At 38.6% G+C, this 144,179-nt stretch overlaps 1 protein-coding gene across 2 annotated transcripts; it reads right to left on the reverse strand.

Moving 5' to 3' along the window:
- Nucleotides 1–9,972: 9,972 nt before the first annotated feature.
- ADAMTS18 (ADAM metallopeptidase with thrombospondin type 1 motif 18) lies at nucleotides 9,973–89,771 on the reverse strand. 2 transcript variants are annotated; one of them, XM_005432349.4, is made up of 23 exons: nucleotides 89,441–89,771; nucleotides 89,201–89,279; nucleotides 87,040–87,356; nucleotides 60,694–60,976; nucleotides 56,850–57,049; nucleotides 56,187–56,270; nucleotides 55,159–55,318; nucleotides 54,433–54,538; nucleotides 49,904–50,041; nucleotides 48,310–48,463; nucleotides 47,167–47,262; nucleotides 46,054–46,202; nucleotides 40,362–40,534; nucleotides 38,382–38,512; nucleotides 38,122–38,245; nucleotides 36,665–36,909; nucleotides 26,469–26,610; nucleotides 24,806–24,932; nucleotides 20,175–20,379; nucleotides 17,668–17,859; nucleotides 17,084–17,293; nucleotides 15,505–15,652; nucleotides 9,973–11,980 (listed from the first exon to the last, which is right to left on the reverse strand). In XM_005432349.4, exons 1-23 carry the CDS (start codon nucleotides 89,540–89,542, stop codon nucleotides 11,865–11,867), a joined length of 3,681 nt encoding a protein of 1,226 aa, XP_005432406.2. In that variant the 5' UTR covers nucleotides 89,543–89,771; the 3' UTR covers nucleotides 9,973–11,864. The 2 variants fall into 2 exon arrangements, with proteins under 2 accessions (XP_005432406.2, XP_027658712.2); XM_027802911.2 differs by lacking the exons at nucleotides 60,694–60,976; nucleotides 87,040–87,356; nucleotides 89,201–89,279; nucleotides 89,441–89,771 and adding an exon at nucleotides 57,417–57,756.
- Nucleotides 89,772–144,179: the final 54,408 nt, after the last annotated feature.

Genomic DNA, 144,179 nt, shown 5'->3' on the forward strand with positions numbered 1-144,179 from the left:
AGAAATTGGGACAGAAGAGCAGCAGCCAGTGTGAAAGGGAAAGGAGAGGCCTGGAGCACAGTGTGCAATCTCAGTGTGACCGAGCGTTTTGTAGTGAGCTGAGCCATGTGAGGCTAGGAAGACTTTGAGTGAGACCTAATTAAAATCATCTGGCCCTCATGAGGGAGATTTCTTTTTCCTTGCAATTATTTTTTGTGTGTTGAGGATATTTAATTAAGCACATAGGGCTGATGTTTCTGAGAGGAATTCAAAGTGCACTTGTAGCTATTTTTAGTATATTATTGTATTGTTAGACTTGGGGATTACAAACACTGCAAATCTATAAGAACTATATGTCCCAGACTGCAGCAATGGTTCAGGATTGACATGATCTGCAGCAACAACAGTTCTCTGTATCCTGTTTTTGGGAGGCAATAAATACCTGGAGTAGAAATTCTATAGTGTCCCAAACAGTTTCATCAGCAGGGTTTAATTGTTTCTTCTTTGACCTACTCACCCCTCTGCAGCTATTCTGTGGCATGTTAATGTTAGGTGAAACTTTGAAGAACCATGATTTTGATACGATTTTCCACTAGTGTCTCAATTTTTTATTTCAGCTGATTTTTTTTTCATTTTCAATGATCACAGTTATAAAAAGAGACCATCTGGGAGCTTTCTTCTCACAGCTGGTCTTTGTATCAAAAAGTAATTTAGCAAGCACTGGTTAATAGGTAACCGCTGGACTGATGAGGTGCCAACTCTGGCTGCTTCATTATGGTTCCACACATTGTCTTTCTAACGTGAGGATAAAGTCGCATGTTGTGGTTCTGCGAACATCCAGAGCATTAGCACAGACATGAGCCCATAAGCGTGTAACTTTGTCAGAGGTCTCCCTGGAATAACTTTGCATGAATATTTTTCTGTGAACCCTTAGGTCGAGGGCTGTTTTTCCCCCCTTTTCTTTCCTAGAGCTAGAAGTTAGCACACACAGCTAGCAGATGCAAGTGCTGTTCCTGATGTGAGCTGGGCTTGTGGGTTCTCTTTGTCTTACTCAAAAGACTTCGTGTTATGTTCACAACCACATTCAGATTTAGGTTAGCAGAAATGGGAGAATACAAACATGCCAGTGAAGTGGCTCTCTGTGCGAATTCCCAGGGGCAGTTCTAAGGATCTCCCCCTCTTGCCTTTGCCCCTTTATTTATATTGCGGGCTGTAAGGGTTTTCAGTTAACAGTAATGTTTTGATCTAGACCTGGATACCTAAGAAAAAGGTGAGACAAATACACAAACATATATTTGTTCCTAAACAAAGCTTTGAAATTCATTTAACTTTCAGACATCTTTTTTAATACTTGAACTCTCACCCTAACATTCATTCCTAGAATGATCATGATGAGTAATCTTGTCTCAGAGTTCCTAAGAAATTCAAGAGCCCTTCCGGCTGTGCTACTGCATCGAATATGAGGTGAAAACCCTATGAAATGCATTGCTAATTTTATGGCTGTTTTAGCCTGTATTTTTAGTCTAACTCCAGTCTCTAAGAGTTCACTGAATTTTCTTCCGGCTCTTGATTCCTCACTAGACTCACTAGGTGGCTGTCTAAGAACACACATAATCATCTACTTGCTGAAACACAGCTCTGCCGCTGCTGTGCCATTCTCTGGTCTCACGCTGGAGAGCACCCTCTCATCAGACACAGCAGGTACCAGGTACCAGCTGCAAGGTCGGGCTGAGGGAACCCAGCCCCACGCATCCAGAACACTAGATCCCTTTGATTAAATCGGTTTTGTTCTCCAAGACAGAGTTAAGTATTTATATTGGTTATGTCCAAGCCTCACTTGAAGGACTTCCTGACAACACCACTTTTTCAAATTCTATGTGGTATTCATAGGAGTTGGGTAAAACCAGGGAATAAGGTAAGTTGTGCCTAACTAAGGGTAGTTTGTTCTTCCAGTAAGCTACAGGAGTGGGGCAAAGCAGCTTCCAGAATCTGGAAGTTGTGATTTGTATGTGAGGGGATAGACTGAGGGGAAGGAAAGAAAAAAAAGAAAAAAAAAAAAAAAAAATTTGCTGTTCACTTAACATCCTCCGTGTTCTTAAAGTCCTTTTTACCAGATGTGGCTCGAGTTTGGCTTGTGCACGCTGATTTTGTATGGTGATGAATCCTTTAACTTAAGGGAAATTATTTCTGATTGAGATGAAAATTGGACCCCAAGGCTCAGGCTGAGCTGAACTTTGGGCACGTATCTTAGTTTTCCAATGCTTTTCATTGGAAACCCTGACTTATGAAGGAAAGTATGCATGGATCTATCTCCAGTCCATGTGTCATCCTATTGTCTTCAGCGCTGTGGAGTATAGAGCAGGGAATAAGACCACACAGGAATGCGTCTCTCTAGAGCACCTCTGAATCTTACTTCCGTGGTTTGTGTTGCTCTGTACTACCCCAGGATGAGGCAGGGAATAGGCAGCGTCTTGTCTCTTTGCCTTAAAGTGATTGCAGCAAAGCTGAATCGGCACATGGCCTGGAATGATCTTAATTGCTTATGAGCAGGGAAACAAGGGGGAGGATGGGAGAATATAAGGGAATAGAAGTGTTTTCTGTACTTCATCAGTTTTTTTCCCATCACTGTGTTTTCAACAGGATACTTACATTCCAGAAAACAATAATTTTTCTTTTAGTTTAGCCCTGTTGAAAAATCTAGATTTACCTGACACTTTAACAATTTTCTGTTGGAAACACTGAAACGAGATACTTTAGTCTGAGGGCTGGGTCAACTCTGTATCTTCCAGAAAATCTCAGACTGTGAAATAGTTTGTTTCCTGTCATCAGGACGCAAAATGCTGATGTACAACTCTCCAGTGCCTTCTGGGACTTGTAATTTGCTTGTTCTCTGCCCAGGTCTGGTATTTTTTTGGCACCTTGCAACTACGTGATACCTTTTCCACGTGAAGATAGGTGCGTAGTTTAAAGCCTTCGTTTGCCATAACTTGCAACATGCAAATTAAGATTTATCTGGGATAATAACAAATTGCCAAAATGTTTTTGCCTGGCTGTCAGGCGACTACGAAAGCTAGCATTCTTGGCTCAGAATCTGCAGGATTAATATGAAACGCTAAAACATGATGCTGGAGCTGATCAAACTGTGCAACCTACACCTGAGGGGAATTTTTCTCATGGAATTCATAAAAATGTCCTTGTTTTCTCTTGATTAGATGTGACTGTTAAGGTTTAAATAGAAAGCAGCAACTTGTACATGGACAGCAGTGGGAGCTTTACTGTTCCAAAGCCATAACTTTTAATCAGCATAGTTCCCTGTCAGAGCGGATTACCCCAAGACACTTCACAACCCGCTCTGCTCCCCACCCCCCGATGGCTTCGGGGGGGAGCTTTGGAACAGGAGGAGAGAAGCAGAGAAAAAGGGGATGCAATTGTCCGAGAGAGACAGAGCTATGTGCCAAAATGTCTGAAGGTTTCAGGACTGTATGATTCTCACATTATTGGTACTTTATTTTTTAATCAACTGCTGTTTTTAAAAAGGCAAATCCACTGTCTGCCTTCCTCTTCTACATAGTTACTATGCCACAGTAACACAATTTGGAAACTGAGGTGTAAACTCTCCTTTCAAAGCGTCCTTTGGTACTTGAAGAGTGCTGGCTGGGGTCCATCCAGTGGGCATGAGGTTCAGAAGGTTAATGAGAAGTTCAGGGAAGAGCATTTACAAAAGCCAGCACCAAGAATAGCGGTTCTGGAAGTACTCTGTTCCTGGGCAAAGTGTGACTGTGTCATCTAGGAAGCCGGGGAACTACTGTGCTCTGGCTGTTGCCTGAACAAGAAGACATAGCACGTGTGAAATAGTTTGGGGGTTTTTCCACCTTAATTAAGTTTCTTATATATAAAAAAAGAGCTTGATTAACAGTCTGGAAGATCTATACAATACATATTGTATATATGTGGATAAGAAGAGTTTGGATGGCAGATTCTAAAATCAGCCTTGCTAGAGGAATCCCTATTCTGACCTAAAAGAAAAATAAGACCTTTAATCTCCTTTTAATTCAGGATCTCTCAGCAGATCAGTGCTGTTATCGGTACCAGTCAACATGAGGGCCCCATTGTGCTTGCCCTCATGCAAGACATGAGGTGTGAGTTGTGCCTGCCCTAGATAAAATTAACAATTTAACCAAACTAATCGAAGAGGGGATAGTGGATGTAGGGAGCTAGAGAGAGGTGGTTAAAGGGCTGAGAGTGGTCATTTGTTTTATCAAATCCAGCCTCTGGCAACAGACTGCTGTGTTAAGAGATGTAGAGTCTGGATTGAACCAGGAGAGTATCTGCTCTTCTGCTCCCCTTCCCCTCTTCCTTCCCTTGTGCAAGTACAAGAACTTGCACAAACACTGTCGACCACCTTACACCCTTGATAAAAAAGCTCAAAGGCTCAAAACCTGATAATTCGCAGAAGACTGTAGAAGAGGTTAAACTATGTGCAATAATACTAGTTATATATTTGAAAATGTCCAGATGATCTTAAGTGGGTGAGAAAAAATTCCTCCTCCTCGACCACAGATTTAGCACTGGGTGTAGAAAAACAGTGAGCAAATCACACAACCAAGAAGAGAGCGTTGGCAAATCCCGTACAGTATCTCATCTCTGCTTTTTGTCAGTCAGAAGATAAATTCGCTTCTATTTTGTGTTCACAAGTTACGCTTCAACATGAAAAAACCCTTCTTGGCCCCTGCTGAAGACTGGCAGAAAACACTGGAGGCTGGGTTAAATTCAACGCAATGCAAAGGCTGTGCAGCAAACACAAGTCGGTCTGGCTTCCCTTCAGCCTCGCAGCTGTTGATCACAACAGGTCAAAGCTCAGAAACCCTGTAATCCCAAACTTTAATTTTTCAGTTCTGGCCCCAACCCTCACCTGTTATAAGAGCAGTTCTGTGAACTTCTGGCCTCTCAGCTGCTTAGCCCAGAGGAAGCTTTTTCACCAGCGCTCACAACCAACCTGCAACACCGCACTGTGGCAGGGGGGCTTGTCTCTACATTGCAAACAGCAATGTAACTGCTGAAACTAAACAGGATTCTCAAAAATGTGTAAGCTCTAGGGTAGAATCACCGCACTAACGAATAAATGAAACTGCTGATGAGCATGCCAGATGTTGAATTTGTCAGTGAGTTAAAGCGTTTTATATCAGCTACCGGAGAGTTGCATTGGTACGCTCTTGAATCCGTGCGGGCAATGGACCATAGGTCTAGCACAGCTAGAGAATAGGAGACTGTTTGTGACACGTGAGCAAGCTGTATGCTTATCTGGACAATAAGCTTATAAAAGTTCATGATTTTCATGACAAGTTCCATTGCAACTGAGAAACACAAAAAGAAGTCAGCATTAGATGTTAAGTGGCCACAAGACACAACGTCAATTTGAGTTCAGGACATGTAATATGGTAGATGTATATCACAGTAGCCCATATATCATCTGGTGGTCTCCCTCAATAGCTGAATGCTTTTCAAATTAGATGTTCCAGTTTGTTTATACACAATTTTGGTTTTGCAACCAGTATTTTGGAAGTGGACACCAAACCCCTGAAAATTAAATTGTGGTAAATGATACAATTTGAAGTAGTGTATACTATATTTAATTGGAGAGAGCTGTGTTTACAGCCTGTTACTGTCTGTGTTGGTTGACTTTTCCCCACACACCAGCAAAGACAAGAATGAGTAAGTCATGGTAGTTCTGGGCAACCTGGCATTTGCAGTGTGTTTTTACAAAACCTGAGCTGATGGGCTTTCTGCTGACAGGGAATATCTCTGGCTAGAAATAAAATATTCTGGTCCCGTTAAAACATTATCTATCATTGTGTATACTGGGTGCTGTGCAGTTAAAGTAAATTCTTTGAAAGCTGAAATTCCTTTAATGGTATCTTTTTGTGAAGGGTGAAATAATGATTTGTGTATTGAATCTTATTCAGTTCCTGTGGATAAATAGTGATGTTAATACAGTGAATAATCTATGAGCGCTTTCTGCAGGGTTATTTGTATCATTTGGGGAAAAAAAATCAGTGAGATTATCTGTTTGGAGATTAAAAACATACCTAGAAAACTTATTCTTTTTCAATCACAAATTATATTTCAGCTATCAAAAGCCCCCAAAATGAGAGCCACAAAATATTTTGTTTAGTAGCTTATAAAAATTGTTTTTTGGTGGTGCATTTTGAGGAAATACGGACCTCAGTTACTTTTTACTTGCTCAACAGTTAAGTTGAATATACAATGTGGAAATGTGAGATCCAATGCTCTGGGGAACACACTGCACCAGAATGGCTTTTCCTGTGGGACAAGTCATAACTGCATCCAGGGAAAACATTAATGGCGTTTTTTCTCGTATTTCGTTATGGAAGGAAAACGTAGCCACTTGTGTGTCCAGGTGCCCCCCTCTGCTTTAACCCTGCAGGAATCCTGAGATGAGGACTCGGGATGGCCGCAATACGTTACCACGCTAAAAGCACTATGACAGTTGGTTGGAAAGGGCACCATAGATAGGATTAAGTATTTTGTACAAGTACAGCTGTTGAATTCTGCAGATATCCTGAATATCTTCAACTATCGTCTAAACAGAGGTAGTAGAGGGCTGTTATTTCTGTGGAAGCACAGGAGTGTTGGCAAGGGATTCCTGCTTTGGGCAGAATGCCTTCAGTTTCTCCTCTTAGACAGACCTAATTCAGATACTATGGTAATTTGAGAAGGTGAAGATCCCAAAGAGGGAGTTCTTATGTATGCTTTTGTCTGAAATCTGTTTGCTTTCCGTAGGTAAGAACTTCATGAGTAAATATTTTCATTATAAACCCTTTCATATTCTTTTTTGAATGAGTTTTTGTGTCAGCTCTTCTACCTTATTATGAAAGGATTAGTGAACGTTATCATAACACAGCACAATAAATAAATGTTGGGCAGCCCAAGTCACCTAAGGGATACTAAAGGTCTATCTTGAGTTGCAGTAGGTACGCAACAGTGTTAAGACTGAAATATATGGTGACCACAGCTTGATTTGATGGTTAGAAAGGAAGTCTGGAAGTTAGGGCTTCGCTGAAGGTTCCTGCTCCCTTGGCAGAACCCAGAAATTAAAACAGATTCTGTTCATGATTGAATACTTCTTATTGTTGAACAGAAAGTACACACAATATTTAGTAGCTTGAAGTATAGGTTCCATAATAGAGGCTTTTCTTCAGGGAGCATGAGGAGAACTGGGTTTGGTGTTACTACATTGCCTGTGAACTGAGAAATTCAGGTTTTGTCTCTAGTCCAGCCCAGCTGGGACATTCAGGCTGTTTCTGCACTGGTATCGCTCACGGAGAACAAGTCCACTACCTCTCTAAGCCCTGCCTGGCGCATGTTGGCTGTTAGAGGACGAGCTTTTCTGGCCAGTGATTACCTCTGCCCAGGGCTGAGGCAGTGACTTCCCATGGGCAATGCGATAGAAATGCTGGAAATAGCCGCCCACATCTGCACCATTTGCAGCGTGAGCCTGAGAATCCGTGTGACCCCGCTGCTGCTCTGTCACTGCCTGTTCTCCTGTGAAGCAAGTGTTGCTGCGAGGTAAAGAACTTCAGGATGCGATATACATCGAAGGGTGTGTTCCAGCCCAGCCCTAACCTAGACTTGTTCTGCAGAGCAAGGTATGAAGGATATCTGTGATAGCGGTGCACGGTGTGCAGGACGTAGGCAGGAAGGGCAGCCTGATTTGGAGGCTGTTCGTACGTTATTGGCTGGGGCGGAATTCAGGGTACTTCCTAGCACCTGCATCTCCTTATTTCAGAACTTCTTTTGATGGAAAGTAGACTTATGGCCTTGCCAAAATCTCTGTAGTCCCCGATAACTGCCAGGCTGTCTAAATGATTCAGATGTACTGCTTTCCTCTGGTGGTAATCGCTGTCTTCGTTAGGACTTGGCATTGACCGCACCCTGTTTTTGATTCATTCCACTGTCCCCCTGCTTCCCTTCTGCCTTTCCCCTCTGCTGTCCTCTCAGACCTCAGCAGTGCTCGGTGTTTGCTTTCAAAAGAGTCCAGATAAAGTTCCTCAATATTACTCTTTCAGATCTTATCTGCATGGAGCTGCCTTTGAAATGCTCTGCAGCGTCCAGACAGACAGTGAGCACACCCAGCGCTGTCTCTCCTGATCACAAGGAGCTCGCTGTTAACACGTTCTTTTCCTATTGTTTCTTATTGTGCACTCGGGGCTATGAGCCTTCCATGACATGTGTACGGTGTGGTACACAACGCGATCCCAGTGACTCGGTAGGGTTGGACTTCTATTGCAATAGAAATAATAATGTTAATTTATTTTATTGATGGCTTTGAATAGGATTTGCTGAATAATAAGGGAAATATGGGATATGGATTATGTTACCGTAAAACCACATGCAGAAAAACATTCATCTGTCTCCAACATTTCATGTCTTCTGGGCATCCGAGATAGTTGAGTTTGATTTACACAATCAAGCCATTCATTAAATATCTGTTTCAGTTTTAGGCAGATGCATCCTTTACCTGAGTGATGAAATCTGACTACAGGAAACGGAGCTATTCCTTTGTGAAAAGACCCCATTCTGCTTTATAAAGTGAGCCTTGCAGCAATATACTTCTAGAAAACTGCGAAGCTTTGTGTACCAAATGTCGTTGTAAGGGCTCAGCAATAAAACAGTTGTGGACTTGGGGCTGATCCAACCACACAATAGCACATCTTTATGCAGTATTTCCTCTTTCAACATCCATCTCAAACTCTGTAATTCGGTGACAACCGTCAGTTTATTTTATTTCCAAAATTCTAGCCCTGGACACAAAGCCGTTTAGAGTCTGAATTCCTGTGTGGGCATGTTAATTATTTAAATCGCTAGTCCAAATCATGTTCAAAAGAGCGCTTGCTGGGAATCCTTCAGGAGCGGACTGATCTATCGCTTATTATCGCCTACTAGATTATACTGTAAGTCAGAAGCATGCTCAGTATTTCCTATCAACGATGCTCGATATAGCTTGCTGTTGTCAGAGAACTGAGCGGTGGTGAATGAAGGGAAAAGCAGCAAATATATGTTAGAGAATACGTAAATGAAATGATCCAGTGAATTGATGCAATCCCTGCTAGGGATTGGCTTGGAAACTTCTTAGCCGAGTCATTTTCAGAAAAATGAAGTATCCCCAGGCAGATGGGAGAGGCTGTAAAACCTAATGTGTTCAGTGAGGCTTCTTATCTTGCAAAACACCTTGCAGATAAATACATGCAGGGAAGAGTCGTGCTGGTTCTGTGATACACAAGTTTCCACTGTCTTTGGCGAGAGAAACAGTAGGTCAGTTTTGTCTTGCAAACAGGCAACTGTATTTTTGTGAATTTTAGCTTTTGTGTTATTATGAAAATAAAACCATGAAGTTATGTCCATTTTGCCTTTTTGTGCCCAAAATGGGCACAGTCCAAGCCAGCTGCTACAACGGCAGGGTAGTCATTCAAATGAGAAACATCTTCTGCTCTTAAAAGGCAACTACAATATATTCACTCTGTTGAATAACCAGTCGTGCATTCCTCACTTGCCAGTATAATGGGACCTTCAAAAGTAGAGAAGTTTCACATGACCTTAGCACATAGGCTGACATGGAGTGCCTGAAAGGAATGACCTCCATCCCATTCATCATAATGGCTTGTTAACACCCGGAGCCACTGTTTTGAGGGTTCCCTGCCAATGTTAACCCCTAGAAGACCTGAATGGTAGGGGCACGGTTAGGCAGGGAGGTCACAGCTGTGGTGGCTGAATTTCCACTGCACCAAAGAACAGGCTTTTCTTGGGGGCAGCTTTTCTTGCTACAGAACTGGCGTGGGCTCAGAGTCACAGACAGGAGTCAGTTACATGGCGGGAGAAAACAGGGTGGTGTTTTACTGAAAGATGCTATGGGACAATCAACACAAATGCAAATGAATGCATACACCACTCATATTACTTGGTATTTACTTATAGCCTCCATATTTTATTCATGAATTTTACAATTCCAAATATAATGAAACAGTTAGAGTACTTTATTACAAAGCTTATAAAATAATTAAATATTACACTTATATTTTTTGCTTTTTTTACACCATAATTCATACTTTGTGACACTACCATTTTCTTTCCTCAGTTGTCACTTAAGGAAGTGAGCAAAGAAATAGAAAGGAAAAGCTATGCATTAATAAATTAATTATTTTACATCAAATAATAAAAAGGACACAATTATAAAAACAAAACAAAAAACCCTTGCAGTTTTCCTAGAAAAAAGGTTATAATTACACAATGTCCAATATCAAGACAGAGCGGTGTAGGTTAGATATGTTTCCAATCATCTTTTCTTAAAGTATCACAGAATACATGTTTTTAATTTAAATTGTTGCAGAAGGAACTGCTAATTTTAAGTGACCACTGTCTGGCATTAGTGCTGAGCTGGCTAATCTTATGCTGAAACGATACTTTAAAAAAACAGTAAAACTGAACTACATTCATCAAAGTTGTGGGATTGGGTGGAATTAGATAAATATGCCCCTTATAGGCACTCCCCAGAAAATTACAGTAGAACACAGCTCTGTCTCAGAACGGGTTTGGCAAATAGGTTGGGTATTTTTTCAATGCAGAAGCTTTTAAAATTGTACCCTTTGATATATAGTGTCACCGAACATCTTGATACTGAATGATTACAAATATTATGTTTACATTTCTTTTGTGTGCTGGTGGATTCTGAACTAAATAAAAGTATTAGGAGGATGTATAAAAATAGAATTGACCTTATTTGATTAGAATAAACCATCCACTTATCTTTTCATTTTTTTCATATAACCTGTGTGAATAAATAACTATTTAGAGAAGTTTAGCATGAATTAATAGACTGTAATATTGTTATTTCCTTTGAGTAACAGATGAATCAAAATTTGCAGAGAGATTTGAGATTAAAAGGAAGACATTCTTCTGTATCTTGGTATTCAAACAACCTAGCTTCTGAAAAAACTACTTTAAAATATCAAGTTTAAACTTTAAAATTACGTATCTAATGAGTTTAGAATGTTGAAAACATAACCATTGAGCTCAGTAAATCAGAGTTCCTGGAGTTAGTTGAAACACAGCAATACTAAAAGTCCAAATATTCTAATGCTGAATATTTCTAGGAATACATTTCAAGTTACTAGTTAACCACCTCTGAGTTTCTACACAAAGCAGAAGATGAATTCTTCAAAATAATAAAAAAATTAGCATGATGCAAAACTTGCTTTTCCAGCAGCAAGTCTGATAGAGAAGCACCATATATCTTTGTAGTGCATTATTTACTTCTTGTGGTCACATGCGTGACGCTGCGTTCTCCAGACAACAGCCATTTGAATGTCTTTCTGTGAAAGTGGCAGTAAACAGCTTCCTTACCCTGGGACGATAGTATCATAAAAAAAAATATGAAAGGAAATGCTTTTGATAGTGTGTTTCGTCATACTGCCACACTGTAACCTTCCTCCTCAAGCTCCCAATCTCTTTTGCTTTGCGTTCTGGTAAATTAGCCAGAAAAGGCTTCTGCGCCTTGATTTCTTCCTCATAACATACGACAGTGCAAAATGACACTTTTTAAGGAAAGAACTGCCCCTCGAGTCTCAGTGTTCAAGTGATCCATAGTACCCTGTACTTTAGTGAGGTCAGCAAATAAAGAAAAAAAAAGAAAGAAACATTCCTTTTTCAACATATAGCCAACAATTACTGTACCTCAGACATTCCCTTAGAAAAAGTCTCTTCCATTAGCGGTTTATGTGGCACCATGTCTTGCCTCAGAGCAAAGTTAATTCCAACATAAATTGAAGAAGAGAATCCTGCCACTGAAGGGTTCAGATAACACGCTGCTATCAGTTCTTCTTGGTGCATGATTTACAACATTGCTTGCCATAAAATTTGTGGTTACAGACACCATGCTGGGGTACCAGATGACACCAAGTGAAGAAATCCACGCAAGAAGGATCATCTGAAGGAGAGAAATCCAAGCAATATGGTAAGGCTGTGTTTTAGCAAGCCTACAAGTCGGGCAGTAGTTCTGCACGCTTACATGCATTTGGTAACAGTAAAAACACGATGGGTGACTCGGCTCAAAGAAGAGGAACCATGAGCTAGCTTTCATCTGAGAAATGCCGGGTTCTTTTTCGATTTGTTAAGAGATGTTTAATTTGGTAATTTGATGGAGATAGAACTAATGTGAATGGAGGGTCAGAGGCTAAAGGTACTAAAAAATTTAGAACACACTTTGAAGTTCAGAAATACAGGAGGAAGTTCCACTGTAGAGGATACAAAACTTAATCTTTATTTCCATCTCTGATTACAAATGTTATTCTAAAGCCAGCTACTTGTACAAATGAGTCTGCTCCACAGCTTGTTGCTGTCAACATCACGTGCAGTTTACCCGCACCTCAAAGTAGCGTCAGCTTGGAGTGTACATGCACGTACACACAAAATGCACGGAGATCCGAACGCACGGACCCTACTCTGTACAACCGTTTCCAAAGGGGCTTATATCTCTCCCTTTGGCCATGCAGGGAGCCTAAGAAATCTCTCAGACACTTTAGTTAGGTGGCAGGAATCGGACTTTGACTATGCCATGTTGGTGAAATCTTAATTAACTGCAATGGGAAAAGAGACAGGCTGACAATGTTTAGTTCTAAAAAGCGCAGCTTTTAATTATAACTACAAATAAACCATATTTTTCAATTAAGATTTTATTTCACTAAATTTATGTACAGAATATTTATTATGCGCTCAGCCAGTCACTTTAAAAACATTTCATAGCTGCTCCTTTCTACAGTTTTGTAGTGGATGCTTTATGTTTCTTTAAAAGAGCAGAGTGATGATTCATATAGATGATTTATAAACAAATTCACCATGTCTGAGAGAGCAGTAAGACATTTAAATGAGGTTTAGCAAAATTTATAGCTAAACTGAAATCTCCTGTGAGCATGGGAAAAGATTCCATTCAGCTCTCAGAACTACTGTTTACATGGTCAATAAAAGGAATTTACAAGGAGACAGTGAAGAAAAATCTAGCCACCGTTGTCTGCATTCTCAGATCAGCTAAGCTGAGTCACCGAAGACAAATGCTCCCTCACACATAGCACAGGCAACTTTTTCATATTCTGTGGGCCAGGAATCATCTCTGTCTCTCTGTATGAACTTCTTTAATTAGTCACCACGTTGCTTTTTTTGATTCCCTTTTAGATGATGTCAAAGGTGATTTTGTATACCTTTATCACCCTCAAATTTATTTGAATGAATAAGAAAATAATTTCATAATAATAATATTTTTTTAAAAAAACATTTTTTAATGCCTCAGTTTTTAAAAAAGTAAGCCTGTCTGTAAATGCTAATGTTATGGAAAGAAAACACTGTCCTTGAACAAAGAGTTGTCTAGGAACTAGGAAGCTCGGTGCTGGACTGCAGCCTTTCCACTCCACAGCTTTCCCTTTCTGTTCTTAATTGTCAGCAGGGATGCAACTGGGAGTTCAGGACCAGCTTTTGCATTACTTCACCTACTGTCCACCAGACAGAATTTGCCGCTGGGAGGACCCAGAGCAGACAACAGATGAAAAACATGTACAGCACAAAGCGAGGAAACCTGTTCTGATCGAGTCCGGAAGAAGCTCTCCTGGCATCAAAGGGTAAATGTTCCAAAATTAAGGACTACTGTTTAAAAAAATATAAGCAATGTTAATAAATCTTTATGCTCTTTTTGAAGATCGGAGTGCAATGCTAACGTTAGAGATATGGCCAAAAACTCTACTTTTGGAACCTAATCCAAAAACCATTGGAATGAACACAAAGAGTCCCACAAACTTTCAATGGATGTGGATCAGGCTGTCAGTTCCTTATTGCTATTTACTCAAGTATTTATATATTGTTTAAATTTTCATTCAGTTTAAGCAGTTGGATTTACTAGGAGTTATGGTGACCGTAACTGCGTCTAACAGAGGGATGGAAATGACCCAGCTTGTCTAGGAAAGTGTGTAAACTCTCACTGAAACATTAATTTCTTGACTGTGATCAGTGAGCTGGAGCTGCGTGGCTGATAATAGAGACTGATTTGCTTCAATGTGATTCCAGCACAGCTGCTTCTCTCTCTTTTTGCTGGTTTAGACAGAAAGTTAAAGAGCAGTGAAGAGATAATTGATCTCTAGAGCCTGACGACCCAGTTAAAATAAAGGGGAAAGGGCTCCTGCAGATGTGAGGAGAGAAAGAAACAGGCCAAGGCCAAAATTAATAACAGACATTACTCCAGACATGAAATATACCAAAGGAAAGCAGGGGTGAAAGAAAAGTGCTTGCTATATCGTGACACAAAAGATGTAATACGGAAACTCCAAAGTACAGCAGAACTTTTTTAGGAAGGTTAATTTGAAGTGTTAAGAACATTTGCTTATAAAAACAGCAGAACTATTTACTTATCCCTTTCAGGACCATTTCATCCATATATCCTTGTCTGGATTCGGGTCCCCTGATAGATCAGTTTGATACTCTGCATGTCTGGAGCTGATGCAGCAGAATGGTCTGTGAAGACACCTCTGGGTTTTACAGGGTTACCGGGCACAGCGCGTGCCGGGAATCGCACCGATGAGGGGTGGTTGGCCAATGGCAGTTTACAGGATGCAGGGCCAGAGCCTGACCTTTGCTCCCAACATTATTACCACCTTTCTCGTGCAATCCAGCCTGGGTTTTACAGAGGTTACTTTCAGCTCCCAGTTTTGAAATGGTAACAAGACCGTTAATGTGCGGTGTTTTGAAAATTAACGTTGACAGTGCTTTAGCATCCCTAGGTAACTAGTGTTATATGGGACAGACCTGGACCTCCATGTGCACCAGCTTATAAGTCAGTGTATGGCGTGGAGCCCCCTCCATCGTTCAGTGACACAAAACCTCTTGCTCCTCCTGCTCCTCTAGAACTGCAAAGCACACTGAGGCGGTGGAGAGGGATACAGCAGACATCCAAGTCGGGACAAAGCTTGATTTCATGTTCCCCGACTGCACGACATATGCTGATCAGAAGCAGTAAGAAGGGCAGTACATTCTAGACAAAGCATTTTTGGACTCCTAGGGCTTCAGAAGACTAAAAGGCAAATTCTTACTGCTTAGTTCAAAAGTTATTTCTAATCATTACAGTACCAGCATAGGATGCTTCTATGTTACTCAACAAGGTAGTATAAAGATGTAGCTCAGAACCAAATGGCATAATTTTTTGAAGTGGTTTTTTTTTTTAAAACCTATCCCTGTTTTTATAATCTCTTATGTCAGTTATACTCTCAAGTCCGCTTTAATAGGGTTCACCTTGAGAAGAGAGATGCTGTAGTATCAGAGTGTAACTGTAAAGCTGGAAAGACTGAGAAAAAATCATTTATGAAGGAATGTGCCAAACACTAATCTTCAGTGGGTGTAACTGGAAAAGGTGATTTTTGCTGGATATAGAGATCTAAGCACCCAACCCTGCTGCAGCATGTAGAGCAGTTTTACCTCTTTTCACAGGAACGGGGCAGAAGTTAGTATTGCAAGCTCTCAGGACTGCTGGTTTCTGATGGGGCAAGCACCCAGAAGCTGGTCTTCCTTGGCGCAGGCACTGTACGCTCCGGGTTTGCACTCCCCCTCCACATGTTACTGTACACTGTAGAGAGGAAAAAAGCAAAAGCCATCTTGTTATAAAAACTCGCTTGGAGCCCATGAAAACCAAAGGAGTAACTTTCAAGGGCTTTGCATGAGACTTTCAAAGTGAGACAGGTCAGAATCAGATGTGTTGCTGTTCAGAAACCCCCATCAGAACCAACTTTTCAAAGATGTGTGCATCTGTTCTCCCTTCTGAAAGTCTGGTTATTTAAGGACTTAGCTGAAAATTTGGTTCCTTACATCGAAACAGAAACTGCACATTTTAGAAAATCTGTTCCTGATTGTCTAAACTGATTTCTTTTGAACTCTGAGCCTCTGGGCCCAATCCTGCTGTCTGAACAGAGATAAAACTCCCATTGGAACCATAATTATAGCAGTGTCTGGGGAAAAACACTATGCATTTGCAGGAAGATCTATGAACTATTTTTAAATGCGTAAGCCTTTTACTTATATGTGTTTCATGAAAAGTTGTCTGTAAGATAAATGTGATCATTTTCATTTGATTACAATTGTCAGGCATACATTGTTTCATGTAAATGTTATTAAATGAGTGTGCGTCTCATTGATAGGTGACTCATAAAGTAGATATGTTCCAGAAATACAGAAGCTTGTTTGCAAGAATGTAGAAACAAATACAGACTGATCCTGTAATTAATCATAGTATTTAGGGAATTCCAGGCAATCTGTGCAGATGCTCAAATACATTGTCCATACAGATATGTAACAGTTCAACCACAGTGCAGTTTGAAGAAGGCTGAGAAGAAAGCCGTAGAAAATGAGCACGGAATGTAGTGCCTTGTGAGCATGAATAACATTTTAGGTGACATTCTTCAGTTTCAGGACAAAAAAAAATGAGCTGCACCAAAGTACATGATGGATACGGACCAGCTGCATCACGTTTCAGTGGCTGAGTAGCATCACCTTCTTTAGGGAATGGTGAATGCCGCAGCCACCTGTGGGCTGTCGGTCCTGGGGATATCTCCTCCATGCAGTCGGACATTTGACTATAGCACAACATATGACCGCAGTTCATACAAAAACCCCAAACCCGGGGAATTTGGACTCGCGCTGCCAAAGGCACAGTGGTGGGGTCTTCAGCACTGTGCGCCTCCCGGGCGTCTGGGCCACTGCAGCTGGTGTTCATTCAGTGGCCTGTGACACTGCAGCTGTTCCAGGTTTGTGCCCTCTAAGCCCCGCACTGCAACCACACCTTCTAGTTACGGGGAACACTGCCCAACAGTCAGCAGTCACACTGCCGTTGTTTTGTCCTTTAATGCTGGGTAGAGAAAAGCACTAGGGGATGCTACTTGAGTTAGTGTAGAGAAACTTGCTCCTTTTGTAAACTCCATAAAAACCAAGACACAAACTAGTGTTGGAAAAAAAGTGCTAGCTGGGACAGGCAGAGAGAGGCGAGAAAGTTTCTCGTTCCTACCTGCTGCCAGGGTGAGGAGTACCAGCCAGACACCATGTTATACATTTGTGAGGGACAGGCTCCCTTGTTACAGGCTTCTTCCAGGTCAGCATTTGGTTTCTTGATGTTTCTACATCTTCTCTGAGGAAAGGTGATCAATTTCCCATGGATGCTTTTCTCACCGCATTTTAGTTCTCGCTTTTTTACACCTGGGCCACAGGAGGTTGAGCACTGCAAAGGAAAATGCACCTTTTAAATCTATAGAAACACACTCAGAGAAAGGAGAAGGTGCTATGTAAACAGACCCCAAATTATGCAAAACTAAAAAAGCATTATATAACTAAATCCACAAAGACTATGTCTGTAAATGTAAATTGAAATATGAATCCGGGTCAGTGAAAGTCCTCAAAAACAATGATATCAAGGTGCATCTAACTACATCTGGGTGTATAGAGCTGTGTCTTTGTTGCAGCTTGCCTAGAACACCTGATTTCCACGTGACAGCACAGCTTGCTTTTCCCCCACTTGGTTTGTGCGCGTCCCTGAGTCAGGATTTCCAAGCTCCGCGAAGGCAGGCGCTGAGCCATGTAACCGCGCCACTTTACCTCGCTCCAGGAAGAAATCACCCACTGGAGTCGGTCATTCTTGGGGCAGCGTCCTAGCACACACATCTGCTGGGATTCGGGTTTATGGTCTCTGCTGCACATATTTTCAGGCAAGATTTGAACCTTGGGAGAACCGGTACTTTTGCAGTAGACATCCCGTTTCTTAACGCCTCTCCCACAAGTCTTGGAGCACTGCGATGGAAAGAAATATTCATTTGAACTAGAGGAAATGAAAACTGGCATTATTTGTATTTTACAGCAGAGCATCGAAACCATGGCTAATGTGCTGCGCAGCTGTCGTTATAATACAAGTAAACTTAAAATTCTGTTGGTAAATAACAGTAAAATCTGTATGTCACTTCGAAAACATTGTTCTAAGTGCTTTCTTAATGTAAACTATGAACTCTTGCAGCCCCCTACGTAGAACAGATAAGTAATATCTCTCTTCCGTAGATGAGGTAAGTTGGACTTGTGAGCAAAATGCTTTTTCCCCTGGACAGCATAGTTGAAAGCTGGTTCTAACCTCCCATTGCCAAATCTCCCATGGCAAGATGTTCTCAGCTATTTGTTATTTTGTCCTCACCTTGGCCTACAGGGATGAGATAGAGGCAGAGAAAACTACCCAGGGAATTTATACACAACTCCTTCTCCAAATGAATCTCACTGCAAGACAGAATCTGATACAGACAATGTTCAGAAGTTTGACCAAAGATATTTTAATTGCCAGGATTACAACTGAAGCTTAGGGCAAGTCACCAGTGAATAAGTATGCGTTGCTGAACCACGGATCAGTTGAAAAGACATTCTATAGTTTTCATTGCCTTAGCATACAACAAAATGCATGAAGGAGCCATTTCTGATGAAATGAAGAAATCAACAGCCCTGAAATAACGCTGCCATCCTTCTACCTTGTTGCATCCTTCTCTAATTGTTCTTTTTACTAACAATTATGGGGCACATTCCAAGGCAGAATCCTGCACTATCACTGTCTGTATTAATAAAAGATTTCATGAAAGCAGAGTTGTACTGAGGATGCAACAGAAATATCTGCATGCTGAAAGTCTGTGGTTCTAGTCTTGTCCCCAAAACAAACAAAAAATTCTTTTCATTTAAAATTACTCTGATTTATGTGGAAAGGCTGGGTATTTGACACTTTTTTCCTCTTAACTCTTTTGAGCCTGTGATGTAACAGCTTTCAGCTGAATCTTAAAATCTTCGCTAACTTGTTCAATAAGCCTGTTCACTACATTTCAGCAGGGCTTGTGAACTTTTCATAGGCTTATTTGAAAATCCCAACTTGAATTGTACACCTCCTAAAGTGGAGGAAAATTGATTTTTTTATCATTATTATTATTTTAGAAGAAGGAAAGTTTGAAGGTGTGAATGTGCTTGAAGACTTTATTCTTCCTTTTTAAGTTTCTAATCATCGTACCTGTCTTTTATAATCTGCCACACTAAGGTTTTCTTTACACGCCCTGGAAGAAAAAGTTTCTTTTTGAGTTTTAAAACTGTTTTGACAGACTTTTGGGTAGTTACTTGTCTGTCATTGTACATTACAGTGCGCTCCCTTGGAGAGGCAGACTGTGCTTCTCAGCTGGGAATGCTTAGAGCAAGGTGTACTTGAATACCTAAAGAGTAATAGTACCAAGAAGTATACACAGAAATAGTAGATTCTTCAGTAAATTTAAATCCACCTTGAATCTCACCAAATGAAGATGGAAAAATAAAAATCATGTAGCTCCTTTTAATATGTGTACTCTCAGCTCTCTCTTAAATCCCAGATTCCCCAGTACTTCGTTTATCCTTACATTAACAGCCCATACTAGCATCAGTAGTAGTGAAAGAAAGAGCGGAGATGATTTTGTGTAAGCATGCATGTGTTTTAACTCAGGCTGTTCTAATGTCAGGCAGTTTGCAGGTTTGCAAAGCAGGGTGTGTACACATAGGAATCTGCCCAGGGCCTTTATGCCCCTCATGGCAATTAACTGCAACAGTACTCTACCTGCAGTAGAACAGTTACTCTAACAAAGGCAAAAGTACAGAAGTGATCAGAAGTGATTAGTGAATGGGTAAATCACAAATCTATCAGCCCACAATTCACATATGTGTGTGCATTAATATGCAGCTCTAACCCCAAATATTTCTTCATTCCTTGACTGCCTGTCATCTCTGAGAAAAGTTAATATGGCTGTGGGAAGTAATCTCAGAGGGGAGTTAATGGCTCTAAAGAATTCATAGAGCCTTAAGTTATGAGACCAGAAAAAAAATCCATCTATTTGTATGCGCCAGAAAGGACACCACATGTCTACTTCTGGCAAGCCCTCCTGTGAGCACTTAAGAAGGCTAGTTGAAATATATACCTAGTTTACATATTATTTTCAATGAACAGAGCTGCTTGCAAAATAGTGATCTTCACAAAATTAGCAGTATTGTTCTTTTTAGGCAGAGTTTTTGGCAATATTTTCATTATGGCAGCAAACAAAACCATAAGTTTTTCTCCAGATTACCTGAGACCATAGGCCAGGGCTCCATTCAGGGGGGCAGTCCTGACTATTGCACATCTGCACCTGTGTAGGGGTGCTGACAGGACACAGGGAGTGGGCCACCACCTCCTCTCTTTGGAAAGCCCTTTTCTGGACACACTGAACGAGACGGCTTTGTTGCCCTCCTCCACACGATTTGCTGCACGCGCTCCATTCGCCTGTTGACCAGCTTAAAGGAGAAAATGTACGTTAGAAACACAGGAGTCCAACTGGCTTTATAAAATCAATACATAGGAGCCACCTATCAAATGTGAATTATTCAGGGATTCTACTTTGCCTGCTCTCCTGATATATGTTGAAGCAATCAAAAAGCAGTAGTTAGACAATCTATCTTCAAAGCATAGAACATTTTGCTAGAGATGAAATGTAAGTCACACAACTAGAAAAACTAGTATTACTTATTTACAGTTCTCACCTACCAGAACCAGCTTGCCTATGGATCTGACCTGGAGTCTGGAGTTCCATGGGGACTGAGAGATGCTGCCATTGAGGCTGGTGGAGTATCTAGAAGATCTGAGGGTCTGGCTAACAATTCACCATTCATTTTTAACTGTGTCTATGCTTCTAATTGAAAAAATCTGTCTAAAACAGGAAAATAAATGGTAGGATGATCACTTTTGTCACTTCAGCTGCTGAAGAGACCTCTGAATAGACTAACAGACCTGAGGCCAAACAAAGAAGTCAGAGAGACCTGTAAATTGGTGAGATTCCATTATTGGAAAGTTCTGCCCTGTGTTGTTGCATTTTTTCCCTTTTTTTTCCTATCACCTAAGCTGATATAAGGAAAAGTCTGGCATGGCAGGGAAAGAATGAGCCCAATGCAGCTGAGCATGCACCTCCCAATGCATTTCTGCATAGAGATACTCACACGGGGCAACAAATGTTGCCATGGTGCTCTCCAGTGGTATGCATGTCAAACCTTACCAGCCTCTTTTCACAAAAAAAGAACTTCCTTGCTAAAATCAGCAGTCCTGTCATTAGTATCTTGAGGATTTAAATGCCCTTAGATGAATAAATTTGGCAGACAGATGATAAAGAATTAAATAAAACAGAGGAAATTTAATCAGCAAAAGCTGTTGGCAAATCTGTAATCCAGTCACAGGCACACTTCAGTTACCCAAACCAAATAATTATTGCCAAGAGCTCCGGATAAGTTCAATGTCAATAGCTGGTCAGTATTTCTATGATGGAAGCACTGAGTGAGTCCCCAGCCTTTGCGTGACACTTTGCAAACGTTCAGCCAAGTGTCTGTCCTTGAAGGCTTACAATGTAGGAACATAAATAACAACTAGATAGGAAAGTAGAAGTGAAGAAACAAAGAAAATTATGAATGACTAAATGATTACTCAAGTTGAGAACTCTTATTCAAAGACACAGCAGTGAAATTAAGATTTTAAAACAGCAGTTTTACAAATTTTGAATAATTTATGTCACAGAAAAGGTTCTCGTCTCAAATCCGACTGCTTGGCCTATGCTACTTCCATGGTTTCTCACAGCATCACTCCTGTGGCCACTGGAATAGCTGCTTACACACAGTTTTAATGACAAGAAAGATTTTTTTCTTTTCTTTTCTTACTGTGTGAAAGATGAACAGCATCCCATTTGCCTGTCTGTTCACATCTGCCTGAAAAAAAAGCTAATTTTAATTCGTAAAAAACGCATAACAAGCCTATTTTGGGAATAGAAGAAATCCCAACTCTCAGTCTAGTAACTTCAGTAACTGCCAAACCTAGTGGGAAATACAAAAAGCACTAATTTAAGGACAAAGAAATATTAATGTGAAAAGTCAGTAGTTATGTAATTTCAGAAAATGTAAAAGGTTTCCTTTTTCTTTGATTTATAAGTATTTGCACCATTACAATACAAATTTCTGGAAAAAAAGTTATAGTTTTAATCAATTTACAACTTTTAATTACTTTGTCTTGATGCTTCTGAAAATGGTGACTGGTAGAGCAACCAAAAGTGTTCATTTTAAGAGTTTATTCACCATAACTGCCCAGAAGGTTCCCCTCTTCACGGAGGAGAGGGCAATAAACCCACTTTAATGTCCTCTAGTAAACTGCCATTTTCCAAGATTATCTGGGCTGTGATCCAAGAGTATCTTTCATTAGCTCAAATAACTCAATAATTATGACCAGATTTGGCAGCTCTGAAATCCAACAACAACAGTGTACAGTACTGATGCCTTTCTGTATTCTTACTGTTGGGACAGTAGATTGCTCCTACTCAGACTAATAAGTCTTTGTTCTTATGCAGTAATTATTCCTCACTGACCTTTGTAAGTCTGGAGCCTCTTTTATGTCACAAAACTGACACGCTTGTATCTCATCTATTATTCACCTCCTTTCCTTGCCCGTTTCATCTACCGTATTTGGTTTTGCTTTATTTGCTGGCTATTAAGCATTCTTTGTTTCCTCTGTGGTATTTATTAATACTCCATTTTTTGATGTTGGCAGTCACAGTTCTATGGGAAATACTACATGCTGTGACTTTCTGGGCAGATTCCTCAACAGAGATATTCTGGCATAGTTTCACTCAGCCGAATGGCAATGTGTTAATTTAAGACATGGTCCTACATGTAGATCCTCCATACAAAAATTTATCCTAAGGATTTTTAAAATAATTAATTAGTGAGATGAATTGTTTTTTTCCTAGAAGTGGCTTGGGGCTTTTACAGTTTCTTTTTGTACTCTTTCTTAGGGTTCAAGTCATTAATTGTGTTTTAAAATAGTAAATCTAAAAGTATCAGAGCAATTTCAGCATGAAAACATTGCATTGCATGTCAAAATGGATAAGCAGCATTTTCAGTGATAGGTCTATCAGTGAATGTTCAAAATACATCAGGGTCTCTGGTTAATAGAAATGGAAGTTTTGTGTATGGTTTGTAGAAATTAATATGATTTTGGTGAAGCTTTGTAGTGTAACAATGCCACATCAAAACCAAGGTAAGCATAAACAGCTTTAAAAGGCTCCTGGGAACATCACAGACAATACGTTTCTGTGTACATGATGCTGAGTTCATTGCATAAAAATAATTCTGGCAGAAGATAAGTCACATAGGAAAAGATTGCATTTGGCTACAAAGATTACTTAAAACGGGTATTGAGAAAATCATGTGGCTAAACGCAGTCTAAGGAAACTGCTGAAGCAGGAACATGGGGCTCTCATGTCACGTGTTACCATTATATAAACCTTATCTCTATTTTTTTTGTGGTCATAGTGTATAATTTGCCATTTGGATTCTGTGTATTCTGCTGTAATCTTTAAATTTTTCAGGAAATTCCAAACTATTACTGGACTATTTTTTAGCATGTTCAACATATAGCAAACTATGGATTTGTAAGTAAAAAAGAAAGCCATTTCAGAACACATATGTCTTTCTGCTTTGCCCCATCATCCTCTTCTGGACTGGGGGAGATGAGGAATGCTTCCCATTAAACTTCATTAAATGTGTTATTTTATGAAATATGGCAGTGGGCTTAGCCAACTGCTTTTACCGCCTATTGCTGTTATCACCACAGAGTAAAACCAGCAGGTGACACCAGGTCTAGAGCTTTCCTCCGCTTTCTGCTGCCTGTGCACTTCAATGTGTCTTCAACTGTCTTTATTTCCCACTGAAACACTCTTAATTTTTCCAACATACCACTTTAGAAAACCTCCTGTTCTCAAAGTCAAAATGTCTTTAGTATAGTTTTCCTGATCTTTAGTACAAACTTAAAATAATGCTAAGGTTGCAAGGTCAGGAGTCCAAAAGGAAAAACCCAGAAGAAAGATGGCCAGTGTGTCCTTAAATCTATCCATTTATATTCAAAGCCACATAATACTGTGTCTAATTATATGAGCACACAACTATTTTTTTTCCAAAGGACCCCTACTACAGCTACTATAAATCAGTGTAACTCCCTTGGTTTTAAAGAAGCTCTATTGATTTAGACCAGCTGGATTCTAAATGCTTATCTATATGTCAATGTCTTCCTTTGCGTCTCACCTTTCTTATGTTATTTAGAATATAAGATTGTTCACATCAGCAATGTCTTCATATTTATTTTTGTGGGCACCAGAGTATTGCTGATGATTTATTTTGTTTAGATAGTCCTTCTTGGTATCATAATACTCTGTGGGACATTTTGTCCAAAAATCACTAATTACACTTCACAAGATTCTTTTAACCTAATCTAATATGTGGAATCTGAGTCACGGGGCCAAGCTTCCACATGGGGAGGTGCACTTTACTCAGGAAATGGTCTTATTGATTCAAGGTGAGTAGAGGTGGCAGAATGGGCCTCGAAGCAACTTAGATTTACTCAGTGTCACATAGCTAACCCCAGCATGGTGACAGAGCTGCAAGCAATCCTCAGGAGGTCTTGCTTAGCAACATTAGAAATACCGCCTCTATTATTATCGTTGGGCAGAAGCCTACACAACTAACATTTTTAAACAATTACTTAGTTACAGTTAAACAACTACAAGTTACAGAATAAAAGTGGCTTCATCTGGCAGGCCATACAGTTCTGTGGGCCTATCAGAGAGGACTTCTTTCATGGCAAACAGTCGTAAGGCACAGCAAAAAGGTACAAAAAATAAAGAGCACTTACTATGCTGGGCAGGGATTAGTATTGCATAGTTTTGTTTCAGTTAAAGGCTTCGTCCTTGGGCCACAAAATGAGGAATTAACTCGTGCACGATGCTCTTCTAAACAGATTGCTTTTGCTGTAATATGTCCTATGAAAGTATTAGAAAAAACACAGTAAAACAAACGTTTACTCAAAAAATAAGAGAAAAAGTAATAGGGAAGAATTTTAACGCAACAAGTCCAAGCTCATCCTTGGTACAATTCCACTGACTTGAACTAAATAAAATAGGATTTAATTTGGCAACATGTTTTTAACATTAACTTTCTTCTCTGTAACACAGGTACTATTGAAGCCAGATGAAACATTTTAGTTACAAACAGCATATTTGCAGAATCTTCCCCCAGCAAAAATTAGTAATTCTTCAAATCCTAATTCCCTGCAGAAACTAGCAATGCTTATTTAAAGCTCTCCGCATGCAGTGGCAAACTGCAACAAAACATTCTGCAACTTTGTACAGCATATCTTCACAGACTTCAGTTCTGCAGGGCCCTGTACTTAAACTCTTGTCTAGTGTCAACATCAGGACAGATTACAGAGAAGGCTACAAATGCCTCAAGAGATGAAGTGATTTTGTAATTTCTCTTTTAATTGAGAGGTCTAATTCACCTCACACACGGTTCATTGGGCACAGCAAGCCAAGTCTGGAAACACAGTTGTTCCCATCATCTTTATATTCATGCTGCAACCTTCATTTGTTTTATAGGGAAGCAAGAAAAATACAGTTGTCATATTTTATGTCTGTGCTGCTCCTGGTGGGTCTTTCTTCCATGAACTGTTTACTGAGATGCTGTGAAGTCTGACAAACACTAGCAAGGTATCGCTGCATTTCACCTGGACTTTTTTGCCAATACAGGAGCATAACATGGCATTTCCTTGCTTACCTAGTCCTATTCTTTGGTATTAAAGACAACTCCATCATGTAGTCTTATTTATATCACCCAGTTCTAATTTTACGGCCACATAAATTTTAATTCTCAAGTCTTTTTTCAGGACTTCCCACTTGGCAATTTTCTGCTTTCATTGCATCCCAGTTTCATTGACAGAACATCCAGGATTTGGAAAAACAAATAGATGGTCTGTGCAAAGCAAGTAACTAGAGGAATAAGGTAATAAAAACCCCTTAGCTAACGTAGACTTTCAGACTTGGACCTGGCAGAACTGAAATATTTGTAATTAAACAGTGAGAAGATCAGGGTGCAACTGTCAGTAAAGGTCTTGATAATATTTTAGTCTTCAGTTACTCTCTACACATAAGGTAAATTTTACTCATTATTTGGTATCTTTCTGTATTCCCAAATTACAACAATAAAGCACATATTTAATTCCCACATTACTTCAACAGCAAGATATCAACAGACTGACCTAAAAAAAAAAAGACTGAGTCACTCTGAGTGACATGAATTGAGACTGGCATGAATAATTTTTTTTTTTTTTTTTTACTATAAAGATAGTAAGAAGGCCCTTCACCTATGTTATAAGTTGTTAGATAAAAAAATAAGGACCAGGTGTTCAATGTAACCCCTCTGTATGTATAGATACATGTTTGCAAAATTAAAGGCAGCTGAAATGCTGAAGAAGCTTTAAAAAAATGAACAAGAGGACTGGCAATGAGAAAGTTACCTACCACCACCACAAGTAGCTGAGCACTCTGACTGCACGGTCACCCAGGAGTAGCTATGCGTTTTGACGGATGTCTTGTTTTCATTGTTGGTTTTGGAAAAAGTATATTCCCAAGCAATCCCAGGATTTTTACCTTGTAACAGGATCTATAGAGGGGTATTTGGGGTTCAATTAAAAAAAAAAAAAGGAGGGGGTAAAAAGAAAAAAAAAGAAAAGTATTCTGTCAATCTAAAGCAAGAGGAAGTAAACGTGATACAGAAGATAGTTAGACATGTCATGCTTCTGAAAGAATTTTCAGGAGACTTATTTTTTGCATAAACTTAAAACCATCAAAGTAATTCCTAAACAGCAAAGTGTTTGCTTGGACTAACACCTGCAGGATGTACAGCAGAAAATTGCAGAAATACACAGTTCGGCATAACACCCCTTTAAATCAGAAGGCACTTGACTGGATTGGTGAAGCAGAAATGCCTTCAGTGGACACGAAATGTCATCCAGCCTTTTGGCAATGCAGTGTTAGTCCCTGCCCCAAGCTCTCAGCGCTCTGCTCCTGCAACTGGCTCTTAACAAGGGGGTCCCTGCCTTCACTGGGGCCCACTGGCAGGTGCTGGAGTTTGCCTGTGGTAGTGCAATGAGTGGATTAAAGATCTTGGGGGTGGGAGAAGTTTCCGCTCTTTTAGTAAGCAAAGTCCAGGCAAGCTGATCCTTCCACAGTGCCTTCCATGAATGAAGAAGCCTTTGCCCATTGGGTAAGCAGGACTCAAATGCTTTAATAAAAGAAGCCTTAGCAAACAGTATAGCTGTGCGGGGACTGGGAATAGAGATGGTTAGAGATGGCTTCCTAAATTCTTGAGGCTGAGCATATAAAATAGATTATTTTTTTTCCCTATATAAATGATTTTCTATGCAGACTGGTGATAAATTTTGTTTGGAAGACCTTCAGCTGGGATTTTTCTTTTGATGATTGGAGCCGGTAGAGCTTCAGTCCAGGAAAGGACCCATCCCTGGTTGTCAACAAGGAAAAAAGGACTGGAAAAATATTTTATTCATGATTTTAGCATAACGTGTCAGAAAGTTTATAAAAGTGTGATTACTGACTATAATAACAATTTTTGTCGTATAACTCACAGAGCCTAGCTCTCAGGGTTGTACTATTTTAGTGGTGAATTACATTTCAGTTTTCATGTAGGCAACTTTCTAAAATTCACTATATTCATTTCAAGTCTGAATTATAATCAGTGCAAGATGCATGAACATCTGACACATACCTAAATTTGAGGAGAAACTTCTATTTAACAACATTTATTTTAGAAACTTTTGGCAAAGAAGTGCATTTATATTCTTTCTTAACACAAAAAGTGCAAGAGTTTGCAGTTTCAGAGCTCTATTAAGTTTTAATTCTTCACCAATATGGATCTGGTCATAGTAATATAAAGAGCAGGTGCAGTGAACCTCTGTTCCTACCTATACTTTTTTGATAAGCACTAGCATTTCAAGTGCAAGTTCAGTCTATGTTAATGACTCAAACCATTCAAAATATTAATGAAATACCGGTTATGGTCACACGATGTCTAACCTGAGTACTTAAGCAATCCATGTAGGTAGAAGTGATCTTTGTATAGACTGGTTTCATAAAATAACAACAAACTTACATTTATATTGTTTAAGATCAATAAATATAATAACACTTTGAAATGTACCCAAGGCTTTTAAAGTATTCTGAAAATATACCTATTGGAAAACAGAAATTACCCATGACAGTGAAAATTCAGACCAAATTTACATGGCCTGCAGTTCAATAATATTGAACACATGAAGGATCTGGACTGCATACTGTTTACTTTTCTAGAAGAAAGAAAAACAGATGCTGTATTTTCCATTCTTACTAGCCAAAGATTTTGCTTCGTTCAGTGAACCTTAATAATAACCCCAACTGAGACTATAGCAATTAGGACTGTCAAAGGCAAAATACTTGCAAAAGCGTTGGAGAGTATGTGCCTTCTCATTGGAAGATTCAGACTAGAGGATCCTCTAAGAACAGGTAAATTAAAGTATTTCATGTGAAAGTTTTCATCTCACCCATCCAAGCCTAATTCATGAGTTCACATTCATTCACCTTAGAATACCTGTGAGATTACAGAAGAAATAGATTTGAGAGTGATTAGTGACCTCTCTATTTTTAATGAATATTTGTGATAGAAATAATGTTAGTATATCTGCTTTAGGGGTGAGTCATATAGGTATGTGTATATTTCACAAATATTTTACAAGAACAGGATTAAAATCAAACACTCTGAAATTAACAAACATTAGAATTCAGCCTGCCATGCAACTTCACAGTGCCCTGCACAGCGCACTCTGCATCTCATACCGTCTTTCCAGAGAGCCTCTGCCACGTTCAGTGCTCTCAGCACATGGTGCTCACTAATGAGCATCTTACAAAGTGTCTATGTTTGACTTTACGCTCGCTCATCACTGGGTGGGTCTGTGCCCTTTTTGCTATGCTCTATTTAAACCATTACCACTGTAACTTTTTTCAGGACCTCTCATTTTTTCCTTGGCTATTCATTGCTATCTGATGTAAATGTTTTCTAACAATTAACAGCCCTTCAGATGAAGGAAAATAACTCTTCTATATAGGGGTTTTTTTTATTATTTTCAGAAAGCTGTGCCACTGCCGATAGCAAAAAATCTAACTCCGTTTACAACCGCTGTTCCACAGTCTCTTTGAATTTTGAACCTCAAGTCATGGGCATTAGGGTTTCCAGAAAAAACACATTTCAAAAATATGTGTTCACTCCACTGTCCTCTTCAGGATAAATTGAGACAAATACTTAATGTGTAAAGCTTCAGAACGTGCTTCAGAAAATAGGGGCCATTAACCCTAACAAGAACTGAACCCCGGAAAGCTATTCCTTAATTAAAACAATTCATTTCCTGGTTCTTCTTACACACCAGACCTCAAAATGCTTTAATTTGCTTTTATTTATTGGAAGGCCCTACAAGTCCAAGGTATTAACAGAGCTCTCAGCATCTTAGGCAGCCAGAAACAATTTCAGAGAGCAGCTTTATATTCATCTTGTGTTAGACAAGATCTGGCTAATGTATGAAGAGTCAGTCAGCTTTCCTCTTCCGTGCCCCCGTGAGGGTGTACTTTCTCCCATTTCAGTGGGTGCTCTGTGTTCCTTCAAGTGCAGAGACTGAAATTCTATCTGTCCTTTTAGTAAGTCATGTGTCAAAAGAGGAGGAGGAGGTTTGATCCATACCTCAGGACCTGGTGTAAGGGTTAGCCCTCGTCTCATTTAATTCTGACAGCTGTCATAGAACTGTGCTATGTCAGTGGCAAAAAAGCAGTAAAGCTTAAACATTTCTAATAAAAATATCTTGAAGTATTAGACTGAACTTGGTAGTAGTAGAGGCAAGAAACAGAACAAATGCATTCTGAACAGAATTCAGAAAGCAAAAGACAGAGGATGAGAAGATAAAAGCGGCAACCGGTTTTACTCCTGTTAGAGCAATGTTCTCCTGGTGCTTCAACAGAGTGAAGAGAATGAAGAGGGAATTATCTCGGACAAGTCAGAACAAGACATGTTAGTATCTATCACTTCAGAGAACAACCACACAATGATGTAAGAAACTTGCACCCTCCAGCTAAGTGAATGCCTGCGGCGTAACTCCTGCACACCAGGCAAGCTGAGCCATACACATTTTAGGACCTTGGGCTACACCCCCTTCTTGCGCATTGGAAAGCAGACACAGTTACAACAGGCAGATGAAGTGAACTTCCTCTTTCTTTCGTGAGCAGCAGCCAAAGCCAGAGCCCCTTCCCACCCAGCAGACAAGAGGGAATGTTTACAAAGCAAGAGCTGCATCACAGTCAGGTCTCTTCCCTCCTGTATCATCCCAGCTATGTAGAAAAAAGGCAACGCAAACTCTGGAAAAAGCATTGGACACAAAATGTTGCAGGGCACCAAACCATATACTTTGAAGTCCCCAGCACTCAGCTGAAAAATAGTGTACAATGTTCAACCAAGTTTTCATCAGGAACGCAATAGTATTGCACAGTTGCGATTTTGCCAAAGTAATGAGCATATAAAAAGCTTTCTATCATATTTTCAAACATTCATTATAAAGCCCTTCCTTAACAATGCAATAACTGAAGTCTGCATACATAGCCAAGTTATCAGACCTACAAATTTGGAAAGACCTCCAGTGCTAGTCTACTTACTGGACACATTCCAGCATCTTTTCAGCCAACTGGCATCTGCTCCCAAATTTACAACTGGCGAACAACCTCCTTAAACATTTCCAGTTCCTCAATAGAACTGTTTAATGTCTACCTTTAACACACCAACCACCTGACTTCAGACACAACACTCAGCAGCTCTGACCGCAGGGCGCAGAGTTATAAAATTTACAGCTTCTTGAGTTCGAAAACCACAGACTCTGTGGCTGGATCTGCCAGATCTATTCTGAAGAAAAAGAACCGTGGCTTTTGCTTAGGGCACAAAATGTTAAAACAATGGATAAATTGAATTCTCCTGAGTAAAGAACCTTTTCCTTTTGCTGCTAATTTTGATTTCAAAGCTAAACCAATAAATTTGCTAAACTAGCTGTGCATCTGCTCCTTTGTTTGAGATTATTCTTTTTTTTCCCATGGCTATCCTAAGTTTCCCATACAACAGTCCATTTTGCAGGTCAAGTTTTTATAGAGCCTATCCACATTGCTTTGTCATGATGGACTCTCTGCTTTTCTGGCATTTTTCATTGTCAGATGTCTTTGTGAAGTTACTTACAACACACCGAATTAAGAGAGTAATTTACACAAGAGAAACTCCTCTTTCTTCAAAAATATTCTGTCCAATACATAGAAAAGCATCCTAATGCCTGGCATGTAACAAGCTGAAAAAAGGACTCATCATCTCTGTGAAGGACTAATGAACATTTACAAATCGCTTACAGAGTGAAGCTGAGCATAGAGAAGGAGCCAGGTAAAGGACTAGCTACTGTTTACCCATATGTGCTTCATGCATTTGCGTCTTTACTCATTCTACATGTGCATAATTTACAAAATGGGCATGAGCCCAAGCCCTGAATGCCAGCATACATGGTAGCTTTGATCTGAGTCTTCAGATTGCATCTACATCTGCTGGGTCACTCCCATGCTTTGTAAGTCTTTCATAATTTCTTCAGGTGGATGTAAGGAGTAAAGCCACCTGCAGCAAGCCATCAGATACACCAGTAAGGGCAGACGGAGAAGCTTGCCTGTATGCTGGTGAGGCCTGCCGTTTGCATCCACTGTGAATCTACATGCTGTTTAATAAATAGCGTAATATCCAACGTCCTAAGCCAGATTGTGATTTCTCTGTTCAGTCAGGATTAATTCCATTGACTTTTATGGATTTACTCAGGTTTCGGTAGGATGAATATGCATGCGTATTGCAGCATATATGGTGCTGCTGAGAAGCCGTTTAAAACAAGTTTTGAAACAGGACTGTTATCTTGAGTGGGCAGTTACTGGATGAGATCCTGGACAGTGGCTAACGGCAGGAGCTTCAAAAGGAAAGTGAGAAAACACCTGTTTGGAAAGCACCAGTAAAGGAAGAATTACCCATTGGTTACTTAAGCCAAACCTTAAAACAAAAGGGGTTTTTATCTTGTCAATATTTCTAAAGTCACTTTAAACATGTTAACTAAAAGCTTATGACAAACTATTGTTTTTCAAGAGAGTCCACTAAGGTCATTAAAAGGGGGAAAAAAATAGTATCCTTGAAAGGTCCTGTATGATCTCATTCCTACTTCAGCTGTTTTGAATTTATCTTCTGCTGTTATTGTGTCTCCATTTTTTTGCTGTTCACATGCTAAATGTACAATTTCAGGGATACTGTCCAGCTAATCTCTCCTCACTAAAGGAGAACCCTTTTATCTGTTGTATTGAATCAACATCTGTATCTTATAAGCACATCTTAGCTCTCTTTAGCTTACTTTCTCTTTAGAGGAAATCGGTACAAATTTATCATCTAGTAGCTAATAATAAATTTAATGCTTTATAACTGCAACTTGGCTTTCTCCCAGTGGCAGCTAGATCATCAGTAAAGTCATTCCACCTGGCCTCCTTTCTCTTTTTTTCCCCCTATTGGTAAAGAGGAAGCAATTTACTGGTTTTAATTAGAGATATTCCTGCCTTGAAGCTCCATTCACCTTCTCTTTCCATGAATGTCTGCCTCTTTGCAAAACATCCTTGCCATCTGTTACTTATTGCTGTCAAAATAAACTGTCTTTTTCCACAAAGATTTCAAAATTTCTTGATTCAGTATTTCACCAAGTTTGTGGTAAACTTCTGTGAGGATACTGATCCTGCTCCATCCTGAAAAACTTTCCAGTGTTTTCTCAAAATCATATTTGACTTCTCAAATCAGTCAATTCTTCATCCATTTATTGACAGAATGAGAAACTGAATTATTAAACTCTTGGTGGTTTTAAGCTAGTTTATCAATCTCTGATCATGCAGTATTTTTCACGCCCACATAACAGTTCAGGTCTTTTTGCCCTTTCAGAAACTTTCCCATGGTGAGTCATGGAGAGTGACTGAATATTTCAAGAAATGGATGTCACAAGTGAGCCTTACATGAGTTCTGTATGTCCCTTGTGCTCTGCTGGGCTCTTCTGGAAAGGATTTTCAGTAGTTAGTGGTGTCCACTGGCAGCCCTTATTTGCAAAGCTAGATAAATGAATGATGAATTTACTGTTTGTTTCTCCTCAAGTTACAAATTTCTCAGTTAACAGAAAAACACTGACAAGGTCTTTAAATTGAAAGTGCTGAGCTTAGATTACCTACGACCAAACAACAGATAAATGAGTGGAATATATTCAACTACATTAAAAAAAAAATAATCCTGCATGTTTACATTTAAGATGAGACAATTATGCTAGAGAAATCATATTTTAAAAATCTGCTATTAATTTCTGATCCTAGATTATCATTTAACTATCATATTTCTACCCCTTTGACCATTGTCTGTTATTTCACCTAACCTGAATCTGACCATTTTGGGAACTGCCTTTTGAATCCGTGAATATTTTTAATTTTGGCTTTTATTGGTTTCTACAAACCCACAATCACCCCAAGTCTGATTAAATGATACATGCGCAGCTGAACTACTGAAAAATCTGACAGAAAACCAGATGCACAGGAACATACTGGACAACAAGATACAGACACCAAACATTTCTTAGAACTGCAAGGATATGGAAGACAATAGGGAATTTTAAGATTTTTTTTTCTTATTTGGGTTTCCTCCTTCTCTCTTAATACATGCTTCAGATGTCTCTTTCAAGAAAATATTTTGGAGAATGACTGCATTTCAAAGGATGTGATTGCCTTGAGCACAGACCTGCCAGACCTGTCTGGACCCATACCTGGAGAGCACGGTCCCATCCTCCCCTGTGAACGCTGCTCAGAGGACACGCATCGGCTGAACTTTCTGGATACACGCAGGCTGATTTGCAGTCAGAAACCTGGTCAGAAACCTGGACTGTTTGAGTCACCGCACAAAAAGTCTAGCAAAACTATGACTACAAAATTAAACAGGCACAAGCTGTGCTAATCTGTCTTTCAGATCATAGTGGAATTTCAATAAATACACCTACAAAACCTTATATTCTCTGCCTATCTGAATAATAAAAGTTCCTGTGTTTATGGATGTAACGTATTCAATTTCTCAATACCTGCAGTGTGCTTTTTTACAAGGGCTCACACCGAATCCTTTTTGGAAAAAAAAAAAATCTCAAAAATAATTATTACATTTCTTTTGAATGCAACCTGTTTTAAAAGTGAAGATAAAAATACCTGAAGATTACAGGAAGAAGTTGAGATTCAAACCCTGGAAAGCCTTTGCTTATTGAAAACCAACTTAATTGGATAAAACACTGCTGGCAGGACTTTTTTTGCATGCTGCTTTGAAAATTACACAAACACTCCTTTTTTTTCAGCCTTCTACCAGTTTGTGGTATTTATAGTTGAAGAAGATCTGTTTCATTATTACTGTTGCAAGCAGATCTTCAGCAATATGTGTGTTTTCTCATAAAAGCATATTTCTTTACTTTTCATTGGCATTTTTGCTGCTTAGAGTTAGTGATAACTAATGCAGATCTCTGAACACAAAATTTTGCATTTTTTTCAGAATTCAGCTTGTTGAATGTTGTTTAAATTATTAAAAGGAAAAAAATATCTTGACCTCAGTTCATAGATATATATAATTGGGGAATATGTAACCATAACATTTTCAGTTGTTAGAATCCCTAGTTACCAATGCCAGTGGTGTAGGTATTTCAATAAAAATACAAGGGAAGTTTAAATAAGCTCTCAAAGGAGCAATAGCCTCCAGTTAAATGTTAAATCTTAATAAAACTGTTTAGCATAATTTGATAGGATGAAAATAGAAGTGTTATTTGGCATTAAAATTTTTTTCTTTAATCTTTATTCTACAAAGTATGTGCACGATGTGCAGCCAAGTAAGTCATCTTGCAGGCAATTTATTATTCATACTTTAGCTCTATAATAATACAGTTCAATCTACTTTGTATTATGACAAATAAGATTCCTGAGAGTTCAGCTTAGCATTTCATAGTATTTATAACTTCTTGTTCTGTGGTGTAAGGCTATTTTGGAGATGATATGCAGACGGGAAGCATGTCTCTACGTTGCAGAATGAACTCTTCCTTGGACTAAAGCATCCCTATTAACATACATACCCAAAATGAAAGTTCTTCAGTTAAAAAAAATGTTTTAACAAAGTACTGCAAATTGTGATAGTAATTTGTGAAAATACACACCCTTAGCCCATGTCAGACTGTTTGTTCTGTAGCATGTGTTCATCCTAAAGTACTCTAACGTGTGTTCTTGGTCCGTGAACTCCAGTGGCTTTCAAAGCTATGTTTAAGTATGTTATTCAATCAGTATGAATAGCAGTAAGGCTCTCCAGTATTCCAAATAAACACTTTACTGAATAGTTGTGGAAGTTTAAATAATCCTTGAAGAATATAGTTCATGTCCCAGTCTGTACTTACTGTGTTTCTTAGTTTAACAGAACAAAGCTGTGTAAGGGAGTCGGGATGCAGAGTTCTCAGCCAACCACCCCTGCTGAACTTCTGCAGAGAGCATTTTCCGTTGCGGTGTTACATGATGGGGCAAAGAGCTGCAGGCTGCAGCCTCAGAGAACAGGTACAGCACTCGCTCTTGTGCACGCCACAGAAAGCTGTGCGTTTGATAGCGAGTTGACCAGAGCATTGCTGAAATGTGCTGGAAATTGAATCCATTCTGGGGAGGGGTGCTTCCCTCTCACAGGGAAGGGTTCATCAAAGCAGACATAACAGGTGAGTCACAAAGTCAAAGATTTGCTGGAGCTTTCTGACAAAGCAGGCAAACTAAGGTAGCTAACGGCGAGTAAAGACTGGTGATTCAGCCAGAAATTGACTCTCAGATGTTCTGATGCATTTTAAAAGACAATCTAGTAAAGTAACCTAATGCAGAAAGAGATCTTTCTTAGAACAGAAGTACTAGTGACCAATTTCAAAATTGTAACCCTGGAACAAACCATCTAAGTACCTAATTTACTTCCTACTAAATATAGTTTCAACATGGGACATCTAGCAGACAGAGTAGGTGATACAAATTTAACTGGGAGATAAACAGATATAAAATTCATTATTTTAGGTGCTATCACCAATGAAACTGAATGAACAGAAGTTACACAGGAGCCTATGTGTGGTACCTTGACTCTCTGTGTCCCAAGGTAGACATAAAAATGGCTACCTGCGCCTGCAGTTTCAGAAGCATTATTTGAAACTGTTACGGTTAAGCCTTGCCATAAGATTAGATTTAATTTTTACATCACTGAATTTTATTGTATACCATTCAAGGAATGTATTTATAATCTATTACTATTACTAAGAAATAATGCTATATGGTGTGTTTTATGTACCTTCCTTTTCCTGAGTTTGTGACAGTTTACTAAACCTCAGACCTTGATAAACTGGTGAAAGGCCTTTCAATCTAGCATGACCACACAATTAAGTCTGAATACTATCATGACTCAACGCCATTCTTTAATCTTGCTGAGAGCTACAGTGCAGAGCTAAAGCTGTCGTTACTAATTCTGTAATAGACATCAAGGAGAGAATAAACAGAACAAAGCTTACTTCAAAGACCAGCGTCTCATTAGTCGGTCCTGCTGCATATAGACTCTCTGGATGGTTAAAAGAGCGTTGATAATCAAAAACTGTTCCAGCAAAAGAAAACTTTCCTGGCCAGTCAATTGTCCAGTCTCCTGTCAGATAATACTTTTTGCTGAGGTTGCGCACTGCAAGGTAGCTGGTGGAGATCTGCATTTCATGGAGCTGTATACTGCGTGCTCCGGCTGGAATAGTGACCACGGCGTAGTAGTCTGAAATGAAAGAAGCAAGCAACACTTTTGCAGTTGCCATACAGGTAGAGATGGTTTATCATTTTTGATCCAATCTGAAATTTTTGCAGTTTAAAAGTTATTTAAGAGAGCTCTTCTGATCGACCAAAGTTACTCCGTTTTCACAAGGAGAAACCAGTTCTGATTTTAACCCCTCTGTGCAGCCTATAATCAGAGTAACTCTGAGGTATTTCAATTCCTGGAATTTTTCTTTGTGATTAAAGACAAGAAAAAGCAAGTTCACCTTAGTAAAATGCAGAACAGACTAATGGCTATGTCACTGTAATTGTTTTGCCACGTTTTCCCTGTAGTTCCCTACAGTAGTTGGAAGGTCCTGCTTCCATCACAGACATGGTTTTTGAGGTGGGACGCACTGGGATGCAGAGAGCTTTCACAGAGTCCTGTATACAACTGGATCTCCCTGCTGTGAGCCATTGCACTCTGAGCATGTAGAAATTTCACTCATTGTACACCGCTGACAATCCAGCACACCCTGCACACAGTTAATTTTGCAAAGCATTCAGTTTAGATCATCTTTCTAGCATTGTATCTCTGTGTGACTATACCCTAAACAATTTCCTGGCCTATATAACTGTAGCATTGACGTGCCTTATGATCAACAGTAATTGGATCCTCAAAATACCCCCATGGGTAAAGAAATATTATCTGCATTTTATGCCTGAGAAACTGCGGCATAGTGAGATTATTTCACAAGAAGCCAGTCCACTGAAGTCCACTAAAGAAAAGTCCCACCTCCCAGTGACTGGATCATCCACTGAATCAGCTGGACAGCTTCCAGTCAACTTAATTTTAAAAAGGACACAAAAATATGGTCATGTTTGTCATTATGCTGTGTATCGCTTTTTATGTCCTATTCCAGTCAGAGCTGCTGACAGCTATTTTTTCACTTGCCTGAATCCTAAAATCTCATTTAGGAGGAAATTCACACATAAAGGGAAAATGTGGCTTAAGAAACAAGAGAAATGCTTGCAAGTTAACTAACCAAGACTTATGCTCATAGCTTTCTTGTTACCAAGAAACAGGAGAAATGTGAACTCTCCTCTCACTCTCTGTGTGATTTTCAGTTCACATCTGGACTTCTAGCCACTGCCCTAATGAGCAAGGAGTCATATATATTACATGGGGATACAGCAGAGCAATGAGCTGATGATCACGTGGAACAGCTTTCCTTACCATTAGCTTTGTGCTGGATCAAGTATTGGCCTTTAAAGAACTTGCATGTTGAATTATCTCCTTTACAAACTCCACAAGCATCCAATACAGCTTTGGAACCAAGTCCATGATCACACCCTACTTGCTGCAACCAAAAGGCACAAGTGAAGGACTCAGACACAAGGGAATTTGAAGAAACAGCTGCATTTTCCATAAAGGAGTCAATTGCCCACTTAAAAAAAGTAGACATTAGGTTTGTAAGAAACTTAGTTTTATCTTACTTCACATATTCCGTCAATGCAAATGTCATATTTATTTGGAGAACACAAAGTTCCATCCTTCACTTTGCTGGACATTGCAAAGAAAAAGTCAAAGTCTTCAGCTGTGCAGTATAATTTACATCTATCTTCCTCTGGGGGGAAAAAACAAAACCAACAACAACAAAAAATAATTAGCTGACCTGTAACATAGTTTAGGAAAAAAAGAAAGCACCCTGCTATTGTTTCTTCCTGCATCCTAGCTACAAGGATTAATTGTGTGTGGTCATATTAGGACCCCATGACAGACGGGAATACAGCCGGATACAGTAGCTTATATTAGTTGCACTGGTTCACAGTTTCAAATTTCATTTTTTATTAAGAGAAGTGGGAGACTGTAATAATTTTATCTAATTTTCAGTTACAATTAGAAAAAGATGTAAGGTGGCAAAAATGGTCAGTTCAGCTGAAAGCTAGCCCTGGGGCCAGATTTTCCCCTATCAAAAGCACTTTTCCTCTAAAATACCCCAACCATTGTGAATCAGATTTCTTGTTATACACAGATCGTATGTTATGCTCATAAAGAGCCGACTAATTCTACATAGACAAAAACAGTAATCTAATTTGAAATATTGTCACAATTGCTGAAATGCACAATATTAATACAAACAGTAAGTACAAGAAATAAAGCAGCATAACAAAATTTTGAAGAACATGAAACTGGATTCAAAATAGTATAATTTCATTCTTAAATAAGCAGCTGGATTTTCAACAGTAGTTTCTACAGAGGCAAGGCATCTGTGGCAGTTTTGAAAACCCGATTGTGTTCTCAGGACTACAAATGTAGATCTTGCGGGAGATTTTGAAAAAGCACCTAAGAGAGTAAGGACAGGCATTTTCAAGTTCAGAGTCACTTGGGGACGTCTTGCTTTTGAAAATTACGCCCTTTGTTCCTAATTTTAAGATTCTATTTCCTTTAGTAATTGCAGCCTCTACCTTTAAGACCGCTGTCGTCTACCTTAATTTCTATTAAACAAGACTCATTATTCTCCCTGTTCTACAACATCCACTGTTCCATGCTGTGAAACCGTAGTTCCTCTTTCCTCTGTTCACATTGGCTTTTAGGACATAGGTTTCTAATACCCGGAAAAATGTCTGCAAAGGCTTTTGAAGAAAATATAGTTAGGCTGTGAATGAGAGTTATGCGCATGTGTGTATATATAAATAATTATACACTTATTATCATCAAAAGCAAAATTGTACAGGTGCTAAATGAAGCAGCTACAATGTGACACAATTTAGCCACTTTTATTCAAGTAGTAGCAATTGCAGCTACAAACCATCCTTTCAAACTCCAGCAAATATTTGTTGTATCAGATAAAAATGAATACTGAGTCAAAATATTTGCAGAATTAAGATGTGTAACATAAAAATAAACTTTGCTTGTACAAAAGACAAGAAATCATTATTGAGACCTGAGCTTTATAAAGATCTCTTAGTAAAAGATGACTTTAAAAAAATTATGCCGGTACATTGTTTGGTTTTTCAATTCACATGGGACTGTACCAGCAGAAAAGTCAAAAGGTTGAATTATTGTTACGTTTTGAAATCTGAGAACATTCCAAAGGAAGGAAGATTCTGGTAGTGTTATTGTGGGAGCTCACATTTCCCATGCTGAAAAATTCATGGAAATTGTTTTGTTTGGGTTTGACGCTAACCAATACGTACTATAAATTGAAAGAGGGGCTAGCAACAGCCAGGGAGTCACGCTAAGGACAAAGATTTAAATTCACAACCCAAATCATTTCTGTGTGTTCATACAAGCGGTTTCACACAGGAAGCCAGATTCAACTACACTAGAAAGCCAACACATCTCAAATAGGCCAACTGAATTTCTATTTGCTTACATCAGGGTGATATTTTCCCATAGAAATACAGATGAATTACAGCTTATAGCTTGCTTCCTGCAATTGCCTTTGTCCATCAGAGCTGTGGCATAATTACCTTCCACTTTAGTGTATGGCTTCCATTTGTAGTACCATCCCCGGAAAGGTTTGCTGTTGTATTCTGCGCACTGCTGGGCACGGAAGTCCAAGCTATTTGCTGGACATGGCTGAGTATTACAAAGTTGATAAACACGACTGGAACCTTGGCAGAATGTGCCACCATACTGTGGCCTAAAGAAAAGAAGAAAAATATATTTTGCAAAACCTACTTTCTGTGTGATTGGCATGTTACGTGTATGAGAAAGCAGAGAAAATGAGAGGATGTTTTGTCTTAGGAGATCAGTATTTCTTACATGGACTATTAATTTTCATGGTTCCTAAACCCAAGCAAAGCAGTTGCCATGAATTATCTGCTTGGATCACTGCAAACTCAGCAAAGATGCAAACATCTAGAGGTGAGTCATGTTTTCACTAATTTAAATTTATAGGGCTATTTTGTATTGGTTGGTTTCAATCTTATAATATAGTTACTTTTACTCTGCTGCAACCCAAGAATGAGCATCTGCAAAGAATTACCTATCACAATAAGAGTTAATAAAGGATAACATAACAGTCTTCAAACATAAACAGAATGAATTATTACATTTGGGGTTTCATTTGTTTTGTAAATAATTTTGAAAAAGTGTGCTTTATAAACAGTGAAAGGAAGCAAGGACTGTGCATAGTTGTCCTGCTTTAAGAAAATGTTGGAATTCATGGATAACTTTAAACATGTTACATCCACTTCAGCAAACCTTACCTAGGCATTTCCCTTAATTTTAGCCAGAATAAAAAGAGCATGTTTGATTATTGTGCTGGTATCTTACATTATCAGAATAATATTTTTTAACTACTTGGTCTACGCACATAACTGTAAAACAACATAAAATGTAAGACTTGCTCTTTCTAAAGTGACTGAGAAGTCTCACAAGCTGCCGAGAAATGTATTCACTCACTCTTCTATTCCTTATGGATCTATATAGGAATTCCCTGATGTTATTTTTGTAGTTGCACAATGCTCAGATACACATCTGCAAGTACTGAGCCAAATCTTCAAACCACCAAATTCTAAGAACTGCTTGTCGTATTATACAATTTCTTGCATCAAGTGAAAAGAAATGTAACAATGCTACAATTGCACACATTTATATAATGATTTTTAAAAATTAGGGAATATAAATACTTGGAAGACAAGCCATGATCTTTCAGTGGACAGCTTGCTCATGTTACATATGTATTAGGAAAAAAAATAGAATAATATAAAAGATACTTAATAATAATAGAAGACTAACAATAATATTTAATAATAATAGTTTAAAAGATACAGTTGCAACATATTTTTTTAAATCCCTAAACACTATGCTACTTCTATTCTCTGTATCAGTCCTCCCATACACCTTCTCCTGGCACGCATCTGACTGGAGCGATATGGAGATGGCTTGGTGCAACATGGATGAGAAAATCCAGGTGCTTTTTCTGTTTGCTTTATTATAAATTTTAATCCTTGTATGTCTAACCCTCTAACCAAGCTGGGGTTTGGTTTTTATGTTTTGCATCAGCTTTGAATATACACAATATCTGCCTCTTCCAGAATTCTGGGCTACAAAACAGTCTTTCAAAGGATGAGGTGGAAATCCACGTGCTAGTCTATTTAATACTGGGTTAAAGCACCAGCAAAATGCGTTGTGGAAAAAAACCCCAACTTCCAGTGACTTTTCTTGACGTCACCTACTAGCTACACTGGCACTGGGTATAATGGTGAAGGTCTTAAAATGAAGTCAAATTTTATGCCCTAGTTGCTGGCCGTTCAGTTTGTGCAGGGCAGGCAGGACATGTAACGTCAGTGAAGTCAGGGAGCTGACTTTGTGCAAATGGTGAGAGCTCTGAGCCAAGGCAGCCAAACTGTTGGGTCCTTACCCAGCTCTCCACAGACCTTCTTTACAGCCTCAGCACATGTATGATTTTTGACCTCCTTCGGCCCCAGAGAACAAATCTGCTTTCGTGTAAGGAAAAGAAGCAACCCCCTTCCAAGTAAATGCCACCAAACAAGCAATATAATAGAATTATTTATGGCTAAATCGTGATTTCTAGCCACAGTCTTGCATTTGAGGATGGTATAAAATTCCACCAAACTAAGGGAGCACTGGAAGAGGCATTCTGTTTCCCAGCTCTGTTACAGCATTTTAGTATTACAGTACACTCCCGCTACTGAAACTGTCGGCAGAGAATTATGGAAACTTCTCCACCTTCACCTTTTACCAGCAAGATGTCAGTGAGAATTAAGTAATTCACAGGAAACTAGGTGTAAATCTGAAAAACCAAGTTTCCGAGAAAAGGCTATTATCTGCATTGACAAAATCATGCTTTTATTGGTGATGTTTATACCACCAGTAGATTTTGGGTTGACTGCCTACAGAAGCTCTCTTAGTATAACTGCACTTAACAAACGCTTTGCACCAAGGGTATTTCAATAGTTCTGTAGTGGTACAGTGCCCCTAATACAGCTATAGCCTAACCTCCTCATCAGCTGTGTACTTCCCAGTGTTGGCACACACAGGCGAAGATGCCTGCACGAGTAGCTGCTGTTAGTGCTGAGGCCTTGCTGAGCATAATTGGAAAAGGGAAAAATTTGGTGAGAAAGGCCAGCAAAAAGGCAGTCCCCAAAGAATGATTTGTAAAAGCAGTTTAAGTGCAAAGATGTAAATACTTCACTTCATATGTGAAGTATTCACATATTTAAAAGTAAGTAGCTGAAATTAATTCTGCAGTACCCTTTTAAGAATGGACTTCACGAACCGTGGAAGTAAAATGGATATTCACAGCAATGCAACACAGAAGGTGACAAATCCTGGAATTAATCTGATCAAGGAAAGTATTTTATGCATTACAAAGGGAATCAGACTCTGAAATGCTGGATTTCTATTTTTTCATGTTTTGTAATCAGTTAAATTCAAGTGAGAACATTTCTGCTCACATTATGACCATATTATGGTAGTATCACAAAGCTAGACTATTTTATTCCGCATGAATGTGAAGGGTCTACAAGGTCTTTCACAGTCTTCATTTTTAATTAGTATTTTAAGTGGCATGCTTTACATCTGTTTACATGTGCATTGTCTATAATCACTGTTACAGATACTGTACACAAAAGATTAAAAAGACATGTTGAAGCAATTTTGGTTTAGTCTTTTGCTTGCATACACGCCTAAAACTCCATTCTACTCTTACTGAACAATGCACTATTGTGAGGTGGGTAGGATGCAGTCCCACAGATACGATTTAAATCTCTTGGGCAGAAAGTCTTCAGGTTCTTTTCCAGCTAAAGTATTATGTAATCTATTTCTATCTTGGAAAAGTACCTCAACTGTAAAATGCTGAGATGTATGAAAGCCAGATCCAAAAAATTACACTGTGACAATTTACAGAAACATAATGATTTTAGCAAATCTGCATTGTTCTGTGTTCTACAGATGACCCCCACAGGTGTTTGTTAGTAGGAATTCGTACATAACTTTGGTGGCAATTCAGAAGCCATCCCTGGAGCTGTAGTCACAAGGTCTGTCTTGACATTGTCAAGAGAAAGGGAATGGAATCAGTTGGGTATTATTTGCAAGAGGAGAATTTCACATACAAACACAGGGTACAAGATTTCCATATGCAGCAGCCTGAATTTGTGTTCTTCACCTGTCTTTAAGCTTCTAATAAGTTGTGCCACCTTAAAAATCTCTGGAAAGCTAGAAATCTCCCTCAGCTTTCACGAGAAGTCAGTTACTTTGAAAAACAGACTACTTATTTAAAAACCTCATTTTAGAGTCCAGTAAGTTCTTTGGAGATCCATACCCCCTGTCCTAATCTCTTATAGGAATACATTTTGTTCCTTGTCATTCTCAAAATTTTGCTATCCAAAATCATCCATCAAGCCTTTGAACATAATAAACATTGGCTCCTACACAAATCTGGATTAGGAAAAGTGAAATAAATATATTACATATGAAATAATGTACCTAAATGTACTGAAATATATAAACATCTGAAATACATTTCAGAAGTTTCAAAAAGAAAGGAATCATTATTCTTTGTTTATGTGTAGTTCTAGAGGTGAACAATGAACAGTGGCTAGGTTATAAATTGTTCCATGCAGTGTAACATTGAAAATGGATAATATAATTTTTGTAATGATTCCACATTTATACAAAAGTGCTGTGATGGGAAATACAGCTAACTGGATATTTGTACACTGTTGTGCTTATTTATAGTCCTGTCATTTTGCCACTCTAACTCCAAGAGACATTTATAGTACCTTCTCTCTGCTCTAACTGAATTATCACTAATATAATAAAATTTAGTATAAACATGTTTGTAAACAGTTGTGGTATCAAGTTTTACTTGGTTACATCAAGTCTTGCATCAAGTCCTACTTTAATAAGAACAGACAGATCACTGAACGCAAGTTTAAATACATAATGCTACAGTAACGGACACCCTTCATGTTAAAGAGCTTCTGTTTGAAGACCATTGGAAATCATTATCAGTTATAACAGTGCAGCAAATGGAAACATTTCAACTAGTGGACATTCTTCTGTCACACAGGGAGAACAAGGAAAGGCTTATGAATAAATGCACAGAACAATGTGCATACATACAAATTTAGCAGCAAAACAGGGACCAAAGTAGGAAAACCAAAATGTATGTATGACCTGTAATTGAGGCTCTGCATTCTCTTGCTAAATAGTTTTTTGATTTATCAAAATACACTGAGAAACAACAGAAAAGGTTGAGAAAATTCCCTGCTATGGATCTGCAAAAATTGGCTTGACTGAGTGAGGGTAATAAAGACTATTTTAACTAACTCACATTTTCCTATAACACAGTATATGAAGCATGGATATTATTACTGCAGGACTGTATAGTAGGCGTGAGGCTTCTTTACAGCCCCATATGAACTGTGTCATATTTTCTCTGTTTTTTATTAATGCAGTTTAAATGCTGTTTTTATTGTGTGCAATGAAGAATACATGTGTCTATGCTTGTTGAAGTTGTGTATGAAATAAAAACAGTGATATCCTTTTTTTCTTGTTAGTTGAAGTGAATTGAGTACTTGGGAAAGATGCTGGTGAGATAACACTTTACCTCTACTTTGAAACAGTAGTATTTACAGTGATAAGACATTCACTAGAGGAAAATACCAGAAACGTTTCATGAGCTAGCATACAATTCTTGGGCTCAGCAACTTTATTCTGACCTGTGAAACATAAAAGAATGCAAAGAACATGACAGCCAAACAAAGGCATCTGCCTACAACCATTCTAATACTGACTTAAAACATTTTTGGTTTATTATCCTGGATAATATGATCTCATCAGAAATCTTGAGAATTTTTAAGACCTTTTTCCCTTGCTTTTAAATCACTAGGTGTGAATCACTCTGTGGCGTTTTGTTAGTTCTGCAGGTATTTGATAAAGTTTTGTGTCACAAAATAAATAGAGAAAGCTGGACACTAGGTGTTCTAGTACCCTGGTACCTCAACCACTACTTTCTAGTATCAGGACATACTTCTGTCTTTCACCTACTGACTGGTCATGACATGAAAGAAAGGTCTTGGAAACATTTTCCCATGTACTACTTCCCTACAGAAACGGACTCTTATTTTTTTGTTCTAATAACATAAATAGTTAGTATAAAAATAATACCTTTTCATATCTATGTCTTACTTTGGATTATTGCAGTGTCTTTCTTGATATGTGACCCCACCTCCACAAGTGCGAGTACACTCTGACCACTCAGACCAGGCAGACCATTGGCCATTTACAGGCTTGGGTCCATGATCACCATATTTGACACACTGTCCTCTTCGACACCACTGCCAAAAGAATGCCAAAAAACATCCCGTCAAAGTTAATGGCACCTAGTAGATGCAAAAAAGAAAAAATCCACATTTAAAAGTTCCAGTGCTTAACCATAAAAAACATGAGGTCACCTATCAAACTCCATGAGATATTTCACAGTAGGACTAGGACTCAGAAGTAGGACGTTGATCCACACAACGGTATAGATGAGTAATGTCCTAAAATTTGTCCAAGTTATGAGCTGAACATCTCTGAGGTACAAATTTTCAAAACTGTTCTCTTGCAGACTGTCTTTTTGGCTTACTCTTCCCACAAAAATCCATGTTAATTTATGGTCCTGTGCTGTCAGAATCTCAAAACTTCCCATGTAATTTAAAAATAGTCTGCTAAAATTCTGCTAATTTTTTTCCCTTTTGTAATTCACTTATGAAATACTGCACAAAGAGAAAAAGCAAAATAGAATGTTTTTCAGTAATTTGAAAATCAAAACAATATTCTACAACATTGCAGCAAAAGAAACATTTCGTGTAACTATAGAGGAGTGTAAATTAGAAGCTTTGACTAAAATAAGTAACACTGCTCTTTCAGTAGTGATCACTGATGATAATATGCATGATGGCCTTAGTCGGTATAGGAAATATTATGGCTTAAGGAATGTTTATATCAAAGTGGAATTTGAAGCCTTGATCTAACTTCTGATATAATTAATGGATTTTCTTACAGATTTAGATTTGCCAGATATATGTTATTCCATAGCTCGATGCGAAAGGCATCACTCCCTACCGTCACATAGGTGCCACTGTGGGGACCAGTCCTGACTATGTATTGCAGTGCAATCATTTACAGAGCAATCAGAAAGTCCATGAGAGCAAACCTAGAGGGATCTGGATAAAACTGTTTGGACAGGAGGTGGTATTTGACCCAATACAGTCTGAAAACAAATTAGAATGACATTGTCCTATTTATAAAACAGCTTACCATACTTATACCACAAGCTGTTCCTTCTGCTGCTGGCATGAACTTTGTCTCACACCGATGACCCACTTTGTGACACCAGAGCGATTTGCATATATCCTGAGAAGAAAAAAAGTACTCTATCTATAGTACTCATAATTCCCATCATTTCCTCATGTTTAGAAAGAGTAACAAAAGATACATGCCTTTGCTACCCTAAAAGCTGTATAAATAAAACCTTTTCTGAATTTAGATAGAGTCCAGGGTTTAAGATCATAGCACAGCCACATTCTGTATACTGCCTGCTTCTTTATGCACCATTTCACTATGTATTTTGTAAAACTGTTTTGACTGTGGGACTATAATAGAACAAAAACAGCGTTAAAAGGTTGAACGCTAAAATTACATCAAGTCTACAAGGACTATAATACTGTGAAGAGTCTAGATTTTCTAAAACTCAGGAGGTATCTGGAAACAGAGTCTCTTCACAGTGCTGTTCATTCTCTCTTCTTTCTTTACTAGCTATAGAAGAAACAGCTGCCATCACCTGATAAATGTGGTTAGTATATAAAAAAAATCAAAATACTCCATGATATTAACAGGAGTAAAAGAAATTACAATACTTTTTAGAATGAGCACTTCAGATTATTTAATAAAATGTCTTCTCTGAAGAGATCAGCAAGGAGTGTAGCAGTCACTGAAATAATGAGTTAATTAAATGAATCCTTCATTATGAAGTCAAGAGTGTAATTTATGTTTTTATTGTTCTAAGATAACTCTTTATAAATTTTCCAGGCTTTACTGTCAATGCATAAAAGTAAAATAAAACACAAATAACTTAGTCCTTGTTACCCCACACCCAATGCAAGTTTTGATCAAAATGCTACTGCCTGCTGATTTCCCTGAGCACGGTAGCCAAGGGCTCATGGGCCTTATGTATTCAGCTGCACTCCTTATGACTCCTGGAAAGAACGCATTTCCTTCTGAAACTCCCCTGGGATTCCAGTATTCCTCAAAAGAGGCCAGTACCTTCAAAGCAAATTTCCAAGCAAGATAAGGTAGAGAAATAGCCCAGGCCTCCAAAGAACACTGTATTACTTGTACTTATTTAGTGTACTGCAGTTCTCTAATGTAATTTTAACTTCTCAAAAGCATATCAATAGGTACCTTTACAAAGCTGAGGTTGCACAGTTTTGCTTTCATTCCAAATTGCCATTTGCACTGGGTATCAGCATCATAGATCTGCCCTGGCAGTTTGTCAGGGTATTTATACTGTCCTGTTTGCTTAGGTTCATCAATCAGGCAGGCAGCTTGAGCTGTACTATAATGAGAATGTATATTAATCATTACTATGATCTTTATATTAAAATATTTTAATTTGCTACAGACCAGCAAAAACACATAATATGGTATGCAGTACCTTTAACTAGGTTTAGAGGTATGCACTGAAATTAGAATATCTGCTTGTAGGAGCCAAAAGATCTTGACATCTTGTTGGTAGCCTAACCTGCAAAGTTTTAAGGAAGCGGGACTTTCCAGGCTTTCAGACTGTTGTGACAACAAGAATGATGTCAAATTATTTTCCTCCCTTTATTCCTGTGTAGCCAAGAGCAAGGTGATCTAGTCTGCTTCTTTCCCCTAAATGGATTACCCAAAAGGAATCAACAGAACCAGCGGGCACACTGTCTCATTTCAGCATTCACTTTGTGTGGACTCACAAACAGGAGGCTGCTGACGCTGTGTGCTTTGGGTTGGCTGTGTCCAGCTTAAGACCAACGTACAGTCTACTTTTTTCCCTTTGTATACGCTTGAGAACCCATGTACATAGAAGGTCACTCTATGCTGGATTTATCTTCCAAGTGTAAGTCTCTTGGACCATACTGCATGTTGGAGGGCTTCCATGACTTTTAATTTGCAATTTGCTTGTGTACTCAGAATATGTTGCAGCATGGCAGCAAAAAATAAATCACCAGAATTCTGTCACCTTTCCTGGCCGCTGCTCTAAGATACCAGCTTGTAATTCAAGGATCAGATCCACAAAACTATCTAGGTGCTTGATTCTCATTCTAAGGAATTAACATCTAAAATGCCTGTGTTGGATCTGGGTCTTATTACCACCTCCACATTTTTAAGTAATCATGTATAGTCTACCCACGCACAACAAACAAAAGAAAAGTTGTACAGGAAAGGACTGCAATTCTACAGACATTAAACACAGCCCAAACACCAGTTCCTTTAAAAGCATCACTGAGTAATGCCAACACGCCGGAGAAGTAATTGGTATCTTTCTCTTTTTCCTTTCATTCCCCCCAGAAACACTATATGAAAAATGTAAAATGTCCTTGCTCGTGACATGAGCTAGATCAAGAGAAAAACTCCAATGAGAAAGGCCACTAATGTTAATTGACATTTTGTAATGACTTTGGTACCACTGTGTCTGCCCTCTTTGGTGTTCACTTCCTACTAATTCTCTAATAAACCTAGCTGCTGACAGGAATGCCTGGGAAAGAATGATATGCGGGATATTCATGGAGGGTGAAATTCATGCTTTTGAAACGAGGCAGGACAAAAACATTTACATGCCATACCACCTATACGCTTCATAAGTCCAAGTGTGTGGGCTCACGTAGTACATGGGTTTGAGCACATTTTAAAAGAGGTGAATTTCACACTTTAGTAATTTTTATGTCTGTTCAAGAATTCAAGCCCAGTTATTAAAGATATATTCCCTGGCACCAGCCCAGATTTACATCTGACCTACCTGAGAAATTTGTTGAGATACTGCCTGCTGCATACAGACCAAGAAAACACTCCATTGTTTCCCGTGAGCGTGGGAGACATAATATTACCCTCAGCTTTCCTACAAGGATTTCCTTCTCCGTCATGAATCATACCAAAGCTGAAAAGAGAACCATGTGTGAGAGTGAAAATCTAGATTAATCAGAAGCAAGACAAAATCTGGGGCAGAAGAAACACTTTCTGGGTAAAGTTCTATGCCTGAACTCCACACGGAATGTGGAATTCATCTCTTTCGTTCCAAAGGGATGAAAACAGATGCACCATACTAATACTATTAGTATGAAACAAGCTCCAATTAATACCATTCAAATTTTATTGTCACCATACACTTGTCTGATGAGAAAAAGTTTGTCAGGTTTCACAAAAGGCCCATACTGGTGAGGCAAAGGAGCTCTGCAATGTGAGCTGATGACAAGATGCTGCCACATAAGTACCAGAGCTGCCAACTGTGTCAGTTTTACAGTTTAACCGCTTCTTTTTCCTGAACGAGAAATGTTCTGTGGTGGGATGGATGGAAATGGTGGATCTTATTTTCAGCCATACTTGTACTTGCCTATAAATCCATCAGCCTAAAACATGCGTGCAGTCTGAGCCTTTCTCTGCCTAGCAATAATGCCTGCTAACATGAATGGTGTGGAGATCAGAATCCAGGGAAACAGCAGTGTTACACAGCTGTAAGAATATAACTGTCCTCATAACAGGAGGCAAGAACTACATAGCTGTATTCAATCTTTAGCAAAAGAAGTGCGACTGAATGAATAGAATACAAGGTATGAATATAAAAATGTGATTTATTTTTTTTGAATTTTGGCTACTAACTTGCTATATTATCTCAGCAAATCACTTTCTTTTCCTCACCTTTGTCATACACTGTCACTTACTTTGCCTTGACTGTAATCTCTTAGTGGGAATACTGCCTCTTTCTGAGTGCTTTGCTCAGTCTGCAGCACCGTGAGGCTCTCCTTTCACTAGGAGAGGTGTTGGGATAGTATAAAGAATAATAAGCAATAATAAAAAACACATAAAAATTATAAATTATGTGGAGCTTATTGATATCTTAAAGCTAATTTTCAGGTTTTTTCCTTCCACTGTTTTATATTTACTCACTATATGGGACATCTGTAAAAATCAATGTGTTTTGAATAGAAATTTCATAATCTGTTACTTCAACGTTGTAGTACATTGGCAACTTTATGAATGCAATCTGTGCACATGCAGGGAATATCTAATTTACTGGAGCTGGTCCTCTACTGTTACAAATCATTGCAGGCTCATCAGAGTTACTGCATGTGTTGCCACCAGCTGAGGCTCCAAACTTGGTAAAATATATGGCTCCTATAAGTGGACAAAAAAAGTACCAACTGAGCTTGTATTTTAGAATTGTTTATAAAATGCTAACTTTTTTTCACATGCATTGCAGCCAAAGAATGCAGAGTTTATATACCCACTGACATAACGGGCTCTGAACTCCCAAAGGAACAGTTAAGCTTTCAGGTAAAAACACAAACTGCTTCAAGAAAACCATAAAAATGTGTAACAACTGAAGGTATTTGGTGGATTGCAGAATGTGATCTATACAGTATACAATATTCTCCTACTACAAAATCCTTAGGATAATATATTCACAGTGGACCTTAGCACCTTCAAGTCTGTCACAGGTATTTTTTTCTTCCAAGAATCTCTGTATCACAGAGACAGAATTCAGTTGTTCTCAATCACATACTAGGTAGTCTCAGGAACATGAACACGAACATATGATAATAAAGACATTTCGTATCTGGCACAGATTTTTTTCCAGGACATAAGATACATTTAATTAGGAGTATGGAACTATACCAAAGAAAGGCTGAATAATAGGAGAATCAAAGGTAGTGGTGAAATAGAAAAAAACCCCCAACTTAAAAAATTTCCAAGCATAATCTCTCAAAGCAAATAAAAAAATAAACAGGAAGGAAGGGCATTAAGAGACAAAAGGGGATATTTCTTGAAAAATAAGCTGTGGGCCTGATTCTCTCCTAATACTGATCAAAGGGCATTAAAAATATACTGAGGCCAGTGAAACTGCATTAGTGTGACAGGAGGATCAAACTATATATTTTACATCTTTGGTCCCATTGAAAGCATTGGCACCATTCCCACAGGCTTCACTGGTAGCTGGATTATTTTTTAATCCCTTGTTTCCCATCAGATGTACAAAAACCTGTGAAAGGGTCACTCATGTAGACATTAGGTCATAGTATATACTGTAGAGCATATTTGTACAATGAAAACTAAATAGTCCTGATTCAGTCATGCAGAATCAGAAGGACACATGCCTTGACCGAACAGCAGAATACAGTACCACTGCTTTTCAAAGATATTCTGTGCAGTAATGTCACTGGACAAAATAAAGATCCTACGCCCATGATTTTATCTGACCCTTGATTTCAGGTCTGTACCACATAAAGAAACTATGCCTCTATGCTGCCAGTGGTTACACAGACTCCAGCTTGAACTATGTTAAAACTGAAAAACAAAACCATAATAAAGTTGTGAAAAAATAATTCAAAATTATTTGGGGAAAAAAAAAAACAGAAGAGCAAAACCTAATCATCATCTTCAGATTTAATTCAACAATTCAGAGAACAGCTGAAGCTCCATGGAAGATTATTACTGATTTTGTTTGAGAGACAGAGGTTCTTAGGAAAACTACATTCTTATTATGATAGAAACCAAATGGAAATCCAATGGATGTAGAGACAGGGAGGCAGAAACCCCCACAAAGGCTCTTTTTAGCCAAATGACGCATTAGTTATAGAGAACAAAGGACAGGTTGAATGGAATGAATGGCTCCCAGATGCTATGAAACACTGGGTCTTCTGGGAAAGGGACTTTTAAGAGATTCAGACAGATCACTCCTCCATACTGTGAGCTGCAGTGTTCTACCTCTTTTTGGAGCAACCACACTGATACTAGAAGCAATTTGTCTACCAGAACATGGTAGCAATGTGGGAAGCCTGTAGATTATTGTTGTCAGCTTTTACTGTTTATTCTTGTTATCACCTGTAATATATAAAATGTTGAAAAATAAAAATAAAAGGAAAGTTACCCTGAGCAGCTGATTCATCATTTCATGCTAAAGGACACACCTCTGAGTGAAAAATCTTGACTCTGGCCTAAAATTGTCTATAGCTTCCCATCAAATTAGAAACAGTTGTGAGGTGGCTGTGACAGAATAAGGTTCCTCCACCTATGGCAGCAAAATCAATCAAAATCCAACAGTGGTTATTTTTATTTTTCTTGAAGAGATGATATTTAACATGGCCAACACATTAACTGGATGTTTGATGTATTCTAATCATTATACAGCACTCTATAAATCATAGAATCACGGAATTATTTAGGTGGGAAAAGACCTTTGAGATCATCAAGTCCAACTGTTCAGCTAGCATTGCGAAGTCCACCACAAAACCAAAGCACCACATCTACACGTCTTTTATATACCTCCACAGATGGTGACTCAACCAGCTCACTGGGCAGCCCGTTTCAATGCTTGACAACCCTTTCGGTGAAGAAATTTTTCCTTATTTATCCAGTCTAAATCCTAGTGCAACTTGAGGCCATTTCCTCTCATCCTACCACTTGTTACTTGGGAGAAGAGACTGACACGCACCTCACTACAGCCTCCTTTCAGGCAGTTGTAGGGAGCAATAAGGTTTCCCCTGAGCCTCCTTTTCTCCAGGCCAAACACCCCCAGTTCCCTCAGCTGCTCCTTATAAGAATTGCGCTCTAGACCCTTCACCAGCTTCATTGCTCTTCCCTGGACATGTTCCAGTACCTCTACATCCCTCTTGTAGTGAGGGGCCCAAAACCCAACGCAGCGTTCAAGGCACAGCATCAACAGTGCTGAGGGACAATCACTTCCCCGGTCCTGCCAGCCACACCATTTCAGATACAAGCCAGGATGCTGCTGGCCACCTTGGCCACCTGGGCACACTGCTGGCTCACGTTCGGTAGCCGTCAACCAGCACCCCCAGCTCCTTTCCCACCAGGCAGCATACCAGCCCCCTGCCCCCAGCCTGCTGCTCTGCGGGGAGTCGTTGTGCCCCAAGTGCAGGACCCGGTACTGATCCTTGCTGAACATCATACAACTGGCCGTGGCCCGTCTATCCAGTCTGCCCAGGCCCCTCTGCAGAGCCTCCTGCCCTCAAGCAGATCAACACTCTTGCCCAACCTCGTGTCATCTGCAAGCTGACTGAGGGTGCACTTGATCCCCTTGTTCAGATTGTTGATAAAGATACAAAACAGGACTGGCCCCAATACAGCCCTGGGGAACACCACTTGCGACTGGCCACCACCTGGATTTAACTCCATTCACCACCACTCTTTGGGCTCAGCCATCCATCTGATCCAAATGATCCATATTTAACTGATTTATGTTAACTTGTGCTATGTTTCCATTCACTCACAGATTTATTTATAGAAGGAGCATGTAAGACTCATGAAACTTACTTGTGTCCAGATTCATGAGCAATTGTAAAAGCCAGTCCAAGGCCTGTATCTTCATTAATGGTACAACTACGGTATTTGCTGCACATGCCACTGATAGGTGCAAATCCTGAAGGAAGGAAGCAGTAGAATAGTTTGTTCCCCTACAGAATCCCAAATACATATATCATCTGCACTGGTCCTAATAAGCCAGTCTATTTGTGGTGCATGAAGATGATTGTCTGCTTCATCGGATTTATCATGGAGGAATTACAGCAGACTTTTATTTAGCTATAAAGAAAATCCTGTATAAGAAGTATAAATCAAACCTAACCTCTCAAAATATACTTTACTTGTAAAGATTATTCTTTCCCCCCTTCATGCCTTCACTGCTCCCAAATTAGGGAGGAATCCCATTCAAAAAGGGCAAGTAGTCATAAAAAGGTAAAAAAATATCAGTGGCTCAGAAATATTCTCAAAATCAAAAATATTCCTTGAAGAGGTGACAATTCAAAAGGATGTCTTCAGAAAGCTTATTTTGCCACTTTTTCTGGGGCAATGATACTGGAAATACTCGTTTTCTTTTAGGTATCTCAGAGACAAATATATAAAAATAATAGTGTTCTTTACGCTTCAAAAAGGCTACTATTATGTGCAAAAATAGACGATTTTAAAACATTCCCATCTCTATAAATCAAGATGATGCTGTTGACACTCACGAGTTTATCAGAACATGTTTTCATATCATACCTAAAGTATCACAGGGCTCATTTTTCCAAGAGCAGATATCAAAGCCCGTAAGCAAGATGGCATGGTCATGGCGCTTTCCATTCTTCCCAACCAGAGCAGACTGCCATTGGCAAAAGCTGTTCAGTGACTGGTCCGCATGGTGGTTAATCAGTAATCCACCCTGTAGATATTTCATGGACATAGAAATAAGGTGCTTCCATCAATATTTGAGAAAGGCAATTGAAAGAATAAGAGTTGGTTAGGGAAAAGAGTATTACTTTTTCATATTTGTTTTGCATAAACTTATGTATTCCCATGTTAACTGTCTGTGATGACCAATTCTGTTGATAAGTGAATCAATTACAATTGTAGAATAAAACTGCTCCTCTCCCCAGACACAGATATTTTCAAAGTCAGTGGTTGGAATTACAGTGTACAAATAATTTTGATTCCTGATAAAATTGAACGCTAAACTGTTTTCAATCTTGTGATTAAAATATTTGGAGATTTCTCTGAAGGAAAAGTATTATCCAAGTAGATCAACCCATCACAAATTTGTCTTCATCAGAAGAAATTTTGTCTCCTTTTGTGTCAGCATCCTTACCAAAAGAATTGGCACCACTCCCACCTTTTGTTACACACTATCTTCAATTCAGGACTTTTGACTCCTTGCCCTTCTGATCACCACATCCTGGAAAGTCCAGGTCACAATCTTTTTATTTATTTAAATACTTCTTAAGTAGATTTCTCATTCCAGCTATTTCTGTTCAAGAAAATGCTGGAAATTGTTAAGTTTTATCTCACTGAAATCATTTCAGTGTTTCTAAAGAACATTTACATGAAACGAAGATTTTAGTATCAAAAACTGAGAAGCAGTGAAATGCAGAAAGTGTGATTTTGGAGGTTTTTGTGATTTTCATCTTCTTCTCACGCTTTATGTCTTAAGAAACCTCTAATGAAAGTTCATGTACCTAACATAGGAACACCCAATACTCCCTGTGAACAGCAGCAAATGAAGCACACCACACAAAAATTCTGACCCAACTTACAGGCTCTTGTTCCAAAAGAAGAAGGCTCACAATGATAATGTTTATATCACTTCCAATTGTTCCATCTTTAAACAGACTAGAGACCTGCAATGGTTATTGAAGAGGAAATATCATCTACATGTGTAATTTTTTTAATAGACTAAACTCATGTATTGAGTTACTGCATTTGGCTTCAATTTCCATTTAAAATTAATGGAGTTATTACCTTTTCAGATTAATTTAAAATAGTTTAACCCAGAATTATGCCCCAAACCACTAGACTTATTCAAAAACCTTGAAAACTTTCTATTGTCTTCAGTGAGCTTTGTTCTGTCCTTGGTTTCCTGGATTAAGCGTAATCAAGTTCAAATTCAAGTTTTGTAGTACAAGGGCAAAGCCACAAAGCAAAATATATTTTTTGTTAAATTATATGATTTTTCACAAAATAAATTTGTGCTTTCTCAAATGAATTTTTGTTTCAAGGAGAGACATCAGACAAAACAAAGTTTCATGATACTAAATGAAAGTTTCCATTTCAGAGTATCTGCCTTTTTTGTACTACACAAGAAGTAATTTAAAATATGACATTTTAAATATTTTCCTTTTTTTTTTTTTTTTGAACCCTACAGTACTGTTGACAGAGCTGTGATAATCTAGGGATAATTCAGATACACCACATCTTACCATATTCATGACTGTTAAGATGTACGTTGTTACATTTTCCTTGCCATGTTTCTCCAACATTTTTTTATCTGCCACAACAAGGGTTTCAACATTGAGACTTCCATTTTTCTGAATTTTAGCAGATGATCTTTTGAACCTTGCAGAAGTCCCATATTCATCTGAGCGAATGTACGTCTCTTCCGTGGGTGGCTTAGGTGCATCTAAAAGGAAATAAAACTCAGTTTTGGAAAAGGTTCAGAGCACTCATGAACAGTTTCATCAGAAAATGAAGCATCACAAGTTTAGAGCCTTAGATTATTTTTACAGCACATGATCTAGTACTTATGGCTAAGTTATTCTATATTTATTAATAAAGACCTGATTCATTCCTGAGCGAAGGATGGCTACAGGGAGAGAAGAAAATGGGAGAACCACAATCGTATGCAATAACCACTTTAAAAATAAAAGAATTAATCTAACAAAATGGTAGTATTTGTGGCAAAAAATACATACAGAAGTTTAACAGAATATCTACATTTTTCCTATCCTTTTGATAACTTCTTAAGGTGTTTGGCATGTGCTACTTACATAGCAGTTGGTAAAAAAGTCCTTTCCACAACAGATGTCCACCGTCAGTACAGAAAGCAGACACACACCACAAGTAAGATTCCTGCCAGCCTGCTGTTGTGATTGACATTAGCCTTCTATGTGAATTTGCCACTGAGATTATCCCTGCTGGGAATATATTTATATAGGGAAATGTCAGGCAATAGCAAGGAGGGCTTGGTAACAGGATATGCGCATCCAGCCCACACACCCCAATGCCAGGGAGCACTTTTTCCCTCTGTACTTGTGTCACATGGTCAATGGCACAGTTAGAGCATGGTCTCTACTCCATTTCTTCACAGCCAGGAATGGGAAAATAAATCTATATCCTAGTCCTGTAATGCTGCTGTTATTCATAGCTTCTTTTGCATAAACCTACATTGCCTCTGAATCAAGAATTAACTCGAAGGCCACTTCAACATATTATTCAGATAACGATAGAATTTTTTTGTTCACAGGATGTAACATGACACAAGTGAGGAAGCCTCAGGTAATCAAAAAAATCCTGCCTGTGTCTCATCACAAGGACATAGTTAAAACAGATGCTACTTCCTTCCATGCCAAACTGGGAAATCATGAATACCACAGAATGCACAACAGCAGCCTGCTTGCAAGGACTAAGTCACTCTGAACTATGTTTAACATGCCAGTAACTGTGCTAGTAAGATTTTAAAATGTATCAGTCATTATAAACAATTGTCCTTTACAAGCTCAAAGAACTTTTCTGGAAGCACGTCAAGACATGAAGACATGCCTCACCCAAGAGTGAAGCATTCAGTTCAAGGCACATCAGTTTCCATGTACTGTTTTGAAGGCAATACGACTTCAAGGCATTCGACTCATAAATCCATGAGCAGTGTTTTGCTCTTGAATTAACTTCACTGTTACTAATAAAACCTAAGCAGCAGCAATGTTTCAAGCATGATTTATGATCTACAGTCCAGTTAATTCTCAGGATCTAAAAACATTTAGATTGTGAAGGGTCTGAAAGATTATTAACTGGCTGTCCTAGTGCTTACAAATTGCCAGCATATGAAATTGTAGAGGATGGTGAGTGGGACAAGCTACTTTTATGACACTAAAAGTGGCAGTGTGCTCTTCCCTCTTACTGTTCATCAAGTTTGGAGTCGTTCTTGGGTTAGGATAAATTAACCTCAACTCAGTGGTGTTAATAGTAGAGGAGTGTCTTCCATAAGACTGCATTCTGAATGCCTTTGTTCATTCAAGCTGAAATTTTCTATTCCAGGTGATCAGATTGGACTTTGCTGAAAATTTCAAACTGATATGACTCCAGATCTCAGAACAAGACAATGTACAAACCAAGAAAAAAAACACCACCACCAAAAAAAAACCAAAACCAAGAAAAATGTCCCAAATAATCATAGAAGAGGTGTTGCCTTTACTGAAGTGAGATGTTTTCTTCTACATCCTGTCTTTACTCAATTAAACAATCACAAGTGATTTTATTTGTAGGACTGCATTCATTCAGTGAACATACATTGACTTGTTCTATAGATTAGCCAAAGCTGGGTATAGAAATAGGTTGTAATTTTTTAGAACTCCTTCATTTCTCTCGGAAGGTTACAGATATGTACTGCATGAACTGAAAGACTGCAGGATGTGAAAAGAAAGTTTCATGGTTAAGGTAATTAAATACAATCTTGCTTAATCAGATCCTAACAGCATCTGAAACAATCTAAACAATGATGGGTAAATCACTTATACTAAACTCATCACAGCTAGATGCTAATTGCATGTTCTTCATTTAACATAAACCCAACTTGAATATGCAGCTAAGAACTCACAGCTGTAACTGAAGTTATTTAATATATAGATACACACATAGAATTAGAGGAGCATATATTCTGCTAAGTATTTTAAAGAAAAACCTCAGTTTATTGATTTGGTCCCCAGAAGCAATGGTTATTTTTGACCTCTCCTGTGTCTGAGCCATGAGAATAATGACAGTATCTTCTCACATGCCAGGAGGTTATGAAAATACAGTGTTCAAAATGTACTCATTTATTATAGCAATAAGCACCATGTAAAAGCTCAAGTGGACACAAATAATTCTTAATTTGGACAAGCAGTCACAGGGCATACAGTAAAAAAAGTGCAAGATCACAGCAGACAATGCAAATAAAATGCTGTAGAGCTGATGAGCACCAGTGTCCTCTGCTCTGAAGCAGGCAGCAGGAAAACCAGACAGGAGGGAAAGGGAGTGTGTAACGAGGTATTTGTGAACTGCATTAGAATACAAATGTTTATAGGTTGAATCATAGGCTTGTGCATCTGGTATTTGAGGTCTAGCTTTCCAATCTAGAAAGAAGGATTTTTGAGGAAGCTGTCAATTTTTAATAGGCAGTTTTCAGGCCTCAGGCAGGCCTCAGTCTCAGCCAGCCACCTTTTCCACTACCTCCTTTCTCATTCCTTCCCTTCTGTTTGTTTTCTCTTTCTTCCTTACATGCCTGCCTTTTGGAAAAGGAACTGTCTCATTTTCTAAGAACTCAAGTAGGAAGTTGGAAGAATATCACTGGACTGAGACAATGTTTTCAATACTGTGTGCAGTCCTGGAGACCCTCATTAAGAAACTCAGCTCTAAAGCAGATCAGCTTTCAAACAGAATCAACTGAATGCTGTAAGCACAGATATAGGGTCCAAGGGGGATCTAAAATGTTCTGCAATTTGAGGGTCTAATGAGGACTCAGACTAGACCTTGGCAGGATAATATATTCCAATATTTTTTTTAAGAGGTGGCTCCAAAATCTTATTTAAACAATTTACATGGGAGGTTCTTTTTGAAGATCTCAGTTGCTAAACATTTCATTATCAAATAGTGAGTTCTGAAAGACGTATTCTCTATCCTCTCAGAAATTACTGACTACTTTTTCTCCATCTTCAAACCTAATTAATTATATATCCCCAAACTAACAGAGAGCAGATCAGGGGCTTGGCATCCATCACTGTGCAGAACTGCTTACTGAAAACTACGTAATTGTCACAAAAATCAGGCAAGGGATCTTTTAATCTAGGTAGAGAATAAGAAAACTAAACAGTGATTCTAATGGCTTAATAAAATAGATTATGACATCAATTTAAAGGAATAATCAAGTCTGTAATATCTAATCCACTTTAGAACTGTATAATTTAAGGTTATTATATCTCCATCACAAAGGTGACTGTGAATCACACTTCAGAATCACCATACAGTCTCTAAGAGCCACTATCTCAAACAAGGAGAGAAAGTTTCCTTACATACATTTCTTGCGACGTCCACAAAAATGTTGCTTTTGAAACCTTCCATGGTGGTAACCGTTTGCTTGAGCATGATACTTGTGGGAAGTGTGAGTTCTGTGATGACCAAAAGAAAAGTGTTTGGGATTGGACTCTATTGTGTACCGATGCACTTTCTCTTCTGCAGTTCGTTTATATAATACATGAGGATGGTGTCCAGCAGGCGATGTGTAGTTGTGCTCCTGTGCTAGCTGCTGAGGTAACGGAGATATAAGGAACTCGATCTTCTGTGTCCTTATCAAACCTGACTAAAAAAAGAAACACCACCAGAAATTAGAGAAAAGACTGTCAAAGTTCACAGCTGGAACATGCTAGGTCTTAAACTGTTTTTTCTTCAAAGCCTAGACAGATTAAAATGTGCTCTTCTAAATTAGATTTACTCAAGATATAATCTAGATAGTCTTCTCAATTAAAATATGCATTTTTTCACTTCGGAGATCACGAGGTTTCACGTTTGGTAACACACAAAACAAGAATGTTGCGGGACTGGCAACATAGCACCTTCACACAGTACCATGAATAATTTCGTATGCAATATTAATCCATTCTTCACAGTACAGATTTGGTTCTATGGGTGTTTGTGTACAGCATATACAGTCTCACATAAAAAGAAAAAGCTTTTGGAAAATGCAACTTCTAATAAATGCATACATTAGTAAACCAATATATTTGAATTTATTTTTTTTTTTCTGAATAAGGTATTACCAGATGGGAATCCCAGACTTAAGGTTACCCCTAAGTATAAACGTAAGCACATTATAGTACAGCAGCACAAAGCTGAAGCATCTGAACATTTTAGTGCTATCATTCAGTAATCAACTCCCTGCAATTTAATCTTCATAAATGCAGTTTATTATTTATGCCCTCCTACAAAAGAAAACTGATCAGTGAAAGCAAGTATCTGATTGTTTTCCTTCTTGGATCCCTGAAAGACAGAAGTAAGTATGGGAAAACTACGCTGTAGTTTTCACATAGTATCTGTGCATAAAACTGCACATGTGATGAAGTGTTTCCAGGATCAGGGCCAGGGAAATGTGGGTGGCACTGAGGAAGTATTTCCATGCAGCTCATTAATCAGTTATGATTTTATTTCATTTCTTGGTTTTGTAAAACATGTTGTAATAAACACTCCTTTTTACCAAGTCAAAAACCAAGAAGAAGTTTCATCAGGTAATTCTATTACATTATATACGTAATACTAGATACAGATTTTTGGTTTGGATCAGTGAGGCTCTACCATGTGCCAACACGCTCCTGCCAAAACTGACATCCCACGAGGACTACATATCTCTTATGCTTCAGAAAAATATGTGCAGACAAACAAATGTCAATTGCAAACCATCTTGCCCGACATCTTAAGTCCTCCCAGATTATGATTCCACCTCCTTCCTCAAAAAGTATTCTTTGAAAATGCACATATTAGACATGTAACACCTATTCCCTCCTGAAATGGATGCTTTTCTTTAGACTAACCTCCTAGGACCTGAATGCCAAGGGTATCAGAAGGAGACCAGTTTGAATGCCTAATGTAAGCATTGTATTTCTTGAGGATTTGTGGAATTTTCTGCACTTTCAAAATTGTTTCCCATGAGGAAAAGTCAACAGAAAATGAAAAGCAAGTCAAAATAGAAAGTTATATATGAAATCTTCACAGCTTTAACCACTTACCAAGTTAATGCTAAAATTGACTTTAAGTCTATTCCAGCTGAAAAGATTTATCAGAGATATACAGGTTCTTAACAGCCTATAGTCATACACTATGCCCTTTTCATGGAAATTCACTTCTGCCTTTCCAAATCAAAGGTGGCTTCGCAGTACTCCCCAGTACAAGCAACTTTCACAGGGGCCTAATAATAGTGCTTGCAAAATCAAATGGTGACCTGAATTTTGACAATAGAAGAGATTCCATATTATGAACTATGAGGGTCTACTTGTCTCCTGCAAAATAATGTGAAAACAAACATATACGACATTCTGATTAAGTTTGCCTCCTCTCTTTTCTTCAACATGAATTCATAATTCGATATCAGCCTATGATCTTCTTAACATTCTAAATGAAGGTTAAAATTGCCTCTGTCAATAAGAGACAGGCTTTAAATAATTGACAAGAATTTAACTTGGCTGTTCACTGCAATAAGTTGGCATATTTCAAATGTCAGATCGCATTTGGTCATGACAAAGTACTTTCCTGTAGGGAAGAAGACTAATATTTTAAATCTTTATGATGTGTGTCATCACACAATTTAAAAGTGGTTCCGAGAGGCAATTTTTATCTGCTAGAGTGCACTGATAATTGGGCACTGCTAAATGATTTTTTTTTTCAGTTGGAAAACAGAAATGTAGTGAATCTGGTTTTTATTTCCCCATTTTAAAGGCTTCTAGAAATTATTCCTGTAGGATTCATTTTGTCAATGATTCAAACCATATGGAACAAAGGGTTTTCTACATTTTCCTGTAAGACACTGTCCCTGATGTACACCAAGTTTCAGCCCCCAATGTAATTTCTATATTTAACATTGTAAGGGTGGATTGAGAATCAGGGGGTGGGGGGGCCGAGAGTAAACTGAACTCTGGGCCCTGCGCTGCATGTATATTGCTGCACCTTTACATAGCCTGTAGCTGACTTGCGTGCCTTACAAATGCATTCACTTTTTTCCCAGTAGAAATTACTCTAAATCTCCCATAAGACTCCTTTCCTTTGGGTTTTACATCAGACACATCCTCCAAATTGAAAAATGTTGTGTAAATGAAAGATACTTTTGTTTTGATAACATCGAGTTTTATGAAGTTGTCAAGAAGAAAGGGAAAGTGCCACGGAGCAGTCTGAACACTCACTCAATCACAGACCATTTTCTATTTCTTCCAGGTATGGGATCGTTTCAAAACCTCATATTAAAATAATCTGTCTGGCAATTCCAAAGTAACGTTGAGTATGCTGACCTGGCTTCTGACAGAGATGCTCCGGATCACTGCAAAGGGGGCAATTGGGCAATAACTGCCAGAGGCTTTTCTTGCAGGTTCTTTAATTTTAGCCTTAGGTAAAGCAAAATGGCCTATGGCTATGGTCATGCTGGCTGGAAAATATAACAGCTGAGAAATGCCAGAGCACAGAGGTAGGATACCAGCACAGAATCATCTTTTCTAACTTTAAGCTGCCAAAGAATCCCAGTTTCTTGAAGGCCAGATTTTGGCTAGTGTGTACCCATGGGCACTCTAAGTTTCAGGGTGGTGGGTTGGGTTTTTATTTTTGTAAAAAAAAGGGTTCTGGGAATTTTTTCTGCAAATACATGAAACATTTTTCTAATTGTAAATTAGGTGCACTGTGTTTATCCAGCTCCAATACTTCAGTAGATGAACACATACTGTCAAAACTGTCATGGAAATTCATGCATTAGGTTCCCTATTACAGCATAACTTTAAGTATACATGTGGTTTTCCTTGAATCAGAACTCAGTATCTTTCCATTAACTTTGATGGGTTTGGGACCCATCAAAGAGAGGGTCAGATAGGTCAAAACTCCACTTTTATTTCAGATTCTCCACAATTATAACACCATGAGAGGAAGCAGGATGACAAAATCTAACGTTTTTACCAAGTCTAGACAACACAGCATGAAAAAGGCCAGGGACTCCTCTCTATTCCCTCTTTCTCCCACTGTGGCTATAACTAATAACAGCAGTAATTGTGAGAATATGGTGGGAAGGAAAACCCAAGAGATTGCTCAGTTGGAATTTGCTGTTCTCTTGTTCTTTCCTCACAACACATTTGCTTTCCTTCTGTAAGGGATATTCCATGCCACTGGAAAGTAAACAGAAAGACATACGTTGATCTGTGTGGTTAGCAAATAATTCCGAATCAATAAATTAGAGGAACTTGCAGTTTGTTTGCAGAAAAGTTGAGGAGAGATGAGAAGGCAACATTCCTACCACTTGTTATTTGTTGGGAAATGTTTGCTTAGCTCTGGGCTAAAGGAATTTTCAGATCCATTACGTCTTTGTGAAATTCCTCAGTATCAGGGTGTTATCACCAAGGTAAGGCACTTGTTCTGTTTTCTTGGTGTGTTTCAAAAGGAGGAAGAATTGCAAAATCAAATTTGGACAAGGGAAAGGATAATAAAATACCTGATTCAAGATTTTTTTACATTGAAGTTAGATTATAAGCTGAAAAATAAGAAGAATTCTTCAAAACACTGAAAGTTCATCTTAGCTATACAAACCCAGGTAAATCTTCCACTGATTTTAGACCCACATAGCACAGTTTTGAGAGTCACATGCTAACATATCTGTTTCTAACAGGTCTCACTGCCCTCTTACTGGAACAGCACAAAGGCTGCTCCCATTTGTCTCCTCCTGTGTTAGACTCTGAGCAAAGCCTCTGGCAGATTACCAGCCTGTAAACCCAATTCATTTTGAGGCTTCAGCATCTCCAAAAAACAGACCCTCAATAAAAAACACAGCAGTGACAGTGAGCAAAGGATTTTCAAAACTTACGTTCCTTGCCTATAGTTGAACAAAGCTAAGTTCTCAGGTAGCAGACAAACCCTTGCTCTGAGCTAGAAGACCCTCATGGCTGTGGGTTCTCTGCATATAAGGCATTTTCGTTACATGCTAATTAAATGAAAGCAACAGCTTGGCCATAAACATATTAAAGTTGCAGGAGTTCCATAAACCAGATGCAAATAATGAGGTAAGAAGCATAATGAAATTAAACTGAGAATTAAAGCATGAATAAATGAACTGCAATGTCTCTGCTAAACGTAACTACGTAATACTGACTGACACAAAGTTAAATCACAGTTTGTACTAAGACAGGAATATCTCAACTAAATAAAGTGCTAAAAAGTTTGCATGTATGGTCTAAGGAATACTACTTATACCCAGAATGCTTTACTCAGTGTTATGAGCATGCACATAAAATTAGGTGTTAAAAAACAACTGTGCCTCTAACCGAGAGCAGCTAAAACAATGGCCAAATAAATCAATGAAGTCTATACCATTAGGTCGGTGTGTATGTACTCAAGATGAAAAATCTTTCAAAAGGAAGAGTTAAACGTTGTTTCACACCCATTAAAATAGTTCCAAAAATTCATGCAGTTTTAAAAGACTTGACAAAAGGCCAACTGAAATTGGCATAAAGCTTTCCACAGACTTCAGTGTACATTGATCCAAGACTTCTGTTATTTCCCAACTGTCCAGCTTCTAAAAAACACAAATCATTGATTCAAACACATCTTAACAAGAGTTACAGCACGTAAAGTACAGAGACATAAAGTACAGTTTTTAGTTCTACTTAAAACAAATAGAAATATAAATTAAGAACTTCCTTGAAATATAAAGAATAAGAAGAACAGATGGCCTAAGAACTACGGTTGCTGGTTATTTAAAATTATCTGAGGGCAAAGATGTCTCTATATCTAGTACTCACATCACAATATTGTTGGGACCATCTCACGCCACAGCATATTGGAGTCTTTTCTTGTTCACTTTGTAGAGAAAATTAATGAAATTATCTTAGCTACAGTTCATTTTAATCAAAGTCAAACTCTTATTTTCTGCCCCGATGCTCTGCTAAGTCTCTGGCACATTGCACCACAAAGGAAATACAACAGACCCATCTCTGCCACCGAAGAATTCCCTTGCTGGAGGAGAGACTCCCCTAGCTCTGGTGTCCAACCTGTGGGTTTGTCTACCAGATTGTTTCCCATACTGGAATAATGAGTATCCTAGAAGCAGAAAGAGGGTACGATAGAGATCCAGAGAACATAAAGTTATTCACACAACTTAGAACCAGCTGACAACAGCCAGAAATTGCCTTTGGGCCCAGACTGGCCTTTAGAATCAGGCAGATGTCAATTTTCAAATGCCAACGTGCTGCACCATGTGCTAGAAGAAGGGAAAGGTCTCCCCATAACTCCTGTACCTCCACTCAGACTCCACCACAGACTGATGGGGAGATGAGGCCCTTCCCTCAGGTTTTATAAGCTGATGATGATAGTTCCATCATGAAGTACAGAAATGACCTCATGACCTTCAGTCTGCGCTCAGCCCTCCGTTCATTCTGCACATACTCCAGGGCAGCTGGTGGCAAGCCAGCTCAAACTAGAAACAATGTAGCTGCTAAGAGACCAGGTTATTAGCTCAGGCACAGTGTAACATTTATGTGTCTCTACATGGTATTTTGGAGCATTTAGTTCATGACCAGCAGCTTGGAGAACAGCGACTGATTTCAGCCCTATTTCAAATGCATACTGAGAGAACATCATGTGGAGATGGCAGTCCCCTCTGCATACACCAGCAGCCTGACACAAAATCTGGTCAAGACAGCAGGAAAAGTGCCAGCTGTTCAGAATGGGGTTTGGGTCAAGCCTTGAAAACGGGGTAGAGACATAGTTTTCTCACACATGCTAAGGAAACCCAGGTAGAATAAAGTCCTGGTAAGTTTGCCAACATTCATCATATGGCTTCCTCTTTCCTCCAGAGCAAGGATATTCAACCAATACTAGTACAAGGTTGTCCAAAGCAATCCTGCATCATGCAAGCAGTTTAAATAAATTATTGTTTCTTTAGAGAATCTGTAATGAAGTAGACTCACCTCTTGAGATGGGTTAAGCTGGTAGTCTGAAAAATACGTGAGACTATAACCTTACTACAGTCATAAGAAAAACTGCTTCCAAGAATTATAGCCAGCTGAACAGCCCAGCCTGACCTGGAATTGTACATACCTGTTATCACTAACTGACTTTTTGAGAGATGGGTTATTGAGCACCTCTCAGGTTAGGGTCAAAATGTCAATGCTCTGGAAAATATAATCAAAATGAGCAAATTAAGATGTGAAATTAGGTAGAAAAAATGACAAGCAACATATCTGGCAAAGCAGAAAGAAGGAGCCAAATTGCAGAAAGTGTTGCTGAGGTGAAAGATATCTTTACCCTTGGGAAGCATCATGAGCAAACAGCCAAACCAATGGCAGTAAATCATGGTAATTAAAGTTCATTCCCTCTTCGCTATGACCTAGAGCTCCTTTTCTGGGTGGTAACTGCAAACGGGACAGCAGCAGCTAACAGAGCTAAGGTGTGTTTTACCTCCAGAAGCTATTTTTGTCCCACTCAGAAGGGCACTTCACACAGATGTGCCCACGTTGCTGAAGCACTGGGTAAATGAAACAAGCTTCTGAGACACAGTGACAGGGGTACGACCCATGATTCTCCAGCAAAAAGTGACAAGGCTGGACCCTAAATCCATACCCATGTCGTTAAATAAATTACTGACTTTTAAAGAGTGTTAAGCACCCAGGAGCTCCCACTGAGCTGAACATTGTCTCTGCAAGCATTTCCAGAGTGCATTTATACCAATTTGGGAAAGAAAATGTTCTGGGAAACTAGTGAGAATGGACTCTCATGAGGCTTCCAATAATACACATGTATTATTGAAGTCAGAAATCCCACGAGTAAAACTCAGAGCATGTTCATTTTTGATCCTATCCCAAACCAGGCAGCACAAAGGCATGCAAACACACTAAATGAAAGAAAGAATTTAAGTTAACTAAACTTTTCCCTAGCTTTTATGTTTGCCAAACAAATTCACCCATTCTTCAGAAAAGTATCAAGTCTGTATGTGGGCAGTTACTGACGACTACCCTGGAGTCAGGGAAGTACAAACGTGATGTTTTATTGGACTGGGTCCTTGGCTGATGAGAGTAACCTCAGCAGATCTTTACTGATTTTCACCAGATTGGAATATCTGGCTTTGTACCACAGCAAATGTTTAGGTTAAGTTAATGGCCTTTATACACACTAAAATATTTTTATTGTGAAAGAAGCATTAGCATCACTAATTGTTGCCTATTCTGACTTGAGAATTGTACAGCAGATCACATTTTTCTTTAGATTCTAAGTGACTCACAAAAATAACTCAATTTCTTCCATTTTCTAACATAAGATAGATTTCTTGCAAATGTAAAATGTTAAAGAGTTTGTAACAATATAGCATTTTATTATCTGAGGATCTGACAGAAGGAGAGTACGATGTTTAAATTGCCTGTCTGAGTTAGTCATGAAAGACTACTCTGTTTAGTTACTCAAAAGAAGTGCTATGCAGAACATTCAGCAATTATTAAAACAAGGTAACAAAATTACATGTCTTTAATTATTCCTATATGAACAAAGACAGTGTTATCTCTGAATAGTGCCTTTGTATTTCTGCAGTTGACTGAACTTGTTTAAAACATCTTTATGCAACCCTCTGTCAACATATGGTAAATAAGGAAATTTTCTTATTTGTTCCTCCAGTTAAGGTAAATGAACCAGTCACACTGGTATTTAAATGTATTAGATTGGTATTTATAGCAGGGTAATGAGATATGCTAGAACCAACACAAATTTGATTGCTTTGCCACAGATTAAATACTTGCTTGTCAGTACGTGAGCACCCTCATTTTTCATGGGTTTTTTTGTTTGTTTGTTTGGGTTTGGGTTTTTTTTTAACAGAAGTAGGTATGATAAATGAACAGAAGAAAAACACTAATGTAAACTTACAGCATTATGACACTAACCATACACTAATAATATTTAAGTGCCCAAAGTCAACCAAGTTGCACTCAAGATCACTTCATTAATGATTTCATCAATATGGCTCTTTGGCTTGCTATAATGGTTCTGGAAAGCAATTAGCTAAAACCAACAGCTTGAATTTAAGCTTGGTAACTGTACAAGCACTTGGGTATGGCCTGTTTAAGCAAATCCCTGCAACTGTAAGATAAAATCATGATACTTTATTACTTATGACAGTTCTGAAATCCATCGCAAAGTAAACAGGAAACTGCAGGGTTGTTTTATGAATGCATCTATGCTTCACTTTTCCTGTCTTCCAGTTGATTAGTTACTTATGGTACACCAAGAATAACAGAACAAGTGACTTCAGAAGGTAGCTTAGTTAGTCCCCTAATCTAGCATCCCATGTAACCGAGTGCATGGTTTAAGAGAATCCTTAAAGCGTGAGAAGAGGTGAACCTTTTTGGCAATTTTGAAGCGTAGAAAACGCAGCCCTCTCTGTTCTCTCGTTCTGTGTAACAGCACAAAACAAAAGCACCATTTATGTTCCTCTTAAATCTCTGAAATGTGACTTCAGGATGCCTAGATCTTTAACAGACCTTTGGACAGGGCAGAATTTCACCCTAAGGATGATTTCCTATGAATTATTCATGCTGCTCAAAGGATTAGGTGCAATGAAAACGTTCTGGCAAGATTCTCCTCCTCATTTGTGTACAGCTAATTGATTTTATGTGGATGAAATTCAGATGTACTAATATTGTGGGGAAAGTACATGCCTCCTTAATGAATCTTCTGCTCCTATAGTTGTGATAAGGGCAAACCCAGGAAGATTAAGGCGTAGTGACACAGAAAATGAACAGCTTAAAAAAAAAAAAGAGAACTGATGATAGATAACTAAAATCAGTACTTGGAAATTCTTTTCCATAGGTACTTAGCATTAACAGATGCTTGCTTGAGTGTTTCTGATCAGGAACATTCCTCCCTATCAGACACACAACTCCAAACATTAAAAGTCATGAATCAGGCCTTGCAGGAAACAACACTATAAATTGAGATTTTTTTTTAAAATAATGCCAAAAGACTTTGGTGTTTTATTTTCTTTCTGATTTCTTGAACCATTTTCAAATGAGTTTTATAGAAGTTTTTTACCTTTTATCAAACTTCTGGTGTTTTTTTAGTGAAAACAGCTTGTCCTGTGATGATGGGACTTTGGCAGCTGGACCTTTCAGAATCATGAGTGAGAGCGGCAGATAAGTGCGAAAGACTCCTGTTCCTTACAAGATACCCTGATGAAGTTGCAGCCATGAGAGAGAGTGACTTACCTAATGCACTTGGACACCACATAGGGCTAGCCGATGGTAGACCCTTCACTCTGATCAGAGGTCTTGGCTTCAGAGTCACTTACATGGACTGCATCAAAGCCCCAGAGCAAATGGTCTAGGCAGTGGCAGTTCACTATCCATACCCACTTTTCCCCAGCAAAGATCCTCCAGCTTCACCCTGGCAGAGCTGATGCAAATGAATTTGAAGGGGGCAGAAGATCTGAGCCTGTCTGACCTGGGATAATTTGCATTCAAACAAAATAAATCCAGCTCAATTCCCATAGCAATTTTACTTTGCTATGAATAGCTCAGGCAGCTCCAATAACGAGGAGCTCAGGTTACATCTGATTGCCAGCTGTATTGCTTACTAAGAAGTTAGGTCAGTGGTTCCCAACCTTTTAATTTTCCTTGTTGCAGTATACATTGCTATGGATTAGTTACATGAGAGAGTGGTCACAAGGAACTCTGTAGGGAGCAAAGTATCAGCTTTGCTGATATTCCACATACACAGACATATACATATGTTGAAATATCTATGTGGGAAGGAGAAAGGGAGGTGAACAAAAGAGCTTAGGCCTTTAAGGGAATGGAAAACAAGAAGTAAAGATGGCCCAAGAGTAAGATTGTCAAGCTGGCGTCTGGGTTATCTGGATTAAACTCCCGGTTCTTCAGCAAGTCAGCTTCTCTGTGCCTTGTTTCTCAGTTTTATAAGCAGGATTTTGTAATTAACCCATTAAATGCTCAAGAGAGACTTGTGAAGGCTCACATTTGATCCTAGTTGGGCTGTTCTATTCAAATGCCTCTATCTTCCTCACTATAAGCTGCAGCCTGGCCTTCAGGATGTCACTCAGTAGCTTGAGCTGCAATCAGGTGACCAGTTGCACTACGCACAGAAGGTGGCAAGATAGCTAGGTATGTGCCACCTGGCAGGGATCCATGCCAGAAAGTGCCCTGTTCAAAGACACATTCCGCAAACAGGTCTCTGCCCATTATCTGTCCCTTGGCACATCATAGGAACAACTATGCTACATGGTATGTGACCCAGAAATATGCAGTCATGTTTACTGGAGTCTGAGAAGGTTGGTAAGTTTGCTCATAACTAGGAATTCCCTTGCTATAATGCTTTCTGGTTTTTACATGCCTATAAAGCATAGCTACTTGGCATCACTGTGAAAGGGGGAGGAGGAAATAAATTTCATCTTCTCTTTTGCTGTAATTGCCTCTTCTAAACAGGACAGCAGCCTAGGTGTGTCTGAACCACATTTTTTTTTTCCAGGAAATGGCAATTCAGTAAAACATGGAATGTAATTCATACTATTAAACCTGAAGCACAGGGCAGCAGCGTCGCAAAGATTCACTCAGTTAAAACAAGACCTCATCCTTTTCTCAGTTTTTCAGAACTTTAAGAAACCTGTACAACAGCAACTCGATGTAACATTTAGATAACCATACAAACTATACAAACATCCTTAGCATCCAGATCTTAGTTAAAAATGGGCATTTGAATAAGTTAGTTATTTGCTAAGATTAATGTAGTAACTTACGTCTATATTGCATGTCATGAAAAAGCCTCATATTTGTTGGTAGCATTTAAAGCCATGAAACCTTCCTTCAGAATATTATATTGCCAAATATAACACAGGTCCAAAGACTCTTTGCTTTCCTACTTGTAGCCAAATGCTACCAATCAGCAGTGCTCAGACATACTGCATTAATCCTTGCCCTGCTTTAAAACTGCACATTCATTCACACTCGTCTCTCCCACAAGTTGGCCTATGTTTCTATTTTAAGGGAATGATGCACAAAGGTGAGCATGCTATAACTGCTCTGCTAGTGTTCAGTACGTAACTGTACTGAAATTAAAAGCAGGAAATTTGGGTGGATTTGTCCCAGACTGGAAAAGTTTTTAGTACTATTATAAATGAAAGTTTGATGAGAAGTAATTTTCAGTACAATTTTCTAACTACAGAAATCTCTGTAGTAAAAAACCCTGTGATGACATGCAAAAACTACCACAAAAAGGTCCCGATCTGGTATGAAATAAAGCACTATGCCATGACTGTCTTAAAGCGGAAACAGTAATACTATCTTAATATTGGTCCAGATTTTCAGCATAAGTACAGTAAATCCATTATTCAACCCAATAAATCAATTTACATCTCCTGACATCCTGTCTACTGACAGGGTCAAGGTACAACGTAGAAGTCTAAACCAGTATGTGGACACAACATTTTCCAAGTATTCAGATCCATGTTTGACTTGTACTTACTGAGTAGGCCTGCAGAACTAAACTGGTCATGAAAGGTTACACTCATTTTGCAAAAGGAGACTTTAGTATAAGCCTGTCAATCATGTGACACTTTAGCAGGAAAGAGTCTTAAGAAAAGTATGAAAGATGGTGTGGGAGCAGTCTCTTACATCTTTTCACTGAAGAAGTCAGTTGTATTACACACCTCTGAGAATCAGAAATAAGAACAGAGGACAAAGCAGCAGCTGAGGAGAGGACATAAAGGTTCCCATTTCAACAGAGTCCCCCAGGAACTGATGCAAGAAGGGAGAGCTTTGCTGGGTCAGCAAGCACCATTTGCTGTGATTTTCAATAAAGTTAATAGCCTTTCTTCATGAAAGCATTTGTACAGTAGAGTGTTTTCAGTGCACTACCTTACATACTAAGCTCTCAAAATGTATTTGGTGGAGCACCAAAAACCTAAGTAACACTGTGATGATCTCTGAGATCCCAGGAAATAGGAAAGATAAAGTGACAAAGGGAAGGTTGTGCCTGAAAGCAACATTTTCTTCTATGAGATAGTATTTATATTAAATTGGTTCAAGAAATCTAGAAATTTATCACCACAGATGCTGCCATTATGTTAAACACTATAGGCCTTCTCATTGAAATAAAAATGCAGTAAAGTCAAGGAAGATACAATTACATGGAATTTGTTGGCTGCCCATCACACTGCAGTTATAAAAGGATAATAAAAAAAAAAAGTAGCAGGAGATTTAGGAGACAAAATTTCCTAAGCAGCCTGACCTACTTTCTGCAATGAATCTACTGAGCAGTAGGTTAAGCAAAGGTCAGGTTAAGCATAGGTTAAGAAAAAAGCCCCAAGAGGAATGTGCTGTCAGGGTCACAGAGGCTCTGGGACATCAGGAAAATGTGTGAGTTACAGACACTTCAGTCTCATAGGTAGTTCCTAGTCCCAGGGCCTGAGTGTGCGCTCTGCTGCATCCTGACACCACAGAACACGAGACGTGAGTTTGCTCCATGCCACACTGCAGCCAGTGGCTGCTCTCTGTGGACTCCAGGCATAACCCGAGTTCAAAGACACATTCCTTTAATAAGTGCTGCACAGCTTAGCTGCTGTAGCATCATAAGCCCTTACTTAGAAATCAGGATACCCTTTGTGTGCTGAGAAGTGCTCAATGAGTCAAATAAGTAGCGCATCAAACCACACCAGCTCCCATATACAAGAGATAATTTTTCTATTTTCATAGGCAAGGATTAGAAAAGCGAACATGAAAAGTGAAAAACATGGTCCTCCCACTCCGAGTCTTTCTGAAGCTCCATGTCACTCACAGAGCCACTGATTTATCATTCTCAGATTCTAACTTCTCTGCTAGACCCTGTCCTCAAGCCCCTATCCCTCACATTCGTGTATCCCTGACTTTTCCACGAAACAATCTGGCTGCTCAGTGGCCACTAAAGGGGCACTGCCTGCCAAAAGACTACTGGCATGAAGGTAGGCAAGCTCTTTTTGTGCCTACACATCTTCCTACATAAGATTATATACGCTTCCAGGAGTTAAAGTGCAATCCTGCCACTTCTCAGTGTGAACTTGCCCAGCTAAATGTGTCATAGCTATGCAATCCATCTGGATCATCAGTCATTTACTCCACCTTTTCTTCTTTCCAGGTGGTAATGTAAAGAAAGGAAAAGCCAGAAGGACCTCTTGTTGTGAAACATTTCCTCTCTTCACAGCGTGTTACACTATACACTCCCACAGCATAAAACCAGCAGTGTTAATGTGCTGTGGAAGTAAATTAGTCACAAATAGCACCATAGGGAACTTAAATATTTTCAATGTATACCGTATAATCAGGAAATGCCCACCCTCTTTAACTATCAGGAACAAAGAAATTGAAAGCTTTGTAATTTTAAACTGCCCATCAGTTGCTATGAATCAATCAAACATCTTGCTGTGGAAAGCTAGCACGCACAAGAATGCTGGTAAGATAAGAGAGCTTTTAAACTACACTCCCCATCCTGTTGGAATAGTTTCAGCACAAGATTCCACATTTAATCACCCCTGTCCAGAGCTTCTCTTTACACACTTCCACTGAACCCCTCAAAAGGATGAGAATAGGACATGGAACTTCCGTAGTTTTTCATGTTATTTGTACTAATTCTCCAAATCTCACCTATCCGAAATGAATTTGATTTTTTAAAAGAGTAAATAAATTTTATAAGATAATTTATAGACTTCTAGTGACTAATTCCTTTAACATATACTAACATACAATGACAGAAGTCATGCAAGACTGATATACATCCTCTACATTAACATTTTTTTGCCATAACCCTACATCCATCCACTTACTATAAAAATAAGAGACAAATCACTTCAACCTTCTCTTTAAAATTTAAAATTTAAGTCCCTTCCTGGAAGAAACATGAAGGTGTTAATTTAAATGATAATTACTATTTTGCTAGCGCATAATATAGTTTTGAATGGCAGAAGAGACAACAACTGTAAAGAGCATTGCCTTATGCAACTTTATAGAAATACAAATATATTAATATTTCACAGACAATGGACACTGACTTGCACTGTCCTTTGTAAAATCAAGATTAGAGGACTGGTACCAGTTCAGTGCATTGGTATAGATATGTATGTATATATAAATTTATCTTCCTTTTCATTGGCAAGTAAAATGCAAAAAGTCAGGTCTAGAGGCTAAGTTTTCATTAAGGGTATGTGGCAGACCCATGGAGGTAGCTTGGAGCACATGGGCACCATTCAGAGCAGGCTGACAGTAAGCAGGAAACACAGCCCCATGGGGGAATGCTCTACATCTTCTGTTAAACCACAACCACCCAACAGAGCAGTGGGGTGTGGAGGTAGAGTAACCTTTGCTATGCACAAATGCCAGTTTGCAGAAGACAGACCTTCATTCTGGGTGAACAACATTTCCATTTTGTTTCTCACATTATGGCATCTTCCTGACTTTCCCAAACACTAATCTTAAAATGATTAAATACATAATGTGAACAGCCACAACAACAACAAAAAATATACTATTCCCTCAGCCCTCAAGCTACTTTAACTAATTTAGTGTTGTGGTGCTATTCTGTGCACCAGAAAGCTAGTTTTCAAGAAACACTTGGAAAATTACAACAAAAATAAACTGCTCATGGCACCCAAAAGTTGAGAACCTGTGAATAGAACCAGTGCAATATTCATGGGCCAAACCAAAGTCTGGCACATTTTTGTTCCCAGCCTCAACTGCCTATGCATCAGCCTCTCTTTCCGATTCAGCTACTGATCCAGATTGTCTTGCCATTGGTATTTCATCTGTCACACAGGCTGATGGAGAAAGCAAGCCTTTCTCACCATACCATTAGTCTGATGTTCAATGCACATGGCACCAACTGTATGCTGTTCTGTCACAGCTCCCACCCGGTATTTGGGTTCATGCATGGTCTTCATTAAGTGAGACCTGCAGGACACACTGTGCTTCAGGCAGTTAAAATGACCACCCAGGACTCTCTGGTAAGCAGAGGAATCACAGAAATCAGAGGACTCAATTAACTATTTCTATGTAACAGACTACATGTTCTCCGCTCTGCAATTATTCAGCTCTCCTACCAAGAGCAGATGATGAACGAGGTCTTGCCTCCTACAGGTGTCCCCAGGATAACAAGTGATAATATCCTTACAAATTTTTGTAGATCAAAAACTGTGAAGTCCATCTCCTGTCTAACAAGGGAAACAAGCCTCAAAAGCTACTTTCTTCTTTTACTCCCAATATCAGACTTGACTTAATCAGGACTTGATTGGGATTAGGCCAAGTAACCTCTTTACATTTACTCTTGACCTCACATTTTTTGATGGCCATCTTGCTTCACTCACTCCTTCATTGTCATAATACTCTGGCAGCACAGCAGAATGAAAACAGTTGGCATTAGTACACCGAAATGTATCTGGCAGCTGCAGGCACCAGATGCCAAGCACTTCAGTGTGTTTTCTAGCAGTAGTAGCAGCAGCTGGTTCTCTGGGAAACTGCCTGAACTCCTGCCTCATTTCACTCCTGGCTGTTACTAGTCCAAGTGGTCCATAAGAACAGCATAGGGTCAGTCTGCAGATGGGTTTCTTTGCCCTTCAAGTAGGCTGTTTTCTTCCACCTCACTTCTGATTCAGTGAAATTTGATTATACAGCACCACCTTGGATTACTTACAAGATGTGTTTTGGGGCCTGCCAGTAGCAGCAGACATGCTTCAGTTTCTTGACGAGCCAGTGGTACTCTCCATTTGCAAAATGTCTTTCTAAACGACATAGTAATTGGAGTAATGTTTCCCAAAGAAATGGTGTGCCTCTTGACTCAAAGGCCAAGATGATGCAGGGAGGAAGAAAAGGCTCCTGAGGCCAGTTTCTGATCTAAAGCAGCCAGCATAAAACTTTTTATTCACTACGAGCTTTAGATGAAGCCCATGAATCAGCAAATACCTGTTAATGAGAGTGGAAGATATTGTGCTGCACAAATCAGTAGACATCAGCTGCTCACTTCAGTCTCAGCCTGCAAATTGTCCTTTTTCCACCCCTTTGCTCAAGCTTTTGCCGCTAGAGGCAAGATAACTATCTGATCATCAGTACATGATGCTGGGAGTGGGAAAAAAAAATACCCATATGGCCTTCAGCGTGGTTTGTAGCATGAAGAGAAGCCAGCAAACCGGGAAAACCTACTGGAGGCTGGAGATACTGCTGTAGTAGGCTGGTCTCTACAGTGATTTCACAGCCATCTATTGCAAACAATGTAACATAGAGCAGAATATAACAAATGATCCTTTGTTAGACAAAGTAGCAAAAAAAGTGCAAAAGTGACAGAAGCATTTTACTTGGCCCTACTGTAATCATTCACAGTGGGCTGCAAAAAATTCACCTCAGCCCTAGCCCAAGATTGGTATTTAAACATCTAATTTATACTTGTATTCAACAAAACAAATAGCATGACTTTTGTCAAGTGTTAGCAGGAAATGAAACTGGGTAGCCAGATTTTTAGAAGCGTTTAGTCTTTCTTCTCCAATACTGTGTCACAGCACTTACACCTATCCCTTACCATGACCAGCTTACACCTCAATTACAATATTGACTTGAAATATTTCTTGAGGTTTAGTCTAGCCTAATAGACTTAACTGTTTTGATGACTTCTTCCTAAAAAAAGAACGCGTGTGGCATAAGACAAGCCTGCTCAAGATAGAATTATTTTAAAATGCTCACTCTTTTTACTGAAGTGCAATAATTTGCATAAAGAAAAAGCAAATCTGTTTTTAATTTCAAGATTTAAAAAACCTAATTATATTCTGGTGTTATATAAATTCTATATCTCATGGCACAGAAACTGCAGCTCTGAAGAGTAATCTACGTTTCATTATTTTGTGTATTCTGCCACAGAATATAGTATTACATTCTTAAATTAGTTGGAAGTCACACTGTGCTGCAGAGTATAAAAACAAAAGTGAGGGCTCAAGCTAGGTCAAGCATATTTTGCATAGGTCCATTAAAAATCTCATATCATTAATATTAATAAAGATGTTGAGACACAAAAGTCCTTCAATTAACATATATTAGGCAGGCAGGCACAAGTATTCAAGTGATCCCACTGTGAACAGCAAGAATCCAGTCCTCAAAGAATAAAGCCATGAGTGCGCTGTGTACATAGTGAAGCAGCTAGAAATGGTAATGCCACAGAAGAGTGAAAAGGCAATGCCCTATTGTCTGTGCAAGTAAATATCACTTTATTGCCTCAGCTTCCTCTTCTGTTAAGCAAGTTTGTGCTGGGCCTTGTTATTCCAGCAAGAATAACTTCAAGACCTATTATCTTTGTCATCAAACTTTTTACTTTTGCTATTTTTTGGCAGGAACTAGCTGGGCAGCCATACACAAGATTCAGGAAAAGGCTTTCATCTGACTACACAACTTGTTTGCAGATTTCCCTAGCTTATGAACTAACATTGTAAAAAAGAAATTAACTTGCATGTTCCAGAAATTACTCTGGACAATAATGGTTCCCACGGTACTGAGCTTCAACCATCAAGACTCATTCACTTGCATATGACCTGATTATTTGACATTTCTTCACCCTCATTCTTAGTGACTTCCAAGCATGATAAACAGTAAAAGGTTACCGATGTCAGCCTATTATAAGCCAGGATGCTGTTCTCATCTAACACACAGTAAAGCCACTACTGATGCTTAATTAATACATGTTTGTAAATTGTGCTGAGCTGCAAGGCATTATGATTTCAGGTTTCTTCCGTAAATGTTTACCTTGAAGCTTTAGTCAATGCTGTACTGTCTGAACCAAGGATAAGTTCTGCTTCCATCAGCTATTCACATAGCTGGTCAAATCACTGTCAGAGCAAATCAATGGGAAATTCCTTTAGCATACTGTAATTTATGGTAGACCTGCAGCAACAGAACTGGGATTAAAACAGGATAAGAAAAGGCAAGAAAGAACCAACATTTCTGCTCCCAGTGACATGATCAAAAAGACAGAGGAAAACCTTGTTTGTAATGTAATTATCCATTAAAGTTCAATTCAGATACCATTTAAGGACTATTCAGAGCCTTCCTAACACCAAATCACTGGGTTTTAGAAAAAAAGATATCGAAGTCCAAGTTTCAGCTGATAAAATTCACTGTAGCTCCACTGCTACCTCTCACTGCAGCGATAACTAAGTTTAACCCCTGTCCTGCCAGCTCACTGTGAGAAGGCCATTACAAAGTGAGGCACATAGAGCTAACAGCTTTTGTATTTGGTCAGGAGTCAAGTCAGAGGGAACAATTCTGATGACCGAAAAGGCTGCTGACTTTAGTGGGGGTAGGGCTGCTATTGGGTTATCACTTGACATTGCAGCTTCCAAAAAATGAAAGCAGGTATTTTCTAGGAAATCCCTAGACAGCTATATATCTATTAGCCAACAACATTACTGATGCTCAGGAGGGAATGAAATCAGATACAGATAGCTCTAAAACTGTCTTAGAGAATTGACTAATACATTATTGGCATCACAGCTCTTGATGGCTTTGTCTAGCATGGTCCCAGCTTTTATCTTGCCTCCATCCATGGATGGCAAATTTCAAAACCACAGACAGTTGACTGAAAACAGTCTTCAGACCTCCACCCTTTTCTCACTGTTGGCAGTACTGGACAGCAGTCCCAGTGATCAATCTACCATCTCTTTCGAAGAGTATGGGACATGCCGTGCATCAGAAACACAAACCCTTCCCTAAACAGTTGCAAATTAGAAAACATTATCATCTTAAATATCTTGTAGACTTAAACACAGCTGTGACACACAAAAACAGTAGGTGCCAAAATGACTGAGGGACTTAGAGAGCTGGTAACAAACTCCCAGTGATGATTCAGACCAGTTGTAACTGGGCAGCCTTTGTTGAAACAAAGTTCCCAACCAAGTACAAGTGTGCAAATCACACAGCTGTCATTTATAATCAGAGCACTGGTTTTGCAGAGAGGCTAAGGAGGGAGTAAGCTTGGAGGGAAAAAAACAACCAAAACAGTTTAAGAACAGTTCTGATACCACTGTTTGCTCAAATTAAGTGGACTGTGCAGCAGGGCCAGGGCACAGCCAAGACACTCATGTGATTTCCACTCTACAGCTATGTGTCAGGTACAGAGCTCTAGGAGTGGGCTGCTTGAGTTGGATTTGAACTAGTTTCACAGACTGTCATTGTGTTTTGGGTAAATAAAAGCCTTTACACTCCTGGTCTGCAAACCTAGTATCTTCTTCAAACACCTCTGAAGTGGAGAAAGAAGAGGAAAATGACAGAAAGAAAATCTTGTCTAGGTTAATTATTAGCGACTAAAAGCTGCTATTAGTTATTAGAATCTGCCTCTAGAAAGAGAAATACTTCAGACGTTCAGCAGTTCACAGCTGTGCAAAAGAGACTATGTTGCATCTCGGCAGCAGAGATGGTACAGTCCAAATGAAAATAGTGGCGCTTAAAATAAAAATCCTCATTTACATCAAAGGCATCCTGTTATGAAGAGGTCAAGTCTGTGCAGACAGGTCATTCTCTCCTGACCCTTACGAAGGCATCTGACTATAAGCTTCTCTCTTACGGAGTAGGGGAAGTGTGGGAACTAAGCTTTATGGAAAGACTTTGCTACAGCAAGAAAAGTGCTGATGTTTCAAGTATAGAGGGAGTCCACTAATTCCTTTAGAAACCATGATAACACTGCTGCTTAACAAGAAAGGCCAGGATGACCTGCAGATCTATGTACAAATGGATGGCTCTCTGCTTCTGGAACTACTTTATGGGTGCAAGCAGCGGTGCTCGCAAGAGCCTGAAGTCTGGTTTGAAATAGACAAGCAAACAATTTCCATGCTCTTCCTGCCAGCTAAGCAGGAACGGAACAGGGGAAAATGACTGAGAGGACCAGCTCCTGTGGGCACTCTTGTAAGCTGTTTGGCATCCACAGCCCACTGTGGTCAGGCTGATGGAGCCGAAGTGCTCTCGGTCACGTAGTAATTCCTCCACGTATGTTCCAGGTTTTCAATTTTTCAATATAAAAACTGGAGGAAATGCAACCTCTATTACTTTTCCTGTCTGCAGAAGCAGATTATTTCTCCATCATTAATCCTCTTCAACTCCATTTCTCACCCATTCAGGAATCAGTAGGGTCAAAATGCCTGGGATAAAACTGTCTATGTCTTGCAGAGCTAAAGTTGGAGTAAAACATAAAACTTATCAGACAGATATGGAGAAGGGCAATCAATAATCTAATCACACAATTCATCAACAGTCAATTCAATGCAGAGACTAGAAACAGTGTCTTGTATCTGTCTACTAGAATTCAAAATATCTTCAAGAATATGGCTTTTCCTGATTGTCACCTCATTTTCCTGTATTTTCGTTTTATTTTCATCGTTACCATATTATGGCAAAATGTCCATCAAAACAGTGGAAAAAATTATGAACTTGTAAAACACAGTTTGTGTTTTATAAAGAATGGAGATGTAATGGTGTGCGAATATAAAGAAAGTCAAAGAACTCATACACCAGATGCTGTTCATGTTGTGCTGGTATAATGGCAGAAGATGTAGAATTTGTATATTGGCTTGTGGGCAGACCAAAAATAGTTTTGAGAATAAGTCAAATCACCAGTTCTATACTTAGTTTTTCTTCAGGGCCCCAGTGGGCCAAATCTTGTCCTATTTTTACAGCTGTAGGTTTCTAAAGGAACCTCATTGCAAACGGCAATTATTTTGTACTTTTACCAGCAGTCTGGCTTACTGATTTTGATGGGAGTTTGTCTGCATAAGAACCTTGGGATTTGTCTTAACATATTTAATTGGACTTAAAGTGTGAGCTCTAGGAATAAGAGGCTGTTGTTAGCATGAACTTAATGCTAATACAGGGTGCAATTAAATGACTACAAAGAATGGGTATATGAATTGCCTAGCCTGCCTGCCTCTTTGGTGGCCAGACTGCATTAAGAAGCTTTAATTTTGTGGCTTCTTTGATACTTTGAGCACAAAGTCCTGCCCTCAGACATGCACACACAACTTCCATTGAATTAATGCATCTCCTGTTTATCTCTCAGTGCTGCATCTAACCCTTTTTCCAGTTGTAGACTCCTCTGACAGCTCAGTGAGTGTAACATGATTCATCCTTCTCTCTTCTTTCTCTTCCCTTGACTAGACACTAACAAACATAACAGAACTTGAGACAAGAGAAAGAGGCCCCTTATAATGAAAGATTCAATCACATCTTACCAAAAACAAAGGAGGGCACTAGCTAGTACATGAAGCTGACTCCACTCTTTTAATTGAGATACATAAATACAAGGGAGAGAATGGCCCGCATCCACTTCTAGCGTAAGCAGGTGCAGCCTCTCAGGCCTCCATGTAGTGTGTTGTTTAGGGCTAAATTTGGCCTGAACAATAAAACTGTGTATCATGTAGTTTTAAAGGACCTGAACTGTTCCACTGAACTGTACTCATTTTCTCTCTGACCCAAAATACACATGCATGTATCCTCTGTGATGTAATGGTAGAACGAGTTTCTTTCTGTTGTATGTCTGTTTCTTTCCTCCGGGCACATGTTTTGCACTTACTATATGCCCTCACCTGTCTCCTCCATAAAACAGCAACAACACCCCCACAAATCCTATATAATAGATTACTCATTCATTATGTTCACTATTTTCTACGTTGTGTATTGGACTATACTGTGAACTTGTTTGACTTTGTAAGTGAGAGTTCTTGTTCACAAGGGGAATGTGACCTCTCCTAAATGCACAGTTATAAATTACTTTTAAGAATGTCTCTAAAACACAGCTGGACTACTGAGAACTCTGGGGTTCTCTTGTATTTTACCCTGATTTACTGTGTGACTGCAAACACCTCACTTTATACAAGAGTGATTATGTATACATAGACATAACATAAGGAGACAGAAAAGAGACAAAAACTAGCATATAAAGAGAGGCAACACACAGTTTATACACAGACAAGGAAGACAGCAAGCAGTAAGGCTTTTAGAGACAATGTCATCATGAAAGTGGAGTTAAAGATGGTGAACCTATAATAGATCATCCGGTTTTAATGAAGATGACATAGCACAACATGTGGATAAGAATGGGCAAAAGGAATGAGGTAGGAAAACAGATATGACCATGCTAAGTCCTGAAAACAATTTCTTACTCTAACAGTGGCCAGCACCACCTCCTTCAGAAAAACTTAAAAAACCCAACATTCTGTGGATTTGGCATAGTCTCCCTCCCAATTAGATAGCTAAAGGCAATTATAAGTAAGAACATATTACTAAATAATAGTAGTAGTAAAAACATATAATTAGAATAAGAATCAGCTCAAGTCAGGAGTTTTGGGGGAAAAAATGAATTTGGGAAGAATTAACAGCTTGATTTGGAGAATGCAAGCAGAGGACGAAGCAGCAAGACAAACCAGTGGGCCACATATATCAGTTGGGAGAGCACAAGGGATTGAAGGAAACTCCAAGAAGGCATGCTGGAGTAACAGAAGAGTTCTATTAAAAGTAATAATGAATATATGAGTGGAGAAAGGACTTGAAAATTTTGCATTAATTTCTATTTGGGCCACACTAAGATGATGCCAGAGAGAGAAACTAATTTGTATTTATAAACATAAATGAACTCATTGAGCCATTGATGTACAAAGTATATCCGTCTTTTGAGAATTTTTGCAAGTCTGAGCACATTGTGTGATGTACAATGTAAACCTGAATTTTAATAAATCTGTCATACTCTGTCAGTAAGTTTGATGCTATTACTCAATGCCTGATAGTGAAACAGACACTTAGGAAGATCTAAACAAGATTTCATGCATAGAAGATAGAAGTTAATTTCATTAAAAAAAAAAATAAATCACACTTTGTTGCTGCCTAACATGCTCCAGAGCAAGTAAAGGATGCTGACTGAAGCAGGAGAGAGCAGAAGACAGAAGAAAGCAAGTTTCCTGTCAAAAATCAAAGTACCTAAACACTTGGATGATGAAAAGGCAAGAGACAGTACTCATAGCAAACTTATACATTCTCCTAAAATATTAATATAATTAGAGTACTTATTCAGATAAAGAGCATAGATCCAGTTTTGCCTTCTGACACATCAAGAAAATTGTGTTGACTGATGGAAACATTGGGTCTCAAATCAACAAATCAGCACAAAAATGTGGGGCCTTACTGTCAACCAAGCTATTAAAACGTGAGTAAGATACACACATCTCTTAATAGATCTATACCAAAGCAACAAATTCTTGCTCCTTTCCAGTGTTAAGTTAAGGTCATCCTGCCTAACAAACCATTTCATACAGACTCTCTCAAAAGTCTACTCTGCAGGCAATGGCAGATAACAGACAGCTGAATGACTGAATACTCTAGGTCATCCAAAAAATTAGATCAAAGAGTCCCTGTAGTCTATTGAAATGCAATTGCTTCCAAATCACATTGTGGTGTTCCAGGCTTGAAAGAATGGGTCACTGCAGTTTTATTGTAGAGAAGCTATTGCTAATGAAAGGAACAATGGAAAGATTAGTGCTACCAACCATATAGAAGAAACACCACTTTCAGTTTAATTGCAGTGAACAAAGCAAATAGGAAAGAAGGGCAACCAAGTGACAAAAGTAGTTGGTGCAAAGAGGATATAGAAGCTATTCACAAGGTTCTCTTGGTCAGAGCAGAGCGTCCAGACTTAACATATGATTACTGAATTTGGATCACAGTAAAAAATGACATAGTTGTCATTACAGACAGCTGACGACACACTTTTAAGAAGGCAGCCTTGCAAACTCAAAGACTAAGAATCCTATTGATAACTTGCCTGGGCTTCATTAGGTGCACGGAAAGTAATAAATGGATACAGAGAAAGGAACAATTATACTTTATTTGTGATACCTACTCCGCAGGAGATAATTATAAGTAAAAGTTTACTTCATTTATCAGTTTAAAATAACAAATTAAAGTGAAATCTATTGAACCTTGGAACTGCTTAAAGGAAGACAGAGATTCTAATTGGTGATAATCTAAGTACTGCCATAATTAATTTGTTCATGCCACAATACTTACTCTCTTTTGATCAGTTTCTGGATCTTTTCTAAGTGAAGCTTACCAGTCATAACAATCTCTATGTCGAGACAGTGGTAAAAGATCCATTTCAGTCTCAGTTAAGATCACCACATTGTTTCTCTGTGACCTGAGGCAGACTTGAACCTTCCTTCTCCAGACAAGACTTAACAAGCCCAACTTCACTTAGCTCATAAAGCATGTTAAAAAACAAAACGGGACCAAATGGGGGAGATCACCCAAACTGTAACTGCTGTGTGTAGATAGAGCACTTCTCTTAGAGGAAAAGACAAGCACTGCAACAAGTGAAAACAGTTTTTGTTCTGAATGAATATGGTAAAAGCTAGCAGTTGTGAAAATCAAGCATCCACAGCAACAACTAAGCACACCTGATACTAACAATTCATCACTACAAACACAGCTCAAAAAACAAAAGCAAGCTTCATTTCATGGCACCTGCTCCAAAGTCACATTTGCAACTGTTCAAATGAACTATAAAATACTAATTCCTCTAACTTGCTGAGAAAACAAGTAGACCATTCAAAATATAATCCAGACTACTTCAACTAGTTATCAGTATTCAGCAGCTCTCCCTAATGAACAGTCTTCTCAAGTCACTGATTATAATTTCAAAGGAAACACTGGGTGTCTCAAGTACTCCTTTTTTGGTCCTGTCACACAGTTTAATAGCCCTTATGGACAAGTGCCTTTGCAAAACAGATTTCTAGAGGGTGACCCAACATATCCTCTGGACCTTAGTCAACCACAAAGCATACAGATAGCTTCATATACCTAACATGTAAATGTCACAGCCTTAATCTACATCCACAGAAGATTGCTGTGCAAGGGCTTAAGCCTAAAGAAACATCAATAACTATTAATTCTGTAGATGATTCTTCTGAATTACATCAGTAAAGACTTCTCTGCTGGCAATAAGCACTATCAAATGTATATTGAAAAAAACCATTTGTGAGTAATAATTTTTTTCATGAACTTGGATGACAGCCATAAAGGGAAAAAATGCAACTATAACATTTAACACATCCATAAGAGATCAACTAATCAAGAATTACAAACCCAAATAAAACTGGAATTGTCAAAGGAAACAAAGGGAAATTGGTTCATAACTCCTGCTGAGCTAGGAAATTCACCCTTTCTTAAAGCAGTTGACAAACCTGGGTATAATATTTTATTCTCACAAGCTTATGGATTGATTTATTTTTTCTTTATTCATAGTAATACACAAAGGCAGGAAGAGAATTTCCTTAAAAGCAAGCAAAAAATGTAGAAACTATCACGAACTATAACAAATGAAAATTGCTATGGGATAATTACTAGGACTACCAGACAGTCTTCTTGGGTTCTTTCCTTGAAAGACTGTGATAAGAAAAATAAAAGTGCATGATGCAGCTCATTGGCTATAACTAAACCTCTTCTGCTAAATGCTACAGTAACTAGCAGCATTACGATAATCACCAAATGGTGAATATCATACGATTATGTATCCTGGATATTGTATGAATTGCATACCTTCAGCTACTATTCCATGTATGAAAGTATTTTCAATGCTGATTTTTTTTAAAGAAACACTTACCAAGCCTACACATGTAGATATTGCTACTGAAGAGGTGCTATCATTCCTTATAAATCCCTGGTAGAAACACTGCTCAATTTCATGTTCCTGAGAATTTGAGACTCCTTCTTTCCCGAGTACCTGGACAATAAAACTGTTGCTTAAAATGGTCGAAGGTTTAAGTTCTAAGTGAAGTTCCTGTCCAAATGCTGAAAATTTGTAGTGCAAGGAACTCTTTGAACTCTGAGTTGATCTCTTTCTCCTAGTACTGTGCAAAACATCATGTGAAATGTACGATCCACTGGAATCCACTTTGACAGGTGTCACAAATACATAATCTGTAACGATAAAAAGTTAGCCATCAGCTCTTGTATCCAACAAATAAGGTAAGCATCATTCTAACATGGTAAGCATCAGGCTTTCACTATGGCAGGAACAATTTCCTCATTCAGGGAATGGCCTGAAAGCTCCGCAGGCTATGTGTGTATAGTCTTACCCCTGTAAGTCACACAGGCTCTCAAACTGTGTTTGTTTCCTTTCTGCCCCACTGAGAGGTACAGACTAACTAGCATAGCTGCGAACATTCCCACAATCGCTCTTCTGAAGACATTTGTCATCACCAGCAGATCTGTAGATTTTTCCCCTCCCCCTGTATTAATTGCTGTCAAATGTGAAGGCCACTCTGAGAGGTTTTTTTTGCTTCCCTAAGAATCAGCAAATATTACATCACTGTAGGGGTAACCATGACTGAGACTTTGTAGAACTGTACCACTTGCTCAAATGGATTAAAGGATTAATTTATTAATGCCTTAACTGAGTGAGACCTCATCTCTTTGTAGTGACTTGATTAGACCGGGTTTCAAATTGTAACTGACCTTCAGCAGAAAGAGATTACATCCTACCTAATAACCTTTTGTCAGCCATTGCTAATTGCATGTCAAAGAAGTTTACTGTTTTGGACAAAGTATGTGAAAAATTACGAAACTATTTGTGAGAAGGCCAAGATCTACTCATAACCACCTAAGAAAGGAAAAAGATTCAGGCCACAATTCAGCTGGTTGTATAAGCAGGTGCCTAGCTTAAAGTATATAACCATTGCTGTTGATCAACCCATACAGGGATTACTTGTATCCTGGAAGCTGGGTCTGAATTTTACCATTTGCTGAGGTAGTAACTTTGCACCTATTCCTGGTTACATGAGTAATTATGCTGAATAAACTGCTTCCCAGCCCCATTTAGTGTTTGAGCTGTATTGCTTTATGAATACTTAAAGATGTCTATGTATTTGACAGTAAAAGAATTCATTTATCTTCCTAAATTGAAACACCACCGCTAAAGAAGAAAACCCACTCCTTGTGTTGTAACAGATGTTGCAAAAACTATCAATCTCTTTGCCTGGACAGACTTTATTGGTCACACGTTAAGCCAAAAACATAACCAGTGATAGGTTGTTTTTCCTTAGACAGTGGAAACAATACATCAAGAGCTTTCACTTTCCTCAAGTGGTGTTAATCAACGGCAGAAGCTGAGGACATTAAGCAGGCTGGTGGCCAAAAAATGCAAGCAGCTGCTGGAGAGAGGGAATCCCCCAGCGAGGAGAGGATAGGGTGCAAGACGGTTTTCCTTTCTGCACCCTGGTGTGGTTCCCTGTTGTACTTTGTTTCCACTCACACCCAATAAAAAGCATACACTGCACTTCAAACTTCCCCAGGTCATCAGCATCTAAGTGTTAGTCTCTGCAACCTGGGAACAAACAGCTCCTGCGCTCTCACTCGGGAGTCTTTTCTCTCCAGGTTTGCTCTCCCTTAGCGTGCACTGCACGGCTTCTTCCGCTCTCCCACCCAAATCTTTTCATTACTTTAGTCTCATTGCTTCCATAACAGAAACATGAGGTTTTATTGTTGTGGCTACATACGCATTCATCTTTCTAAACACACATGTAAACGTGGATGTATTTACCATCTCATTCATTTGCTTTGCTATTATATACTGTTCCTTTTAGCTTTTGCACACAGGGCTTAAAAAGTTAATATCTGCCCATAGTTAGCTATTTTACAGCAGCCAACTTGCTTTTACTTTATGTTCCCCGAACACCGTGGCTTCTTCCCTTTAAACGCTCAGTCCACCAAAAAAAGCATCCATGCAAATGTTCATATACACAGACAGAAAGAGCTATACAAACCATGGTTCAATTCACTGATGCTGTCACTGGTTAAAGTTGCTGCATGAGACATGCAACAGAGGCAGCACAGCTGAAGGGTCTGCAAGAGAAGAGAAAAAAAAAAAAAAAGAGAGAAAAAAAGGAGTATTGGGCGAGATTTACTTTACAAGGGAAGGCAGAAAGACAAGGCACCAGAAACTGTGCAGTAACCTGGTATGAAAGTACACTAGGTAACTGCAAAAGAAAGTGCTCTCGACCTGCCTTTACAGTGCTTCCAAGCCACAGGAGAGCCGGGAATTGCATGGATCTGCCGCTGAGAATCGCAACAGGTAAAGTCCAGACGACAAGCAGGAGACAGTCCATGTTCCGCCGTGCACCTGGCGTGCTACCTGCTCCCCGAAGCGTGCGGCGGGCGAGCCCGGATCCCCCGCATGGTCACCTGGGCTCTGCCCCGCAGCAGCTCCGGCGGCCGGCTCGCAGCGCCGCGCCCCCGCCGTGCGCGGCGGCGGAGCCCATGGAGCGGCGCCCAGGTGAGCGCGCCCTCGCTGCCGCCGGCGCGCACGCTTTAAGCCGCCGCCGCCGCCGCCGCCGCCGCCGCCGCCGCCGCCGCCGCCGTAGGGCAGCGCTGCCTCCGGCGCCGCGTCTCGGCGCGGCCGCCGGCCGGGGGGCGACGCGGAGCGGAGCGGAGCGGGCGGGACCAATGGAGAGGCGGCGGGGCCGGGCCGGGCCGGGGCTGGCGGGCGCAGGCGGGGCAGCACCTGGGAAAGGCGGTGGCGTGCGGCCCCCCGGCCGCGGGGGGAGCAAGGGAGCGGCTGGGCTGAGCCGGGCAGCGCCGCTGCTCGCACACCTGGGGCGATCTGCCGAGATCGGGGGACTCCTCACCGCGGTAGGGGGGGTGCAAAAGTGGGGGGAGGGGGTGACCCACGAGCCTTCATCAGGCGGGCCAGAGTTTCTGTGATGATGCTGGGAGGAGCAGAGTCCAGCATTAGCCATTCCGCTTCCAAAGCACCATTCACTTGGAGAGAATACACGGTTATTTTCCTTCATCTTTAAAGGTAGCTGCGCGGGAAAGCAAGCAAACAAATCAAACGAAGATGAGGATGCCCGAGAAGAAAACACAGCTGTGATAGCCATGGCCAGTTACTAAATATTGCCTGTAAAGGAGCTGTCACACAGTGGCTCACATGTCTTGACCCCAATGTCGGTTCTGGTTATGCTTTCCCTTCTACAGAAAGCTTCAGTAAAGGATCCAAGATCTAAATAATCTATACAGAAACTGAAGTATTAAAGTGCATGGGACTGGTCCCAGCTGGAAATCAATACAGAACTTGTTTCTGATGGGTTTGGCTACACTTGGAGAAGTGTCCCTCACCTCATGATCTCCCTTTTTGTGCTAGAGGGGTTTCCAGTGTGTGTGTCAGTCCAATCTCACTCAAAATCTCCCTTGTCCCAGGTCACACCATGAAAATAAGTGGTAGCTGTGTCGATTTAAAGTGCCTTGCTGCTCCAGTTGGCACACAAGCTGGAGAGCGCAGTGGAAGCTGAGGTGAGCTGGAGGTCATCTCCTCTATCTACCTCCTGCACCAGGGGTTTCGTGGTAACTGGTTTGGGGCAGTGGATTAGACAGATCAGAGATATTTTCCCTTCTAAATCATTTTCTGTCTTTAAACATTAAATAAGTCCCCAGGTGTGGAATTTCTCCTTCACCTCTCTCTATTTCCCAGTAGGTTTTACATTATCACCTTGCTGAATATATTATGATAAAGTTTCAAGATCTTTTTGTAATAGTGCACCTGTCACCTCCCACTGAGTATGTTCAAATGAAATAACAAGTTTACGATGGTCCCAGTGGAGCAGAACACATAAAACACGCTGTGCGTTGCAGATAATAGGAGAAAAATACAAAATTATTGGGCTCTACTTTTATCATTGGCCCACAACACCCTGAACTTGACTGTTTTCGGTCGACTACCTGACTGCGTAGACTGACATTTTATTTGCTGTGAGGGGAGGGAAATAAATACAGTTCTCTACCAATTACAAGAACGTTTAAGAAAGAAGACAACTTTCGCCATAAACCTAGCACCACTGAAGGGAGTTTTGCTCTTGATTTCTGTGCAGTTAAGTTTTCACCCTGGGGATTTATAGTTTCTGAGTATGATCAAAGGACAAGAAAAGAATGTGACATTGCTTTGCATGACTATAAATGACATGCATCCAAATCTGAGTTGGCATTAGGCAGGGGACCCCAGTCTTTCTTGGCCTGTATGCAGCAACATTGATCAGTTAATATGCTCAGACAACATCAAACTTTGCTCCCTGAGTCAATCAAGATCCCAGCAGTGATGGTCATAAACATCAGAGAATCCTGCAGGCAGCTCGTTACCATGTGCAAACATAGTTACCATGCAAAACACTAGAGAAATAAAGCTCCACAGCCAGCAGTGTAGTAAACAATGCAGTCAGAGGGGGTTTTTCCTCCCCCCACTCCCCAGCAATTCCCACCTCAGATGACCAGCAAGCATATATGCCTTCAGAGATAATCATTACCACAGTACAGTCTGCTACTGGACTCTTCTCGATTGTCCCTAAGCTGTCAGATCAGATGCTCCTAACACTTTTCATGCTTACCAGTTTTGTTGTGTTTTCAGTTGGTCTTTTTCTTCCCTTACTTGTTTCTATCCACCCATTGGCATTGTGTTCCACCTACATTTCTCCATTACCAGTGAATACAAGAAAGCATGGAGACCCAGCTGCAGCTTCTCTGCAGTACAGACAGTACCCTTCTTGGGGAGGGATCTCCAGCATGAAGAGATCACTGTGTGCCATGACCCAGGAAGTCGATTTTTCTCGTATCTGCAAGGGATAGTAGGGGGCTTGTTGCCCTACAGCAGCAGCGAGTTACTGCTTCACTATCACCTCATCAACACACTGAACCTCACAAGAGCACAGCCCCAGTTTCACCAGGGTTTCTCATCCACCCGCTCCAGACAGATCACACCTGCATGCAGAGTGTCCATTGGTTTGATGTCCAGATGCAAACACATTGCATGTTCTTGTTTCCACTTGCCAGCTTATCAGAGAAAATGGATTACTATTTTTAATAACTCTATTCTTTCTAATTCTGAATCCCTCTTTTCTCATGGATTTCTACTGAGTTTTTTTCCCCAAGAACTATGCTGTGGTGGCCATCGTGATAGAGTCTAGCACCGCGCAGAGCTCACATTATCGGTAACATGACTGACAGGCATGCAGAAGAAATAAGCCCTGAATTAAAATGCCATTGTGTTTGTTTTGCCATCTTTGTTAAAGCAAATTCTTTATCATATGAGACATTTGTGACCACTGAGATGAGTGAATGACTCACAGGAGTCTGTTGTCTGACAGCAGTCACCTCTTCCTCTGTCAATCTAGATTATTTTTCCAGATATATTTGTACTAGAAATTAATGTGAATAATTTATATCATATTTTAATCATATATGATTGGATACCTGGAAGCAGAGCACTTCCAATGGGAAAATGGTGCAGTGAGGGCTTGTTTTAATCAGGTAGTCACATCATAGTGAGTGAATACGCATAGTAGAATCAGAGCAGATATGTTTTTTGCTAACTCAGCATTCAGTTTCTGCAACTGTCCATTCCTACTTGACCATTTCTGTGACTATTTCTTATAGAACAACATACTTGTGGGGTTATTCAGGATACATGTAAGCACTTCATAAGATTCTTCCAGCTCAATCTTTATGCTCTCTTTGTGTTTATCCTCATGAAAATGTTTCAATCCTGTGAAGGACAGAAGCCCTTTGCCTTCATTTATAGTAAGTGGTAATTAACCACATGCTGGGTTAAACTCTTTGCAGAGAAGTCTTCATGGAAGCCCCTTTACAAATGATAATGACCCTCTTTAGAATGAGCTGGTAGTTTTCAAAACCCATCAAGTTCATCTTTGTTCGAAGTTGAAGAGGCTTCAAAGTGAAGTTATGCTCCAAAGTTGGTTATGCTCCATACATACCACAACTGCTAAGGATGCTGTTCTTCCCCATTATATTTGTCATTCAATTATCTCAAGGTATTTTGTGAGTTTATATAATTTGTCTAAAGAGTTCAGCAACCATTACTCCGTTGTAGCAGGACAAAACCTCTAGTTGAACAAAATACCAGCAACTCGAAAAAGAACTCATGGAAGGGTTCATATAGACTAAGTGTAGTTTCAGAGATGCAGTCATCTGGTATCAAATTCCATTTGCATGGCTGTCTGTAGGTTATCTAAACCTGCTCAATACCATACAGTTTAGGAAGAGGCTAAAGCCTTTCAGCTGGCATAAATGATCATAGCTCCTCTATCTGGCTGAGCTACCAAACCTGAGAAGATAGTCTACTCTGTCCTTCCTGCCAGAAAGATCCCTTGTGCGGAAAGGAGATTGTAAACGAAGAGTTTGTGACATACCTCCCTGCCATAGGGAGCACCTCAGGTATGGTACGGGGGCACAGCTGGAACGGAACACATCCTAACAGACTAATGGTCTGAGGACACTGGTCAGGTTCCCCTGCAGCTGGAACAGCATTAGCACTTGCTCTTTCTTGTACAGAGAAGGTTGATAAGGTACTAGACAGTATTGTAATGCCTACTAACTGCAGATCCACTCCTACGCTGGATTCTTCCCCCCTCCCCAAATTTTGAAAGGCTGCTGTCATAAAAAGAAACAGTAAGAACTTCTTTGTTTACTTCTGTGAAATCTGAAGCCAACTACAGCATTGTCAGGAATGGAAAGTGCTCGTCTAGTGTGTTCCCATCTGCATTTCTAAGCAGTGTTCAGTTTATAATATGAGCTACTATAATAAAGTTGCTTTTGCATGATGGCTAATTGCATTCTTCAGTGACACATGACATGGGCTATACGATGTCACTGGTTATTCTGTTTATGGGTAACTATATTTCAGCTGACAGGGAAACTGTGTAACAAAAATATCTACTGGTTGACTTAGTGTGGTTCCTCCATTAATTCCTGTTCCTTAAGGGCCTGAAAGTTCACAGAATAAAATTCCACTGTCTCACCAGTTTCTGTATTAAATTCTGCTTTCTGCAGAAGCCTCAAAATGTGGTGTTAGGACTAAAGTTATGTCCTCACATAGTCTCTAAACCCACAGTTTTCAGTTTGCATCGTATAAATTCTGGTGAAATCCATGCAATAAAGAGTAATCTCTGTGGAATAGGTTTTCACCACCATTTACAGTAATATTTTCTGTCAATAAGCCCCTAAATTCATTTCACATAGCTTTTTAATCACAGCCACTGGAAAAGGAGCTTGATCCAGCATTCCTGCTGTAGCCTAACTCCCAACGAAATCAAAGAAACACTGTTTACATTTTTTCCTCACCCAATTTGCACGTAGCACTGGGCTGTTATAGTCCCAAATAAACGCTTTTGATTACAAATATTAAACACAATTTTCTGCTTACATGCATTTCTCTGTATTGCACAGCATGTCCATCCTAATTTGATTAGTTCTACACATTTATTTGTGCTAGCTGGACATCCTACTTTCTGGCATGGAGTATGAAGTTCCAGCTATCCTGCTGACTTGTTACCATTGTACTTGCTCTATCCTGCGACACACGAGATTTGGGCTCAGGAGCGGAACTAAAACCACCTCCATGCTGGGTGCTTACGGCTGACATACAGAAACTTCACAGAGCAATGTTCTGCATTTCTCTTGCAGTTGGTGCTGTAGGGTAATGCTTAGATTTTAGAAGAGATTAACTGACTTGCGTTTCTAGTGTCACCAGCAATTTTTAAAGGGATGGGGGGGGCAGGGGGGAGACCAAGAAAGCAAGAAAGAGAACCTAAAAACTTGACAAATAGCATTCATTTGGCTTGGATCCAAATGTCACAAGTTGCTGCCACAGTGTCCAGACACACTCTGTGGCTGAAAAGTGAACAGGGCGAAGCTGCAGCTCAGTACATGGGGGCTCTGTCACACCCAGACCAAAATTAAATGAAAATGTCCATCACTAATAGAAGAAAAATAAAAGCTGTCATTGTGGGTGGCCCAACTAAGGCTTTGCAAGCACTACATTTTAGAAGAGTTTTCCTGGAAAATTGCCAAGAGTAATTAAAGCACAGGTACCTCCAAACTCACAGAACTCTAATAAAAACAATTATGCAGTTTATAATGTTGTGCACGTGCCAAAATTTGTATTTATACAATGGATCAAAAATGGCACAGGAGAAACCATGCAGTCCAGCAGGTTCAAAGATCCACTTTAAAAATGCTTTTTATAAATACTGATTTGCACTATACCCGGAAGGCTGTGTAGCCTATGGAGTCACAAAGACATATTTAAAACCTCTGAAAATTACTTCTAAGACACTAGTATTGGTTTCAGACAGACTTTGGCATCACGTGCAGGAAGGAAAGCCCAGTCTCTGTTACAGCCAGCCAGCATCTGCACCCCAGAAAAGGAAAAACCAGGCCAAGAAAGAAAATCCATGTGGAAGTTTCAACCTCTGTCTTCCATAATAGGAATGCATGAAGTTACTCCACTCCCAAATGGCATTGGGATGAAATGGTATCTTACTTATTTCTTATTGGTTCCTCTTTTCATCTCTGTGAACAAAACATACTTGTTTCATTCAATGGAGCCTACAAGTTGTTCTTTTCCCCCCCTATTCCTAGCAGCACTGCTTCATCTCACCTAAGCCTGTAATATTATCTTCCCTTTTAATTTTATTTCTGGACTGGAAAGGTAACTTCTGCTGATGTGACTTGTTCCCACAAGTGCTAGCATCACTTTGCGTTGCTTTGTAAGATAAGATCACTGATGAAAATTTTCTTGCTTGTACCCAGTTCATTTCAGGGTGGAAGTCTGAGTTCTGGGATGAAAGTTTCAAGTGCACTCTTGGGGCTCAATTTTCCAAAGTACCACAAATTCACAGCTCCAGCTGAAATCAGGAGGAACTGAACCTGCTCAGTATTTCTGAACATGAACCCCATACTCTTTTGAACAACATACCCTAAAAAGAATATTGCTGGGAAGATTTAGTCTTCAGTCCCTTTTACATGTGTTTCTTCTTTTATTTGCCATTAATTCCATGGGCCAAGCAAAGAAGAAAATTGGCTTCTCTCTCCTCTGAATTTCATTATTTGCAGATTTTTTTAATACAAGATAATGCTTCTTTGGCTGGCTCCTGGGATTCCTCTATTAAAAACTTCCCTCCCTTTTCACATCAATGAGCCTTTGTTACTTCAGCCTTCTCGCTGGGAACATAGATTGCATAGAAGTTCAAGAGCCTTTTCAGTCCCTTCTGTGTAACAGTTGCAGTTTCCCCACAAATAGTTTGTTTTACCATTTTCAATTAAGTATCAGCCCATTCCCTATGAAAATTAGGTGCTTTTACTTCTGGTTCAGTGTGTGTTCATCTTCCCTTTGTTGTTGGCTGCCCAGACCCACCACCTTCATCTCTTTCTTACTCAAAATGGACCTCTCAGTGGGAATTTTAACTACAGCTTGGCAATCAAACAGGAGAATGTCTCCCAAAGAATTATGGAGCTGTTCCATATTTGCTTCTATAAGAAAGAGCTTACAGCACCATGCAATACTATACAAAGGCAGCGTTGTCCAATAAATCTGCATAGATACTCTATTTGCTGTGTACTGAAAGACTTCAAACTCTTGTACCATAACAAGAGTGGGGTTTGTGTTAGACATTGGAAAGCTAGCTATATCTTTTGAGGGACAGATTCTCATTTTTTGTAGGCTATTTTGCACCACAATGGCGGTGAGCAATCACTTCCCTGCTTTGTGTAAGGGTATTAACTCTAAATATTTAACTTGCTTTATACTCTTCCCCGAGGAAAACAAGGCCCTCATGACTTACCTTTTATTTTCTGCAACGAAGGGTGTTTTTACCACTATTTTTCTTACCAAAAGATGATGATAACAGATGAAGAATATGGTAGCACTAGTTGTACAGGATCCCTTGAGCTAGGTGCTGAACACATGCAGAACAGAAAATTGGTCCCTATCCCAAGAGCTCAGCTTACAGTTTTTAATTTACCACAGCCTTCTTTGCATTCCTAATTTGCAAACAAAACTATTCCCTGACTGTGGTGTTGATTTCCAAAGTGATTTCAGCATGTTGAGGAGTCAAACAGTTGTTTTACAAACTCAGTGTTGCATTGGTTGCTGTGACAACATTTAATAATATCTTACTGTGAGTGTGTACTGAGTGGAAAGTGTTTGATTTTTGTCTATTTTCAGTAGAGATGGATGTTGGGAAGAAAAAGGAATGAAATCATTTTAGGCTGTACGCCTGTAACATTGAAATTAACAGCCCCTCTTCAGCTGAATTCAATAAAGGTAGAGTTGGATCTTTATGGTGGCGATTCTGAACTTGCACAAGCATTCTAGTGGAGCACAAATGTAAAGGTATCTGGTAGATTTAAAGAAGAGGTCATTTTTAGGCATATTACAATAAGAGAAACGTAACACAGAATATTCATGAAAATCAGATTCTTGCAGGTTGAAGCTTTACTCAGCCAACGCTTATTTATGAGTCTAATGCCAGGTATGTTCATGCTCACTGGGAGGTGCCTTATAATCAAAATCCTACCCTTCCTCTCCTTTAAGAAATACCAAATACTGTGGAAGTGGTGTTGTTTTGCTCCATGGATGAACTCTTCAACAGTGTAACATTAATAAAAGTGATTTCATGGCCTTTTCAATCATTTTACTGTTAATGAGAGCAGGGGTTTTTAGCTTGAATTTAAATGAGATTTAACCTGCCTTGGCAACACAGACACTGCAACATTGTGCTACAGCTTCATAACCAGAAACTGAAACTGATTAGTCTGTTTGAGGGTAACCTGATTATTTTTTACCCATGCTCGCAGGATAATTTTACTGAGTTGCATCTAGCAGGAAGAAATGCGCTGACTCCAGCTCTGCCAGGCCAGCTAGCGCTGCCTGCTGCCCTCATAGTGTGAAATTGGAGTCCCACACCGCATGATGTGTACCGGGATATGCACAGGATCTTTCAGATGACTACGGAAGGCATCGCATGTCTAGGATTTAGTCACAGTCAAGCAAAAACTATTTGCAGTCAGAAGTCTACACGCTAACATCTACAACTTAAGTTACCTTGGCCTGTTTTCATGATCCAGAATAAAACAGAACTGAAATAAGCAAAAAAATGTGACAGGTAAAATATGAATTAGATTGATGAAGTACTTCTATTTTTTATAATCTATAATAATCTAAACTGCAAATTTTTTTTTTCCCAGGATCCACCTTTTGTGTCCATTTGATTATATATATACACTTGTGGCTTGCTCATTTGCAGTCACACGCTAAGGGTGTCAAAAGCAGCACAATGTAAATGCTGTTCTCATAAGTAAGATTTTCTGAGTGCAAACTGAGCAAAATGAGCAGTTTATTAAGTCTCTGTTTTCCACATAGATTTTTTCTGAAACCTGCCTCTTCACAGTATAGAGACAATGCAATCTGAAAGCATATTGTTTTGGACAAGGGCCAGCCATCTGGGAATCCTTCACAAGTACCTGAAATAGAAGTAAGGTAGGGCATATTGAGGTGAGCAGCTTCCAGATTTTACCTGAAAGCTCTGTAGGTGGCCTAAGGCCACTTGAATCTGATCCAAAACAGGCACCTGGCTCTGGCCTGGATGCCTGCCAGTTTCATAGCATATTCTATCCCTGAATTATGGTGTCTGGACTTATTTCATGGCTTATTGTTGTATGTCTTTTAAAACTAATTCCTTACTGAAAGATGTTTGAAATTCAAAGCTTTCTTCAGTTTCCCACTTTATTCTGGAGCTGCAGACACTTGCCTTACTAGGTACAGGAAAACCCTACTCTAACAGTTCACTAAATAGAGCTCAGTGCTTTGGTAGTGTGCAGGTTGTTGTTCTTGGGAGAAGGAAGAAAAGGAAGAATGGGGGCTTGTGCTGTGTCTTTTCCTTGCCGATAAATATGACAACGTATAACCTTTGTAATATCAGAGTTTTCACTAAATGCCTGTGCTGCTTAACTGCCAAAGCACTTTTTTATAGCTATAAAGGGAGCAATCTGCTTGCAGCGATTAAAGCTCGGTTGTTTATCAACTACAAATGTGGCTTGTATATGCTAGCCCCTGAATTATCACAGTGCTTTTATTACAGCTCAGTCTTTCATATTTCAGTGAGATTATTCTAACTTCTTTCTTATGGGGTGCCTTGAAGCAACTCTACTATGGATCTTCATGACTACTGGACTTTCTTGGAACAGCAAGTCAGACTTTTTAATACTCCAAAAGGAGAAAAGAAATCTCTTAAAATCCAAATGTGAGCAGTATAGTCGATATTTCCTCCACAGAGGAATAAAAATACTTAAAATACTTAAGGGAGAATTTAGCAGTGGGTGATACACGTAAATATGAGAACTTTTCCCTGTGAACCAAATGTTTAGCTTTGGATGTTGAAATATTTTATGTGGAAAGCACTACAGGATTTCTCAGTGCTACAAGGGCAGCTTAAATGGTAATGTATTCATCTTTCTTCTCCCTATCAGATCTGTCAAAACGGTTTGTATCTTCATGATTTTGTATAACCAGCAAATCTAATCCTTACCAGATGCCTGGACTTCATATTGCAGTGTTGCATATTCTTAATGATGCTGCTGTCTGCCCATCTTAATACTTGATTATCAATATCACACTAAGCAGTGTACTTAGCTAAACTTCTAAAGAAACAGAAAGGCAGACTTTTGCAAACTCCTTTCCTAAGTTGGGTAGCCTCACTGTTACAGAAAACATGTTGGTGTTTAAACAACCCAGAAAAGAATTGCCTGACCAGAATAAATAGCAACTGCCTTAGGGCATATTCCCCCTCAAATGTAGATTTGAAATAGCTGATCAAGTGTTAGATTAACTGAATTACTTACAACTCTCAATTAATAAATACCAAAGCAACTTGGTTAAGAAAACAACAGAGAACATTAAACAGAAAGAACAATGCCCATGTCTGCAGAAATCACTTGCAGTGGGTTGTCAGATATCAGGACATTACCCAGAGAGAGTAACATCCTCAGAGCTAAATCAAGGGTCGCCTGTTATTTCCCACCTAAAAATCTAATAAGCAGCTCGGAAGGATTTAAAGACTGTTGGGCCTATAGGAAAATCACGAAGAACTGTTAAGTCAGGAGAACACTTATCCTGAGATTTATGTGTTGTATCAACAATAATGGAAAGCCCAAGAGAGACTAAAGGTTCAAGATTTGAACCTATTACGTGTGTGTGTGGAGTGTGGAATGTGGGAAGCTTAGGGCTACCATATTTCTGTCCAGGTTTTCCCAGACAAAATGAAATGCAGTGAGACTAATGTGTCTGGGATGCATCCTTGATTTATACAGTAAATTCAGTGTGAATTGGATTTACTGTGCTCACACAGATTACCTATTCAGTGCACACACATTAGATCTCATGCACCCTGAATTCATGGGATCCATTGTTCATATACTGTAGAATAGATCTGACCATATGCAACAGATATGTCTGCAAATGGCCTTGATCAGCTCATCGGAGTCCTGAACAGGCATCACATTACCTCAGTTTTTCCTGGACAAAGTATCTAGGTAGAAAAAGAGGACATACCTGGAGAACGTCAGATGCAGTTCTAGGTAAACTGTGTAAGTATGAGTTTCATTTGATATGCTTAATGGTATCGTTATAAAAACATCTGAAGTTATGACTCGTATCAGGTAAAAAAAAAAAAAAAAAAAGGAACTGAATCCACAAATACTTGAAATGGAGAATTCCATTTTATTGCCCTGAGTGCTCAGTGGAGTGAGATTAGAAAAATATGTCATTGTCCACCCTTGTCTAAAAAGGGACAGAAGTAAGTTTTGGTGTTTGAGAGGGAGAGATATTCCTTGGAACATTAAAGATCCAATAAGCCATTTCTTTTCCAGTCTAATAGATGTGCTTGATTAATACACACTAAAAAGCTTGACCTTAACCATAGATTTTAAGGACTTTAAGAACTTTTGGAAATGCACTTCAATTTATTTGTATATTAAGCAGGCTCTGCAGTCCTCAGCTGGGGAGACAGTCCTTCATATTCATATTCATTCATAGTCAGGGTCACTGCAATGTTGGGAACTCCAGAATGTACACTTGCTGTACATCCACACATTCACTGTCTTAGACTATAACACTGGAAAGTCAAATGATGAAGTAATTCTACCCTCAGCAATGTACCATTAATAATTTATTATACTAGAGGAAATTACTGGTTTTGGAATGGTTAGTGCAACCTGCTACTCTAGTGTGGCTGAACAACCATGGCTTAAAAAGCTGTACTGTCTGTATGCCTACTTCTCTGAACCCTGTCTAATGTCATTGTACCATGGCCCGAGTTCTGCACATACTTACTGGCAGTTACAGAAACGCTTTAAGACGTCTGATTTTTTTTGGCAACGTACACTGATGGCTATCAAGCTACGATATCTTATCCGACTCCTGTTTCTTTGAATAAAAAAAATAACAAAAGAGGGTTACTTTTTCCTAAAATCTGTCTCATGACAGCATACAATACCAGAGGGACACTCCATGTTCAAGTCCAAGCTTATCTGTCTAAACAAACTAACTCAATGCATGCCCACAAGTATTTTTTAAAACAGTATGAAAATAATGCTAAGCAATTTTTCTAAATTCAAAGGGTAGGATTCAGGCAATCACAAACCCTGAAGCACTTATCTGGTGACTTTTGCATGCTGCATGCTCTAGCCTGAAAAGCAGCCAGTGTGGAAATGGTGGAACTTGCTATGCACATCTGAAGGATCTGCTAGACCTAGTATGTGTATAAAGGAATTCTTCTGTTGTACACCACCATAACATTTTATATCCTGACTCCACTGAAGCCAAGAAGCAAGTCGAGACAAAATTCCTTTTGCCAGTAAACCTGAAATTCCTTCCTGCAGATATCGGCAGCAAGCCTTGCACACCCGTCTTCAGGTTACACACTCTTCTGCAGTTCCTCCAAGGGCATTTACTGAACTCAGTTTATACAAACACTAGAAGACAAAGTCATCAACATATACATCAAGAAGGAAACAGCTGTATTTAAAAAAAAATAATGATAAAAAAGTGAATAGTTCTATTGCAAGGGTGATTATTGGAGAGGCGTTTTGTCATTTAAGAATCTCTGGCTTCCACCTTTTGACTCTCAAGCTGAAAGATGCTATTTAAAACTACTGTTTCAGCCTATAACTTCTATTTCTATGCCTTTTTTTCTTAGGTCTGCTGCTATGTTGTATAAGCTAAGGTTTTTAGATATTTCATGCTACTATATAACTCTGAATCATGGCAATTCTGTAATGGCAAGCATTGTATCACTGAAATGGAAGGGTGGCATTATACTCCCATCATCCGAGTCACGATGGGCTCAGTTTTGTACATGCTCCAGATCCTTTACTCTACTGAAACTGAAATGAAAGTCTATAAATAACAAAAAATACCTACACTATCTTCCTCATTCAGAGGAGAATCTTCCTGACTTGTGTTCTGTTAATCCACTTAACTGACAACTCTTATGCAGTGCTCTGAATTTCACACCACTTCACAGCAGAGTGTCGGTTTACTAAAAAGCATCAGTGAGACTTCACAGGCTCCTTCCTGTGAACAGGGGTCAGATTCTCCCAAAAGTCTCTGCTGCTGTGAACCAGTATAGCTCAACTGAAGTCACGTATTGCTGAAACCTATTGCTAGACACAATTTCAGACCAGCTCAGAGTGTAACAAATCAAACAGAACTGGAGCAATTTGCATCAATAACAAATTTTGTCTAGGGAATATAAAGCAATCCAAAAGGTTTTCTAATCCAGTCTGGATGTCTCATATTGTCTATATCCATAAACAAACTATAATACTCAGTAAATCCTACGGCCAGAATTTCTTCAGGGAAAGAGCTTACTCCCTTTCTGTTGAAGGAGAGAGGAGAGTGCTCTCACAGAAAGCTTTATACAGCCTATGTACACAGAATTATTCCAATGGTTCTTGGGGAGTCACTGTGTAGGTACCTTTGGGGACAGCTTCCAGAAAGGCTCATAAGTAAAAATGAAGGCAATCGCTTTTAGCGAGTAAGAGTTAGTATCCAAGTAGCTAACACTTTTGCTACGGCAGCCTAAACACACTTTTCTATCTTCCTGGGAAGACTTTGCTGAAATAGCACATTACTGAGGATTCTGTTGTGGAAGACAATGAAAGATTGAAGACTACTCTAGAATGCCACCTATGACAGCCTAAAGAGCTCATTCCGGTAGCCTATCCAGTTCTGGAGAGGAAGACAGTCCTCCAGAGGATGCTTCAGAGGAGGTCTAACTTGGACTGTGTTCCAGAAGACCCTCCAGCAATGGCACAGCGTTTTTCTACCCCAGTAAATATACACACACAGATTTAGGTCTAGCAGTGGCCTCAAAATCAGCTATACAAGGTCTGTTGAAGCCTTTAAACAGCGTCAAGTCCACGTGCTCAACCCTCTGAGAGCTCTGCTTGTATACATGGGTGGGTGACATTCATTATACAAAAGGGGTAGAATTTGTTCAGTGCCCTTAACTTCAAAGAATTCTGGTAGTTCGTTTTGTTTTAAAAAATCTCATTCTAAATTTTAATCTGTAATTAGCTGTTGTAACTCTTCAGGTTAAACTTATAATTTAAATTCAAGAGACTTTAAAACTGTCTGGACAAATTAGATATGTACTTAGAATACTGGCACTTCTCCAAGACAAACAGTGTCTGTTATTATCAACAGTGCTAATGTTATCAGAATAACGAGGAAGCTTTACAAATCAGCAGGACAAATTAAAAAGAGGAAAAACAAAAATCTCCAAAGGCAAGGAGTTTTTAGCACTCATTTAAATTTAATCTTCATGGCTACGTTTGTTTCCATAAACATACATTTGTTGTAATTAGCTACCAAGACAGGAGCTTAATGAGTTTAATAAATATTTCAGGCTGTTAAGAGATGGAAATGGCACTGTGATGACTGGAGGTTTTCTGCAGTTCAATGAAATACAAATGAAGAGTGGAAATTAATAATTAAAAGAGAATTGGAGTGCCTGAATCACACATTTCTTAAGGGCACCATCTGACTCTGTGGAGTGGAAAAAGTTATTAGGAAATGGGCATGGACCATAAGCTTATAAACAATTGTCCAGCACAAGAACAGATCAGTCCACTGGAGGTATCCATTAAGGAAACCAGAGGTATTATGTACAATGCAGACAGAACAGTTTCCCCAAACAGAAAACTGAATAGTACAGTGGAGTTATTGCTATTTGCTGTAAAATTATTTTCACAGCAGCTCCTGTGAATAACACAGAGTTTGATGATGCCCAAGTAACAGGATTGCAGCATTCATAAATCTTCAGACAACACCCCTCTTCATTTAGACTTCTGGATGGTAACATATCTTCCCCACCTTTTCTTTATCCACCCACCCACACCCACCCCCCTTCTTTATTTTAGAATATTGGATTCTGAGATGCTATAGGAAACATTAATTTTCACACATTTGGATTTTGTAGTCTTGAGTATAGATGAAGTATGTTTCACTTGTATGTATTCCTGAAGCTAATTATTAATATATTTAGACCACCTCTTACTATCCAGATACCCATGTTACCAGAATGCAGAGAAGGCTGGGGCACCATTCCAGTCCTAACTCTAGCATTTCCATAAGATCTGATGTATGACAGCCATCTTAAAAATCACGAGATAAATGTAAAAGTTATTAAATCATTACATACTCATGTTTGCATGAGGGTTTATGCAGCAGAATTCAGTTGTGCACAGGTTATTTGCTTTGGATTTTCATAGACTTTAGCCTTCTTTTACAACTACAAGACAGAAACTTCTTCTTTTTAGATGCAAGGTAATACTCTTAAATGACCACAAGGAACTTGGGACATTACCTCCTCCTTACTATCATCACTCAGGTTTATAATTAGCATCAAATCTTGGACCTAAAAAGCAAAATTTTCGAATTTGGAACTTCATTTTATTACTGACTGAGTATTCTTAGAGCAGGGACAATTTTTGCTTTCAGATGATGAAATCACTCTTCAGAGAAAACAAACTAAATGCTGTTTCTTGTGAAGATTCTAGCTCATATGCTGCCTGCAGGCACCTGTGGCTAGAGATAATTCTTAAAACCAGCCAAGGAAAATTCAGTTCCATTATCTTGGAGCAAGTACTAAACCAGACCTTGCAGCTTGATGTGGAGTGTTTGCCCAGGCTCTCGAGAATCTCATGATTTGTATTGCATGGAAGATAATCTATGGATAATCTAGTCCATACTGTATAATAATTCACTGCTTCAATGGAAACAGAGAACTGTGCATTTATCAGGTAACTCTAATGTCATGAAAGGCTGAAGGATATAAGAATAAGATTAAACTACAGAGATAGAAAGTTAAGTATTTAAATGTTAATATGGAAACAGTTGCTACACGGCATAAAATACATAAAAATCTTAAAATAGAAGAACAAGCTAACAATGGAGAACTGACTTATTCTCAACTGTTATTTCAGTAATTTTTCATAGGTTATCACTGAATAACAAGATGTAATCTAGCAAGCAGATAGCATTTTGAAATGAGGCTTTGGAGAACTACCCCTTACTTTGATAACCAACAAATACTCAAGTTACATTAATGTGGAGTGCAAATGTCATGTCAAAGGACACTGGTGAGGCTTTTCCTTTTCTTCCTTTCTGGCTCTTAAATATACAGTGCTAAATTAGCCTGACTTACAGACCAGACAAAAGAGGCAGCCAATCTAAACTTTTGTTTGTAGGTGGGGTTTTTTTCCTTATTTCACTCCATCGTTCTCCATTTTATTCTGTGGGCCTTCAAATGGAGCATTGTCAAACTTGTTTTTCCTGGTTTGACTCATGGCTCATTCCTTATGCAGATACAGAAGAGGGGGAAGGGGGATTTCTGCATAGGTTCATCATGTCCTAAATTATCTTTATTTAGTTCAGACAGGCGCTTCCACTGGTTAAAATATTTTGCAGTGTACATATGTCTCGAGAAATATAGCAACATGTTAACTATGAATACCCTAACCACAAAAATCAGCTTATCTCAAACTGTTCATAAAGACAAGAAAAATAATGAATGATGAAATTAAGAATCAGCTGTCATCACTTTGTAATACTCTCACCCCATATATTTTCATAATTTCACATGGTTATGTCACAGAATTCTTTAATGATTGTGCAAGTTGTGTGCCATGAGGTGGAAAGATTTAAAATCACTGAAAAAAATTGGTATGTTTTCTCTTTCTTTTTTCCTCATGAATTTGACAAGTTTCTCAATGTTCTATTAACAGAGGGCTCAATAGTTGAAGGTTGCTAAACAGTATATTCCAAAGAATATGAACATGGCTCAAAAAATAAGATTAATAAAAAAGAAATAATAACTGTACATAAAGAAAGCTAAACACAAATGTGTTTGACATTTTGCAAATAAATCTTCAAAAATCAAGGCCCACAAAAGTATATTCTCATGCACTCAAGTGGAAAAATGTGATCTCTAACCAAATGTTTATTTTTCAAACAAAGGAAGAAGTAACCAGTCCATTTTATTCCAATGTCTTCATTGTGGTCTAATTAATCAAATTGAAATGCAAAAAAAAAAATGGTAACAATTTGCCAAACACATAAAAGAGATGTCTGATGCTGATGATTAAACAAACAACTCCCCCAAACAGTCTGAATTGTTTCTAGAGGAAAGAATCTTAGGGGCTTTTGAGCTTTCTGAACTTTTTCTCATAAGTTGTTTTCAAAAGATTAAATACAAATTTACCATTTATCAACCTTATTACATAGAGGAATTGGGAACGTCTTTGAAAACCTCTTCACTTGAATTTCTGCATGTACTTTAAAAAAAAAAAGTCTCTGTGGAATTTTTTTCTTCTAGAAAAGGCCTCATTTATGAATACCTCCACTAAAATATATGTGACTACAGAAATGAGCACAGATGCAGGTGCTCGGTACATCATTTATAACATGCATTCCAGTTGAACTCAAGCAAGTAATTTCTATTCATCTCATAAGTAAAAAGTGAATACCAATACTTTTATGAAGTACCTTCATTACAAGAATTCAGAAGTTGATAGATGCTTGTTTCTTGCCATATTCCCAGCAGCTTGTCAGGGGCAGCCTTAGTGTGTGATGGCAATTAACTTACATCATTTTATACCTACAATAACAGTTGTTTCCAGTGAAATTCTCTATTATTATGTTCATGCCATGATTATGCTCCTACATCACAGACATGTGGCTCAGAGACATCACTGAACAGGTTTCCTAGAGCTGAAAACTAAATATATCAGGTACCAAATATAAAACATCCCTGAGGCAGAAATGAATGTCAATACATAAAGAAGAGAACATAAATCACTGTTATTTCACTAAATGACAAAAGGTTTTAGCTTATTCATTCCAACCAGTGATAGAGAAGGAAATCATATCAACCATCAACAAACTGGAGATCATACACTGGAACAATAAAAAGAATGTGGAGGCAAAACTTGTGGAAGACTACAGCCACATGTTCCCACTCAGGGACATTATGTGAACCCACGCACTGGGAATTTTAACCAGAACCTCTTTGTGCCCCATACACAATGTCTTAAGCGAAATTAATCTGTGTGTTCACACACCCTATGTGGAGTCTTCTCTCTAGTTCAACCATATTGCTGATTACTGGTGCCATTGATACCTTTTCTCTGATGGGCTAAAATAAAGCACTGACTCTCTTGTAAAGCTGTTACACTGGTGCTTTCCATGCAGAGAAAGAAACAGGAATTTCATCGCTTTCTGCACCACTTCTGAAGAGTGGACTTCACCTGTTTTGGAAACTGGTAATACCAAATGTAATAAAAACTAATTTTAACATGCTGTAGCTGCTCCTCTGTAACTATAGCTACAGTGTTTCAATCAGAAGAGTGTAAATGTTTTGCTATTGTTTTCTTTGAAAAATATATAGAAAACAGGTCAGAGCTTAAAGCTATCTTTGTGCTTTTTTAATAATCAAAATCAAATGGAAATTTGCACACTTACAGGCAAAACCCAGTCCCAATATCAAAAGAATTTGCAGCAAGAACTGACAGTCAACCTATAGGACTAATGCATGAAAAGGATATAGAGCTGTATTCGGGAGCACGTGCAGATAGCTATTATAAACAGTAGCATATGCAAAAAAATTAGATTGAAGTACTAATTAAGTTATTGTTATTGTACAGGGAAAATACATTTCTGATAACATAGCTCTTATCTGTCACTTTCTTATGTACATCAACACAATGAATCTTCTTACTGATAAATATCACCTCTGTTTTACAGACAACCTGACACCAAATTTTTCATATTCATTGTCTGCTTAATAATAATTGTGAACGTCATCTTTTAATGAGTAAATTAAGTATTCCCCATATTTCCAGCCTAGCAGATGATCTTTTACTGATTAATATTATCATCTATTCCACTGTATGATCACAACACTGCCATTAGCATTCTGCAGGACCTGGAATACAGTCCATTGCCAAAGGACATGTCACAGAAGAGTCTTTCTCAAGAGAGTTGAACATCAGTATAGCCAACAAATCAGTTGAGATTTGATTGCTTAAATAATCAGTTGTTCATCTCAGCATGGTACGATCTTTAAAGATCTGAAAAGCTGATAATTTGTTAAATCAAAATCCCCATTAAACTCCAGGAGCTTTTCCCAGGTTACTTGGCAGCTTTAGGCTTTGTGTACAACTTTTTGAAAATTTCACTTTTTGAGTAAAAAAAGAAAAAAGGCTTTCGAAAATTGACTTCCTACCCAGCTAGCTGACACAGCCTTAAATCCACCTGCCCACAAAGGATTTTCAAAAAACACTGGAGGCAAGGAATGTTGTTGAGTGGATCTATTGTTGCAGCCTATGAGCAGATAAAGTACTTTCACAGTCCATTTGTGAAATTCTTGCTGTAAAATACAGTTGTCCTTAATCAGTGTGGAAAGAAAAGGTCCCTGACTAAGGGAACTGTTGTCAATATTCCATCATTCTCTTCACTGAGGCTATTTCTTCTGCACTGTAACTCAGTTTTAAAGGTAAGTAATCCTTCAGTAAAGTACCAGACCACTGAAATCAGTAGGGGGTCTTTTTCGTTCACTTACACACTTGTTAAATTAGGCTTGTACATAATCTCCTACTGTAACATGGTACCCTGATAATATCCAGAGAATCAAGTCTCCCTCTTTCCACCTATGGTACCAAGACAGGCCTACTGAAGTATCTATCAGAGAACCCACTCCACGTTAACAATGGGACGAGCACTCAGAATACACACTCTAGTGTTTTTCTGACTTACCTTGCAGCTGGGTGCCACGGCATGCTGACTGGGATTTTGGATCAGTGCATTGCATTGCATTGCCCCAAAGAAAGAACAAACATTTTACTGTTCCTGCGGTTACAGCTATGGAGCTTTACCAAGGAATAAATTTTCATCTCAATAAGGTCTTCAATTGTATTATTACTATTGCTTTTGAACTAAAAATGTCTGCTTTGATCAATATGGTTATAGTATTCTTTCTGCCATCCACTGAAGTCAGTAAAGTATCTTCCATTACAGCACAACCAAAACAACATTTCCTCTCAAAAGAAAAGAGCAGCATGTTTCATGAAAGAACTTCTTCAAAAAAATCTGCTTGAGTTTTCAGAATGTTCCTGCAGGATATGCTTACACTGAACAGTAAGACAAAAATTTCTGGGTTTACTGTGTTCCATATCTCAGTTATTAAGTCAATTTTATGGGATCATTTATGTAGGCTGAAAGTTTTCCTAATAAATCATTAGAGGATATTTAGGCCTCTCTTTCAGTTTGTGGTCTTTGTTTTCCAGTAACCACAAAACATCTGAATTAAATTATCTAACAAATTTGATTACTTGTATTGCAGAAGTTGTACATCTTTAAGATACGATCGAATGTCATTACTACATCAGCAACCTCATGTTCTGACTGCATTTAAATCCCTTGGTTCCTCTTTCATTGTATTACTACCACATAGGTGTTAAATCATATACAAGCAGTGTTACACAGCTTCAACTTTCCTAAAGTTGAATATATAATTTTTTTTAAATATTTATGCTTGGATTACATCACATGCCTTATTTGACCTTTTTTATCCTTGATCCACTGCCACTGCAGCTGACGAAAAAAAAAAAAAAAGCCGGCATCTTGCATAATGTTATAGGCTATATGGTTTTAGGACGAAGGGTTCTGAAAGCGGGTTTGTGATGATAGCTGCATGACTATTTCATCCTTTCCAGCAAATTATTTAATGAAATAGAAACAATTGAGTTTGAAAGTGTCTGAAAGTTCCATTTGGATATGCCTCACCTTAGAAAGTTTTGATTTTATTTAAAATGTTGAAAAAACTTTTGGAGAAAATAATGTATTTTTCAGAATCTAGTTTCTTCAAAATAACTAAAGAGCCTATGTTTCCATCTTGATCCAAAGTGTTTCTTTTCTACACAGTCTCGATATTTTTTACAAGATAAGGCGTTTATGTTCCAATCATCTGTGCTTGTTTGTTTTGTTGCAGTCATGGTGAAAACACAGTTAGCACAGAAGAAATGGCAGATGCCTCAGGATGGTATTGCAGACAAGAGCTAGCTCACACACACACACACACACACACACACGATTTATTACTTCATTTAGACAATACACCTTTTTTTTTTGACAAATGAAAGCAAAAGTAAAAAATAACTAAATCCCAAAGATACAATGACTTTCATTTTTCTTCAACAATACAAGAAACCACTGTTTTTTAAAAAAATTGCATTTGCTGCTCAAAAGTGAGCTCTAAATGTATGTAAAAACTCTTAAATCCAAACCCAAAATAATTATGTAAAAAGCTTAAGCCACTGGAGAGCAAGCATAACCCATGAAATGCATTGGCTACAATTTGGGAGGTGTCTTTCCACGTTACCATGGTTCAGCATAGGGAATAAAAAAGTTAATTAAATCAGATATTAAATAAGGCATAGTTTGACACAATGCAGTTCATTGGAATTTTATACAATATGCTCCTGGAATTACTCATGGTCAATAAAGAATTACCTCATCAACCCCCCATGGCACAGACACTGTCCCATCAAACGAGACAAGAATGTACAACACATCCCATTATTCAAACTGGGCTTTTAAATGTTTAGATTTTTTGGGTGGGCAATGGAGAGAAACAAAAGGTAAATGAACAGCATTTCAGCAAACCGTTCGATATAACACAATAAGAGCAAAGAGTCTTGCTACCCTGCAGTGCTCCCCTGGTCTGCACGAGCAGACCAGGAGGCTTTCAGATGCTTCATTTGTGACACACTCCAAGCTACATTCCACATTTCCTTGCTTTGGGCACCATCTGTACTTTGCATATTCTTTTAGGATGCCAAATATCCCTGAGAAAACAACTGCAAAAAACTAAACATACATAATATGTAGCCCATTCTCACACAGCAGAAGCCTCAGTTGGAAAACCTAGACAATAAAAGCTTTAAATCAAAAGTATTATCTCTAGGCAGAACAGTATTTTCCTGGTCCCCTACAGAATTTTTCCCTTGTTTCTGGCTTTGTAGTTTGCCAGTGGGTGCCCTGGTTCCCTGTTCTTTGAGGTAAATAAATCTATAATGATGTCTCTTCCTCCATTAAAATGTCCTTGCAATCAACTAGAGATAAATTCACAGGATTTTTCAAAGCCTCGGTGGATGCAAAGCTGGAAAATTGAAGTGGTTTACTGCCACACGAAGAGTATTACACAATGTCAGCAAACCTAATGAATCTTAGTACAAAGCATACAGGCTGGGTCATTGCAACACAGTTTGCCTGCAGGCAACAACTTTGTCTTTACTGATCTCCTACCTATGCCAGGCAGAGGTGCAGGGGGAGGTTTGCCTCCCACATCTCCAATGTTTGCAGAAGCTTCAGTAGCAGTGTATTACTTTGCCACACACATTTGCCACCTCTTTTATCTTACAGATCACTCATGACTTTCACGATAAGGGAGTGCTCCTACAGAGTAAGATGGTGAAAGAAAGCAGCGCAACACCCTTCCTGAACATGCCTCCATTTTCAAGCTGTTTCAGAGGTGAACTGCTGAGTATTAAATCATTAGCCACCACATCCACATTGAGGGGTTTGGTATTACCAAGCCTCAAGCAATGCTCCATTCTGTGAGAAGTGCAATTCCTGCATTTTACATGCAATCTGTTTTGTTATTATTTAATGTTCACAGTGTACAAATTGTCTAAACTGTGCCTTGTGGCAAGTATGCTGCTGCCCTAAGCTTTCATGTGTCACCATGAGCTGCTATTATGGCCTAATAGGACTCTTCTTCAGAATGGCACCAGACTGTGGGACTGCATAAAAGTGGAGTTTTGAGAGTAGCAGGAGAATATTGCATGAGGTCTCAGTTATTCTATGCTACCAGGGAAGCAGCAGCAAAGCATATGGATCTCATGTAGCAGATCCATGAGAATCTGGATATATTCAACTTGCCTCCTCCCAAGTCATACTTTTTAAGTTTGGCTCTCACTTTAAGGATCTTCATTAAGGCTCCATCTCCTTAGCTGTCTTGTAGAAGAACATGATCAGGATCTTAGTTCCTTCATTTGCTTCTCTGAGGTATCATTTATATCAGCTCTTTCCATGCAAAAATATCTCACAAAACAGTACAAGATAGCCAGACCTCAGCAAGGGATTATGTATTTGACCCAACAGGAATGCACAGTTTATAGATGAGTATATTTTTAACATCCAGGACCTGTGTGGCTTTGCTTTTCTCTTTTTAGGGTGAACATTTTAAATCATGCTTTAAAAGACTGACCTTTTGCTGAAGAGACGTAAAGCTGGGGTGAGGATTATGGATTTAAATCATGCTTTAAAAGACTGACCTTTGACTGAAAAGACATAAAGCTGGAGGGAGGATTATGGGAAAAAGATTAATAAAAATCTTTATTAATTTTTACTTCCATTGCTAACAAAGGTGAGTACACATGAGAAAGCAGCCTGCATGTAGTTCTGTCTATCACCTCCTTGAAGCTGACCTTCAAGTTGCACTTAATTCTGAAAGAAGTATAGCCAAGGAAAGACAAAGATATCTTTTACTTTGTTGTACATGTGGTCTGGCTAAAGCAGTAACAGCCCCACAGAAGAAACTCAGTCCAATTGCTGCAGACATGGCTCTATGTTTACATGTCCTATATGAATGTTAGGGGGTTGCTTTGATAGATTTTGTTTAGATTTTTTTGTTAGTTGCAATAGTCCAGCTCTGAAGCCCACCAACATTGGAATTTCTGTTTTTCAACTTGCACACGGTTTTCCTGCAGCTCTTTGACTTGTATGGGCTTGTACTTTGTTGTTTTGGTTGGTCAGGGAAAGCACGACAGGATTTCATGGGGAAACTTAAGAAGGTCTCAAGAATCTTTGGTTTCAAAGCTATTAGTAGAACAGTTCTATTGAATTTTTGGGTGGCTCCAGGCTCAGAGCCCTCCTGTAGCAGGCACCCTATGGTACATTACTGCCTGCTTCCAGTGAACTAGTAGGAGGTGATTTGTTTTTTTAAATATGATATAAATAGTTTTTATTAAAGAAAACATGACTGTAGAAAGGGATGCTGTCTTGTGATGATTAAAGGATCTTTAACCTGTTCAGTGTCAGTACAAAACTGGAGCTGAAAAATGTATGAACATCTTCTACCACTATTAGCTGCTGCATTTTAGGTTTGATATGGGATAGGACAGATCACTGTAATATATATCTGAAACAAATTTTTCTTTTAGCACCTCTCACATGCTTTTTACACACACCCATCAAGTACTTTGTTATATTTAAATTATAAACTCTTTGGCCTGGGAGCACCCCTTTCTCTAGGTTTGCACAGTGCCTTATGTAATTAGCTCCTACCTTTGGGGAGTTCTGCACTGCAAAGTATATGAAGCCAAGTCTCTCCAAACCTACATACAACAGCACATTAAGTTTGTGAAGTAAGGATTCAACAGCCAGGAGGTACCAGAATTAAGGTTTCCTCTGCAACTGCCTATGCAGTTTTAATCTGGCTTGCATGAGTGTATGTATTATGTATGGGGGACACTCTCATTATACAGCCATACGCTTTGTATAGGAACAGGCAATGCTCTCTACTGCTATTGAGTATTTTATTTTGTTCCCCTCCTTCACTGCATAACCTCCTGCATTCCCTGCTGTACCTCATCAGACTCATGACTCTTCCATGACTGCCAAATGTGCTATCTTGTTCTGGTTGCCTGGTTTAAGAAACATAGGGCTTGACTTTTTAAAGCAATTACAAAGTGTAGCACATTTCCACTCAGAACAGATGTTAATGCAAGAGAGATGTTGCCACATCTGCAAACCAGAAACATTAGCTTAGATGTCTCAAGTTGGATCCCCAGAAAACGAGGAACACAGAATTACCACCTATAAAACCTTGGTTCAAAACATTTATTTTTACTAACTACACAGAAGTGTCTGCCAAATGTAGTTCACCAGACATGATTTTTCTTAATACTTGAATCCTCTGCCCCTGTAGCCATGACATGCCTCCTCAGAGATCTCTTTGAGCTGTCAGTTATTTAGCAACTTCTTCTCAGGGCTAAAAGCTTATTTTAGTCTGTATAAACTAAACACCTGAACGTAGGTACAGTTCTCATTAGATTTCTATCTGGGAGGGGAATTTGGCACACATTTACTGCCTTGCCAAGGACTTCAAAGGGAGTCCCTGTGTGATCCTGCCAGGCTCCTAACCCAGACAGTTTGGAAAAACATGGCCTTAAAGCATGTTGTGTCACATACATGTGGTGGGGTCCAGCTAAACCGTCACTAATAAAATCCACTGCAGCACCCAAGGAGATTAATTTCTCATAAATGTCTACATGCAAAATGTACAGGAGTCCCCTTTGTTCAGCAGAGGCTGATCTTTCCTAAATCTACATTGACGGTAGGACTTTTCTTGTATCATTGAGCTCTTTAACTTGATTTTGCCTACTTGCCATACTCTGACTTGCTGTTTTAGGATGTGAAGGGTGCCTAATGATCCTGTTGTTATCTTACAGCAAGAACCACAGAGCAGAGATCTTATCTTATTCTTTAATCAGCCTTGAGACATAATTAACTGTCGCCATTCCCATAGTGAGTGTACCCTATAAGAGCAGCATGACACCTAGCTGGTCTGCTATAGAGTCCCACCCTCACAAATCTTTTTCTTTTGCTCAGACACCTTGAGCTCTACTTTATCCAAGTTTGTGAAACTCACGGCCACCTTTGAGAAAAAAGAGAAAAAAATCCCAGTAACAAACTATCTGGACTACCTAGAGTTGCAAAAATAATACGGACAGACCAAACAGTGCTTAGTTTACTGATGTTGGGATGAAGGTTCACTCTCACCTTGAGGAGAGAGAGGTAAGAGTGTCTTCCCCTGAAATTCCTTTATTAACTAAAGGGAAAATAGTGCTTCACTGAGACAAATCCCTCGTGTTGCTTCCTAATCATCAATTTACAAGTACAGATTCTAAAGCAAAACACCCGTGGGTGGTTCTGAGATCATTAACAAGATATAAATCTTTTAATAAGTAATCTCATGGGTATGGCATCTTAGGAGGACTGGTACCAACTTCTACACTATTTTAAAGCCTGCTGTGCAGTTAGGCTGGATGCCAGTGCTAAAAAAGAACAGCCTGAATCTTGGCATGGCAAATCTCCAGTGGGCAGCTTTAGTCTGTGAGTGGTCATTTTGTGCTCATCTAGGGCACTGTTCTGCCGAAGCTATCAGAGGAAGAGACCCATATACTATAGTGGAGCATTTGCGATGTGTAAATCCAAGTGTTTTCATGCTGTCAAGTGAAGCCTACTTAACACAGACTGTGTGCACAGCATATAAAATAACTGGGTGAGCACTCCCCAGCATGCCAAGGCCACCCTTACAGCAAGGACTGAAAAAGAAAAATAGCTGCCTTGTCAATTTTTATTTAACTCTTTCAATAAAAATATGGTATGCACAGTCTCTAACAGTATGTACGTCTGTGGTGACAGCAACAGGAGGAAGAACTTGCAGGCGGACCGTAATTCTGGATGTGCTTTCCCTGCTAGCATGGTTGTAAGTGATGGGTGATCTCAGAGGTGGCTGAATTCAGTGCCTTTCTGACTGGAATGATAATGCCATCAGGAAGATAACGAATGAGATGAAGCATCCAGAATACCTTATTAGCCTTTGATGGGATGTGAGGAGCTGCCAGCAGAAGCAAAATATATACGATCTGCATTTCAGCTGCTTTGTATATGGAAGTGCAGTGCTGGAGCAACGTGGAGGGTGTGCACACATTAATTTTCCTTCCATGTGGCAGAGAAGGAGGGAAAAAAGACAGAAGGAAGAATTATAGTAGTTTCCCTTTTATTGTTGTGTTTTTATTTGTAGTCGGCTTTGTCCTTTCACTCAGTTATTTACAATTCTGTTGTTGTTGTTCTATTTATTGTTACAGGATCTTACACTTGGCCCACAAAGCCAGTGTATTTTGCATGAGGACTGTATTATTTTGATGTTTCCTTTAGCAGTCTTTTTTTCTATTCTAAACTGCTTGCTCTGGCTGTTTAGTTTGAACAGCTAATATAGAGTGAGTCTATTCTGTTGGACAGTAGCACAAGGTCTAGGACAGCTTATTGGGGTGTATTACAGTGAAAGAGACCTCAAACAGCTTAAGAAAGATGCTTTGTGTATTCCCTACCCCAGCTGACTTGACTGTTGGTTAGGACAGCAGCACAGCATGTGGTCAGACTTTGCCTCTCATGGTCTTCTTGAGGCCACACTAGCTCTATATCACTGAGCACAAGTGTTTGTGCTTTCCTCCTCACCTCCACCCTGGGAATATATATGATGGAAGAGAAGTACTTTGACCCATTTTTACACTTCACAGTATCCTGGCATCAGCCAACCTTCCACATGTAGCTGCTATGGTTAAAATAATACTGTTATACTAGCACCTCCCCAGCAAAAAGATGTAACAAAGCACTGGTACTGTAAGGTATGTAGTCCGCATGCTGATGCTTCTGCCAAGCCCAGCTGTTAAAGCCACCATAAGCCAAACACAAGATAATAGATTCTTTTTTAAAGATGATACATAGAGCTCTCTCTGTCCCCTGACTTTTGAACTTCATTCTCTTGCCTGCTATGGAAGGTAGAAATACAATCTGTTACACTCTGTTATTCTTTCAACACTGATTGGAGATTCTTCATCCACACAAAAGCTTTTTTCGAGGCAAACACTAATTCTGCAGTTTAGTTCAAATACCGTAAGGCTCAGACATAGATGTGAAGCTTTAGAACAGAAAGATCTTGAGTTTCAAGGGACACATGACACAGAAATTATATGACTTGCAGCAGTGGTACATCCTATAAATAGAGAGAGCTCATTCTATCAATGAGAATCTAAGGCTTAAATTATTAGTGTGCTCTCTTATTTTCTCAGCAGCTAGCAAGTATCTTCAAAATACTATTTCTACTATTTTGTGTTATTTGGGTCTATTTACAGTCCTATATCTATTACGTTTAATGGATCAGAAAAGGGTGGACCTGAACTCGTTCTTATTGGCAAGTGAGTTGGTGAACTGCCCAGAAATAAGTGGGCTGTTCCACTGTCTTTGTCTCCTTAAACATTGCACTGAAAGTGTATTTCCTCACACTAATGTCATCAGCCATATGTCTCCTGTCCTATGACACTATGTAACTGTTCAGTCCTTGGAAAATCAGTCATTTCTTATAGTAATGTCACCATTTTAGCTACATGCCTGCAAGATAATCCCTTGGACAGGATATTCAACTGATTTAATGTAACAGTAAAGTATTCATAAGGAAGTATTCAATAGTAAGGCATTACAGGACTTGTCAGAGCAGAATGAAAGAAAGGAATAAATTCAACTCTGATTATAAGTAAGTAGTTGAGTGTTTTAGTTCAGCATAGTCTATATCTATAGAGAATGTCTCAAATTAGATTCTTTTCACAGACCACACTTCTGTTCTGCTATGTCCACTTTTCATCACTTCAGTACTTGGCAGGACATCACCTGGCAGGACTTTGACTTAAAATTGGTGTTCTTCTCAGGTGATTTACACTTCTTCTTTACAAATATCCTACTATTTTGAGCGAGGACAGAAATAAAAGTAATCTTGCATTTTGGACATTTATTTTATTTCTTTTTCTTTGCAGGAAGCCTTAAAAGAAGAGTTTCTAGAAAGCACAACTGAAACCCACTTAAAAACACTTTCTACTGCAGATGTTGCCATCCCATGGGAAGGAAAGTATGTCAGGAGTTCTTTTACCATTCCATATGATTATCTGACAAGCTTCTAAATGCATCTCTCACAACCAACCCAAAACTGCTGGAACATGAGATAAGAAAGATTAGTTTAGTTGGGAGCAGACTAACTTGAGGGTCTGCCTTTGTACTACAGTCATTAGTTCTGCCAAACATAGCACCAAAAAAGTCCTGCTACATTGCCCAGCATTTAACTACATTCACTGCATCTGTACATATTGCTTTCCATTGTAGGATTTCAGAAAAAAAATCCTTTCAATAGGAATAATGCTGTAAGCCATGTGGCAATAAGGATCTACAGAGAAGTAAATTTGAAGGTCTATCACAAGTGAGCAACACCTGCTTAATCTCTTTTACACAACTTTCTAACTGGCACCCAGGTTGGGTCTACACAGTATCTTTCTAGCTGAGAACAGAAGCAAAATAATTGGCTGACTCCTTTACAGCATGGTAAAATGCACTAGGTAAAGATTCAAGAGAATGAGGAGATTTCAACATTTACTGTAAACTGAACTTGACAAAAATGCAAATTATATGGTTGTTTCAGTTCAGGGGATTCAGACTGTGGTCTATCTAATGAAAGCCTGTATGAAGAGACCTGTCAATGGCATGTGGGTAGTACGGGTGGATATACACATTGGGGTTTTGTCAAGCAGCCATAAGTTAATCATCAAACCTGAACGTGATTACTCCAGTGTAAAACCAAGTGCAACCACTTTCAATGATCTGTCATTGACATTTTCTTCTTTGCACCAGTATCTGATATTCCCAAGTCTTAACCTGGCCAATACAGTCAAGATCCATCTACCTTCTGCTTGGAGAGTGCCTGAATCTAACCCTGTAGTTTCCTAGCTCCCTCCCTTCTCCATCAGTCAGGCTTCCTGGCTCATTTACCCTTTTCATCAAGAAAGCAGGATCGCTTTTCTAAGATCCTATGGCCATCAGACAGAGCGATCATGAATCTTGACAACTGCCAGAACAGAGAGTTCTGTTTCTACCCCCAGCTGCAGGAGATGAACAGTGCTTGCAGACAAATCATGGCACTCGATGACAAATGCTTCAATACCCAGGAGGTTTTCCTACTGGTCATCCCAATCCACAGTGCTACCAAAGGAGCGTATCTTCCTTATAATTAGATCAGCCTTCCATTTTGCATTAATTATAAATGATAGGGTCCTTATAATTGATTTAAGGATTATTTTATAGGCTTAGAAACTGAGATGATCTGTGAAATATATATATATTTTTCAATGTCAAATGCTTTAATACCTATGAGAATGCTGCCTTTGATGAAACGTTTTAGCTATATGATCTCTACTGAAACATTTGAAGCAGCAGCTCCTGGCAACAGTAATTGACAGGGCTTGTTATAAGGAATTTTAACTAAGTAGAATAAGAGATAATGATATGTGGTTAAGTAATTTGGGCAGGATATCAGAAGAAAATTCAGCGTGAGATCTATTAGACAATGAAAATATTGTCCAAAGGAAGTGATAAAAGCCACATGACTTAAAATATTTAAAGCTGGTTTGTTTAAAGCTCTGGAGAGGGTAATTATATTGAATCAATCTCGATTCACATAGAATGAAATCAGCTTCTATTCAGGAGCATGAAATAAATGTTAACTGGCCATTGTAGTCTCTAACTGAGGTGACTCCATGGTTTTCCTCCTCTTCAAGGGGTGCTGCTTCAGTCTATGTGTTTCTTTTTCAGAGAGAAAAAACAATTCTAAAAAGTAATTAATCTGGAAGCCTAGATTAGGTAGCTTCCCCAAACCACTGCTGTACTCCAGGTGTGTAGTACATGCAATGGTGTAGAAAGGCTGTAAAATGAGTGAAATAAACTATCCCGGAGTATTATAGTTCTGCTAGACCCCACACCCCTTACCAAAATGACCACTATAAATCCAAATCTATTAATCTTTTGTAACTGAATTTTTACCTTATTTTCAGTTTTTACTGAAAACAAACAGTTCTGCCACATGTTGGCTTGTAAAACCCCATTCTGCAATATTTGAGGGATTGTCTATGGAATATTCTCCTTCAGCACATTTAATCAGCTCATCTGAAAGTGCTTTTTCGCTTTTCCATAATGTTGAGTCTCAGTTCTACTGTATGGATGATCACAAATTAGGATCCCTGTGTCATTATAGCACTAGGTCATAACATAAATCAACCTCTGATGGAAAATGTGACAAAAGTGATTTATGTTTTGAACTCTGAGCCCCGTCTAGATGTGCTCTGATTGTTTTGCAATTATTTCTTGGAGGTAATATGTAAGAACATTCATAAGTGGGGCCCTGGTGGGTTCCTGTCTAAGAACAATGAAAATTATAATTGCAGTACAGGAGCTGTTCTTATTCTGTAATAAGACTTTGTATTGAGGGCTGGTATCCAAATGGAAGTTTTTGATGCAGACATCTGTTAATAAAATATTTACTACTTAACTTTGATATGGAAATAAACCAGCAAGTCTGATTAAGTCCTAGACAATCCTTAGGGCAAAAAGCAAAAGAAAACAACCCTCCCAACCATCAGTTTTAACTAAAATGAACAATTATACAATACGTTAGAGTTACATCAGGGTTTTGACTATGAGGCCATTTTCCAACAGATTTAAATACCACATAGAAAAAGGATCAAAGTTTGCTACAGTGTGATCAACTGTTCTCAGTGTGACAAACATCCATCCAAATAGATGTCTGTTCTTTACAATTTAATTAATATATATTCCCAATTCTAGAAAGACTTAGGTTCATATTTAAATGCTGGTAGCAGTCCACTGATCCTAATGAGATTATCCATAATTTATTGACTTAAGCTTATGCATAAATCTCTAAAACAATGAAAAAATAATTTTTTGCAGAAATGTATTTATATGTTATACAAAAATATTTAGGACAGCAGTCTGACTTTTCTACAGTTCATTTATAGAATTACGCTATCTGACTTTGCGCAATTCTTAAGTGTTTCATTTCTTAGTGCATAAACAAACAGGTCTCGATATATTCCCTTTTCAAGGAAAGATGTATAAAGGCAAAAACTATATAGGTATGTATCCAGGTACTTTTGACTTAACCACACAGCAATTGAATGCATACATACATACATATTTATACACACACACATATATATATATACATAAACCTACATATTTGTATTCATAAATATTTTTATGCATGTCTGTACGTGTATACATATATATGTGTAAAAATAAATAAGGACCAGAGTAAGTGGAGAGCCAGAGCTACGTAACACCTTAGAATCTATGTTTCAAATACACAAATACATGGTGTTAACATAGAATAATACTAGAAGGGATTAGGAAGAAAAAGAAACAGTGGATTATCATGAAAGAGCTGAGACTAATAAGGAAGCTGAAAATTTGAATACTTCCCCAGCAATTATAGGTTCTTACTCATCCTCACTATCTTCTCCATGTCAATGACTGTGTAAGTTAAGAAATTAATGTATAAGCACTGCCATCAGTCACTATTGGTATTTCATTTTTGCAGAAGAATTTAATTCTCCTATGCACAGATTTATACTTCATGCTTTACTACTTCTTCATGTCTTTCTAGTATCACAGGTACAGTCTACTTCCCGACAAAATGAGTTTGTTAATATGCGGTATGTCAGAAAAAAGAAATAGTGTAGAAATTCCAACTGTTTCACAAATCATAGACAAGTGTGTACTTCCACCTGGCCCATAACATTTTGTTCAGAAAAGACTGGGATTAGGTATTCAGACAGCATGCACTGCCCCAGCAGCCAGCTGGCTTCTGCTGTGTCCACAGATGAGCAGGGGGTCGGTCTGCAATATGAGCAAGGGCTGTGCAGAGGAACACATCACCTAATTATGCCACAGACAGAATACATGAAGACCAATCCCACCACCATGGCTCAAGAACTGGCCCCAAACCCTGGATTATTTTTCTCTGCAGTATCAAAATAAACTCTCTTCAACACTTTTGTGCAATGTCAGTGTGGTTGTGACACATCCACGCATAGGTATAACCTGGTATCAGCTATCTACATGATCTTTCTGACATCAGTTTCTTCTGGAAACTACATATTACCAATCTGCCTAGAATGCAGCCTGTGCAACTCCTTTGATCCCAGAAAAATTCCAAATATACATTTCTTTCACAGCTAATACATTTCTTCAGTAGTTAATAATGCCCCAAATGTGCTTGTCTAATCTAAACTAGCAATGGTAGTGAAATAATCTACACTAGGTCTCCATATGATTCCTACTGTTATTATAATTATACTCCTATAATTACAAAAGATACAAAAATGTCATGTACTTTAATGCTGTACAATTTGTCTGTACTGACACAGGATGTTTGACCAGAAATTTAAGTCAAATAATTTCAATGGACACTAGGTCTTTAACCATCACAGATTTTTTTTTTTCTTGTAATGTCTTCTGGAATAGTAATTATCTGACCTGTTTAGAGGATTTTTAAAAATACTATTTTGAGGGCAATCACAAGAAACTATATGTAGCTTATAAGAATTATATAGTTTCAATTTTATTCTCATATATGCCATTAGAATCTGCAGTAAAAATACTTGTTTGAGGTGTTACGTCTCTATACAACATGAATATTACAGTATTCTGTATAGCAGTGTTGACTCCAGAAGAGTAGCCGTTATCTTAAATTAGACAGCAGTATTGGCACAGCTCTAGCATCATGAGTTAGCTCCCCAAAATGAAGGAGTTAACTTTAACCATCATAGTTTTAGAATAGTGCTACGAAATCTACTTTTAACTTTTTTAGCCTTAAGGGTTCACATTTATGTTTTTCTTTCCACAGTTAGAAGAACAAGGAAGTTACCTTTAAAAAATAAAATAAGAACTAGCAATCTATTGTAATTCATGCTTTAGGAGCTGGAATTATTTTTTTAAATCCCAATATCATGAGAACTGGCAGCTTGAGACTCAATGAAAATTATCCAGCATTTCCTCCAATAATTGTCTATTTTAAAAAAAACCCTAATTTATTTCCACAGAGTTCGGGGAAGTACAAAAATGCTTAACATTTCTGGCATAAGAACCTGAGCATGCTGTTTGAAATGTGATTATTTAAGAAGCTGTCTTAAACCATTTTTAGATTTTGGCGTACAGTATTGGGCTGAACTATAAATCTTCCTTTCCTTTTCTTTTGAGCTGCAATCTGTGTCAGTATAAAGCCACATGGGTCTGTAAAAGCCATAACTTCAAACATGGCCATGTGTGTTAATTGGAGAAGTCAAGGAAGATAAACAAAATAATATGCAATGGGGACAGGATGCTTGCTCTTGAATACTGCAGATTATTAGAAATGCATCAAAATATATATGACTCCCATTGGTCTCTGCACATCAGTGTGGCAAATCCAGAATTCCAACACTTTCTGTGCTAACGGGCACTTGCTGGTTTTTATTTGTATAAATCTTACCTTTGATTTACACTTTCAAAACACAGAGAAAGGGAACTACTGCATGAATTATGGTTCAGTTTTTCCACTCCATACTTAAAGAAGTTAGATATAAAATCTTATATGAAACAGCTTTAAAAACAAGACTTCCTATAGAACTGATTTTCACTGCTTCTTAAAAGTCACAGCTGAGTTAGCTGTATTCACTAAGGAGTGTGGTGTTACTTAATATGAGAAAGTGGGTTGAAGGGGGGGGCGCAACCTAAACTAGAGGAAGTATCTGCCATTCAGAAAAAGCAGTGGTAGGCATATAATATGGCAAATAGGTTGTATACAATAAAGTACAGTCTTTGAAAGATATACACAGCTTATGCATAGGATTCTCTCCTGGCATCCTTTCAAGAAAGTTGCTAACTAGCCTGTGTTGCTATCATATTCAATCAGGTGGACCCTGTCACCCTGTGAGATGGATGCCTACAACAGTTCCCTTTGCAGGGTGAGGATCATTACCTGGCAGATATACAGACTTCTGCTGTGGTTACCAACACTTCATTTTTCTGTGAAATTGTAACTGCTGTTTCCTGTGGCACTTTGAATCACATACCTATCATCAGCCAGGTAATTATATTTGTTTCTGGAGATTGCTAGGTTTTTCATTGGCCAACATTTACCATGTCACTCACTCTAACTGCCAGCCCCTGTGGAAGATCAGGGTCATGAGAAATCTAAGTAGGGTGGAATAGCTGAACTCACTCTTTACAATGGTTTTTAACAGTTGGCTTTGGCTGCGGCCTCAAACGGGCAGCCAAGTGCAGCCCCAGGAAAACCCTTCATAAAGCTTCCCCCACTGCAGACAGGTGGCAGCTGCAGTGCAAAGGCCCCTTTTTGGGCTGAGAAACAGACCACATGGGAGCATACATTTAAAAATTTTAAATGTTCTTTTTTTCTGCTTTTGCTGTTTCTGAAGCAACAGCTGCTTCAGCTGAGCTGCTGTGTTCAAAACTCTCAACATCCTTCTCATAATAACAGATGCATTATTGAGCATTTGAAAGATTCTCTCTAGGGGAACGAGGCCTGCTGTTGGGGTGCCAAAAAACACATATATTACTAAAAAGACAGATGATTTGTGAATTTGAAACTGCCTGGTTCTGTCTCTCACAGTGTTAATAAAGAATTCATTACAGAAGAGCTGTAGTCCTCCCCACCATCCAAATGAATCACCTTTTTTGTTTGGCAACCCAGCACTTGGTAACTAATAGCTTCTGTGCTACCAGCTTCGGGTGGTTTCAGACTTTTCCACCTGAGCAAAGGAAAGAAAATATGACTGTACGGTCTGAAGAGTTTGCCATCAACCAGTGCTTCTAGCCGGAATTATGAACAAGGGTGATCAGGTAGAAGACAAAGTTCAGGAATCGTATTTCTTTTTGATAAAGTGTACTGAAATACTAAGTCACAGGGTTTACAGGGATGTTGCAAGGCATAACCATGGCAGACCTTATCATCTTTCGAGCCTCTGACCCCCATGGAGTGACAAAATATGAACAAGACAGTAGTTTACCACATGAGGTACAGAACCACCTACTACTGAAGATGCTGTCTGCAGGAGTCACTGTACAGCACTATCAGGTAATAAGGCAGAATCTATATTATTAGATTATGAAGTTCTCTGCTTCCAAACTGTCATTGGAAGTTTTTTGTAATACTCTTCTCATGGCTAAGAGGAACCCCAAGGGACAGCACAAAGGTGTTTCAAGTGTAACAGATACCTAAACCATGAGTGTGTGAAGGTATACATAAGATGGGCACCACTGTCACATCACTGGTGAGCCTTCAGAAATAGAGGGGCAACTTCAGAAACAGCCATCAGGACACACAGTTTATATGCCAAGTGTGATAGATGAGAGAGGGACACTGGATTGAAACGAGTAGATGAAAGATGATTGCAGGGACCTTTTGAGAGGAATGGACTATGGAAAAAAACTGTTATTTGTGTACATTTTCACAAAACGAAATTTACACTATTTATGAAACACAACAGCACCATTCCCTTGCAGAGCAATCAATGAAAAAGTACAAATTTTACCCAGCAAGTGATACTGCTCTTTAGCTAGAGTAAAAACTGCTTCATGCAACTCTAATGTAGCTTGCCAGTCTGTTGGAGCCGGACATTCCTAATATTTCTTTAGTGAAATCACTTGCCAATTCCCTACTATAAGAAGAAAACAGTCAAAGTAGTAAAAGGTACTACAAAACAAAATGGTCCGACATCAGGAAAGGGGGTTGGGAGGGATACATTATGTCACTCACTCAAGACACTATAGCAAAATAACAATGTACATTGATCTTGATCATTAGATTATGGAGTATGAATCTGAGGAAACAGATGGCATGGTCTTAGGTACAGCATGATTATGATGATGATGATGATATCCTTCCTTATTGCTTACTTGGAAGAATCATTTGGGGTTCTGGTCGCAAAAGTGTCTAAATTTGTGCTGTTTCTGGACTACACATGTAATGTGATCTTTTTTGGGTTTCCTTCTTCGGAACTGGTGAAGTCCAACAACAATGGACTACAATAGTAGTGAAATGTATGGGAAGGGATTTCAATACCCCATTTTTCCAGCATATAAAGATAAGAGATGTACCAAAATACCTCTGAAAAAATGTAACGACCCATGAAAACTCAGAGATTGTGAAAGGCAAGTGGGACAATTCCAGTGCTTGTTCTAGCCTTTCAGTGGCTTTCTTGATTCCCTGAAGAAACAAACAGGTATAGGGATGACAGACAGGAATTACACTAATCAGGAGGTAGCACATTCAGTAAATGGTGCCAGGAGTTACATAAAAAGTACTCAGTGGAAAAGAATAGTCACTTTAAAGCTTAGGTAAAATACTGAACAATGTATTTTATGTTCAGCAAAATACTGAACATAAAGAAGCAATCCCAAACTATGACCATTGTTACCCATGAAGATAATTGTAAGTGGTCTGCAGCTGACCAGCAGATCACCTGTGTTCCATGCACAGAGTCCTTCATGTATGGTGTAGTATCACGGCATCTGTAGACATGTAGACATATAGATAAGTTATTGACCATATGACATACCCTACACACTGTGACACAATGTGTCACAGACCGCACACTGCCATATATGAGAAGAACTTTTGGAAACTGCGAAAACATTTAATGCAGCAGCCCTATCCCTTCTCTCCAGTATGCCTGGAATAAGACACTGGCAATCATCAATTAGATGTCTATTTTTAAGCATATTTACCAAGTTCACTGATAAATCATCCTACTCATTTATGAGATTAAATCATTTACCATCTCAGTAAAAATTCTACAATCTATGTAACTTGTCAAAATACATAACCACTTACTGAATATGCTACTCAAAACTATATACATTTTTATAATTTTTGCACATTTCTTCTGTAAACTGCATATTAGTGAAACAGTTGACTTTCACCAAGTTAAATCAAGCTAAGTTGAGCATGATCAGGAAGTTCACTTAAAACCATTCCAGACTGGCAAATCTGTATAGATATTATTCTTGGCTGATACAGGGACCTGCAGGGACAATTCTGGAACATAAAGCCATATTAATCCTTTGAACATAATCAGTGTGGATTATATGTCTTTAAAAACTGACCAAAATTCTTGTCTGACCAATAAAAATGTTTTACTTATTCTTTACTGACCATTCAGATTATTATGGCCATTCTGATCCCTAAGTACTATTTAGACACAGAGAAAAAACCCCCACACATTTGGATCTGGGTATTACTAACATACAGCCAGATACAATAAAAAATGCACTGCATTATAGTAACATAGTTGCAATGACACTTGTTTCTCATTACATTTTTAAGAAAGAAGAATTTATTACTGCATAATTTCCAGCTATAAAACAAAAGTATTCTTTTAGGATCCTGATGTAGCCAGACTATACTTCTAATATTAGAAAAAAGCTATGTTAAGATCGAAATGATAACAGGTATTACACTTGATATTTTGCATGCAGCGATGAAAAGTTTTGATTCACATTTTTAGACAGAAATTCTCTTCTCAAGTGATTTTTCTAACTCCTTTTGAAGGTCATACCAGCATGGAAGCAAGATGGCCTGAGTCAGCACAGATAGTAGCTGTATCATTCTTCACACTTTAAAGCCTAACGCATGCATTTTTTCAATTACAGAAAAAGAGTTCACAACTGCTTTTTCAACATATTGCATTTCAGCTTTAAAAATAAGCCTTCAGATATATGCCCTTTTGAAAACACAAAAAGGAGATTTCAGTTCAAAACGAAAAACCCATCATTCCAGTTAATAAAAAACACTTGTTAAAGCAAAGATGAGTCTTGGTGGAAATGTAAGTTTAAAATTATTGGGACTAAATGTATGTGTAATAAAAAACCTCCCAACAGAGAGGATACATTTTTACAACATATTCCTGTCATTTCTTGTTTTCTAGAGTACAGAAGCACTTGTACAACTGTACGTAGAGCAAATCTCCTGGCAAACTACTATATGCAATCATTCTGAAAGGTAGAACAGCAATGTAGCTCAGCGCTGACAGAGAAACACACTTCCAGCCACTAACCTAATATGTGAATTCTTTTACTTTTATTGCCATTTTGCAAATTAGACATATTTGTATTTCTAAGATGATTAACATGAATGTGGTTACAAAAAGCCATAACTGCTATTAAGAATAACTGGGTTAATTTCTGAAGGGGATTTCTAACACCTTCACTTCAAATGCAATGCTATTGTGATAACACACAGTGATTCACTTAAATGTTCATGCTGGTATATACATATCTGCTAATGTGTTTTTCCAGGACTTGACCCATGATAGTCACAATAATTGTTTGTTCAATTCACTCCATTTTTCAGGATGCTTGAATTTAGGTGTTAGCTCCTCCACAGTACCATCAGTACTTATGTTCAATATTAATTCTCTTTTTCTCTTCCCTTTTTCTTTTCTTATCCCCATAAAATCAAATTAAAGCAACACAACATAACACAAGGTCATTGATGGTTCCTCATCCACACAGTAAGACCCACTCTCTTGCAGTATTGGTGGCTAAGGACCCTTCTCAGATAGTGAGAATCTTCTAGGAATCTTTTCATTCTTTCCATCCTAAAGTGGAAAAAAGGACCAACTGCCCTTGAAGCAGCAGGAAGCTCCTTCCCAGCTGCTCAGACAGACAGAAATAGCAGCAGGGGACCCCACTTGCTCCAGCAGCTGGGAAATATCCATTTGGGTGTGTGGGTTGGCCTTGTGTGACTATTTGTGGAATCTGTCTATGTGCAGTTTATGAATTCTGCATTGATATTTTGAAGCTGTTATAAAAATTCCTGAAAACTGGAACACCATGGTGGCCCACATCCAGACCTTCGGTGGGTTGACTTGACCTCAAAAAATGTCAGTGCATTATCCATATAGGCAACCTATGTACATGCTACAGACCTAACTCATATATAGAACGTGGTTGCCTCAAGTTAAGTGTGAAAAATTTGGACCTGTGTGTTCCCTTTTTTTGCCAAAATCTCTACCAGGTTCTCTCAAGATCAGGGCCAAGGACAAGTGACTAACCTATATTTTGACTAAACAATTATTCTGTTAAGGTAAATGAGGTAAAAAATGCTGGTGTTCAGAGGACGTAGTTGAATACAACTAGTATCTCTTGGAAGGGGAGGCAAGTACACACACACTCTATAGTACATAGGTACTACAGAGAAGAGATGATGTAATGTATTTCTCATTCATGAAAAGACTATATTAAGTAGAGTTGTATTAGAAAGAAAGGCTGTACTGTGTGGTGTTTCCCAAAACATACACTCATCAGAAGAGAATTCATGGCACTCAGGTACTGACACAGAGATGAGAGAGGACAAACTTGTGTGAGAAGCTGCTACCACTATTAAATTAAAACATACATTTTGACCTTCAGTCTTTTGAAGGATTCTTTCTTGTTACCAAAATCTCTTTTGTTTCCTTCAACCTCCATATTAATCCGTTTCCACCTTTGTTAAGTTCAGCACCTTGTTGATAAGAAGAGAATGGCAACCCAGGTAATTCTATTTCTTCTCTGGTCACTGTAGATTGTTGCAGTCTGAAGCTGTTGATTTATTCAAATCCATCTAGCTTTGTAGCTTTCTTCGTATGGGTCTTTCTTTCTTCTGCCTTTCAAACCCGTTATCTATTTATCACCCTGTCTCAGATCCCATCCTCTCAGCGAGATCTCTGTTGGGCAGAAACTATTTTTGACTCTAGAAAGTGCTGAACACTCTAAAGGTACTTACTACAATTATTCTTTGATCCTTTGGGGATCACATTGTTATGAAAATATTATCATTTATCAAAATCGGTGATTAAAATCTCAGTTCGTCAAAAAAATACAGTGTAGATGTCCAGTTATACGAAATCTCCAAAACTACTTACAGGAATCTGTATTCACCTGTCTGAATAACATTATATTTAAGATGATGAATATAGACATAGAAGAGAGATCTATCTGTGCCTATTTAGATTTTTCATCTAAACAGCTGAAGTTTTTACTATGTCTTTATAACACACAGGTTATACAAATTCATCAGTGAACTGCACTTTCTGTAAGAACAGTTTTGGCTTCAGTCCCATAGTGATGAACCACCAACAATTCCTTTAATAAAATACCAGGTTTCTTTTCTCACAGTGCCTCTTAATTTCAAGGTTACATTCAAGGGAAAATATTAGCCTCATCTTTGTTCAGATCATCTTGAATAAAAACATTGAAATCAATCCTTTTGTGAGTTTCAATCCACAGTTTTCAAAGCAAAGGACTGTTTCACATTTAAATACTTCAGATTTATAGACATACTGAAAACACATTGCAGAGATTTATTGCTGGGTTTTTTTTCTTGCTGGTCTTATAAAGATGGGTCTGTATTGCCGACACCACAAAGATGTAAACACTCTGGATAAGAAATGAAGAGTAACCCCCACCAAGAATGAGATCCAAGCCACAAGACCTATAAAATGGCTGTGGGTGTTGCAATGTTAAAAGCATTCTTGTTTGTAGACTGCTAAACTTCTTTTAGCAAGGACTTGAAATGCACTTTTAAAAGTTTATTGTATGACATGTACAGTATATAGTTCTGTGTTCATACTCATGAAGAATACTTAGCAGTTTCTTTTAAAAGGATAATGTGTACAAATTCTACACAACAACTTGCTTTCTTTTCCCTTTTTCTATTAAATTTTCCTCTCTCTATTCTTTCTTAATTTTTTCCTTCATTATCTTTGCTTTTCCTCTTTTCCATCTTAAAGAACAATCTAGAGACTCTCTGTGCTCATTCTTTCTTCTCTTTAGTGTCAACAGTGAATCTGTGCCTGGCAAAGTGACTGGGAGTACAATGGAGTGTCTGTGCCATGTGTGATAGCTATAAGTACAGGACAAAGACTCTTCACCGTTTCAGAAAAGGTCTGTACTTCACCTTGAAAAAACATATGAATGGGTAGGTACTTTCCCATGGGTTATGTATGACTTTTGCTTTATGAATATTGAAAAGATTAGTGAATGTGCAAATGCCTGAGGCAATGTGTGTAAAGACAAAAAGAGGTAGAAGAGGAAAGGGGAAAAAGAAACAAAAAAGAGGAAATCATTCTTATTAATGAAAACTGATTAATGAACAAACTTTTATTGTTTTGGGGATTACTTTAGGAGAAACAGTTGCAAAAAGCAGCAGCAATGAATTTTTGTTCCAGTATCACTCCTACTACCCAGCTGAGGTCAATGCATGGCCTCACAAAAGCTAGGCTTGAAAGACTTTTGACCAATCTCTTCAGCACTATGAACACTAGCACTTATCTCCTTTAGCCACAGTTATACTTCACTTCTTCAATGATCCAGCAAATCAGTCACTTTCCATTTTTCAAGAGCAACATGTAATTCCTCTGCTAAAATACTGCCATCTCCCTGGCTTCCTTAGGAACAGCTACTGCCCAGAGCCTTAATTTTCCCTTCAGTCCACTGCACCATGAGATCTAGCGTGCTGTATGCTGTTGATGCTCTGCGCCTTCCATGCTCCCATAGTCCCTCTTTGAAAGGTTTATCCTGTATATTGTTCCTGTACTTAAACTGGAAGATTTGGCTCCTGGTTATGAGCAACTGGAGTTTACTTGCACATGCCAAGATAACAAGGAAGAAGATTATGTTCAAAGACTGTGGCTAGCTTTATAAAGATCCAGCTGGTAGGGAGGATGAAAGGAAAAGCCTTTACTTCTGCTCCTTTAGTTTGACCAGGGAGATAAACTAGCACTTCAAGGAAATGTTATCACCTGCCTCAGCTTCATTTAAAGAGAAGGATGACAGTCTCTGAGAGCACTGCTTGATAGGGTTGCCTATGACAGGCATTAGAATTGATACAGTTCAGGCTCTTTTCCTTCTGGTAATGAACAGCTTTTCCTGCAAAGCACTCCAATATTCTGTGTTCAGTACTGTGCCTATTCTTGTAGTTTAACAATCTCATCTGAAGATTTATGTAAGCAGAAGGCATCTGCTACGTGTCAAGCAAAAAATAAGGGCCATGCAACACTTTGATTTAAAGATGATGCCTTGTGCTGTGTAATACTAAATAATGTCATGTGTCTGACATACCCATTAGAGCATGTGAGGCACACCCTAAAACATGTTTAAATTAATTTATCCTTATGGAGAAAAAATTGTTTCCTTGTTTGTGAGACTTCTTGTTGTTGTTGTTGGAACTTCCTGGGCCAGCAACTGAAAAGCACGCTCATTTGCCTGTTTTTGGAGAGAAGGTACATCTGACTATGTATTCTTTCTGCCTGTCAATAACATAGCAAGATCTCAAAAGTCAGGATAAGGCAGAGAAAGGAGCAACTTCATGATTTTGCATTTTTCCTCTTCTGCCATAGCACTAGATTGCTTTGGTGCAGCATTCTTAATATTGACATCAGTAATGAGGATTAAAAGGAATGTAGAGGAGTGTAGAGGAAGAGCTGAAGTAAATTTAATATGATCTCTTTATTTACCTTACACATGTAGGATAGGTCTTTCAAGATAAAAGTTCTTATCTATTTTCAGTTACAGGGTTAGCAGAGATTCCCTCTTGCCTCTTCTAGGTTACTTGTGAGTCTGAAAGGATCTCCAGGAATGTGATTAGAAGCCATTGATCTGCTTGTTTTTCAGGGAAGGCAAAGGAAGACAAGGAAGCCTTGGAGAAGATGAGGTGGCTGTTGACTGCCAAACTCAGTCTGCTTCTGATAGCTTCTTAGAACTCCTCAGCTGTTTGCTTACTCCTTCAAAGTGCTGCTGTAATATAGGCAACACAGGTACCATTGTTCCTGTAATCTGTAGGATAAAACTGTTTGAAAACTTCAAAAAGAACACTGATTCAAAATAACAAAGGAAAAGCTCTCAGTCCCAGTGCACTTTGGGCAAAGAGACGAATTGACGCAGGGCTGTTATCACAAAGGTACTTCCTCTGCCTGGGTTTTACAATGCATGCCTGTGATATATTGAATTATTCATGTAATTGACCCCACTGTAGGGCACTACAAGGTTGAAAATTACCCTTTGTCTTTGATCTTTAGACATTACTCTTTGTAATCATGAGTACAAATGCACTTGCAGGAGCACAGAGGCAGTAAGATCCTTTGGACTAGTTTGTAACCCCCTGCAGTTGACTAGTGAACAGGAACTCTCCTGTGATTAAAGTTAGGTGCACCTATATTAAACAGCCTGCTTAACCAAGACTCTGGGTTTTGTACACAGTTTAGAGATTAGTTACTTGTGCAACAGAGTCCACTAGTATTGTGTTGAACTCCTTGTCCCTATTAGGGAAATAATTCAAATATATATCTCACAAATTAGACTTGAATTAGTTCTGGCTGAAGAAGGAACTACATAACCAGGCCCAAGCATAAAACCGAGGTTCCTTTTCTCCAGCTTTGTTTTCAAAACTTCTGCATGTCCACGGGCTCTGGAAACTCCTGTCAGTTTTGAAGACCTAACTTTGCATGGAACTGAGGAAATCTTAATATCCTGAAGTTTCATTATATTGTAAAAGATTAAAAATACTTCTGTGTTTTGAGCACTAAGCCATCACTATTGTTCTGTCATTACTGAATAAATACTGATAACAAACGGAGCATTCACTGGGGACTACAGCTTTTATGACACACACCAAGCAGTACAGAATACCCTTCCCATTGGGGCCATGTTAATAGCATAAATAATTACATGTTTCTGAGCTACGATAAAATCAGTAATAATGTACCATGTGAAACACAAATATATGACTCCACAATTGATTAAGCAGGAAGTATTGTATTGAGAGTGTGATGTAAACAAAATGGGGCTGCACCTTGGTGTTACATGACTCATAAACCTGAATGTTGTGAGATGGGTAAAGGTTCAGATCCTTTCCCTCACTCTTCTCCTTTTGAGATGCATAGGGGCATAAAGAGCTCTTTGGGCCCCTGAGACCTGAGAGATGGAGACTCTCTTATTGCAGGCTCTATGACAATTAAGAGTAAAGCTATCATATGACTCCCTTCCAGAAGAAAAAAGCTAGGACTGTTTACTTCAGAACCTGGGCATCAACTGGCAACACTGACTGGACAGACAGAAGGAAATCTTAGGAAAGGTGGGCTGGTGTAACTGGGGAAGCTTTTCTGAATCTGGCCTTTTTGGAGTGAGTGCCTCTAGCCCTCAGCGATGACCACAGTTGGGAGATTTCAAAGATGGTTTAAACACACTGAAACCTTTCTACATGGGCTATATAGTCTCTGCTTCACCTGTCAGAGCAGTGGCCAGTTAGAACAATTTTCTTCAGTTCTTCATGTAAAGAAGGAAACTAAAGAGTTTACACATGCATTTTTCCAATTAGTTGAGTAATTTTTCTGCTAGGTAGTGTTAGAAACCAAACTCACTAACTTCCTCACTAACCTTGAAAAAAGGAATCATATTATTCAATATGATCATTTTTATGGTACTCTCATGATCTGGGACAGAATATCCCAATGCTTTCTTAGGGTCCAAGGTGCAGATGGATTTGTATCATTCTGCAGTCACTAATCACTGCTCCTATCTGATAGCTCTGATATTTTACAGCTAAAGGTGGCAGTTTGACTGAAATAATTCAGTTTTATTCAGCAAGGATCAAAGATTTACAAACGTTTCCTTGCTTCTTTGTACCAAAAATGAACTAAATGTAATGACCAGACTTAGTGTTTCCCACTGACAAGCCTAATCCTTGCACATGCACTTTAGCTTGCCCATCAAGTCAATCCCCATGAAAACCCAAGATATATTTTCCCATCAATATCAATGACATGATCAAATCTTTTCTGGTACTTATCTTTGCAATCAGGTTGTCATTCCTGAAATGTCTCTCATACTTTCCCACAACAAAGACAATCAACAAAGAAGCTTGAAAAAAATCACTATTTGATGAGTACAGATTTGCCTGTATCTTTTAAAGTTAGCTTATCCACTAAAGCTGTAATTAATTCTTATACATGATTATGTTTTTTCTTCTGATCCCAGCTTAAAGCCAAATCTGTGCAATAGGACCAGCCACATGGAAAATCCTTCAGCTATTAAACTAAAAACACACTAAATCCACATTTTAAAAGATGAAATTCAGAAATGTGTAATGACTACTATGTGAACAAAACCCCAAATACGTTTCATTTCAACTCAAGTAGCTATAATTTACATCGCAAGTAACCTGATTACACTGGACTTTTTAGTTATGTATTGTTCTATGACCTTTTTGATTGGACTAGGAAACATTAGCAGTCAGAATGTTAAATGATAAATCACACTGGTGAGTAATAAGCGAATCATTCTGAAAGAGCATAAGAAATATCAGTGGAAAAATAGGAAAAAGACTTGAACTCCAAAACCTTCTTTGATTCTCTCACACAAAAAACTGCACAGCAAAATAGTTCAGCTGTGAATACAATAATTCGCTGCAAACATCTTTTTTTAGAATTCCAATTAAATTTTCATGTAGTAAACATTGTAGGTTTTGCTGACTGAACTCTGGTGTCTTTTAATTAATTCTGTGAGGGGTAAGAAAATTAAATGTAGCTTCTGTTTTATGCTTTGTACCAGAAGAAATATAAAATACTTAAACTGAAATACAATCATACCAGGACTCCAAATTCTTTCTTAAATGGAATGTATGTTTCTATTCCATGGGCTTGAAATGGCACATTAAGACATAACGTTAAGACATAAATCCAGAAATAGGCTGCAATGATACGGCTGGGCTGAAGGTTTTATGGGAGTACCTTTACCAGAATATTAGGACCATTTCAGGATATCATCTCTCAGCTACTGTTTTCTCATGTTTTACATTTAAGTTTGTATTTCACAAAATAAACACAATATACGAGTTTATCTTGTGAGGAGAACTATATGCAAGTAGTCTCATGAAGGCTCATGAAATCAAACCTCATTAGTATTTCCTGCCTTTGAACATAAATAATGACAGGGTTTCAAAGGCTGACAGATTTTTGATTGAACAGCAACAATAGTAATTGTAATCTCTGAATTGTGCAGGAGCCATTTTGAAAATTGTCCAAAGAGTAAGGAAAAAGTTTATACTTTTGCAGAGTGGACATTAAGACTGAGAGAAGCCTGTGTTAGGCCCTTGTCTCCAATTTTCTGCCCTGATTAATTACAAAGACTGCTAATTGTGTATTGATGTTAGTTAAAACCATTTAGCATTTGGTATCTGTCTAGTCATGTCAAAATTAAAAACTTTCTGTGTAAATGTTAGGTCAAGGAAAGTACCATAGTGTTTTTTCCTCATTCATTTTTGTTTTTAAATCCTTTAAACTACAAGTATTTGTGTTTATATCTTATCGAATGTGACTGCAATGGGTTAAGAAAACACAAATTCTAAAAAAATCAATTATCAAAATACAGAATGGAAGTGGTGGTTTCTAAATGTCAGTAATACAGTTTGTAAACAAAGAAAGGATCTGATTTTCAGCAAGTTGGACAAACAGTTATTCATGTGTTGCACATCTCATTTCTGTTTACTGTTGTTACACATCAATACACAAGTGAGAAGCCAAATTTTGATTTCCTTTCCCTATCTAGTAACACTCACTTTCTTGTATAGAGCCTCCCACACGATACAGCCAGCATCCTGTACACCGACAGGACCATCTTTGTACCCTAGAGCCCACTGAATTTCAGTTTCCAACTCACATTTAGATATTGTTTGACTTTTCATTCCTGCTTTTATACAAATTGATTGATTGGATGATTACTACACACACACATCTGGGAGTTCAACATCTGGATATGATCCCATTTAGTGCATGTTCCCAAAAGCCACCTTACATTGTCAGTGGTGAACTGCATTTGCCTCCTTCTATCGTATGTCTTGAAATAATCCAGAAGCTGCTGAGTCGCAGGGGTGATACCTCAATAATTGCTTTACCTCCAAACTTGGGGTTTGATTTAGTGTTAGTTCCATGAGAGTGAGTCATTTGAATGAGCACTAAACTAAGCTACAAGTTTCTTAACTACAAGTTTCAGGGATCCACCACAGACACCTGTGGTTGAAGAGCAATTGGCCCACCATCTTCAAACATACCTTCGAATTGCATGTAAACATAATGTATAAGAACTAATTTCTTAAAGCTTAAAGGTCTTAAAGCTGATTTTTAATAGCCATTTTCCAAATGGCAAAGCATAGCCTAGACCTAAGTGCATTGAAAAATTAGCGCATATAAGGCTGTAAGGCTGTTAGGTTTGTATAATACTCGTACTGTGCAAGTCCAGTCTCCCGTGTGGTGTATTTCTCCTGAGTGAACCTGTTCAACTATTGAGGGCTCCAAGAAAAATATGAAGCAAAAGTCTTCAGCTAAATAACCAGGCTTGCTCTCAAGTTAAAACTATCCTCTGTAGTTCTCAGTGTCCCTTGGGACTCTAAGACACCATCATCCCACAATTTTCCTGCTTCCACAAAGTACCTGAATTCTAGCAATGTCTTCTTCTGTTTAGTAAAAATGCTTATTTGGACATAAAAGAAAAGCATTAGAGTTTAGTGGTCCTCTCCATGCAGCATATATTTGGACTTTTTAAAATGAGCTTGTGTTCTCACACACCCACAGGCCACTTCCACATGTCCCTTCTGCTCTCCACCCTCTACAGTACATCAAGTGGAATGACAATTTCTAGAAATTCAGATGCAAGGCAGGGTTGGTATTTGTTGGTTGTCAGTAACTGCCACGCATTAGAAACTCTTTGACCAAATCTAAAAATTATTAATTGGTAAAATAAAGGTAGAATACAATCCAAACACAGATCCTAGAAATCACAGAGCCAACAAAATGCGAGCACAGTTCCTTAACATTAGCAGCAAAGAGAGATTTGCAGAAAGGTACCAGCAGCTCATATTGACATCAAAATACTAGCTATCTGAGGGCAGATCAAGTAAGGCCCAAAATGCCTGAATTTAGACAGCTGAGAGGACTCAGAAAAGGTGTTGAACTGTGTCTGAGATAAAATGTAAATATGAAACCATAATACAGCAAGGTAAGTATAATGTGAATTCTGCTCTGAGAATTATTTATTACAGCTGTGGCAAGGAGACTGAGAGCATTTAAATGTGATGTCTCCCTATTGTATTGGAAGTCAATGTAAGCAATCTGGAGGAGCTACATTTCTTAGTCCTTAAGGAGCATTATGGCAGCATTATTTAAAAGACGAATAAACTGCACTGTACTGCTTATCTGAAGCCTCTTCATCTACAGTTTGTTGTCCTGAATATTAGGGTAGTCACTTAACAGCTTTCAGATAAATATCAACCATACATTAAGTAACTATTTTTCCACAGAACAACTGACTAAAGACAAAAATCTTTATTGTTTTAAAGTAAGCCAGGTTAATTGAATAAGAGGATTTGGGTTATATTTCATGTCTCACCAAGGTACAGATAATGGAATTCTGTTCCTTCAATTTCAAATATATGTCTCTCAAGATTAAGAACAAGGATTACCATTTACCACAGCTGACTGAATCATGCTAACATGGGATTAAAAAAAATTTTGGAGTTTATAAACTTCTAAAGTAAAGTGAACAAAATATGTAACTTTGACAAAAACATAGAAAAATTCTAAGTAACTTTTTATGATGGCTTCTTCTGGCTACTTTCTGTAGACTTGATTGTATAAACATGACAACTGAAAGATTACTGAATCACAAAGGGATCTGATTTTCAAATTATCCCTATTCATTTATTAAAGCTTTTAAGTATAATCTTTCCTCCCAGATTCATCAAGGAAAAAATTAGTCGAACAAGTTCACTATCTGTTTTCCTGCTGGTTTTTAAAAAATCCCCATGGAGATAAACAGCTTAGTTGCATGTGTCCAGAACATACCATGTCGCATAAATGCCTAAAACCAGAGGCAGACAGTTACACGAACTCCATTTGGCATACCTAAACGGAAGATAAAGGGGTAAAACGAATGTACACCACTATTGTTTTCCCTTAGAACAGGTGGGGTCCTCAAGGAGTTCCCAGAACTGTTTAGAAGAAACCATAAGATGCTCTAAATTATGCCTGTTAGACTCTGGGGCCACACCTGCTACGAATGGCCTGCAACACAGCCTTCCCTTCCCTCCTACTTCATGTAATGGCATAAGAAATTTATTGGCAAGGAAATGTGGTTAGAATGCTGCTGGAGTCAGGAACTGCTGGAGCGCAGCCAGGTCTCTGGCCACAAGCCTTCTCCGGCACACCCAGCACACCCAACAAACTGTTACATTAAGACTGGGAAATAGCTGTTGCTGGTGGGTAACATTGCTGGTGATACTGTGGAAAGTCTAATCATCCTGCATAAGCAGTTTTCTACGTGTGTACAACACGGATCCATACTCCTGCATAGGGCACACAGCACGACTGTAACAGTACGGTCATTATCAGGGTCCTGTAGAAAAAGTGAAAGTAGTTCACTGACATGATTTCCTTCTTTACCTTATGATCCTCTGGCAATCCTCTTGCAATTAACTGCCAACTCATGTCACTTAGCAAAAACTATAACCCTGAAGTAAAGAATTCCTGGAAAATACTTTATACCATTTATCACATGCAGAAGCAGGCTTGGCATACTCAAGAGTTGAAAAGAACTATAGCTCATAGCAGCTACCATGTTGTAACTTAACAGATGTCTATGCTGAAATGCTAAATTACACCTAAAGCATGTGACAATATAGCCACTGCAGCCTTTAGCACTGTTAAGTTTCCCATCTGTTCAAATAGTACACAATTCAATGAGGTATATAAATACTTCTGGTTTCCATGATTATGTTTGTCTTTCCAACACAGTATATGACAAAAAGTGTGTTTAATTGTTTGAGGGTAACTGAGTAACCCGTACTGACTGCTCAGGTGCTTTATTTGCAAGATGATGTCAGTGACTGATACTTAGATAGTTAGGTTAGACTGATGTGCACGCTGATTAACTGGAGATACAGCAGAGACTCAGCCCATGTTAAAGCATTTTCATCTTCTGCTCTGTGGAGACAGTTGAAAATGTGGCATAGATTGTTGCCATATTACCATACATTCAAAAATTACTCATTAGGGAGATTTTGTAATCCAGTTTAGAGGTGGTACTCTCAACAGATGTAACATACAGAAGTGTGCAGTGCTTACAGGTGTGTCTATGTGTGCTCTTGCACCTATAAATGAGGTGCATAGGCTTTTCACCGATACCTGGTTTGAAATGTCATTCTTTTTAAATTTCAGTTTTATGATCATTTTTCTTATTTAAAAATTATGAATGGATAAGAGAGAGTGATTGTGACAAGAGGGTAACTGTTTGCTCTAGCATTAAGATAAAATTGAACATGGAAAAAATCTTCATTAATAAATTAATGTGGTGAAAGATATCAACTCTATTGTTTTAAATGAGGTTCATTTAGTAAGTTTAACCTCTACCCTAGACATATACCTTACATCTGTTTAATTTAATCAGAAGAGACAGACAGTGTTAATTACTTTCTGATGGTTGTTCTGTACCATGGCTTTGGCAAGTGAGAAAAGACAAATTCCCATGGTTTTAAGCTAAAGCAAATGGCTTCTAAGGGATAAAAACCACTTAAGATGGATGGCAGTGAATTATTTAAAGTTTAAAATCTTTGGGAGTTTCATTTGCAATATGCATGTTAAGATGTAAAAATGTGCTATGATAACTTATGTCCATTTCTTCATTGCATATTTGCGTGACCTCCAATTAGTGCTTGGGGAACACAGCAAAAAAGCCTCTGCAGCTCTGAAAGGTATATATTCTGATTTCAACTGTCTAGTTTGCCACCAATTAAAAAAATTCTACAGAAAGTCACGTTGGCCCAAAGCCAGACTTCTGAGTTAATACTGCAGAGAGATTTGTATTGAATGTATCTTGAGTTAGGAATAATGGAGCTTTATGCCAGTCCTGCTTCAAGGAGTCAAGCTCATCAGGGAACAGAAACATCCCAGCTGCCAAATGTGCCAAGCCAAAGCAATTTGAGCGGGTAACTGTTCACAAAGGCTCATTTGTCAAATTATTTCAAAGGAATTGATCTGTAATCATTCCTGTGCCTTACAGGTCTCTTGAAAGAAAAGTAGATATCAATTGTTCCACCTCTCTCAGAGAGGGAAACTGAGGAATAAAACTACAGATCACACATTAGGTAAAAAAAAAAAAAAAGAGTTCTTTACAACTTGGTCCTAGTATTTTGTAAATTAGACAGAGGAAAAATACATTTGGAGTATTACTGAACAACACCTTGATGCTAAGAGTGCAATATTTACACATGTTGAAATTTTACATTGCAAATTCAAGATTGCATACGCTTCAGTCACTATAGTATGCAGTGCTTGTCCCCTTGTAATATGTTTAACTACTGTAACTGCTTTAACTACTTAAAAATAACTGTCTTTTTTTACTTTAAAGGCCACTAATTTAGACATGCTATCCTAGAGGACGTCACATTCTTAGATATAAAAGTGTGTGTGTGCTGTAATGTAATGATGTTGCGGTAATCTGTCCTATGAATACCATGGGTAGAAATCTGATTTTTCCATCTGGTTCAACCAGAATGTTTTTATTGTCTTACAAGTTTAGAGGACTGTTGCAATGAAATAATGGAAAATAATACATGGGAACTTCTGTGTGGAACAATAAAGCCTATCATCATGGGTTGTTTCCTTAGTGATTTATCTGTTAGCTTCAGGATCAACTGGATAAATTCCTTCTGAAACACGATATGCATGATTTATGTATCGCAAAATTCTCACCTGAATGTAACATTTTCCCCTCATTTCCTGTTGAATATGAAATATTCATTGTCTTTGTGCCTTAATGGAACTTTTAATTCTATGTTTATTTTTTATTAGAAATAATACTTTTTCTTATTTTTTACTCTTTTTCTCCACTTCGAGGTTGTCTCCCATTAATGTCAGAATCGATGAGCGTCAAATTCACTTAGCTTTTCTCACATATCTAATAGTACAAAATTCACTGGGATTCTTAGTGTGAAAAATGTTACGTTTATAGAGTATTACATCACAGAAAGAGGTAGAAGAAACTTCACATCTCATAACAGCAGCAAAACCTACATAAATTACATGTTCCTTTCATGGCACAAATGCTATCTGTTCCAGAAAGTTTTATCTATATACTTCAACTCTCTTTATTCCTGTAAGAGCTGCAAGTATCCACTATTTGTACCTCAGCTGTAGCTAGTGAGTCTATTTAAGGTAGGAGCTACTCCAGTTAAACTGATGGAATTATACCTGTTAAAAAAAGGTCTGAGGGAAGAGAAACTTGGACTGTAGCATGGGAATAGCTGTAGATCAACCATCAGTGAATATACAAGCAATGACAGATTATTTCTTTATAAATAAATAGTGAACATTATACACAAAGTTACATGATTCCTCTGTGGTAGCTAAACAGCCATCAGAGCTCTTCTTGAAACAATCGTATTTATTATCATTTTTCCTACAATATGTTGAATCCTTCTGAAATCTTGCCTGTATGTGTACGGGCTACCGAAAAAGTATGCAGTAAAATAGAACAGGGAGTGCTAAGACAGTATCACTTAAGGATTTTCCTCTTTCCTGCCCTTTAGGTTTTGCTGACAAAAAAGGAAAAATCTCAGGATAAAAAAAAAATAATCTTGCTGCAGTATGAAAGCAAAGGAAACAGAGAGCAAAGTCTTATAGAATAATATTTCATGTGTATAAACACCTGCAGTCAGCAGCTGGAATAGGTGTGAATAACTCTCTTTAACAACTGCTATGCAGTATTCTCCCACATGGGTTTTCTCATCCTATTCTCCAAAATATTTGAAACCACTCCCAGTTAATTATAATTTACAAGTTTTGCATGTGCATTCATCTTAGTCATTAATGAAAATATTTAACAGAAAGTCAAATAAAACTAGTTAAAAATAGACTTCTGTGAAACTTTAAAATTACTTGAAATACAGATTTTTACCTTCTCCAATTGCACAGACTGACAATAATTAATATATATGTTGTTACAAAGCCTCAAAATCTACAGGAAACATTTCCCCCATTCCTTTATTAAATAGCATGTTGACAATGAAATCAGTATGCTTTGAATTCTGCATAATCTTAACATTTCTGTCATTTCCAATACCATTTTCTGCAACTGTATTGAGGGGTGCAGATGTAAAACATGTAACTGCAACACACAACCCTCTTTCCTGAGACCAGGCTCAAATTTTTTTGCTCATGTGCAGAACACAATTCCATTTTAAAAGATTTTTTTGAGACCAAAAGAAACAAAACTTCTTCACAAATAACACATGACCTGTAGTATATAAATACTGAAAACAACAGCTGCAATAGTTGTATTTTATAAACAATTGCTAAGTGATTATTTCCAACAGATTTTTTTTTTTTCCACTCAGTTACTTTGGTACAGATTTCACCACAAGCCCTTCCCAGGACACTCACATTCATAATCAGAGGTGACTTCTCAATGTCTTCAGTGTGGCACTAACATCTACCTACGTCACCAAACTTCCCCAGAGAACACTGCAGCTTCACAGAGTCTTTCAGCATCCCTTTAAAAGAAATTGAGCCAAT

This window comes from Falco cherrug, chromosome 14 (assembly GCF_023634085.1).
Source record: "Falco cherrug isolate bFalChe1 chromosome 14, bFalChe1.pri, whole genome shotgun sequence".
NCBI lineage: Eukaryota > Metazoa > Chordata > Aves > Falconiformes > Falconidae > Falco > Falco cherrug.

Coding starts and splice junctions, on each gene's coding strand:
- ADAMTS18 (XM_005432349.4), bottom strand. CDS start 89,542: ATGGACTGTCTCCTGCTTGTCGTCTGGACTTTACCTGTTGCGATTCTC. Junction 57,050..60,693: donor TTGTGGACGTCGCAAGAAAT/GTATGTAAGGAA, acceptor ATTTCCTTTTAG/ATGCACCTAAGCCACCCACG. Junction 36,910..38,121: donor GATCCAGCACAAAGCTAATG/GTAAGGAAAGCT, acceptor CTTTCATTTCAG/ACTACTACGCCGTGGTCACT.